This window comes from Eretmochelys imbricata, chromosome 10, assembly GCF_965152235.1.
Source record: "Eretmochelys imbricata isolate rEreImb1 chromosome 10, rEreImb1.hap1, whole genome shotgun sequence".
NCBI lineage: Eukaryota > Metazoa > Chordata > Testudines > Cheloniidae > Eretmochelys > Eretmochelys imbricata.
The window spans coordinates 43,331,051-43,473,277 of record NC_135581.1 but is presented as its reverse complement, the minus strand read 5'-3'; the positions used below and the strand labels follow the sequence as shown (position 1 = coordinate 43,473,277).

The following is a 142,227-nucleotide window of genomic DNA, read 5'->3' as shown; positions in this document are numbered from 1 at the left end:
ATTCTGATAGCTGCTCTCAAAAAATCTCAAGTACAGATAGCTTTACAGTCAAGCCGCCCCAGGGCCTGAAGTCAGGCTAAATTTTTTGAATTGTCTATTTGTTTAGGCTAAGGAAGGTGGGGGGCCCCCACTTCCTTATGAAAACTGCTCATCTAATTATATGCTAAGGGCATATCTACATGGTGGGGTAATGCACTTTATGGGGTAGGATTTCTAAAGCACATTTATGTGTGGCACATTAGTTGGTCGATGTAGACACTGCTGGTGCACACTACAAGTTCCTCGGTGCAATTTTATGTAGTTTTTTTTAAAACAGTACTATGTTAAGTGCACCAATTAATGTACAACAGTGCACTTTAGAAATCACACTCCCATAGTGTGTAGACAAGCCTTAAAGTGTCAGCTTACTGTAGGTCCTGCTTCTGCACTTTACCAGGGGCTCAACTTTTAGGTGTGCCAGAGAACACATAGTAGTAGAATGCAAGGTATATGTTGCTTCAGGGATGCATATGTGTTCACCCCACCCTTCTAATGGCCCAGAGCACTGTTAGAATAATCTTCTATAGAAGAAGAGTCCAATTGTTAACAATGCCACCACCTTCCATCTCATTCTTTGCAAGCAAAGAAGGCGGGCTCATTTTATGGTTTGGCTGTTACCTTAAAGACAAGCCAAGAAACTTAATCTTTACAGTTGCACCACCCTACCCTTTAGTTTCTATACTGTGAACAGTATTACAAGTCTTCCTTATATGGTTTTCTCAAAAAAAATGTAGCGTACAGAAATCCTCATTTAATATTTGTATTTACTCTACTTAGTCAAGCGTACAACTACAGAAGATGCTTCTAGTTTTTGTTCATAGAATGAAGGTGTCATGAGAAGCTTCCACATCCAGTTTACAGACAGTCCATGGATATTCCAAGTGAGTTTGTATAGAATCTAGGAATTTTATACAGATCAGTAGGTATGCCTAACCAAGCATTTTTAGGACAAGAATTCTTGTCTGACTAGGCAATGCTAGCCCTTCACAGCCACATAAAGAAGGCTTGCAGAGTTTACTAAAAAAGCATGCAGAAAAGTTGATACTCTTGAAGAGATTACTAGCTGAAGTTATTTATAGCAAGCAAGACAAATGGAGGCTTCAGACAGACTAAATCCATCTAAATAGAGATACCTCACTCTATGGGACTTTCCAGGTGAGGACAAGCATGTTACAAATGTTAATGAATTGTCACCGTTATGCCCACCTTATAATTTTCTTTATTTAAGTTACAAGTTCAGCAGCTTGTCTAGATATCCCAGAGGATGTGGAAATTCTGACTCCTGGTCTCCAGCCACCAGATTCTTTGTAACAATAATTCAGACTGAGACACCTAAATCAGGTGTTCTCAACCTTTTTCTTTCTGAGGCTCCCCTGTCACACCCCCAACATGTTATGAAAACGCCATGGCCCACCTGTGCAACAACTGTTTGTCTGCATATAAAAGCCAAGGCAGCGCTTTAACGTGGCTTGTTTAGTCATGGCAGAGCCACCTCCACAAGAGGCACAGCTCCCAGCGCTGGTGCACTGTTTACACTGGCGCTTTACAGCACTGAAATTTGCTGTGCTCAGGGGGGTGTTTTTCCACACCCCTGAGTGAGAAAGTTGCAGTGCTGTAAATTGCCAGTGTAGACAAGCCCTTAGTCTAAACTACATACTTACTTCGGTATAGCTGCATCACTCAGAGGTGTGAAAGAAATCCATACCCTTGAGCAGGGGTCTCAAACACATGTCCCACGGGCTATTTCCTGTGGCCCGCCAGCTCCCTGCGGTCCCCCTGCATCTCTGCCCTGAGCCCCCTGCCGCACCCCACCCCCGGTGCACTAAGTCCCCGCCACACTCCACACCCCTCCTCCACCCCCTGGGGGCAGGGAAGGGGTGGGAAGAGGCAGGGCAGGGGTGGAGGGTCAGTAATGTGGTCCTCAGGCCAATGAGCTAGTCCTCATGTGGCCCTTGTGGTCATTTGTGTTTGAGACCCCTGCCCTTGAGTGACATAGCTACACTGACCGTAACCCCCTGTGCAGGCAGCGCTATGTCAGCAGCAGAAATTCTCCCACTGACGTAACTCCACCTCTGTGAGAAGCGGTCACAATTCAGCCAACGGGAGAGAGCTCTGTTAGCTTAGAGTATCTTCACCAGATGTGCTGCAGCTTTGCTGATGCAAGTCTGTAGAGTAGACCTGCCCTTCAGTTTGGAAAATGGATTACATTAACGTGAACTAGAAATCTTAGTATGCACCTGCAGCATACACATGGTAAAGTTACTGCAAAGCACTTTGGTATGTGCTATTAACATCCTATAGTCCAAACTGCAGTGGAGTATAGACATGCCCTACTTTCTTTGAATTTCATTGAGCTCTTTAGACAAACAGGCAAGGGCAGAGTTTCAAGACTTGCTTTTCCCACCGGTCAAATTAGCTGTCAACTTTTTAAACTGACAGGACGAATGGAAATTTTAGGAGCTGCTTCCTTCCCAGGGAGAGGTATCCTGTCCAACATCTGGAAACTTGCTACTGAACTCCTAGAGGACTGTGCCTCATCTTTTGGGGACATTAGGATTATCACTAGAGTCAATTTTTGATATCCAGTGGAAATTAGAGAGTTGTCAGCAAGTGGTAATTATTACATTCTATCAACACATCTGTCAGGTCAGAGAGATTCATTGGGTGTAGAAAGGACGTATCAAGTATACTGGAGAAACTTCTGGCACCAAGTTTAAACAGGCTTTCTCCCCCATTCCTAGAGGATAAATTCTTTTAGATTAGTACATAAAGTACTTCCAGATTCTGAAACACCCTAACGTTCCTAGAAGCTATGGGGAGGGAGAGCACCTAGCTAGAGCATCTCATTGTTTTCAGCTTAGGTGTGAAGAACCAGTCTGATCTATACTCCCTAACCACTGAGCTGATGTTTGATAAACATACTGTCTTATGTATACAGGTAGCAGCTGTTGGTGATCTTTGAGCCTACATCCATTAGCTAAGTATCCAGTTTTGCTGCTGGAGTATTTTGTAACAAAGTTTTGGCAATACAGAATAGCAATACAAAAAAAAGCAAAATTTGTGTACAGGGACTAGATTCTGAGCAAAGTATTGCTTCACATTTATAAAAGATGCTAAAATGTGTAATACATTTTTCGTAACAGAAGCTGGAAAGCAGGAACATAAGGGTCCTACTCTTATCAGCTGACTTGACTTTTAGACCAAGAAAGCATCAATAAAAGTGGTCCACGCTCATTTTGCTGTCACTGCAATTGGGCAGTCTTACCACTGGCAAAGTTACCTGGGAAGAAAGCAGGAGCAACCCAGGATTATGCAGTCACCATACACTGTATGTAAAACCCTCATGCTCCTGGAAAGGGAGAAAACTGTGCTCTAGAAGTGAGAAAAAACAAACTTACCAACCCAGTATTAAGACCCTACTTCTAGGAAGAGCAGTTCTGGTAAATGGAGCTGCAGGTAATGGGACTGCATAAGTGCTTGGGGAACCTGAATTTGTTTGAACTGTTTAGACATTTCTATAGTGTCACTGTCATGTCAGATTCCTTACCCGCTGTAAGGTTTAGGATAAACCGTTTTCTTCTAGAAAGAAGAGCAGCTCCTTTCAGTTAGTTTTACAGTGGTCAATGCTTGCAGTGCTGGTAAGCTGTCACACTGCCATTTTATATGGCTTAGTCTGGAAAGGTAGAGACTGAGCCTCACAGCCTTATTTTACAGAAGCCAGATTCCATAATTGGAGGTTTTGACCCCAGATACTCTAGAGAGCTTCGTGAGATTTTTCCCCTCCCTGCACCCTAAAGGCAACAGAAAGCCTCAATGTTTTGAACTGCCCTTGGCTGAGCCTGGGGATTTAGTGCACTTTTGTGCAGAAAAGCCTTAGTCCATGTGTGCCAATATTAACTACTCATTGCATCATGGTAAAAAGGGATAAGCAGAAGTTGGTGCTCTGAGGTTGTAACCTGGCCTATTCTAATAGCATTCACTTTAGGAAAAAACCACAAGTGTCTAGCTACTCCTAGTAACGTTGCAGCGGTACTAAATGCCTCCACATGCAGGGTTTGATTAGGGGATAGCCCAAGTTTAAAGAAAGGTGGGGACAAAACCTTTGATGGTTATGATTCTGAAGCCAGTAGGCACAACCATTTTGCATTACATCAGAAGCTTCAGTTTCACCTTAGCTGCGTGCCCTGGTTTATTTTCCTCTCATGCTTGGAGGTTCAATTCTCCAATATGTTTTGCCACTATGAAACCAAGTGTTCAGAACTTAACCTGGTAATTAAGAACCTTGCATAAATGCAGTGTAGGTACGATGAGCTATAATATGGAAGTTCAAGACTATATCAATAAAAGCCACCATCCATTAAGAAAGGCAGTATTTTGCCTTACGTGAAAAATACAGCCTAGAACCACTTGTATTAATCTGTTGACCATGTTCTTTGATCTACCTACAGTAACTAAAAAAAAGGAAGGTCAAACACTTGAGATCACCAGTACCCACATACTATCTAGTAGCCAGATCTAAAGAACTTCTGCTAGTCAAACTAGATTATCTGAAACTAAACTGGATCACAAGAGTTCATTTCTGAAATTAAGTTTTACTGCAGCAAGTTTCCAGATTTAGGTATCAGGGTCAACCCTCAAGATTTCCTAGTAGGAGAAGCTTTAGGCAGGCAGTTAGTGAGTAGTTTACAGTGCAGAGCTATCACATGCTTTAAGATCATTGGCCCACAGTCTGGTTTCATCATCTGTTCCCTAAGTGAACAAGAGTTCCAGTGCACATAAATCAAATACAATTAACAGTGAGAAGAAAGTATACTTATGTAAGGAATTGTAAATGCACATTAGTAGCTATGTTTATTAATCTATATAACCTGAACTGCAACTGACAAACTAGTGCATTGTAAATGCTGTAATTCACAGCAGTTACCCGGAGATCATCAGTACTTCTAGACACTTAGCATTAAACTTAAATTAATGGGAAGATGAGCTGGGTGAACTCAAGGCAGAGCAGAGAGGTTTCTGGCAGTTTAAACATGTAAAAAAAAAAAAAGTCCTGTCAGTCATCATGCAAGAAACATCCCCATAAACAGTAGTCAAATGCAGAGCTGTTGAAGGCAACAGGACAGTAAACCTGGAACAAGCACCCCATTAAACCATCCCATTCCCTTACCACACAAGTTCATTTATTTAAATTTGAATGGTTTTTCCGTATATGGAGTTGAGCTCAAAGGCCAAAATGATCCTTGGAGCAGCTCCGCAGCTTGAGTTAGAGATTAGAGCCGTGGACTCAAGGAAATCAACACCAGGGTAACGAAGAAAGCTCAACCTTGCCATATAAATATAAGTTACGGTTTCTTACAGTCCACTGAAGTGGACATCTCTCAGCACTGCACTTCAATTCTTGGCTCTGCCTCTAAGTGATGAGTACAAAGCACATGGCAAGTGACATTTGCATGTCTGGCATGTAAAGGAAACCATTTCTCATAGATGATCTAGTGGCAGAGGGCAGCGCCACACTGATCTGCTCCTGGTCAGGCTACAGTGGGCTTACAAGTCCATGCTCCATGTAAGTGTAGGTTAGGAAGATGAATGGGAGGAAGAAATAGAAGGAAGAACAGATTTACTTTTTCAGAAAGCAGGGGTTAGTGGGAGCATGGACAAGGAGCTGCCATTATAGAACTGTTAGGTATTGCTACTTGACTCTGAATGCATTTGGACAACCAGACATCTGGATGAAGTGAAAAGCAGGAAGTGGGATATATGCTACCTTTACCTCTTTGGAAAGTTTCCAATTTTGGACTATGTAATTCTACCCTTTAAAGCAAAGGCACTACTCACAGCGTGCTGCATGCGGACAGCCTCAAGAGGGTAATCTCCTTTGGCAGTCTCCCCAGACAGCATGATGCAGTCTGCTCCATCCAAGACAGCATTAGCAACGTCACTGCCCTCAGCACGGGTTGGCCGAGGTTTCTTAATCATACTCTCCAACATCTGGAAAAGGAGAAGTTGGGGTGTTAATTTACTCAGCCTACTATGAAGGAGACCAACTACTTTTCTAATACATCTATGTAAGCACTGGAATGTGTTTTAAAGCATTTTATACTGTAGGGTACAGCACAAAGTTAAGTATCAGTAAGTCTGACTAGACTATTTGAAACAAGTATGTTTTGTCTGGCCACCAGAACAAGAGTGTTATGCATGGAAACAGAGCTGATGACATACTGAAGTATGAATACTGATATGCCAAACCTTGCGACGAACTCTAAAACAGCATTACAGCAGATTTCACCAAGAAACCTGCTACATACGAATTATTAAAAATGAATTGATGCTACAATTGGCATTTATTTAAGACAGCCGTGTACCATTAATATTCAACTACTAGTTAATCAGCAGCAAGGTAAGAGCTGAATATGAGGATGAGAGAGGTTTAGGTTCACATAATCCACAACCAGGCATGTATCAGAGAAATTAATACATCAATAGCCAACTAATGCACACCGTTGTGGCTTGTTGCTATTACAGTCTGGCTCATTAGTTGCCCACTTCCTTTTAAAAGTGAGACTTTTCAGGTTTATATGACATCTTTCCTTTATGCAATCATTTAGTAAAATAGTGGTGGAAAGGTTGTACAAACACCTTCTCTATTTTGAACCGGGTAGTTCAAACTTCTACTGTTTACTGACTATTCAAACAGTCCTTCCTCCCCACCAAAATGCTTCGCTGCCTTCTCAGCAGTTTATTTTGACTCTTTATGAAGAGGAAAATGTGAAATAGAATTGACAGACACCAGTTCAGAAAGCAAGTTGAGGCTGAAGTGCCTACAAACTACAGCCAAAGTAGCATTTTAGTACTTTGCCAGTGAGGCTGCGGGTGGAAAGATAAGGGTAGTTTTAAAAACACAAAACAAAAAAAAAAACCAACCAGCCAACAAAAACAAAAACCCACCAACTTATGTTCTCCATCCCTTCTGCACCATCTTTTCCCACCTTTCAGTCCCCATAATATAGTTTTGTCTTGGTCCTTCTCCCAGTCTCCCCCACTTACTACTCCACCTGTGACTTAAATTTAGGGACTTTTCCAGTGAGGAGGTCTCAGTTGGACAGTGCCAGGAGTTGGTGTGCATTGTGGTAAACACCAAGAGGCCCAACTGGCTAGTGTCCAGAGCCATATGGTCCTTTAAATATCCTACTAATGGAAACCAGGCTATTCTTGAAACACCAGCTGCAGAGATACTAAGAAGATGATCCTTCCAGTACCAGAAGGCTGCTTATAAAAATCCTGCAAGAAGTTACTCCTGTGGGAATTCTGCACCACTACACACAGGCATAATGAGCCATGCATATTTTTAATTTTTCACAGAAAAAAGCTTTGGCTTGAAAGTTGCTGCTGCTCTGCCTTTTGCCCACCAGAGGGTGCTGTGGTGCTAGAACAGAGCAGCAGCTCCTGGCCAACTAGGGAAGAGAAAGAGCCTACCATCTTCATAGCACCTGTTGGGCCAGGTCAGGAGACAGGGACTAAGGGGAGACACAGCATGGGGCTGCTGGGGAGTCAAACAAGGGCTAGTGGGGGAGGACAGACTGGGACAGAGGCTGAATGGAAGTGGAGGTACAGGGCCACATGGTGACGGGGCAGGGCGTGCAGGGCCACATGGAAATGGGGGAGACGTGGACAAGGGGTGCAAGTCAGATGTGTCTGACTGAATGGGATGCTAGGGGTCAGCATGGGGGAAGCTCCCTAACAATCCCCCCCGCCTCCCTCCCAAAAAAAGTCTGTTCCATATACTTTTCTGACCCATACCCAACAATCCTCCAAGTTCACACCCAGGCTCCATCCCAGCAATCACTTCTCTCCCTCAACTCCTCCATTACCCTGACTCCCCCAAGCCTTTGCACTGCTTCAGAGGGGTGTGGGAAATATGGTATTGTAGTTTAAATGTATTACTCAGAGTTCTGTATTAATATGCCTTGTAAGGAATTTGTCAAAAAACATTTCCTGAATTTTTTGTTGCTGTATTGTTACAGATGTACTTGCTGTCAGATATTTTGAAATAAGTGACCAAAAATCATGGAAACTAGTGTGATAATACTGTGTTAATTTGACAAATACGCAGAATTCGAAGTGTGTGCAGAATTTAATTTTTTTGGTGCAGAATTTCCCCAGGAGTAAAGAGTAATCTGCCTACTCACCATCAACTCATTTAAAGCTCACTCTCCAAGAGTGAAGCAAAAGGAGAAGTATTGGGGAAGAAGAGAATCTCAGTTGCCATTAGTAACAACTTAGAAATTTTATTTGTGCGCCTCCTCTAGTCCCTACAACTGAGGCTGTAGTGCTGCTGCAGAGTTCTGGAGATTTTCCATACAAGGCACTGCTCCATTCTCTGGGCTTTGAGTTACTTGCTTTAACTTAATCTGAATATACTCAGACAAGAGCCCTTCTGCAGAATAGTTTACATAAAACCCTGCACAACTGTAATTGCTTTTGAAGTCATAACAGAAAGGAAATGAAGAATAGACTCCTTTACATGGGGAGAGAGTTAATCCACTATCACTAATGCCAGCTACCCTTATAAAATGAAATTTAACTTCTGTATTGGAAACTGAACCTTCTGCCTCCATTAAATGCAGAGAGACAGGCCAGTGAACACAAGAGGAAAGGAAAATGAGGGGAGATTGGCCAATCCATAAAAGGTTTCTTCACTTGGATGAAAATGTTTCTAGGCCCTATATTTTAGGGCTTAACCTTTTTTTTATATTATATATAATTCATTCCAAACCATGCAAGATGTCCAGTCACAAGAACGTTTGGATGGCATCTCTTCCCACACCCAAATTACTCTGTTTGAACAGAGGTACGAGGTGTTTACGACTAACTTGGGATAAGCAAGTATAGAAATCTCAGTTTGCTTGCGTCTTATTCACGAAGACAGAAAAGCTGCTGAGTCACTGTACTTTGCAGCCCTGCTCTGTGTGTTAGCTTCATGCTCTGATAGGGATATCTTGAAACAATGTCTAAGTGTGTAATGGGCATACTGAATCTCAAGTACTATTAGAGAAGTTATACGATAAAGACTCCGATTACGAAAGCTAATGATATTTGAAGTACCTGAGTAGCACAGATAATGGGCTTCCCAGCCCTGTTGCAACGTCCAATCATCATCTTCTGGGCTAGAAAGACTTTTTCAGCTGGGATCTCAATACCCAAGTCACCACGGGCCACCATGATACCATCACTGGCCTCCAGAATCTCATCAAACCTCATGGCCAAAAAACAAAACATTTGTTTTATTCTTTCCTCCATCTGCAAGACACCTTTCAGTTCTAGGAACTACAGGGAAAAGGTGGAAGTCACTCTCTCCACCAGATACTTTTCTATTAGTACAAGTTTATTGCTTAGATGATGGTGTATAGTTACAAATACTGTGTTCCCATAAGCTATTCCACTTATTAATATATAATTTAAATGGATAGTATGATGCTTATTTTTAAACTTTTTAAATCAATTTACATTTTCACAATTGTGTGAAACTGGGGTCAGTTATTTAATGACAGATAATGGCATTCAAAAAGCTTTCCAAGATGTTAAAACACAGGCTGTCAACAAGTCAAAATATACAAAGCAACTATCCTTAAAATGTACAAGTCATTTTACTATTCATTCATTAGTCCATTTGTAACAAGTCTAAATCACTGGATTTTGACTAAATTATCAAGCAGCATTTCTCTCACTTCTCCTATTGGAAAATTTTAATTATTGATAAAAAAAGTGTGTAGAGGATGAAATTGACATTCACTGATAAAAATATACTCTCATTCAAAGCCTACTTGTGTTATGTGAAAGGTAATTACAATACCAGGTGTATCTAAGGAGGAGAGAAGAGATTATCATTTTGGTAGCTAATCAGATTCCAGTTTTCTAAATTGAACAAGGAGCAAGTATTGTGACACTGGGTACATCTACACTATTTTTAGCCGCAGACAAAGTCAGCTGACCTGGGGTCTGAGACTTGCTGCTTCAGGTGGGTTTTTTTGTTTTGTTTTTGGGTGCAGCGTTGACATATCTGTTGAATCACTTGAGAAATAAATGGTCAATACTTTAGTGTCACTGGCTGCTATTAGAATTGGAGATTAAGTTTTCATACAGGGAAAAAAGTAGAGGCCTTGCTAATTAGCATTAAGTACCAGGCGATCCACAGCAAGTTACTGAAGTTTGAGCTGATGAGGTGAGGTACATAAGACTGACTAAAAAAAATAAAAAAAAAAAAGTACCCATTTGTATGTTACAGTATGTTGATAGATATACAGCAATAACTGCTAACCAGTTTTGCAATGAAGGCAGTAGTATAGTAGTGACTCATTTCTGCGGAGAAGTGGGATAAGAACCAAAAGGACAAGCTGCAGTTCAGCAAAATGAAATTTGTGCTCCCAGTGTCTTTTCCCCCCCTCCCCATACCTGTGAGAGTCTTTACTGTCACTTGTACAAGCCATGCTTGGGAAAGCTCACCTGCGCACACCCTCATGGTTCTCAATCTTGCTGATGATCTTGATATTCTTCCCCTTTTCTCCCAGCACTTGCCTGACAGCATGGACATCAGCTGCCTTGCGGATGAAGGAAGCAAACACCATGTCCACATCCTGCTCCACACCAAATTTCAGATCTTGAATGTCCTTCTCAGAGACTGCAGGAAGGTCCACTGCAGCACCAGGCAGATTTACACCCTTCTTGCTACCAAGCATACCACCATTCTCAACTTCAGTGAGAACATAGTCTGCACCTGAATTAAATTGGATGAGTTTAAGTCAGCATCTTACTTTCATAGAGTCTGTTGCTTGCTCCCCCACCAGTTCACCATTATTCAGTAGGAAGTGACCAGTACAATCTCCTCTTTCTACTGGAGAAGAGCAGGTGACTGAGCACTTTCACAACCAGAGCTGTTTTGCCCAACAGACAGCACAATTAGATTGTCTTTTGCCTTTGCAATAGACAATCATGTTATGGTAATCCCTTAGGCACAGGCTGGTTGGGAGCACCCGCATTTTGCATTGGTCTGATAAATCCTGCTCCTGTGAATAAATTCTGTCAGTCTAGATTCACCTCCACCACCATTCCTGAAAAGGGAAGATATCTATTCATTATAGACTTGCGAGTATGATTGCTGAACTACAGAAATGCAATTTGGTGACTTCGAGACAGGCTGTTCACTTGTTCCAGAACACTCGCAAGTATAAGTACCACTGAAAGAGGGGGAGCCCTGGAGGATGCATTTCACCAGCCACAGTTCAGTGCATTCTACCATGAAAGCAGATAGCTTAAAAAAAAAAACACAAACAAAAACACAGAACAGAACTGTTGGTACTTCACTTCCCAGTAAGACTAGTCCCACATTAGCTATATGATCTAATTTTACAAACAGGAATTGGCATGGTGCAGCAAGAGGGCAGATAGGTTGAGTACTCAAAGTCTCCCTATCCCAGTCCCATACTACTCCCCTTTCAGAAGGGAGATAAGCACCCCAGATCAGAAAGATTAGGTATTCTATACAAGAATCAGCAACTCTGTCCACTGATGCAGATTTATTGTGCTGGTATCTGAGGATTGCAGAGAAGCTATTTAGAGAGCAGACAATAGTTTGCCAGGAGGCATAGTTCTCACTATTTGCCAGAACAGTTTATTTATACCAAAACCAGTGATTTTTAAATGGTTAGGTTTTTTACTCAAAGTTCCCTACCCATTGGTTTCTGCATCACTTTCAGAATTCAGTTAATATGCCTTGGTCTGTGCACAGACCATGGCATGCTAATACTCTAAGTTCATGGGATACTCAACTAGTTGGAGGTAGCCAGCTTTCCCTGCAAGTGGCAGAAATTGTCAAGTAGTTAATGACCAAAAATTTGACCTGTGCTTTATCAGAGCAGCTAGCAATGAAGGGTTTAGGACAGGGATGCGCAAACTTTTTGGCCTGAGGGCCACATCTGGGTGTGGAAATTGAATGGAGGGCCATGAATGCTTATGAAATTAAAATTTCAGAGATTCAAATAAAGCTTTATTTAATAAAGATACATTTTAGTGGAAATAAAAATTAATCATAATAAAGTATTACAATAATTAAACCAAACTTACCTCCTTTCCATGCCCTCTTTAATGTGAGCAATACAGTTGGCATGTCCTGGCCAACTACTCTGTTTTATCAGCAATGGAAAATTAACACTACTAAAACAGCAAAGTCAGCTAAGAGAACAAGTAGCAGGCACATGGGCTTGCACATTGCAGGCTTTGATAGCGTATGAGGTGCATTTGGTAATTGGGTTGTGCAGCCACAGAACATGTGCGTCCTCATGCAGGTCCCACCTGAACATGTGGGAGTGTCGGGCGGGCAGAGTGGGGCAAGCCCCTGACCCTGCTCCTGGGGGGTAGAAGGAGGGGTGGTTAAAAAGGTCTGAGGGGCTGGATGTGGCCTGCGGGCAGTAGTTTGCCTACCCCTGGTTTAGGATAACATGTACAGCCTAGTGAAATCTGGCTTAAGTCATCACTCAGTTACTGGAATCATGGCTTTAACGGTAAGGAATTAGATGTGGTTTTACTGCATTTACCAAAATCAGAAGTCCATCCCCATTATGTTAGGTCAAATCTGGAAGTGAAAATGGGTGGCCACTCACCAGTAAAGTACCAAGTAAGCTCAGCTAGCTATTGAAGATAGACTAAATGGAATTGTTACTGCAAAGTGAAACATTACCACAAGTTAATACTTAGATGTGAAGGGACAGATCAACATGAGTGCAGGGTTCACGGTATTGGAATCCCTTGATTATTACATACCTTTCCCCTTAACCTGCAGGGAGATGAGGCCATCATCTATATAGATTTTGCTGCCCACATCCACAACATGGGGGAGGTTCTTGTAATCCAGCCACAGTACATTTTCATCACACTTCTCCATGAAGGCGTTGTCCAAGGTCACTTTGAGAGTTCCTCCCTTCTTAAGTTCCACCTCTGCTGTGCCACTCTGTGTGCAACAATGGAAACTTTAGTAACAGAATAGCATGTGGGGTGTTGGGATTAGCATGCAAGTGTTGATAGCCTGTGATATACAGGAGGTCAGACTAGATGATCTGGTAGTCCCTTCTGGTTTTAAGCTGACTTTAATATCCACTTCCCTCAGGATAGCAGTTGTGACTTATAGCAGAAGTTGCCATCACAAAGCTAGAAGTATGTCTCTCACACCTACAGTGTATTCTGTGCACACAGCCCCACCCCAGAGCCAACAATGGAAAAGAATAGTCACAAACTGGCAAGGTTACTTTCCTGTATGTGACGTGTTCCATCACAGTAAGCATGCTCATTATGGTCACACTCCTGTTTTGCACAGCGGACACTCAATTCATCCACACTGTGCAATACTCAGCCCCCTGAACTTGAAGTGGCTGAAAATGGTCCAGCTTCATTCTTTCATTCAGAGGTTTGTTAACACTAACCCTTGGTCCAGAAGCAGAGCTAGTATTACAGCCACAAGACTATCTAGTTCCTTAGAGGAATTTTTTCCATGTAGAATGAAAGCTTGTATAATTACTGATCATACAGAACAAACTTACTCCCTTGATAAGTCCAGTTCGGATTTCAGGTCCCTTGGTATCCAGTGCTACAGCCACAGGTCTGTAGGTGATGGGATCAGAAGCAAAGCTCTCTGTAGCTTCTCGCACATTCCGGATTGTTCCTTCATGGTACTGGCAAGGGGGGGGGGGGGGAGGGAGAGAGAGAGAGAAAAAAAGGAAGTACTTTCAGCCCACTTCTTTTCATTTACTGTCCTGGACACTATGAGCCTACAGTAAAAGACTGCTGTCCCCTTCCCCCATGCCGAGTTACTCCATCAGAGTGGAATACAGTGCAGAATTTAAGCTTTCAGTTAATGAAGATTACTCATTGTTTTGAAGGCCATGTGTATGGACCAGGTTTTACAAGAGTTAACTATCAGTATAGTTCAAGTGGTACAATTCCCTTAGGGTGGGTACAGTTATGTTGGGTACTTATACCAGTATTTCCCTTCCAGTCAGGAAGCTATCTGGTAAGAGGCACCTTGCTGTGTGTGGTGTGGGTAACAGTCCATACTAGGATTGTATTAGTAGAAATATTTTGGCAAAGTCACAGCCCTAAATATAGCTATATTCATACAAAAGCTGTTTATAGACCAGCCTAAGTAAATTCAGTTCTGTCAAGTGTGCAAAGACAGCCAAAACCAATGGCAGGCAAGTGCAAGTAATTCACTTTCTCTCAATGGGTACTAACATGGAAGCCCAGTGCTGGTTTAAAGCATCAATATTATTTTGTTATTAATTTTTTTAACAGAAGTTTTTAGCCAGTATGCTTTACCTTTGGATGCAGTGGACTGCTCAGCTGCCAAGAATTGCCAGGGTGAAGAACTAGCACTCCCCTCCTCATAGCACTGGAAACACACACACACACACACACACTCACTCTCTGGTACCAAAAGCCCAAACTGCCTTCTGAGTGCCACAACCCCAGACTGTCTTCCACACCAGCCGGAGGCCAAAAGATCTGGATGCTGCCTACCCACATGTAAGAACCTCCAGCTTTCTACTGACAATTTCAGCAGTGCTCCAGAACAAAAATGGCAAGGTCTGAAGAGACAGTTTAGGAGAGCATAAAGCTGGACAGAGCACATTGTACAAAACTGCAGGTTGAGTCTGAAGCTGCTACAGAATTCAGGTCCAGCTTGGCACAGTATTACATAGGCCAGGGGTGGGCAAAATTTTTGGCCTGAGGGCCACATCAGGGTTCTGAAAATGTATGGAGGGCTAGTATAGTGTATTAAATTGCTCCCCGCAGGAATGTGCTACTCTCAGTTGCCAGTCCTGGTGCTCTGAGCAGCATGGTAAAGGGGTGGGGGGGTTGGATAAGGGGCAGGAGGCAGTTGGATAGGCGTGGGAGTCCTGGGGAACCTGTCAGGGGGCAGTCAGGTGACGAGGAGCAGGGGAGGGTTGGAAGTGGGAGGGGGCCAGGCTGTTGCACAGCCCTCCCTACCCAGCTCTCCATACACTTTTTGGCCCGAGGGCCACATTGGGTGCAAAACTGTTTGCCTACCCCTGAACTAGAGGGAAAGGAATTTGTTAATTAAAAAAGGAGGTGGATAACCTGAGCTGGCAGAAGCCAGCTCATTTGATCACTGTTACAACAGTGATGTTACTACCAAGTTTACATGAAGTTCCACACTCCATCAAAGGCTTTTATTGGAAGCTGCTGGAGGAAGTCTATCCAACATCCGATAAAGCTTTAGACCTTTTACTCATCATGCTTTTGCAATGTATGGTTTGGTATAACTGGGATCTGGTTTTTGGTCTACTCATTTTTATTTCAGCCACTAGTATGGTTACAGTTTCTTGCACTCTTGTACAAACAATGGGATAGGAAAAGAGATGCAAATTAGAAAGGGTGTGACATTTGATCCTGAAAATAGATATGGTAGACAAGCATGGAGAAAGCAAAAGGTTAAGTATTCAAGCAAATATCAGTGACCTCCAGATTAAATAAGAACTGAAACAGAAACAGGTCTGCAGACTATGCAGTGAAAAAAGTGCCAGGAAAGTAGCATCAGTTTTTAGACTGTATGTAGGCAAACTTGGAAGGCAGCAATACAATCAAGTTTTCAGGAGTATGTAAACCTTGTGAACCTCAGTTTTTGGGAGTAACTCAAATCACACATAAGGTGTCAAGTTGGTCACAGGAACGGAGGTATATAAACCTAATGAATATTCCTGACAATTGTAAAAAGAAAAGGAGTACTTGTGGCACCTTAGGGACTAAAGTTTATTTGAGCATAAGTTTTTGTGAGCTACAACTCACTTCATTGGATGCATTCAGTGGAAAATACAGTGGGGAGATTTATATACATAGAGAACAAGAAACAATGGGTGTTACCATACACACTAATGAGAGTGATCACTTAAAGTGAGCTATTACCAGCAGGAGAGTGTGGGGGACGGACCATTAAATGGGAGTCCAGGAAATAGCTGAAGGATTAGTGTGGGGAGAAGTTAAAGTTGAACAGCCTGTTGTGGCCTGAGGGGGTCAAGAAACTTTGCTATACATAAGACTGGAATCTCTGCATTACCCTATATATTCATCCATCCAAGTTAGGAGTACAGCATTCCCAAGGGACAGATAACTGTTGAAAGTGCTGAGATTATGAAAGGAGAAAAATAAGTCAAGGCATACTTCTTGCCATACACATGAGCAGCTTCTGGCTCTGGCCACGGTCAGAAGCCCAGCCACTGACACTATTCCAATGGTTAGATTTTTCAGTTTTCCGTAACTTTAAATGTCAGCATGTTTGTGGTTTCTGCAGTGTGTGCGTTCATTTTAATGACCTGTGCCCTTTAAAGTTCAGGGGAGGGCAAGAGGCCAAGTTGTAACATAGCTTGAGGTGCTTACTTTGTGTCCTATAGAAACTACAGCCCCTGACATTTTGAAGGCTAAAGGACAGGCAACATGGAGGCCCTGGGCATCACTGCAAGGGAAGCCATATTTGGGAATGGGATCACTTCCACATCTCAGGTCACAAAGAGGAATCTAGTCTATTTATATAAACTGAGGGGGCTTGTCTTTGACAACAAATGGTTTGCATTTCTTATGATCTTATTCCTCACATAAATTTAACAGTGCTTTCAAATGCCAGAGCATGATGTCCATAACAGTCAGGGAACATACCTCTGCAAACTAGCAAGCCAAGCAACAGAGACCCAGGACTTATTTGAAGTAGTTAAGAGTTTGCTTCTGAGACATGGAATTGTACTAGTCAGCAAGTTGCATGGCCTACAACAAAATGTATAACTTTAACAGCACTCTGTTTATTTCTGTAGTAGTAGATCAGTGTTTGCTGAATAAAGTTCACATGTTAACAGCAAACCAGTGGCTGAGGAAGAAATGGAATTTCATTCCACTCCAACAGACCTCTATACTGACTCGGAAGTAGTTGGTTATTAGAACTAAGCAGTCAAAAAAGCCAAGAGAATGTTAGGAACCATTAGGAAAGGGACAGACAGAAAATATGAAAACACTACATAAATCCATGGTACATCCACACCTTGAATACTGTATGCAGTTCTGGTCATCCCATCTCAAAAAAAAAAAATTAGAATTGGAAGACAAAGGCAACAAAAATTAGGGGTATGGAACAGCTTCCACATGAGGAGAGAGTAAAAAGACTAGGACTTCTCAGCTTGGAAGAGAGATGACTATGGGGGATATGACAGAGGTTTATAAAATCATGAATGGTGTGGAGAAAGTGAATAAGGAAGTGTTATTTACTCCTTTGCATATCACAAAAACCATGGGTCACCTAATGAAATTAATAGGAAGCAGGTTTAAAAACAAGAGTAAGTACTTCTTCATACAATGCAGTAAGCCTGTGGAACTCTTTGCCAGGGGATGTTGTGAAGGCCAAAACTATAACTGGGTTCAAAAAAAAGAATTAGATCAATTCCTGGAGGATAGGTCCATCACTAGTTATTAGCCAAGATGGGCAGGAATCCAACCCCATTCTCTGGGCGTCCCTAAAACCTCTGACTACCAGAAGTGGGGAGTGGATGACAAGAGATGATCACTCAATGATTTCCAGTTCTGTTCATTCCCTCTGAAGCATCTGGCTCTGGCTAATGTCGGGAGACAGGATGCTGGGCCAGATGGACTCTTGGTCTGACCCAGTATGGCTGTTCCTATGTTTGTTTTTATTCCTACCCAACCTAATTCTAAGTGGTAGTTGGAAGGACTTAAAGGATATGTAGTAACACGAGTCAAGTGATTTAGGTTTCATGTTTGTTTTTTTCAAAAAAGGACTTCCTTCAGAGGCAACGAAGAGGCAACGTCCATGCTTCAAGGATCTTGAAACTGGTCACCTGTATACCAGCTGTGTCAGTGACCTATTAGTTTAGTGAAATCCAGACTGCAGCAAACAGAATACCCTTAGAAAAAGGTTTTACAGGCTAGCATTTGCTAACACACTTAAGGGATCGTAAGGAAGTGTGCACACATACATACACATACCCGCTTTCCCAGCAGCTTTCATTTATGCCTATTACAAGAGACTGCAGCTCAAATAGGTTGATTCAATTTAGCCAGAAAATTCTTTAGAGCAGGGGACCTCATACTCCTGCATATTTAGAAGCGCCTTCAGTGGAGTGCAAGAACAGAGCCCTCTTGATATAGTGGTGCTTTATGACAAGCTGGGGAAGAATCAGAGCGATTTAGTAGTTGTTTAACTAGGAAAGTATGCCCACGTGTAGTAAACTGTCGTAAGTGGCAAATACCAAGGTTAATCAGCCTCCAGTGAACTGTAAGCTTGAGACATGCAATGGGACCTGAACACCATAGGACCTAACTACAAGTGTCAGGTTCAGGTGAGGAAAAAAAACAACTTGCATAGCTCAGATCATCTCTGCTCACCTTCTCCTGCCTGTGGGGTACGTGAAGCAGCAGCTGCATGCCCTGCTCCTGTCAGCCACTGTCACCTTGCTGTGCTGGATTGAGCGTGCTGAGGCGTTTCAGTGCAGCATACCTCTCTCTCTACAGCAGAGACCAGCTGGCAGCAGCCAGCCGAAATGAGGCTGTGCAGACCAATGGATATGCTACAGATGACAGTACTGACCCAGGCTCAGGAGGAAGTGTCAGTTTGGGTCTGAAAACAACTCAACCCCCTCAGGATGGGTGGGCTCAGGTCATACTTTAAGATTAGGCCTGAACAAACCTCTCCTGCAAGTGTCTAAGGATGACAGTTTGGGTAAAGAAGATTCTAGCATGAGATTTTTTGCAGGGCAGAGACATGTACAGGGAGAGAGAGATCACCCTAATATTGTTCCTTTGCTTAGCATGGCCAGTTGTGCATGTTTTGACTCTAAAGTTACTGATGGCAAGACACCTTACCAAGTGCATTAAGGAACCTGCACATACAGGATATGGATGTTAACTTGTCTTTTGAAAGAATGCGTAATTTGTGATTAAGTATCATCTTCCCACTGCCTACGGCTGGAAGCTTGAAGCAGCACACACACACACACCTTGGACCAAGTATCTCGCCCCATGAAAGCATTTTTGATTAAACATTGTCCTGATCCAGCAGACTCTCTCTGCCCTTACCTCATGAGTTCCATGAGAGAAGTTGAGACGGGCAACATTCATTCCAGATTTAATCATTTCTCTCAGCATTTCCACTGAGCGGGAGGCTGGGCCTAGATGGAACCACAGTTTAACAAACTTAATCAATTGGTAATCAGACTTTTAAAGGCAAAGATAGCAAAACCAGAAACTGTTCTAGGTTTGTGGGCTATTTCACAAGGTAGGAAGGGGTAAACCACATATCCCTAGACGACGTAAAGGGACTTGAATATCTGAAGTGACATGTCTCTGCTTGCTGGGCTTCTGGAAATTGCGTGCATGCCCTCAAACTAGTTCAGATGTCTCCATCTAGATCTGTAAAGACTGACTGCACTCCAATTACGGGCCCTTGTAACTCACAAATGCAATTCCCAAGTATTAAAAGAATTCTTCAACCCTGGCTGTATGTTACTCCCATAGCCAAAGTCTGCTGCATACAGCATTACACTAGATCTTTACTACTGCATTTTCAATCTGCCAGTTTAGATTTAGTGGGGAAAAAGGGATAATGATGCTGCAAAGAAAACTGTCTGCAATAGCTAGAAGAGCATTTCACTTTGAAACACAAATTCAAACTAGCAGTCAATTCCCTAGCTGCACATGAAAGCAGACAATTCTCTGCCATTAATAGAAGCAACTCCTATCCATCTCTTACTTTGGGTACAAGTTTGTATTTCAAGCTACTTTAACTTAATCATTGTGCAGCATGCAGGAAGACTGGTGCAGAGATCAACGGTTTATTTTTGCTTCAGTCTCCAAAGTAGGAATGGTGTACTTCGTAGCTAAATCACAATTTTATATTTTGTAGTAGTGGATAGGCTCTCTTACTTCTGAAGCCAGGATTCATGCAAACTTGAGAAAAGGATACGGTTGCAATACTCATGAGTTCACCCACGCTCCTCATGTTACAGAGAGGTAGTGAAGTTAAATATTTGCATTTTTCCTTAATCCACTCTACAGATCTTTGAGAACACTGAAGTCTTTGGGGCTGTTCTTAAAATTTTATATTAGGAGACAGCTGCAATTACCCACCTCCCCCAACGTGTTAAGAGTCACATACCAATAGTGCAGATAATGCCGGTGTTTCGTGCCGTGATTGGCTCAGAATCAATGTCCAGACGGCACATATGCTCCAGAAAAGTGTCTGCCATGGCAGCATGTAGCTGCTGGGTCTGGATGAAAGCATCGTGGTGCTTAGACATGGTTGCTGGGATTCTTTACCTAGGAGAGAGGTTAGAGTTATTTTAGACTGGCAGGTAAATCTAAATAAATTTGTTTAGCAGTTCTCATACACTAGTACACTGAAAATTGAGCTGGTTGAGATTAAAAACAAATCTCAGTAAGCAACTCTGGATGAGTGTTTAAGTTATATACATTCCATTTTACATCATTTCTTGGGTAATCTCAGCACAGATTGGTGTCAGTTATTGAATCAAACTATTGATGTGAAGCCCTAATACTAGAAACCAAAGATTAGGAAGAGTGCCTGGTAAATTGCTGGGAGGTAGTGGTTATGAAGTGAAATATTAATGTCTTCTACAGCTAGTTTATTTGGTCTCCTTGTAGTGATTTTAGAGGGTATTTTTTAATGGACAAGTGTATGGATTTGCAGACATATTAATGTAACCCAAGGCCCAATGTAGGCCTTAATGTAACATAGGCCCAAGGGAAGCCCCTAACTGATCAGATCAGGAACCAAATTTGCTTAATACCATTGTAAAGATTGTTTAAGGGCTTGTTTATATGGCACCACAGGTAGATATGCCAGACTCTTGTATAATAAGCAAACACTGCCTGAACCAATCATCTCAGAACGCTGGACTTCCTGAGGGCCTGTCTACATGATGCTCCAGTCCATACTACAGGGGTTTGAACTGTACTGTAGAGTGCTCTAACTGCCCCATGTAGACCCTGCTGGCGTAAACAAAAAAGGTACCAGTGTGTGTTGTCCTGTGGACTACATCAACATGCACTGGGTACCTTTTTAGTTTATGCCAGAAGGGTCTACGTCGGCAGTTGGAGCACTCTACAATTCACACCCCTCCCTGTAGGCCAGTCTTCAAGTGTGCTACTATGAAAGTGCACAGGTATTGTCACCGTACCGCAGAGTTCCAGGAATGCTTACACTTTGGGGTTAAGCGTAGGAACACTTCCTGCAGTTGTGACCAGTTGAGGACTCAGGCAACAGCAAAACTGACCACTACTGTAGTTTTCCTACAGTTAGTCCAAAATACATCCATAATTTGTGCTGCTCCCTCATCCTTACTCCCTTAACCTGTTTCCATTCTCTGCCCTCAAGTATCTACAGACTATAGTAGTTATACCATTGTGAACATTATAGTACCAAAGTCTTGTTACAGAAAATATGCACACTGATGTACAATTTAACAGGTTCATTTCTGAGCTGAAGTCTCTTCTATACCCAAGTGCCTAATCAACATTATGGATTAATCCTGTAGGAGAAGTTTAAAACCAACCCTTTAAGTCGGAACAGCTCAACAGGCTTAAACTTGAATAAAACCCCCTCAAGCTGAGGGTGTCTGAAGGAGACACTACCTGACCATTAGAATAGCACTGTGATAAACTTGGACAGAATTATACTGTGGAATCAGATAAATCTCCCAATTTTGATCTTTTCTGGAGGCCTAAATAAGAGGAAATTGCACCCCCCTCAGTTCTTGAGGCCAGCCAGTCTATGTTGAGACTAATAATCCTAGAACAGATTAACCCTTTTCGTAACACCAGCTAAGGACTAGTCTACACTGGCAATGTTAAACGTGGCTTTAACGTGGTTTGTGTAGTTGTGGCAGAGTGCTGGAAGAGCTCGATTTAAAAAAAAAAAAAAAAATCAAAACAAACCAAACAAAAAACCTCCACGAGGGGCATGGCTCCCAGCGCCAGGGCACTGTTTACACTGGCACTTCACAGCACTGAAACTTGCTGTGCTCAGGGGTGCGCGCGCATGTGTGTGTGTTCATACCCGAGCGAGAAAGCTGCAGTGCTGTAAAGTGCCAGTGTAGACAAGCCTTAAGACACAAGTTGTTTGAATTGCTTTACCACGAGGTTCTAATCAGACAGGTCTGAGAGAAAAGCCTGGGCCTGGTTAGTCTCAAGCAAGGGTTCAGTTTACTGCCTAAGGCTGCCAAAGGAGAGCTGGAAGGCAACACTTCCACCTGATGCTGGAGCTAGTCATTCAAGGAATCAGGTATGTGCAACACCAAGTTGTATGAAAGGTGCCAGTGAAGGACACTGAATTGAGAAACTTCACTTTGCTTGTCAATAGATATTCCCAGCTGAAATGCTTATTCCTCAGCTCTTTCAATATCAGCACCACTCCAGCCTCCCCATCCCCACTGAATTCATATGCAACCTAAGAAGATTCCTATTAAAGACATTTTGATTTAAAAAAATATAAAGTTAACATGGCACACATTAAATGGGTAAAAACTGGCTAACTGACTGGCTTTGAAAGGTAATTAATTGTAGAAGGGCAATAGTCATCAAGCGTGTGTTTCTACAGGGGTCTTACAGGGAACAACTTTCATTCCTATGTCATTTAACATTTTTATCAGTGACCTGGAAGCCAACAAAACCACCACTTACAAAGTCTGCAGACAATACAACAATTGGGAGGGTGATAAATAGAGACGAGGGCAGGTCACTGATTCAGAGCAAACTGGATCACTTGGTAGACTGGGTACAAGAAACAATATGCATTTTAATTCAGCTAATGTAAATGTATGCATCTAGAACCAAAGAACGTAGGCCATATCTACATGATTGGGGATTCTATCCTGGGAAGCAGTGATACAAAAGAATGCAGGGGTCATTGTGGCTAATCAGCTGAACATGAGATCCCAGTGAGAGGCAGTGGCCAAGAGCTAGTGAGATCCTGGGATGCATAAAAAAAGGGACTCAAGTAGGATTAGAGAGGTTATTTTACCTCTATTTGGCACTAGGGTGAGTGCTGCTGGAATACTGCATCCAGTTCCAGAGCTCACAATTCAAGAAGGATGTTGATAAATTGGAGAGGGTTCAGAGAAGAGCCAAGGCCTTGTCTATACTGGCAAGTTACTGTGCAGTAAAGCAGCTTTCTGCAGTGTAACTCCTGACTTGTACACACAGCCAAGCCACTTTGTGCGCAGAAACTCCTCAGCTGCAGTGTTGCAAAAAAACCCCCCCAAAAACACCACACCTCGAGTAGAGTCATAAGCCTTAAAGCATAGAGGCTCCAGCACTGTATTGACAGTGTAAACATCTTACAGCACAGAAAGCAATCAACTGGCCTCCGGAAGTGATCCATAATCCCTCAAGTGGCTGCTCTTCTCATTGTTTTGAACTCTCCTACCCTGGAGACAAGTGCCCCCCCCTTTTCAAAGCTCCATTTCTGACAGACATTGCATGCTGTGCTGATCTGCTCCAGGATACAAAGCAAACCATTAATGTGGAATGGTCCTGCTGTTGAACACAGGCGTGCATGTGGTGCATGTGTGAGAGAGACCGCTGTGCAGAGAGCTGGGAGCGGATGTCGGGGTTTCCCCCTCCCCCCCAGGACTGGTTGCTTCCTGATGCTGTCTGAACTTACAAGACCGCATGCTGACACACACTGTGCCCCGAAACACACCATCTCCACCCCATACACACACACTCCCTGTCACTCTGCCGTCCCCTGCCTATTTCAGTTGAAAAGCAGCTGGCAATGTAACATGGTGCCCATGGAACAATGGGATTGGGAAACCTGCATCATGTGATGCTGTGCCTGCCCCATGAGGCATTGCAAACTCTTCCCAAAGCAGCCTGTGGTCAGTTACACAGTTGGATATCCACCACAATTCACTGCTCTTTACAGTTGCAAGAGCTGCTAATGTGGATGCGCTCCACAGTCACAAAGAACACAGTAAAAAGAAAAAGGAGGATTTGTGGCACCTAGAGATTAACGAATTTATTTGAGCATAAACTTTCGTGAGCTACAGCTCACTTCATCGGATGCATTCAGTGGAAAAATACAGTGGGGAGATATTTTCCCCTGAATGCATCCGATGAAGTGAGCTGTAGCTCACGAAAGTTTATGCTCAAATAAATTCGTTAATCTCTAGGTGCCACAAATCCTCCTTTTCTTTATATAATTTGAGTAATCTGCCACCTTCACCTAGATAAGTAGCTTTTTTGGAATGCAGTCTGACAGCAAGTTAGGCCATCTGTTTTTTTTTTTTTTTTTTATCAGATCTGGGGGGGCGTGGCAGAAATCACACTTCATAGTGTCTGTAGGGTAAACTTCCTGCACACACCAGGGACTCCCTGCCTTCCAGGCCAGAAATTCCTGGGTGCTATTCTCCCATCTCCCTCTCTGGCAGGGACTTCCTGTAACTCCCCTCAGTCTTCCTCCCTGACAGGGGCTGTTTGCCTCCTACATATGCTGCAACACCAGGGTCCCCCAATGTAGGCCTACCACCCTCATTCCAGGTTGCCCCATTCCATTAACGGTCTGGGAGATTGATAGTCCTTCAGTGTGTGAACAAACTATTAGAAGGATGAACCGGGGGGGGGGGGGGGATTGTTATGCTAGAAGGCATTAGTAGGTGACAACCAGTTTGATCGATACACTATTGCAGAAGTGCTTGTGGCTGTGCTGAAAAGGTAACAGGTATTCCCATGTCTCCCATTTATCCCCCACCCCCCCCAAATGTAAAGCTCTGGCCATTGAGGCCTAAAACATTCCCCAAAGCGTTGGAATTGGTTGGATGCAATGTTCCAGTGTTATTGCATTACATAAGACAAAAATCATGTTGAATGTAGCATGCTCAACCAATGAAGGACCAATTATGATCATCTAGTCTGATTTTCTGCATAAGACAGGCCTGCCAGTGAATTCTGCCTATTAACTCCTGCAGAGCCAAAAATATTACTGGTGAATTTGAGACTATACTGCTCCACATGGTACTTGTGTGTATCTGGATTCATAGATTATTCTGAACCATTGCCTATTAAAATAACTAAGATAAACACATTCCCAACTTCCCCCTCTAATTAGCATTTATAGCAGCAACCTGAACTTATCCTACATCATGGACACTGGGAAAAAGCAGGCAGAACTTACTGTAAAACCAGTAACATTGCTTGTTAGATCAAAGTTACTGTAACAGTCAAATGATAGTGTTAGTTGTACCTGTTAGCTAGATCAGGATATTCCGCTTTATCAGTCATTAAGGCTAAGAGATTTAGAGTCCCAACTGTCAGTTAAGAGTTTGGATAATATGGACATAAAACAACTTTACAATTGGCATTATGACTTCACCTACAGTCCTTTGCAGAAGAGATATCCACTATGATCCAACCACAACGTATTAAGCATTGCTGTCACCGGAGACCACATGCTATTTTAAAATGGTTCACTCAGGAAGCTTAGCTCCTCCCTCACCCACCTCTGCCAGTCAAGCCTTCCAATTTCTCTGCATCTACGTGCAGTTTCTCATGCAAGGCCGCTCTGACTCACTACATCCTCATTATGATATAGAGAAGTACTGCAATGACACAGGCTACTGAAAACCTCAGTATACCCTGGCAAGTAGTCTCTTATCCAGCCCCATGGGAAAGTGCTGACTCACTGAGTTAGAAATAAGAAAAGGAGGACTTGTGGCACCTTAGAGACTAACAAATTTGAGCATAAGCTTTTGTGAGCTACAGCTCACTTCACTGGATGCATAAAAATGAAGGCACATGAAAGTCTGCCCATATTAGAAACATTGCAAGGTTACATTATGATACATAGCTATTCCAGCATACATAGCTTAATGTTTCCCAGCAGCATGAGGCGGTGGTACAGAAGGAGAGACCTTAGCTCCTTCATATCAAGCCACTTCCTCCCCATTCTTACGTAAGAGTTTTTTAGATATTAAAAACAAAGCAGTTCCCTGAAAAGGCAATTTCACACATGAACACAGTGTCAGACTTCCAGATCCTGCAACCGATTAGGCTGCTTTTGGTCCTCTGATGGATTTGTTTAGTTATTTCCTTCTGGTTGGCCTGACTTTAAAATAAGAAATGACTTCTGGAGAGGGGAGCAATTCTCAGATCTTACTAAGAAGAAAGATGGATTTTGCAGAAGGGGAACAGTTCCCACAGCCAGTCATCATAGCCTAGATTTCAGGTGCAAAGCCTCTGAAGAGTTCAAGCAAAACCTTTATATTATGTAGCACCTTGTATAGTCTAAATTGCTGAATGCATTAGGGAGTAGTATAATGTATATTCTCATAAATGAATGAGAAGGAACTGTAGCAGCAAAAGTTCTCCCCATGCCCACTGACATCAATAAGTCAAAACATGCACTATTTGAAGCATCTCATCTCATTTGGTTCTGTACAAGGGATGAGCAATTGAGATGGAAACTGACAGTCCCCTGGCTATCAGGCTATTACTGAGTCACAAGCTTTTCAAAAAAAAAAAAAAGGGGGGGGGGAGGAGGAGAAACCCCTAACAGTCATTTACAAACTACTCTAATTTAAATTTCTGTATTTCACACTCATTCTGTGATAAGATCACTGCTTTTTGGGGGGGTGGAGGGTGAGAAAACCTGGATTTGTGCTGGAAATGGCCTAACCTGAAGATTACTTTAGATAAGCTATTACCAGCAGGACAGTGGGGTGGGAGGAGGTATTGTTTCATATTCTCTGTGTATATATAAAGTCTGCTGCAGTTTCCACGGTATGCATCTGATGAAGTGAGCTGTAGCTCACGAAAGCTCATGCTCAAATAAATTGGTTAGTCTCTAAGGTGCCACAAGTACTCCTTTTCTTTTTGCGAATACAGACTAACACGGCTGTTACTCTGAAACCTGCTTTTTAAAAGAGTTTCATTTGAAGTCAAAATCCCATTAACTACCATCTTTTCCAATGCAACTCAAAAGTCAGAGAAACAGTGATCACAGGCATTGTGACCTTGGCTTTTCTGGGGCAGGGAAGTTGGAGGTGGAAAGAAAAGCACCAGCAAGAACATGGAAAGTGTGTTTCCCTGCATGTGGCTTTAGTTTTGCAATATTGTGCCCTACGTTTTTGCACTTCCTTCCTACAGTGTATTTCTATGAAACATTCACTGAACGCTGCTGCAGGTTAAGATTTGAGTGCTATGTTTGGCATTTTACAGTATTTTAGAAATTTTTGCAAGATGCAGGTGGGCACGGCTTGCTCAAGACAGTGATCTTATAATAGTAGGAATAAAGCAGACACACAACTAGTAAATCCCAAGTTTATTATAGAGCCTAGCCTCACATGTCTCTGGCAAGAGGCACTTACACATTTGAACTGGTCTGTCCAGTGTTTGTTCAGAATTAATATGTTTTTTGATATTAAAAAGACAATTGGCCTAGGATATGCAGCTCTTCTTATGCTGCTGCTTAGAAGTATCTAAGAAGGTAGAAGAGGTCAGATCTCAGTTGCTTCCCTTTACAACGTTAAAATGAAGGTGACTGGTTAGGAAAGGGTACAGAAGGACAGCCATTATCCAGCACTGGAAGAGCTTAGACAAATTTCTTGTAACAGAAGGAAGTAGTTACAAGTTTTGATCTGTCACATTGCTCCTCAGCCAGGTAAACCTCTAGAGGCAGAAATGGAAGGAACAAGGGATGGAGGGAAGTCAAACCCCAATAACTGCACATGAGGAAGTGGGAGACAGCAGTTATTGATTTTACAGAGGGGATCCATCCCTGGTATTTGGCACAATGAACATAAGAAGGGCCATACTGGGTCAGACCAAAAGTCTACCAACAGTGGCCAATGTCAGGTGCCCCAGAGGGAGTGAACCTAACAGGTAATGATCAGTGATCTCTCTCCTGCCATCCATCTCCACTCTCTGACAAACAGAGGCTATGGACACCATTCCTTATCCATCCTGGCTAATAGCCATTAATGGCCTTAGCCTCCATGAATTCATCCAGTTCTCTTTTAAACCCTGTTATAGTCATAGCCTTCACAACCTCCTCAGGCAAGGAGTTCCACAGGCTGATTGTGGAATGACGTTCTAAAAAGACAGCAGCCAACACACTCCTCTTTGAAGCCCACAATTAAGGAAGTACAATCAGAAGAAGCATCTTATTTGAAGTTAGCCAAGTGCATGCCAACCCACACTGTTCCAGAGTAACAGCCGTGTTAGTCTGTATTTGCAAAAAGAAAAGGAGTACTTGTGGCACCTTAGAGACTAACCAATTTATTTGAGCATAAGCTTTTGTGAGCTACAGCTCACTTCATCGGATGCATAAGTACTCTTTCTTTTTGCGAACCCACGCTGTGGCTTGTCAGCAAGATTTAAGTGATTGGTCTAGGATCAGAGAACACATCTCTCCACACAGGTGGGAGATTATGTGATTATTTCACACATGCAAAAGATATACCTGCCCATGTCGTATACACTTAATTGGTTAATCTCCCGGCTAAATGTTCACTGTCTCATCTCAATACAGCTGTTAAGAAAGTAGTAAAGGGAAATTGAGTTTATCTAAAAGTTTGCACTTGGTTAATCTTACCTCAATTTTTAAACTCACAGGTGTTTCCCCCACAGCATAAATACAAGCATGCAGGCCCAGAAGAATGTTACTTAGATAGCTACCTCCACACTCAATGGACAGTTGTGGGGGATTTTAAAAAGTATTCTTAGGCCTATAAGAGCCAGAAAACAGACTGCATGCAGGTAACATGACAGGTCATGCAGTGGATTCTAGTTTTGCTGCCCCTGGAGATTCAGGTTTAAGTCAGCTTGAACCATGAGTGAAGAAAGTCTGATGGGTATTCTACTAGAAGAGTACAAATTTATTCATATAAAAAAGCCAGTCAGTCATGCCGACTTGATCTTGTACAGCCTGTACAAACAACTCAGGACTGGTACAGGAAGAGTAAGGAAAGGAAGGCAGGAGTGAGATGAGTTAGTGGTGTGTTTAGGAATTCAATCCCTCATGAGCAGGGAGTTTACTACCAATATTTACAAAAGAAAAGGAGTACTTGTGGCACCTTAGAGACTAACCAATTTATCTGAGCAGAAGCTTTTGTGAGCTATAGCTCACTTCATTGGATGCATACTGTGGAAAATACAGATAAAGTGAGCTGTAGCTCACGAAAGCTTATGCTCAGATAAATTGGTTAGTCTCTAAGGTGCCACAAGTACTTTTCTTTTTGCGGATACAGACTAACACGGCTGCTAGTCTAAAAGCTTTGCCAATTGCCCCACCCACCTATGAAGGAGTTGTGTGCAGGAGCCCTAGATCAGTTTGAAATCTGGGAGAAGGGGATATAAAGATGCTCACAAAAAGAAATGTTTCTCTTTGCTGTTTGGACTCTCAAAGGGCTGGAGCTAGGAAATAAAAAACAGATTCCCAGAGTTAGCCCTAACAGACGTTCAGTGGACAAGTTTACACATCTGTCACCTTTAGGAACCTAAGACTAATTCATTTGTGCTTATCTGTTGCCTGCTTTAAACCTGTAAATAACTCTTTATGTCTACACTATAAGATAATGTGGTATAACTTACGTTGCCTAGGGGTGTGAATAATCTACATCAGGGATCCTCAAACTGGGGGTTGTGACCCCTCAGGGATCACAAGTTTATTACATAGGAGGAGTCGCGAGCTGTCAGCCTCCACCCCAAACCTTGCTTTTCCTACAGCATAATAGTGATAAGTTAAAAATGCTTTTATATTTAGAAAGGGGGAGGGGTCATACTCAGATGTTTGCTGCGTGAAAGGGATCATCAATACAAAAAAAAGTTTGAGAACCACTGATCTACACCCTGGAGTGACATAAATTATCCTGAACTGAGTGCTGGTGTAGATAGCGCTATGTCGACAGGAGAAGTCCTGTCAACATGTCCTGCCTCTGCAAGAGGTGGGAGCTTTAAGCTGACAGGCCATTGGCTTTGAGCTTCTCTACCACAAGCGCTACAGTGATGCAGTTGCGCCACTGTAAGTGCTGTAGCGTAGACAGCCTCATTTCTTTTTCCTTGCTAATAAATCCTTAGTTAATTATAGGATTGTCTTTGGTGTGAGATCTAAGGTACAAATTGATCTGAGGGTAAGTGACTGGGAGTAACCTGAATATTTTGTCATCTTAACCATAAGTGACCATTTATCCAGCTTGCCTGGGTGGCAAGACAGACAATCCGCTTGGGCACTCTAGTCTGTGACTATGGTAAGACTGGTTTCAGAGTAACAGCCGTGTTAGTCTGTATTCGCAAAAAGAAAAGGAGTACTTGTGGCACCTTAGAGACTAACCAATTTATTTGAGCATGAGCTTTCGTGAGCTACAGCTCACTTCATCAGATGCATCTGATGAAGTGAGCTGTAGCTCACGAAAGCTCATGCTCAAATAAATTGGTTAGTCTCTAAGGTGCCACAAGTACTCCTTTTCTTTTTATGGTAAGACTGTTATAGTGATCCAGGCATTCACATTTGTTATTGGGCTGGTGAAATCTAATTATAGAACACAGCACCAGTTTGGGGTGTCTGTCCTACTTTTTGACATTCTACCCTGAGGTTGGCACTCAGTCATGAACCACTCCAGACAGCATGACAGATACTGCAGATTATTCAGGACCACATGGCAATTTCTGCTTCACCCAATTGATTTAGAACACCTCTCTCAGCTACCATCAAATTGCAGATTCTAAACCTGTATCTTCAGAGACAGGCATTCAGACAGCAGCTTTTGGGATGCTAATGTTTCTTGGATTTTCAGAGCACAAATTAACTAGATTAGAAAGGATAGGTGGGAGGGCCACACTGATGCTGTGTTTGTGACATCAGTACTTTTCCTAGATGAGAATGAATTAGCGGTCAGATTAACATGATCTAGTTCAGTCTGCACCTCCCTGAAGAAATCAAGCTCACCACATGTTTGATTAAGGAGTCAGATTGATGCCGATAACGAGATCATATAACCCCTCCAAAAAGAATTCGAGGTCGGGGTGCAGGCATAACATGCCAGCCACACTTATCTGTATTGCATGTGTTACCAAAGCAACTACAGTTAAGCAGAATTGCAGAAAAATCCAAGAGTTCTCTCCCCTGTGCTATCAGCAAACAAGGCTAGTGATCTCTTTCGGAGGAAAGGAAGCAGATTCATTGGTAGAGTGAAGATTTGAGCCCTACCTTGATTTATAGATGAGTCAGAACAGCACACAACTGAAATACCTCCTAGATAAAGCATTTCTGCACATATCATTCAGTAGCGGCGGTTAGCTGCTACTGCTGTCGGTCCTATTTTTTTCCCTACGTGCTATCCATCACACAACACTGCAGCTAAGCTCTGCTGCCAGAGGAGGTGGGGCTATATAGCCTCTCCTAGGAATAGGAACAGGCTGCTGTCCGAAGCCAGAGGACAGGAAAGAGGACACACCCACGTGATTTGTCCTGGCCATTTACAGCTTCAGCAAAATGGATTCAGCTTTGGATTTTATGTAATCAAGATTGGCCTTTCCTACCTTGCTGGTAGCAGATGGTCTTATTTATATACTAAATAGGTGATAAAAATTCTAAGTGTTTTACCCAGGAGTGGAGGCACATAGATGTAGACTAACTGCATTCTTAGATGTTAGATTGCCTCAATGTGCAGTCAATGCAATATCAAACTGACTGCCTTATTTACCACCAGCTTTTCACTAGAACTTGTAATTTCATCTCTAGAAAATTCAGAAGGATCTTTTTTAGACATAAAACATTCAGCCCCAAGTATCTTATGATTTCACAGTATGTTTACTTTTCTGCTGGAAGAACTTGAGTTTGTTTCAGTTATCTAGCCACAACAGAAGAGTGGGAGTGAGAACTAGTTATAACTAAAAAGAAAAGGAGGACTTGTGGCACCTTAGAGACTAACAAATTTATTTGAGAATAAGCTTTCGTGAGCTACAGCTCACTTCATCGGATGAGCCGTAGCTCACGAAAGCTTATACTCAAATTTGTGAGTCTGAGGTGCCACAAGTCCTCCTTTTCTTTTTGCAAATACAGACTAACACGGCTGCTACTCTGAAACGAGTTATAACTGTTAGCCACAAAATGCATTATGCCTCACCCCCAAATCTGTTCTCAAACCATGTCAGAACCTTTCTAAAACTTTCCAATTCTCTAGTGAAGGATTATCTTGATAACCCTAGCATGGCCCAGACACTTTTTTTTTTTGGGGGTGGGGGGGGAAGAGTTAGAGGAACAGGAAGAAAGATGGGGAGTGGCCAGCTCTGTTTATAAAAGCTCTTGATTTCAAAAGGCTAACTGTACTTCAATTTCCCTTTGATGTATAGCTGTAGATAACCAGATAAAAGTCTAAGATTCTTGAAGCTGGATGAAGTTATAATTGTTCTTCTAGATTTCAGTGATATAAATAAAAATAAGGCTGCAGTTTATAGGAGCAATTTCAGGGAATAAGGAGTCACAAAATACTTGAGGGATTGTGCAAACATTAGTGGGTTGTATTACTTAACAGATTCAAAACTCTGTACAAACATAAGCAGCATTTTCTGTTATGCTGTGCTCCATCCCAAAATAGCTAGAATGACAGAGCCATGACCATTTTAAAAAAAATCTACTCTACTTTTATTAACCTGAGATGACAGCAATTAAGTTTCCACTGCATAGTAACAAAAGCACCATTCATGCAAATCTGACTCTAAAAAGAGCAGTTCAAAGATGGTTCAAAGATTTTTTTTTTTTTTTTTTTTTTTTTAGAAAACCAGTCTTTAGTGAAGTACAGATGATCATCAAAATTGGACATGTTTGCACAGACATAATACAGGAAAAAATACAGGAGACATTCAACAGGGGCCTTTGCTTGCCTGTGCAATGAAGAGATGACTAAGTCACTAACAAATTTATTGAGCCATATACTGATCTAAGTTAGCATCCTTTAGGATACTGCCAGCTTTCTTGGCGTGGGAGGAGGGGGAAGTGGCAAATACTCCCTTTTCCATTTGACTCAACTCTTACTCCCAGTCTGATTGGCCCACTGAACCCCAGGAAACACTAAACTGAAATACCTTGCAACTCTGAATCCAAGCTTCTTTCTGCAAATTCTATGGCATGTAGCTGCAACCAGAAATAAATGTAATTTGCTTAATCACTTCCCCCTTTTAGTAGCTCAGTTACTTCAGTGCCATATCAACCCAGTTTGATTACTCAATTACTCTTGCATTTGAGGGGAGAAGATCAGAGAAATAGCTAGTAATAACCACACCTCTTAAGACATGGCTCTAACTGTAGTATATTAAAACCCATATATCTGAACCAAAACCAAGAATTGTTTTCCAGAGGTGTTTGGTATTAATCTGAATAAAAGTAGGAAGTATAGAATAAGGCAGTACATAGTACGGTGTTCTAGCTAATTCTACCTTAGAGGCATAGTACACTACAAAGTTCAGCATCCATCAATAGGGTAATAGTTTCAAATTTACCAACACTGGAATTCTGTTTAAAGAATACCATTAGCTGGGGTGTACTTAATTCCCTCTTTTGAGGGATACTTGCATGTTCAGTTTACTTTTACGCATCACCCACCTAAAAAACAGATATTAAGATGAAAAGCGGAGGTTCAATCCAGGGCAACAATTTAGGAACAACTCTCTTCCACATTTCTTTTCCTGCACTGTACATCAGCGGTTATATTGCAGTCCTGTGCTGTGGCACATTAGACGACCACCTCTGAGGCTGCAGCATCAGAGCCAATCATAAGGGGTTGCGACAGCAGTGGTACCCGCACTCCATTGAACAATCCCAGCAGGCATGTGTCCCCCTGCATGGTGCTGCAGCAATCTGACCCATCAGGTTTGCCCATAAAGTAGTTTCTTGTCAGTTACGTTTGGCCAACAGACCCACCAGGGGTAGGGAAGTTTGATCCTTGCCATTTTGACAATAGTATGCATAAGCGATCTGCTTGGGGGAGGACCAGTTTTGTTTCACACATACAGTCTCAGGATACCATCAGGGGGCATTTGTGATTCAGACCTCCCTATGCAAGGGAAAGTTGGGATAGAATCTAGCACAGGGATTCTCAAACTGGGGGTCAGGACCCCTCAGGAGGTCATGAGGTTATTACATGCGGGGGGGGGAGGGGGGGAAGGGTCACGAGCTGTCAGCCTCCACCAGAAACCCCGCTTTGCCTCCAGAATTTATAATGGTGTTAAATATATTAAAACATGTTTTTAATCTACAAAGGGGGGGAAATCACACTCAGAGCCTTGCTATGTGAAAAGGGTCACCAGTACAAAAGTTTGAGAACTACTGATCTAGCATCACCCTCTTACACTGACCTCACAGTTAACTTAATAGCAATGTTTTATAAAGATCCTCCCTTGCAACTACACAAAATGGCATCAGCTCTGAAATGCAGATCATTACAGGACTGCAGCAGATGGAAGAACCCTTCCTATTGGCAATCAGATCACATTTGACTAGACTTGGTATGCAATGCAACATAATCCCTGTCTCACAAGGCTAACCAATGCTACAAGATCCATTCAAAAGCTAACCTAAGGATAGCTAACCTAGTTTAACAGCTCACTGTAGGAGGAAGACATCTCGAACACAGGATGAAGGGACAGAGGTTTAAACTTTGATTTAAAACCTTCTGAAAGGTACTTAATTGCCTCACTTTCTATTGTGCATCATATGTTAAGTCTGCCCTTTCCTCTTCTACTGAAAGTCACCCCTGGTGTGGATTCCCCTGCATCACTGAAGCAATGAAGGTTAAAAGGATTGAGTTTCACCGGAGCCTTTAAGAGTAACATCGCATTTTCTATAGGTCAAATTGTACAGAATTAGTACAAGCAAGAATCTGACAACAGAAGCTGGGCTTGTCCCGCCTCAGGACGCGGCTCTTTGCTATGTTAGTGTGGTGCATCAGATGGTCTCATCTGGCTCTTGGAGCCCCCCTCCCAACAACAGGCTAGGGCAATGGGTTGCACCCCCACCCCCCGCCGCCGCATCTGTAACAGCCTGGCGCAGTGGAGCTTCGGCAGCATCCCACGTGCGAGGACGGCTCCCCACGTGCTCCCGACGGGACAGCTTGAGCTCGGACCACGCACGTGCCCCCGCACGCCACCAACGGCCAGACTCGCTCTGCGCGAGGCAGCGGTGGCTGCGCGCTCCGCTGGGAAGGGACGAGCTTCGGCGCCCCCGCCCGAGCATCCCCGACTCGCAGCAGCGCGGGCCCTTCGGCCTCAGTAGAGTGGCCACGCCGGCCAGGATCGGCTGGCATCCTGGGCCCCTCAGCGCGGGGGGATGGAGGAGGCTCCCTGGGAAGGACCCGCTCCGCCCCAGGGAGTGGTGGCACCTGGCTGGCTGGCTAGCCAACCAATCTCCCTCCCCCCACCCGGGTACCTGCTGCTCCTCGCCGCGTCCGTTCTCCCCGAGAGCCTCAGCTTCTCTGCAGCCCTGGCCGCCGCTCCTCAAGGTGAATGCCGCCGCCCTACGGATCCCTCCGCCGCCCGCGCCTGGCTCGCTAGGGGAGGCGGGGCGGACGGATTTTTTTCACTAGCGGAGGCACAAGCTGCGGTGGGAAAAGGTAGTTCGACTTCACGCGGATAGCTGGCCAATGGAGAGGCGCCCAAGGCGCTCGGCACACGGGCTGCTAGTGACAGAGGCAGCGGTGGCTGCAATTAAAGGGGCAGCATTCCTTACCTCCCTCCATGCAGCAGTATCATCTCTTAAAGGGGCCGCATCCCTTACAACCCCCATGCAGCAGGAGCTCTGAAGGGGACTGCAGGCCTCATCCCCCCATGCTGTAACATCTGTTAAAGGGGTCCACGCCCCTTAGTTCCCCGTGCAGCAGCAGTATTTCTTAAATGGGCCACAGCCTCATTTCATTTCCCTTTCCCTTCCCCTGCAGCAGCAGCAGCAGAATCTCTTATCACGGGGTGTGCCAGCCAAGAGAGAGCTCCATGTGGGACCCTGCATTCTGCCACGGCCTGGGCTCCCGGTAGCGTCGGTGCTATGCCTCATTGCCACGGGACAGCACCCCATTGCCCATCCCCCATGTGCCTGCTCAGAGGCTAGGCTGCCCTACATCCCAGCTGGAAGCCTGTCCTGAATACCTCCTGCCCCTCCCCCTGTCTTTCAGGGCCCTAGAAACCGTTTACAAAGATCTTTCTGTTCCCCATTGTTGCTTTTCCTCACTCTAGTGACAAAGGGAGGAGGAAGCAAGCTGAAAACCAAGCATGACAAATGAACGCTTGAGGTCCCCATGCATGGCCAGTTTCCCTCCCCATAGGTGGTTACAGCCGGGCTCCAAGGAGACGGGAAGCTGAGCCAAAAGCTACCTTTGAGGGTTCCCCAAAGACTAAAGAGTGGGGAATTGGGCTCTGGGTTGCTGAGACTACCAGGGGCATCCCCCAATTTCCCCTTGTCCTAGGAGCTTCGGGCCCTGCCAGGTGGGAGGCTAGCCCTGATAATGGCTGGTATCAGCAAGAATGAGTGTGTCTCTGCCCAGCAGACTCAGAGGATGAGTTTGCAGTGATGGAGCACCCAGCAGCAGCAGCAGCTTGTGACTCATCTCCTCTGGTTTTAAGGTCACATTGTCTTTTCCCTGAACTGGAAATAATTCACGTACCATGCTGAGTAATGGAGCACACCCACTTCCTACAGCAGACTGCTCCTTCCTGTTCATCATATCACCACATATTCATTGGGCTGGGATCTCTGAATACCACAGTAAGACACATTATGAGAGCAAGAAGAGATGGGTTATTTTTTCTCAGAGTATAAACCCATGTGCCCAGTTAAGGGCTGACATGAGTCACCCCACAACTCAGGGGTTCTAGACCACAAAGCACCTGGGGCAGCATAGGTTCCTCACTAGAGAAATGAAAGTGACACATACTGGGTTACGTTGGGTAAATCCCTTCCTCTGTTTCCCCATCTGAAAAATGTGGATAATGGTATCAATAGATAAAAAGTGCTCTAGGTATTATTTTAAAGCAACATGCTTAAACAATAATTTTACCTAGCTATCATATAGCACTTTACATCAGTAGATCTCAAAGTGCTTCACAAAGAGGGGGAAATATCATTATCTCCTTTTTACGATGGGGAAATTGAGGCATGGAGCCGTTAGGTGACATGCCCAAGATCACCGAGCGGGTCATTGGCAGAGTCAGGAATAGATACCAGATCTCCTCAGTCCTAGACTAGTGATTTAACTGCCTCCTAATTCCCGCTTTCTTGGGGTTATCCAGTTGTGGTCATAAACTGAGGACTTGTGTTGATATTTTCAAAAATAGGAGTCTTATGTTAGACACCTAAATAAATGCTCTGATTGTCAACAATGCTGAGCAACTATTGACTTCAGTGGTAGCTGCTAGGTACTCAGCACTTCTTAAAATCAGGCCACTTATTTAGGAACCTAAACACGGATTTAGAAACATTAGGCTCCTATTTTTAAAAACCTTGGCCTAAATCTTTTACTCTGAGCCCCTGTGGACCCTGTGTCCTAAGCCATAAATATTTGTTGGTCAGAAATAATCAAGCCCTACATGACTAGGAGCCCTGAATATCACTCCATGTTGAACAGAAGGCTTACGTCTCAGTCTGTTGGTGCATAAAGGAACACGGCAAAAGTGTAGAAACTGATGAATGGTTCAGAGAAGTTTGAATCGGGTGCTTCTAATTCCTCTTCCTCATAACACAAGAAGAAAGGGCTCTCTAATGAAATGGAAGGATAACATATTTAAACCTGATAGAAAGGAATAGTTTTTCATATAATAGATAATTAGCCAGTGGAACTCACTGCTACAGGATTTCATGGAAGCCAAGAACTTGGTAGCAATCAAAACACTTGATTTATATGATTCATATGATTTTGTTATGTAGAAATGTATATGATTATGTTAATATTCTTTCCTTCCCCCAGCAGCTGGGTTGGTTACAGCTGGGCGTGGTTTGCGAGAGGCTGGGAGACTGAAAAGTGAGACAAAATGTTTCTTTATCGGAATGGTGGGGAATCAGGGTCCGGCTAGATTCTTAAGACTCTGTGGCCTTGCCCCTTTCATTCCAGTATCCCTCAGACTACAATGTTGACAACATCTGCAGTTACATTAGATAGCATAAAAATGGATAAGAGATATGAACCCTTGTGCTATAGAGCAGGGGTGGAAAAACTACGGCCTGGGGGCTGCATCCAGCCCTTCAGATGCTTTAATCTGGCCCTTGAGCTTCCAACAGGGAGCGGGGTCCAGGACTTGCCCTGCTCCACATGTGCCATGACTCTGCGTGGCTCCCGGAAGTAGGGGCATGTTCCTCCTCTGGCTCCTACACGTAGGGGCAGCCAGGGGGCTCTGCACGCTGCCCCACCCCAAGCGCCGCCCCCGCAGCTCCCATTGGCTGGGAACTGTGAGCATTTATGGCCCGCCATACAATTTCCACACTCAGATGTGGCCCTCGGGCCAAAAAGTTTGCCCACCCCTGCTATAGAGCATGAGCCAACCACCAGGAAGGGAGATCAGGAAGGTGCTTCCCCTATGAGGAGTTTACTCCATCATTATTTGATGTGCAGGGATTAAAGTACATGGGTGCCTGGTCCCTCTTCCCCTGCTAAAAGCCAATGAAGGGCCCCTCTTATAATTATCTCTCTTTCCTTGGCTTGGGGGAGCCTTTCCCCGAGGGCTCACCCTCCTGCCATCTCTTCCCTCTCTGGCGAAGTGAGGACTCTCCAGGCAGAAGACTGTGAAGTGGGATCTGCAGGAGGAGCCTGGCCTGGGTGGGGATTTTGTGGGTCTCCCAGCTTTCCTGCAGCAAGTGGAAGAGCAGCAGCAGTACTTGGCAGGAAATGAAGAGACATTCTGACTGGAAGTCCCCACCTGCCTCCTCTCCTCAAGAGGAGAATTCTATGTCCCCATAGCTGGAGAGGGGAAAGCACTGGGAGGCAGAGTAGGAGAGGAAGAGTGGAGGAGTAAGAGGGAGACAGGAGGGGAAGATTTAGAAAGTAGCCCATGCTAGCATCTTATCATTGATTAGACCCATCCTCAGATCCACCCTTCCTTCTGGTCCCAGGTCTTTACCAACAGACAGGGCCCACAGGGTGTTTCACACAGATGGCAGGCTTTATCTCTGCTGCCAGATATTGACACAACCTAGGCCTGTACCTGCTTTAATCTTGGTTACAAAGATAACATCACCATCCCCTGGCTGTGTGGGCACTATCCTGTCACCCAGAGCTCACAGCCGAATAAAGGGCGCAGCTGCCTCAATCAGACTACTTCCCCCGCTCCTGCAATATTTTAAGCATTTTTACAGGAACAGTCTTTTTCAACTAAGCTAAAGGGAGGATTAAGGGCTCATCAAACTCACTTTCGATACCAAAACTTTAACATCAACCTAAGTAAAGTGAGGGCAGAATAACTTCCTGAATTCATGGAATTTGTGACAGTCAGATCAGGATGTACTGATCTGTTGATGCAAGAATATGGTAGATTGCAGTTAAATTTTTGTGCTGTAGTGTGTGTTTGGTGAAGGTGGGGAACTCATTGCTTTTCAGTATGTTGGAGAAGGAAGGGAAAGCCTTCTGGAATGGAGGAGCGCATTATCAGTAGCATTGCCAGGGAAGGGAGGGTGGTAAGGAGTGCAGGAGACTGTTGTGTTTTGCGTGGGTAGGGTGCGTCATGATGAAGTTAATCACATTTCATTTTTACAACCCCAGTAGTGTGGTCGGCACTTTCCAGACAGGTAGTAACAGAAGTCAAGTCCCTGCCCATAAGATTGCACATGTCCATGGCCTTTCACAGCCCTTATATGATATTGTGATAGGCCCTATATGAAAAGCTGAGACAGAGTGGAGTAGTGTCCAATGACCTTCCTGGTTACAAGAAAACAAATGGTTTCTTACATGCAGTTTCAGATGGCTCACAGGATGAACAGTGAGCAAGTGGCAGACCAACTCCATCAGTGGCCTGGAAGGACAGATGAGTCATCTTCTGTCATCAACTGTCGACCCATCTGCCCCTGCTTCTTTCTCACAGGTTGCTGTGCTATACTGACGGCCTGTGACAGTTGAACCGTCAGAGAAGATGGCTAGAGTCCAAGCCTGACTGATTGCAGCACAGAGAATGTGACATTTGATGGGGCTGCTGTTTGGGCGGTGCAGCACTCCAGCCAGTGCAGTGCTTCCAGGTGGGATGCAGCCTAGTGACACCCATTGGCAGCACAGTGCAGCCTTTCATGACCTGAGGATTTTTTAATTGCTTTGGCAAGAAGGTTTCTCCGATCAGGACCAGGTTGTCTGTTCCCTCAGTGGCAGAACTGTGACTGGTGGAGGAAAGGGCTGTGTCATCTCTGCTTGGTCAGGGTCACTCACTCTGGAAGCTTTGCGGGAGCTTTGGGTTAGGATTTGTAGTTTGGGGCCATGCCCTTGTCGGATGGTAAAATCAAGTGGGGGAAGTGTTAGTCCCATTAGTGAATGAGACTTCCAGCCTTGCCTTTGAGAGGGCAGGTGCTGAAGCAAGAGTTAGGCTGTGACTTAAAACAATTGCTGGGTCTAGGAGGAACCACAGACTTATGGGGTGGCCTTGAAGTCACATAATCTCTCAGTGCCTGGGGGATAATAGTATTAACCTACCTGACAGGGGGGTTGTGAATTTAAATGCATTAAAGATTGTGAGGCACTTGGTAACAGAGACCAGATAAGACAAAACATACCCCAAATAAAAGACATAGGACAACAGTTCAGTCTTTCAGTCCATCATCAATAGTCTACATGTCTGCAGTACTTGCCTTCGACTGCAGACCTGTTTGGCAGGGAGCTTGTCTCCTTTCTATAAAGCAGAAGGTATATTTCCAGCCTCGGTGTGTTGGATAATAGACATTGCAAAGGAACTGGGCCTGTTTACCTCCCTGTTTCTGATGTCAAAATAGCTGTGAAGCCACCTGCTGTCTGCTCCTGCGAGAACGTAGGGGTGTTCCCACCCTGGTTAACAGGGGAAAAGGCAGTCCTCTCTCTCTGGCTAGAGGAAGGACCACCATCAGTTGCTCTGGGTGAGGGGTTTTGCAGAATAGCAAGCGGGTAGATTTAAGGATTAGGGCCTAGCAGGTAAATGAAGTGGGGGGCCCGATGCCAGGGGAGCTGCCTGGAAGGATTGCTTGGATGGGGTAGAACTGGAAATCTGGAGCGGTGGGTTGGAGGCTGGAGGGAAGTAGGATGTGGGTGTTGAGGATGCTGGATGGGGGATGCAAACAACCCATGGAATCTGACCCCTCTGTTCCCATTACTGATGGGCTTTTTGGCTGGGGATTCTTTACCCAGGATGGTAATAATAATGTTGCTCTTCACAGACATTCTGCGGGCCCCATTTTTTACCAGTCTTTCCCCAGCCATTGAGTCACTGCATGCTATCACCACTGCCTGCTTCCTAGCCAATACCACCCTTTTCTGGGTCAGCCCTGGCCACTTGTAGGCATCCAGAGGATGTTGCAGCTGCTCGCTGGTGCAGTTACCTCTCCTTTGTGGACTTTCTATCAACGAGGTCCTCTGCTGATTTTCTGCATGGGTGGAAGCCAGCACAAACCCCGTGATGACCCTGGAAAGTATGTTCATGAGCAGGTGAAATCCAGCCATAGAATGTATATGCATGTGCAGTTTCTATGAGCTGAAGTGCCTAGTCTGGGCAGGAATGCAGCGGCTTCATTAGCCAACATGCTCCAACAAGGACAGGAATAAATGTAGCTCAGCATAAAAAAAATGCAACGGGAGGAAAAGGAGGCAAAAAACCCAATCTCATATCTCTCCAGTCAAATGCGCAAGGAAATCCTCATCCAAAGGTGGCTATGACCTTTGGCAGGAACACTCACAAAATGTTCCCTAGCACTAAGAAAGACAGTGAGATGAGCCACGTAGAGAGTTTCCAAAGCACAAGGTTTCTGGATACTTAGGGTCTGATTCTCTAGTGTGGCCTGTTGGATTGAGTGCCAGCTTAGTACTCAGTAGAGCTGGGCTGTAATCCCGGCTCTGCCATGGGCCTGCTGGGTGACCTTGCACAAGGCACATCCCCACTCAGTGCCTCAGTTTCCCTATCTATGAAATTGGGATAATGATGCTGGCCTTCTTTGTAAGTGTGCTTTGAGATCGACTGATGACATATGCTAGACAATAATGATTATGAGAAGAGTCCCTCCTTCACACAGTTTTATGTGCCCGGGAGCTGTGTTCTATGCTGGCCATGCTCATTGTTTTATATGATCTTCATTAAAGGGTAAAGTCCCCTGCTCAGCAGGGAGATCACACAAGACCTATGCTCCTCAAGCCTGTGTAAGCCTGGTTTGGAGGTGTAAGTGGTGCAGAGGCTTCATGCTGATGAATTTTTCCGTAACAAGCACAAAATACCTAAGCCAAGATTTTCAAAAGTGACCAGGGATTTTGGGTGACTGACTTGACACTTTAAAGGGGCCTGATTTTCAGCGGGTGGCAGCTCAGCACTTTCTGAAGATCAGATCCCCTTTAATGTGTCTCCAGTTGGGCCCTCAAATTGAGACACTGGTCACTTCTGAAAATCTTGGCCAGACCTGGAAACTGTGCCCTAGAATCCACTACAGATTCCTTTAAAAGTACCAAGGAAGAACTCCCTTCCCACTGGGTGAGTTTGATTATTGGAAGCAAGATGTACTGATCCTGCAGCCATTTAGGCTAGATCCTGCTCTCTCTTCTGCCCACATAGCTCCTGCCTTCTGTCAGCATATTGCAGGTTACTGCACACAATACCAGGCGTCAACCAGCAAGTGTATTGCAGCAAAGGTTGTCTTGGCGACGCCATGCAGAGATAATGAAAAAGCAAGACTTGCCTTGAGCTGAAAAGCAATTCACAGCATCCAAGCATGGACCCACAGGTGTAGAACTAAGCCATCAAACTGAAGATTACACAACCATCACTGCCCACTGAGTGTCATTCAGCTCCATTGTCCCTTCTGCACCACCCACTTCTTTGTCTCTCCCCCCCCACCCCACCCCCCACCCCACGAGGCCACAAGGACCTGTCAAAAATGGTCTGTCTAGGTTGCCACTAGTCCTGCTGCTGATAGCTGCACTGATTCCAGACCCTTGGCTGTTAGTGTCTATGGATCTGCTGTTTCTTTTCTCCCTTCTGGTTGTATTTAATTCACACTTTGCCTCCTAGTCCCTTTCTTGAATTACATTTCATTGGTGGCTGCTGCTGCTTGGAAATCCAATACCCTCACTTGTATTACCCTGCTAGGAAGGGGTTAGGCTCTGAATCCAAAACCAGCGCCAGGGGTGGTTTTGCCCTTGGATTGTGCAACAAAGGAGAAGCAAGAAGCCTGGAGCTAGGGCAGAGCGAAAGTTGCTGGGAGGAGAGCCAGCTGCTGGCAAAAGGGAACTCTTGTAAACTCTCAGCCTGGAGCTGACAGGACGGCTGAGACCACGTAACTGACACACCATTCTGAGCTAATATCACATGCCAGCAGTGGAGCAGAGCACATGGATAAATAGGACGTCCCACGTGGAGGGAGGAGTGCATGGGCATAGGGCAGAGAGCCTGTGCATATCTAGCCAGGTGTGGCGTGGGGGGGGGAAAGCTGTTTTGCTACAGGCTGTGCCGGGGGCACGGGAGTCTGTGCAATCCTTGCTAGAGATCCTAGTCTGGGTCTGCTCCTGGCTTTGCCTGGGTTAGATAAATGAATTGTTCTCTTGTTAAGTGTGGGGCATGTTCCAGGGCTTAACTGCAACCCCCTCGGAGTAAGGGTTGGTGTTTGTGCTGAGGCACATGGCTGGGACCCTTAGTCTAACCCTGGGAGGCCCCACCTGATAACTGTGCCACCCACACCCACTTGGAGTGGCACTCTGATCACCACTGATGGTGGCTAGACCTTCTATAGTGGCTGATGAGCCAGCTACAGCCTTGGCTAACAGAGGTGGAGCTTTTAGCTCAGGCCACAGGGGCTCATGCTGCTTGATTCAGGGACTGAACCTGGCGCCAGTGTCCTACCCAGCAGTGTGTGTTACAATTATAAATCGAAACCATGACAGCGGAGGTATTGCCAAAGCACCTACTGCCCTGCTTGGGCCCACCTGGCATTTCCTAGTTATTACTGTTAGAGTCTAGGTGAGACAGTGCAGATGGGGTGCAGGCCCTTTACCCCTAGGTCACTGGCCTGGATCTAGTGCAGGCCAGTAGTAACTGGAAGTCATTCCCTTCCGATGGCTGATTGGGTGAAGTGAGTTGGAGGCTTCAGTTCATTGCCCAGTGGACAGGTGACCCCATCAGCAGAGTCGGGCCTCTTCTCAGCATGGACAGAATGGGCTGTGGGGACTCAGCTGAGTTCCTCCACCGAGAGGCAGTCTCTGCAGATTGGCGGGCAATGTGGGACAGCTGGCACTGCTGCTGTCTAGGCTGCACCTGTTTGGCTTTGTAAACAGAGGGCTCTACTCTGGTCTCCAGGGCTCAGTTGGCTACCAGTGACCATTCACTTGAAAAGGACAATCAGCAAACCCACCTCAAACTTTTCCACTTTTACAAACAACAGAAGAACTTGACTGGGTATTTTGTGTCCACCAGAAGCAGCTGCCTACACTGAGCTATCTGTGCACTGCAATACGGCAGGCGTATTCCAGGGGAACGTGTTGTAGGGCAGCCTTGAAGCCTGGCACAAATGGCACAAACTTAATGAGCCCTCTGCACCTGAGAATCTTAGGGGCTGCTTGGACAGGTGCCCGCTGCAGGCCATGGGGTATGTGTCCTGAGAGAGGATCGTGATGGTGAGTGACTCTCCAGGCTCTCCTCCACTCAGCTCTACAGGATCACATGCCAGCCTCATATGAGGCTCATCGGCTGAGGTCAGCTGCGTGGAAGCGCTCTGGCTGATGGACTCTGCATTTTCATCAGCTGTTGTCTCTGCAGTGGAACATTCGGTAGGTTCCCGAGACCGAGTGCTTTGTATAATCCCCTCCCACTCCATCCCACAGACAGCATTGTCCTCCCCCATCTTGCTGCATGGGGCTTCCTGCAAAATCCTGGCTTTGTTTGTGCACATTTGGAATAATTGTCTGTTTATTAATGCCCACAGTCTGCAGCTCGCTAGAGAGTTCAGCAGTGCATGCTCGCAGAGAGACTAGATAGCTCGGGGGGCTGGCAAGGGGTTTTGATGTGCTGCGGCTTTAGATCACGTGTCTGGATCCGGTGCAAGTCGGCAGCGACCTGACATCTGATGGCTGTGCAGTAGCCTTTGTGAAATGAGTAAGAGATTCTCAATCAACAGAATGAGAGTAGCAGGGAGTGATACAGGACAGGACAGGACTGAGATATATTGAGAAAGCTGTGGGGGGACCCAGGACTGGAATAAGAGGGAGTATTGCTGTCCCAGGTTCGATCACATTGTAGGGGAGGTGAGGTCTGGAATAGCAGGGTTGCTGGAGGTCAGGGTTTAGGTATATTAACCTAGGATGGAGCCAGCAGAGTCCAGATTTGAACCCATGCACATCCTAGGCCTGGTCCTCTCCTCTAGAGAAAGATATTGTTATTGATTTGAATGCGGGGGTGGGGGGGATATTGGAGGGCGAGCAGGAAGCTGAGACATCCCAGGAGGAGGAAGCTGAGAGGAAAGGAGAGTGGACACAGAAACAGCAATAATGGGAAAGGAGACGTCCAAAGGGCAGGGGAGTAGCTAAATGGGGTTTGAGATGAGTCTCTTTGTGCCAAGGATGCTTATAATTCTAAAGCCAGATTGTCTCAGCTGGTGTAAATCAGTCAATAGGACTCTGCTGATTTACACCAGCTGAGGATTTGGTTCCTAGCTCCAGTCTTTGGCATGGAATGATTGTGAGCTGCAGAGGAATCAGCATCAATCTTGTTCCAAACAATTTTCTTTTTATAATGTAACCCTTTGTTGGTGTGAGAGAGGGGCATGAACAGGAGTCAGGTGAGCCAGGGTCTAGTCCTGGCTCTGCCATAAACCCTGAGAAAGTAACTTCCCTGCTTGCTGCCTCAGTGTCCCCTCCCACCCCGTGTCTGCCTTGAGTGTTCAGACTGGCAGCTCCTCAGGGCAGGGCTGTGTCTCACTTTTTGTGTAGTGTTAGCACAATGGGCCCCGATTATGGGTCAGCCTGCAGGGGCTACTGATATACAAATCAATTACTTAATTGAGTATTGTCCTCGTTGTTTTGTAGCTGAGGAAAATCAAACCCGGCTGCACCTCAGGCAGAGTGTGGCTCTGACTGTGCATTGCATCTTGAGGTGGGGCAGTGAGGTACAAAGGAGAGGAGACGGTGGGACCCCTGCACACAGCACCCCCACAGGGCACCTGGGGACATTGGTGGCTCAGCACGGCAGGATGTGCAGCCTTTCACCTGTCTATCCAGGGTGCAAACCCAGCCGCAGGCTGCGAGTGACCAGTAGTCCTTGGTGGCAGGGCCAGGACTGAACAGTCATTGTTGGCCTCCCTGACTCCATCTCTTTTCAGATCCTATTGGAAAGTGTGTTCTCCCTCCCTGGCTTATCCCTCTACATTGCCCCCTCCCTCCGCTGCTATTTATTGACTTCATCTCTCCATTAAGGCCAGGGCTGCGGCCTGAGGACACGGGCTGAGGAAGAGTTTATTTATTTAGTTATTTTTCAGCAGACTCTGGATGTGCTGAGCTGAGTCATTGTGAGGTCCTGTGTCTGCTTCTCCTAGGAAAGCAGCCCCTCTAGTCAGGGGGGACACTGGCCCTGCTGCTGCTCTTGATGTCCCTGCTGGGTGGAGGAATGCCAGATTCCTGCCTCCAGGGCCATACCGCACCTTGCAGTGGCACTAAATTCATAATGAGACGACAACAAAAGCCTCATTCTATTCCCCCTCAGCCTATGCCAAAGGCACTTGGGCACACCACGAAACACAATCCCTCCAGTTCCTGCCTAGTCGGGGGGGAGGCATCTTTAGGAAAAAGCTTTCTCCACAGCCCAGCCCTCCAGCCCAGTGGTTCTCAGCCTTCTAGTTCATGACTCACAAAAGGGCTAACAAGGATGATATTTTTGGCCATTTTGTGGGTCAAGGCTCAGAGGGAGGTAGGAGGAGCCAGTAAGGGGTGGGGGCTATAGGATGGGCAGGGTTTGTGAGCTGTGCGTGGGGTCAGGGGGGTTGTACTGCCGGGGTGGGATGTGCCTCTGCCATTTGCTGTGGGGCAAGGTGTGCAGGTGAGTGCTGACACCCACAGACCTGCATTGGCCATAGGGAGGAAGGCACCACTGATCTTCATGATGCTGAGGAAAAGATCTAAAAGCCACCCAGCCCCTTGCCCCAGGGCCAGATCCTTCAGAGCAGGTGGTGGGAAGAAACCCCGGAGAAGACAATTGTGTAAACTGCCCAAAAGGCAGCTTCTCCCTAACTCTCAGCAGTTAGTGGCTGGCTCATGTGCTGAATTAAGAGCATTCGTCTCCTTTGATCCCATAGGGGGTGTATTAACTGATCTGTCTCTGGATCCTGCTCATCAGACGTACTTCACTGCCCAGCAGCAGCAGAAGACACTCCTGGTGACAGAAAGGGGGCTGGAAGGGAGAGTGTCCAGCTTCATCCCCCACCAGTTATTCTGCTCTTCATATTAACTCTGCTGAAAAGGTTAAAATCCCTTCCTGGCTGGATGTGAAACCCATCATGATCAAGAGGGTTCAACGCTTCCATCTGTGATCGAATTGTGGGAACCCGACGGACGGACTCAGGTATCCGTCTGTCCTGAACAGCGTGTTCTGGGTTTAGTATCATCCTTCACTCACACCAGAAATGCTGAATGAGAGTGTGGGGTTAGAACAGAGACCTGCCTCCAGAAAATGAAGGATTGCTGCCTCATCTGCAGCTCTTGCTTTGCTTCAGGGCCTCCTCCATATGGAGTCCCTTTGGGCAGTGGGTTTTAGGTACTTCATTGTGTGGGAAAGGTACAAGACTAGCATGGCCAAAGACCTCTATCCTCAGAACAACATGGAAGGAGGGACACACACACAAAATCAGCTCTTCCCACACTGCTCTGCCTAGGAGCACTTAGATTGTAAGCTCTCTGGAGCTGAAACTGGCTGTTCGGTGTCTGTACAGCGCCTAGTGCAAAGGAGCACTGGTCTTCATAGAATCATAGAATATCAGGGTTGGAAGGGACCTCAGGAGGTCATCTAGTCCAACCCCCTGCTCAAAGCAGGACCAATCCCCGACTAAATCATCCCAGTCTTGCCTTGAGTGCAGGGGACTAGATTAGATGCCCTCTTGAGGTCCCTTCCAGTCCTGTGATTCTATGACTGGAGCTCCCAGTGCTAAATAATAAAAATAAATAATAATATTATGAGCTGGGTGAAACATTATTATGGCTTGAAGAAAAGGAGTACTTGTGGCACCTTAGAGACTAACCAATTAATTGAGCATAAGCTTTCGTGAGCTTAATTGGTTAGTCTCTAAGGTGCCACAAGTACTCCTTTTCTTTTTGCGAATACAGACTAACACGGCTGTTACTCTGAAACCTGTCATTATTATGGCTTGAGTTAAAACCCCATGTAGACTGGCAGGTGTGAACTCACTCTTTAATTTAACACAACTGTAAGCATAAGCCCCACCTAAGACCAAAGGTGTGTGTGAACCCACCCAAGAGCTTTTGGATGAATATTGTTTTGTGTGTGTGAGCGTGAAGAGAGGTCTCACAGAAACTGAGGGAGAGAGAGAGAGAGCCTGAAGGAGGAGCAGCTGAAAGCATGGTGGCTGACCCTGCAAGAAAGCTGGGAAGACGTTTTTGGGTCAGGGCACTTTTGGTGCTGTGAGCAAAAGAAACCATTTCCTAATTCCTGTGGTTTGAGTCCTCCGCATTCAGAGACTTGGTACATTCTTTGTAAATAAACAAAACCACGTCAAAGCAATACCTGGCTATCTCCAGTTTCCACTCCCAACAGGAGCATGCACAGGGTCCCAAACTTTGACTAGCCATTTGGGTCAAAAAGGGGCAGCAATAATAACTAATAAGAAATTCTCCACTCAGTCTTTGGCTCCTCTGCTCAGTTTGCTGCCAGCAAGGGCCCAATTTTCCCAGGCACTCAGCATGCAGCTTCCACTGAGAAGAATGGACAATTTCCTTCTTCACTGAGTGCAATGGGAGTTGCTAGGTGCTGAGTTCATAGGAGAAGCAGGCCATAGTACTGCGGTGGGGTATTTTTGTTATATGGACTAGCAAGTGGGGTTGCAATTCAGGATTAAGGTGTACCTGCTGATCTCTGTGGGGTTCTGCCCTGTGCACCCCTACACAGCCTGGCGATTGCACCTGCAGCCTGACCCGCTGGTTGCTGCCTCCTGGGGCTCTCGAAGGCAGAGATGCCAGTTGTGGCAAAACCCTGCTGGTTTTGTGAGGAAGCTGAAAGGAGATGAGGGACCTGATTCATTTAACATGGGACTCAGGACTTTTCCCTGAGGGTTGCCAGGATTGCTTGTTACAGGGCACCACCAAGGCTGATCTATGAAGTAACCAAGCCACTGTCCCTTAAATGTCACAGTGACCGGTTCCTGGGGGAACTTTCAGCTTGTCACTTGTTTCAAATGAGGGCTTCAGAGCCACTCTGTAGTGCATACAAACAACTGGAACGACTCAGCTCTACACCTGGATCGTCTTGTGACCAGGTCGGAGGTGGGACCGGTTTGGTTCCTGCCATACGGTCTGTCGGATTTAACTACCACCTCCTGTTTGAGTTTCGTTGGTTTTTAATTTCTCTACCAGGCGAGGAAAGAGGAGGCGCTGTGCTATGCTTTCGCAGTTGCGCTGCTGTGCTATAATGTACAGATGTGGGAGGCAGGTGCTGCCTGCAGGCCCCGAGTTCTTGTCAGGCTGTGGTAGCTGGATCCTGCTGGTACACTGAGGCCTTAAAACAAAAAAGGGTAGCGGGGGGGGGGGGAGATGAAGGGCTCCTACGGTGCGCTGTCCAGCCAAGGTGGCTGGGGCGGGGCAGAGGTTTAAAGGGGGAAAGCAGGGCATTTCTAGAGCAGCCTTAGCTCTGGATTCTCAGAAAGGCTCCAAGAAGGAGGTGGGAGAAGAGAAGCCACAGCAAGCGCTCGTGTTGCACTGCAGCCTTGTCCACCCCAGTGGTTCACCAAGCAGGAGTCAGACCCCAGCAAACCACAAGAGCTTTGAACAAAAACTAGACTGTGGTTTGGCCTGGCTTTTGTTTTGTGAACTCCCCCCATCTCCCCACCCCGCCGGGCGGGTGACAGTCAGTGCTGCCAGTGGTCCCAAATGCAGCAAGGGGATGTGGGACCCCTGCAGAAGTGCTCCCCCAGGAGCAGCCCTAGCTGTTTTGCCAGCCAGGGCAAACACCAAAATAAAAAAAAGCAGCACAGCTGTTCAGCAGCCCCTGGAAGCTGGTGCCTAGAGCAACTGCCTTGCTCACCCGCCCCTAGAACTGGCCCTGCTCTCAGCCTACATCCACCCTCCCTCTGCCCAGCAATTAATTCTGCCCCTTTTGTCCCATCCCTGCTCCTCCTGGGACTCTTCACCCCCATCTTCCAGGTACCGGGGGGTGGGGGCGGTGGGCGCTGCAGCAGGGTCCCCTTTCCCCTTCCACGCTGTGGGGGTAGCTCCAGGGGCCCTTCGCCCCCCCTCTGCCCCTTCCCAGGCCAAGTGCTGCAGGGGGTGGGGGATAGCGTGACCAGATAGCAAGTATAAAAAATCAGGACACTTTTTTGGGGGTGGTGGTGGGGTAGTTACCTATATCAGACAAATCCCCTAATATCAGGATGGTCTAGGATTGCCAACTTTCTAATTCCAGAAAACCAGAACACCAGAAAACCTTGAATTGCTGGGCTCCCCACTGGAAAAGCAGGGTCAGGAGGTGATAGGAGGAGAGATCTGCTTGCTTCCACAATGGTGCTGATTGGCTGCTGTTCTCCAGGAGATGGGGCAGTGGAGAAGGCAGCCAATTGGATGGGGTTTTTCCCTTAGGAAAGAGATGAAATTCCCAATTGGGCTAGACCCTCCCACTCCTGGCAGGGAGATGGGCTCCTCCAACCCTGCCTAACGGTGTGGCTGGGGAAGGAATCAGGGGAGCTGGCAGCTCTGGGGATGGTGGCTCTCACCCTGGGTCAGGGCGTGGCCCCGGCCCCTCCCACAGAACCCACCGCAAAGACGCACATAGAGGGTCTGGCCCTGCTTCCATTTCCTGGTGAACTCAGGGGGAGCCAGAAGAACACAAAGGCCTGTAGGTCACCCAGACCAGTGAGGGGTCGCGTCACCACCTGCCCTGTAACCCTGGGCACATCAGTGAGTGCAGGTGTGGCTCAGCGCCCTGACACCAGCAGCCTGCTCACAGCACGATGGCCTCCCCCTGGCTTCCAGCAGCCAGGTTACTCCTTGCAGGGTGACCCCCCCAAGCCCTTCCAGCCTTAGTCTCCCCAGACTGTCTCCCCAGCCATGCCCAGTCCCTCACAGAAGTTAAGTGGCTCCCTCCAAAGAGACAGAGCCCACACCAGACTGATGGGTTAGCTGAGGACTTCACCCTTCAGTTTAATACAGTAGCAGTAGCACTGAGGGGTTGTGTAGGAAAAGAAGACTAAGTTCATTAACGAAGAACAGCTAGTTCAGTGATGAAAAGTGAGACTAGATGACACTGATACGGTTACAATTAAGACAAAACAAACCAGCTTTCTAGTGACCAGAATTTAACTTCAGCAAGTTACAATTATTATCTCAGCAGGTTTCTCACCTGTAGTCAGTTCCAGCTACTCTAGGCTATGCTACTCCCCCTTTGTCTCCTAGGTGATGGAGGCCAAAATAGCTTTCTCCCTTTGCTTGTATCTCCCAAAGTCTGTCTTTGTTTCAAGCAGTAGGAACGCTTCCTGGGGGTGCAGGCTCCACCCCTCCCCATGATCATTAAGGATCTTCCCTGCTCATTTAGCTTGATGGGTTTATTTACCTTATATGTAGATTTATTTTCATTGTCTTCTGAAGTATTACCTGGCTCAATTTACATTGGAGACACAGGAAACAGGTGAAACAACATTCCTTTGTCTGGGACAGGCTGGACTTATGCCCTGGTTGCAAAAAACCTTGTAAGAATGTATTTCCATCACCCATATCTAATGCTTTCTACACTGCTCATCCGTACATCACATGGTGATATTAATGACCAGCATGTTACCAGCTGGTGTATGAGACCTCACACAATACCCTCTAGATACAGATTGTAACAACAGTGTGTTGGGGCAATGAGTGTGTCAGGCCTGATGTGCATTACGGTATATTGTGCCCTCTGCCCGTTGGCACTCAGGGGCTCCCAGGGTCACAATGGGAGGCTGGGGGGAGCTGTCACATTGGATCAGTGTGCAGTCCTGGCCCCCTCCCACAGAAAACCCCATTGTGATTAAGGTCCTTGTGGGGAGCCAGCTGTGGTCACTCAATTAGTGTGAACTGCAAAGAATGGGGCAGACAACCCCCAGAAAGCTGGTGGATATTCCAGTACTTAGATTCACCAAACCAGCGCAAACCAGCTTCTTTATTACCTTACTGGTTACTCAGAAGTCCAAACAACACAGTTCCCTTAAAGTCATCCAGACTCAGGCGCACATCCAGGTATCCACATCAAATATGATGAAAATTTCTGTAAATCTTATTTCATCATATAAAAGAAAAGGTTCTACCAGTCCCATATGACTGGACACATTACCTCCCAGGTTAATGAATGATTCAGATCTTACCCAAATACATGCTACAGCCAATTCTTATTAACTAAACTAAAATTTATTAAAAAACAAAAGAGAGGGAGTATGGTTAAAACATCAATATACATACAGACATAGAGTTCAATTCATTGAGGTACAGATTCATAGCAGAGATGGTGAGCTCTGTAATTGCAAAGAGTTCTTTCAGAAATAGTTCATAGGTTATAGTTCAATGTCCAAATCTCGTATTTAGGGCATACCATCATAACTGGGATCTCAGTCTTGCGACTCAGACTTCCCTGATGAAGCCTAAGCAGATCTGAGATGATAGAATCAGGACTCAAGGATCTTTTATACAGTTTCATGTTCTCTTTGAGAAGTTGGGAGTTCCTCATGGAACAAAAGATAATTAGGATGACTTTGAAGGAGGTCCATCACTGGTACTTAGCTATACAAATTAACATAAGGCCATTTGCTTGTTCCTCCACCATTCACAGTACATGTCAAAGAGAGATGAATATGGAGATATCCCATCTTTACAATTCATCTAAATGCTAGGATGTCCTTTTGATCTCTGAACTATCAGAATACAGCATAGACAGGGACTCATACATATGTAAATACACAAAAACACAGATATTATCTCCCCACATGTCATAGAATCATAGAATCATAGAATATCAGGGTTGGAAGGGACCTCAGGAGGTCATCTAGTCCAACCCCCTGCTCAAAGCAGGACCAATCCCCAACTAAATCATCCCAGCCAGGGCTTTGTCAAGCCTGACCTTAAAAATATCTAAGGAAGGAGATTCCACCACCTCCCTAGGTAACGCATTCCAGGGTTTCACCACCCTCCTAGTGAAAAAGTTTTTCCTAATATCCAACCTAAACCTCCCCCACTGCAACTTGAGACCATTACTCCTTGTTCTGTCATCTGCTACCACTGAGAACAGTCTAGATCCATCCTCTTTGGAACCCCCTTTCAGGTAGTTGAAAGCAGCTATCAAATCCCCCCTCATTCTTCTCTTCCGCAGACTAAACAATCCCAGTTCCCTCAGCCTCTCCTCATAAGTCATATGTTCCAGTCCCCTAATCATTTTTGTTGCCCTCCACTGGACTCCCTCCAATTTTTCCACATCTTTCTTGTAGTGTGGGGCCCAAAACTGGACACAGTACTCCAGATGAGGCCTCACCAATGTCGAATAGAGGGGAACGATCACATCTCTCGATCTGCCGGCAATGCCCCTACGTATACATCCCAAAATGCCATTGGCCTTCTTGGCAACAAGGGCACACTGTTGACTCATATCTAGCTTCTCATCCACTGTAACCCCTAGGTCCTTTTCTGCTGAACTGCTGCCTAGCCATTCGGTCCCTAGTCTGTAGCGGTGCATGGGATTCTTCCATCCTAAGTGCAGGACTCTGCACTTGTCCTTGTTGAACCTCATCAGATTTCTTTTGGCTCAATCCTCTAATTTGTCTAGGTCCCTCTGTATCCTATCCCTACCCTCCAGCATATCTACCTCTCCTCCCAGTTTAGTGTCATCTGCAAACTTGCTGAGGGTGCAATCCACACCATCCTCCAGATCATTTATGAAGATATTGAACAAAACCGGCCCGAGGACCGACCCTTGGGGCACTCCACTTGATACCGGCTGCCAACTAGACATGGAGCCATTGATCACTACCTGTTGAGCCCGACAATCTAGCCAACTTTCTATCCACCTTATCGTCCATTCATCCAGCCCATACTTCTTTAACTTGCTAGCAAGAATACTGTGGGAGACTGTGTCAAAAGCTTTGCTAAAGTCAAGGAACAACACATCCACCGCTTTCCCCTCATCCACAGAGCCAGTTATCTTGTCATAGAAGGCAATTAGATTAGTCAGGCATGACTTGCCCTTGGTGAATCCATGCTGACTGTTCCTGATTACTTTCTTCTCCTCTAAGTGCTTCAGAATTGATTCCTTGAGGACCTGCTCCATTATTTTTCCAGGGAAAAATTTTCTTTTGAGGGTTATTTATTTTGCAGGATGTTTAACCCTTTCTAGCCATGGGTCACACCCATAAAGAAGCGCATAGATCCTTCCTCCATTTCCCAAGAACTCAATGGGAGCCAGAACACTTCAAAGGCCTGTCAGGCCTTGGGGGGTCCCTCTCCCCAGGGTCTTGACACAGGAGATTGGCCGTTGGTTCCTCCAGCCCCATTTTCAATCCCTTGCCATGGCTCCTGGTGCCTCCCTCTAGAGACTTTGCCACAGGCCCACAGATCTCACCAGCAGGAAGAGCCGTCACTTTGCCTTTGCTTCCTTCATTCCCATCCCCTGAGTTCTCCCCCTTGGAATCCCCACTGAGCCATTGCTCAGCCTCAGAGACCCAGGGGCTCATTTGCTCTCTCCTTGTTAGTCTGGCACTCCATCCCCTTCTTTGCTCCCCAGCCCTTTGCCGCCATCATCCATGGGTGGGGGGGCCCAGAGCCAAGTGCCGTGTCCCAGGAGTGCTCTCCCCAGGGCCCTATGGAGACATGATGGGAGGCCCCTGTGTTGGCCCCCCAGCCGCACTGGCCTTGTGTGGCTACCATCTGGGGTGCGGTTACGTCTGCTCCTGGTCCCCCACCTCCCCAGCCTCAGCTGGATCCTCCCCAGCTGTAGCGGCTCTGGCCCCAGCAGGACCCTTGTTATTTCGTCCCTGGCTCCCAGCTGGGGGTTTCTCTGTTCACTGTGCCTGCTCTGGCCGATCGCTTGAGCTGGGTGGCTCTTTCCTAAAATACCCAATGCCAGGTGGTTAGCAAGGGGCCTCGGGGGGGAGGGAAAGCGGGGAAAAGAGTCCGGGCGAGGCAGCAGGGGGGCTGGGTCTGCTGCTGCAGAATAGGGTGGGGGCAGGAACTCACCCCCAAAGGTGCTGTGGATGTGCTGGAGGGGCAGGCCTGTTTCACCGAAGCACCCTGGAGAAGCAGGACAGCGGGAAAGAGACCAGGATGGGGAGTGGAAGCATATGCCTTCCCCTTAAATGCTAATGGAGGAGAAATAAAGGCTCCCAGCTCCCCCCATGGCCCAAGCCATGGCGAGCAGAGGGGGAGCTGGAGCAACTGGGGATGGAGGCCCAGCCTGAGTCTGCCTCTCCCAGCTCCTCTGTGCTGAGTGGGGCTGGAACTCGTGTGCCCCTCAGGGCTGGGCTCTGGGGGCCCTGGGGAGAGCGATGTGTTTGGAAGGAAATCACGGGGAGGGGGGAGGAGTGGGGTGTTGCCAGCCCGCTGCAGGGACACAGCATTGACCATCACAGGCTGGATCAAGGGTCCCTCAGGCTGGGATCCTGCCCCTAGCTGAGCCCCCTGCGCCAGGTGAGGGGAGCTCATGATGCAGCTGTGAGGAGGGGGGGACCTTTCCTGACCCCTGTGGGGATCGACTTATGCCCTGATGCCTGAGGGCCCATTACCCCTAGGGGCCAGTGCAGCTGCAGAGGGGCCTGTTTCTGGGGTCCCTTTAAACCAGCATGTTGGGGCATGAGTTCCTCAGGCTGTAGTGAGGGGGAGATGAGAGCCCAAGGTTGCCCGGAGCATCTGAGTCAGGGTCTGGCTTTGCTTCCTACCTAGGTCTGTGGGAGATCGCACTGGAGGGTAGGAGCCCCTGCAGCAAGCCCCTGCCCCATGGAGCACAAAGCCAGTGCCCTCCAGAGAGAGACAGGACAGAGAGGGACTGGAGCTGGGGTTGATATTCGATAGGGCTCAGAGACTGGATTCTTAATAGCGACTAGAAATAGCTAGTTCTTATTGTTATCTATTATTATTAACTATTTAGGATTACAGCATTTTTATGATTAATAATGATTTATTACCGATAACTACATTAAATAGTAATTATTATTTGACTCTATGAGTTGTATTTACTATTAACTATTTATCAGTCTCAGCTACTTATTATTAGAATTCTCCTTATTAGCAAGAGCTGTCTCTAGTATTAGCCCAGTTAAGTATAGTTAATGTGCTTTTGCCCTTTTCTGTCTGGCTCTGTGTCCATCTGTCTGTGTGAGAGGTGAGTGCATGTGCTGGGCTGGGCTGGCTGGAGAGTCAGTGTCCTGCCATGACACGATGACCCTGGGCATGGGATTGCTGCTCCCAGATGGACTCTTGTCTGTGCCAATGGCTGGTAGTTAGGTGTGGGAGCTGTCCCTTTCTGCAGCGTCAGACCCGCAATGGCTCCTGCAGAGGCTCTGCGGACTTTGCTTCAGGAACAAATACGCACAGCACAGTGGAGAGACAGAAAGAAATGACAAATAAATTAACCCCCTGAAGGATCCTGGGGTGCACCTGGCCATGGGCAGATAGTTCACTGAAATCCCCAAATCATGGTTTTTAGGAAATATCTATTACACTTGCCATTTTTCCAGAACAGCGAGCATCTCTCTCGTGGAAGCTGCTGTTTACCGGTGGAATAGTGACACTAGACCTGTTTCCCCTCCCTGCCTCCCCGCCCCAATTGCACCCCAGTGCTGCGCCATTCATCTCAACGGCGTTCCTCCCGATTCCCTGGTGTGAAGCATCTGTCCATAAAATATGTGAAATCTGGGCTGGGCAAAGGGACTTACTACAGAGAATCTGCTTTAGCTCTCGGAGGGCCTGGTCACACTGTGTGTGAGCAGGGGACTTGCTGACTTTTTGATGGGGTCCATGAGGGGTGCTGCCAGGGAAACAAAATCTGACACAGACCACAGGTAACAGCTTTCTAGACCCCACAACTGTTTTCTATTTGCCTCTGCCTTATTGATGAGGGATTGTACCCATTAGAGATCCCAAATCCTTTGTTTCTCGCTTGTCTACCTGGCCCTCCTGAGGCTCCCTAGGGTTTGCTGTGAGATGGGTCTCTCGTGTGGACTGTAGGTCTGCAGCCAGATTCTGATGGTGAGTAAACCTGTCTCGGCAGCAGATGACAGCATCCTTGAGCCATGGCACCATGTAGCAATACTGAGGTCGTAACACCCAGTCCATCAACCTATGGAAGGCGGCCAGGGCCCCACGTCACCCCAAAGCCATTGTGATGGTGTGGAACAAGCCTACTAGGCTAGCAAATGCTGTTTTTTTCTGGGAGTCGGGAGAAAGAGGAACCTGCCAATAGGCCCTTGTCAGAGCAACATGGTGCTATATTGGGCTTGGCTGAGGCAATGTGGTAAATCATCCACCTGGGGCATGGACTGGCATCGACCTGTCTGAAGTCTACAGTGACCCAGACAGCCCCTTTGGGTTTGGGACCCAAGACTACACCGCAGGGCTATGGGATTCCTCGATTACCCCCCATATCAACATTTCTTCAACTTCCTGAACCAGGACCGTCTTCATCTCTTTCAGGAGCTGCTGGTTTCTGCACGAGCTTGGCCCCGTGCTGGAGCTGGTGTGTCATGAGGAAAATCTGTCCCAGGAGTGGGGAAAACATTTGCCCTCCCTGTGTCCTAGTTAGCTGTGTCCCCAGAGGTACTTTCCTAGTGCCCACAGGTTCTGGAACCTGGGGTCCTGGACCAGCCCCACTGTCCCTGTGGTGAATGAAAAGACCCTGCTGGACCCTCTGGGGTTTCTGCAAATTGTCATGAAAAACTGGTCTATGTTTCAGTCTGTCTGAAACAGAATCTTGTAGTCCATAGGTCCAACGAGGAGTTGGAGCACTTGACCCTAGGGATCCCCACACCAGGAGCTTGCTGGCTGGGCCCCTTGGAAGGCAACTTGTTGGGGCGTAAGCAGGTTTCTTGCGGGCAGAATGTCACTGGCTGCAGTGCGTTGTCAGTGCTGACCCCACGCTTTCCAAAAGCATGACAGTCCTCCAACTCATTTCCTTGGGGCCACCCAGTGGGAACAACTGGCTGCTGGCCCTTTAAATACCTACCTAATGTTCCCCTTTCCCAAAATCATGAGATTGTCTTAAAAATCACAATATATTAATGACGGTACACTCAGAGTGCTTTTTATTTGCTGTCTGGCCTTTGATTCTTTAGGGGGTCACTTTTTCAAGCTTTTCTCTGGAATCATAGGTGTTAGGAACTCAATTTTGTACTGATTTGGAAGTTCAGATTCTGGTGTATTCATGTGACTCCAGGAGCTGGGGCTTTCAGCAAAACCCCAAGGGTCATGAGACTCGCAACAGAATCAGGAGAGTTGGCAACACTTATTCCTGATTTACACCAGTGTAACTGAGAGGAGCACCAAGCCCATGCTGTTCCTTGGTACGGCATAATCCAGGAAGATGTCTCTTAAGGCAAGTACCTTTGCTCATCATGGCACAGGATAATTTGCTTCCCACTCTGTATTTTGAATCCCTGAACCAGCCCCAGCAGCACTTCTGCAGGCAAACAAGATTTCCTTTCCACTTGATTTACCTCATATGCCCATCTACAAGTGAAGTGGAGGATAATCGTGACAACAACTGTCAGCTGCACAACATGCCAAAGATTCATAAGCCCTTGACGACATGACTTGTACTGACTCTACATACAGTGCTTCACATACCTCCGAAACGCAGCTGCAGCTGAGGAGTAGCCTTGCAGCTGTTTACCAGCACACAGCAATGCTACCGAACAGATCAGGGTAGGAAGTGAAGGAGAATCCTGTGTCCAACATTGCTGCATTGAAATGGAGCTAAGTGGTTATTATTAATTATGATTATGGCAAATCTGTCTAAATGCTAGTGGCACAAATATATAGCACCTTTTATCCAGAAGGATCCCAAGGCTAATATTAATCTCCTTTATATGTATAATTTCACCGACCACTGAAGTGCAGCCCCTCTGGGGCAGAACCTGACAGCTGTTTAACAGCACCCAGCAACATGGTTTAGGATAGGAAGTGAAGGAGAAAAATGAATCTCTGGAGGGTTTCCTTGGCTGAGTGTAGTTACCTGAGTTAGAAATTGTCCAGATGTGAAAGAGTGGACTGGAGACTCAGGGTCCTGCCACACCCATCCCAGGAAAGGAGCAGTGGAGAGGTCCTCCAAGCAGGCTAGAGTGGCTGCAGGGGAAGCCGCCAATCTGAGAGGTTGCAGGGAGCAGCCAATGAGGGCCCAGCAGGCTCATATGAAAGGAGCTGCAGGGGCAGAGTTCAGTCTGTTTGCAGGGCCTGGGGATGTAAAAGGTGTTCCTGGCTGGCTGCTAGAGCTGAAAGGACTGGCTAGATCAGTCTGTTTGCAGGCACTGGTGAGCAAGTGGTGCTCCTGGCTGGCTGCAGGGATTGCAAGGGCTGAGGCTGGTAGTTGTTGGCAGGGCCCGGTAAAGTGAGGGAATAGCTTCTGGCTGGCTGCCAGGACTCAATTAAGACAGGCTATGGCAGTGGTGGGCAACCTGCAGGCTGCACATGGCCCGTCAGGGTAAGCAAGCAGCTGGTGGGCCACCAGAGCATTTATTTATATTTGCACGGCTGCCTGCAGCTCATCAGGCCCACACTGATTTCCACAGCTCCCATTGGCCAGGAATGGCAAACTGTGGCCACTGGGAACAGCGGGCAGCTGTACAAATGTAAACAAAGGTTCTGGTGGCCACCAGCTGCTTGGTTACCCTGATAGGCTGCGTGCAGCCCGTGGGTTGCTCACCACTGGGCTACGGGGAAGTGGCCCAGGGAAAAGCAGTTTGTTAAAGGCATGGGGTGTGTGGCTGCTACTTAGAGGGTCCCTGGGCTGGGACCTGGAGTAGTGGGTGGGTGTGGGTCTCCCTCTGCCACCAGCAGCCATTTGGGGTAGTAGTGTGCCCTGAGAGAAAGGAGTTTAGACAGGCCCAGGAAAGGGACTGTACTTGGACCGGCTATCCCCTGGAAGGGGTCTGAACTGAGACTGACCCAGCTAGAGAGTTGGTGTCAGAGGACTAAAGGGCAGGCTAAGAGCTTCCAGGGAGAAAGCCCTGGGGGGTGCTGCTCCATGCCAGAGCAGGCACCTTCTCACGCAAGCTGGCCAGCTAGGGTACTGAGATAGGCCCTCTTGGTCAGACTGAAGACTAGAGCCTGGGGAGGGTGACAGAGACGTTGCCAGCAGGTGGGCTGCTGTGATGGGCCCTCTTGAGCTGTGAAGGAACTGAGCCTGGGGAGGGCTACAGGATATTACCGAAGTCTTTGAGATTGGCCTGGTTGGACAGCCTACCCCAGAAGGGGTTTGTTTTGTTTGTTTGCACACGGACTGTGCTGTGTCACCGAAGACCCACCTGACAAGCACAGTGGCTGCCTGGGGGCACCATGAGCTGAGAAATTGAGAACTGCAGGCATGCACACACTTGACCAGGGGGCACTCCACTACACCAGGGCATCTGGCTAACACTACTGAACTTATGGAAAGGGACTTGGAATCTTTAATGCCCACAGGTGGCCAGCCCCTGGGTTTCCTATTTCATTCCTTTCACAGTTGCTCCTCCTCAGGGGCTGTGGGTAGTTTGATACAGTTTGTGCCCCAGGAGGAGGCAGGGGGTATAGGAGGCAGAGCTGGCCCTGTGGATTGGCAGCCAGCATGGTGGCCGTGTTATTCTCTGGTACATGTTGTGTGTGTTCAGGGCAGGACTTTTGGATGCTTGACAAAGCAGAAACAGAGGTAGGACCCACAGCATGGTGACCTTCCAGTACTGCCATAGAGCCAGCCTCACAGCCAGCCCTTCCTCTGTGGTCATGCCCATCTCATAACACTGGGCGGTCATCTAAGACAGTGAGCAGGGGAAGGCCACCTTCTGTTACCCAGTGAACATACATGTGCACACACCCATCCCTGGAGCCAGAGTGTGATTCTTTGGTGATTAAGTCAATTGAAACTCATGATTGTTGTGCCTGTATTCCAGCTGACCCAAGTCTGGCTGGTGTGCTCTGGGGACAGACTGTGGTAGGAGGAGTCCACTACCTCTGCTGTCAGTAACACCATCACAGGGTGGTTGTGGGTCACAGGAAATGGGTCTCAACCCTGCCTGTGCCATGGTGAACTCCTCTTCCCAGGTAGGGAAAAATGAAGAGGGGACATATGTCCCACCAGGCCTCTGGGATAGATAAGGATGAGGCCTGGGGGGTGGAGACTCTGGAGCCAGAGGACAGTCCAGGGAGGTCCCTGTGCCCCTGTTGGGTGTGAGGAGCAGGGAACCCAGAGAGAACGGCAGCTGAAGGAAGCCAAGGGGATGTGTCCTGCCAGTCTCTGAGATTGCTGGGGTGAAGGAAGTCCAGGGAGTGCCCTGCGGCCATGGCCCTGTGCAAGGGGCAGGGAGCTGGGGATGATGGGGAGAAGCCCAGAAACCCCACCCCTTCTTGGGCACTGAAGAAGAATCGAGGTGACAAAAGGCAGCAGAGATGGGATGGAAGCTGACACATTTGAGATGTGCACAATAATAAACTACCCTGTGACAAGGGGGTTCTCAGCCCAAAAGAGTCTTTGGGGAGGGGGCAACTGAGGCTGCAGGGGCACTTTCCTGCCATGAGGGGGTGCTCTGGAGGCAGTGCCGCTGCTACAGCCACACACCCTCCATTGTTTACATCACCCACCCACGGCCTCTGCAACTCGGGTTCCTAATCAACACCCTCCTAACAAGCCCCAGCGTCAGGCGATGCCCCTTCACCTCTTGGCTGTCTGTGAGGGCCCAATGCCATGGTGAGAGCTCCTCTGGGAGGGGTGGCGAGGGGAAGTGGCCAAGGCTGTTTCCAGCCACCGCAGGGCAAGTCTGGAATAACTGAAGAGCTGTGAGCCAGACTCAGCTCCCAGTGCCAGCCCACATCTCGCTGTGCCACCCTTCCTGCGGAACTGAGCGTTAATTGTGCCCATGGGGAGGCTGGAACGCTCCAGGCTGTCAGGGTCACACACGCTGAGTCCTGAACCTGCTGACAAAGGAGATTACTGGACGAGAGGGGCAACTCACAGGGTGCTGTGGCCAGAAGGCTGCCAGGCCCCCAGAAGAAGACTCCCCAACCTCCTGAAGAAGTCCCCAGCACAGGAGAAATTCTGTGGGACATTCCTACTGCCCACTGCAGCTACCCCCCGCTCCCACAACACCTCTTGGATCCCCATGGTCAGGATGCAGGCTAAGGCTCAGAGTCTGAAGAAGCATCCTGGTAATGCCCAGACAGAGGAGTTGCCCGCCTGCATGCTCATCCTCAACACTGTAGGCTGCCCTGTTGGGTGCAACAACTCAAAGAGTCAGAGAGTTTAAGGCTAGAAAGGCTCAGATCACCCAGTCTGACCTCCTGTATATCACAGGTCACCAGCACCCGCATGCTAAACCCACCAACAGAACCGAGAGTAAAGGGTCAGCCCACAGGAGCCTAGACTGTTCTTTGCCACAGGGAGTGCTAGGAGGGACCGAGCGGCATGGAAGTGGTTAATGAGATATACCCAGGTAATCCTGGCAAGTGACCTGCACTCACACGCTGCAGAGGAAGGTGAAAGCCCCCCAGGTCTGTGCCTATTGGCCCTGGGGAAAAATTCCTTCCTGACCCCCCATATGGTGATCAGTGAGACTCTGAGCATGTGGGAAGAACCAGCCAGCCAAGCACCCAAGAGAGACAGTGCTCAGTGCCACCTCATAGCCTGGCCCACCCCGCCCAGAGTCCCCTCTGCAGCTGTGGCCATCCCTCATGTTTCAGAGGAAGGAGACCAAAAAATGCCAGAATACACTGAGGGGAATCCAGTCCTGACGTCTGTAGGTGAGCTGCTAAAGCTCTGAAGCATGGAACATCAGACATCCACCAGAAGGGAATCCAAGGGCTGCCAAGCCCTGCCCCTACCATCACAAGCACCCCCTCACAAACTTGTCTAGCTGTTCCCATCTGGGGGTGATTCAGTGGCCTGCGTGAAATTAGTTTGCTGGGTCTCAGTCCAGCTCCCGGGGACACTTGACAAAACCTTCACTGTGATTGGCACTGGCTGGCATCCTCAGCAGCAAGGTCAGGCACTGGAGAGGCCATGGAGGCTGCACTGCCCTCTCTTCCATGGGGGTGGTTCCCCCCCTCCCGCTCAGGACAGAGGCACGTGGCTGGAGAAGCTTGCTCTGAGCTGTTCCTACTCTGCGTATAAAGAGGTCTCCAGGGCTGTCAAAATGTACTCACTTGTTATCTATATTGTGTGGCCCCACCCACACCTGATGGGGGTGGGCCTTTCATTTTCTTTCGCTCCACCCACCAAATAGGCTGACATCTGTCACCAGCTGGAAACGTCATTGCCCCCCACATTCCTCCTCTCAATTATTTCCTGTCATGCCTCCCTCATCAGTCTGAGATGGGGAGCAGTGGGTGTGGGAAGGAGTCGTCTCCTTGAGGAAATATGGCTCAGTCCCCTTCTCCCTCCCCAGGCATCCTGAAATGTTGTTGTCATGACTCAGCAGCCTACCCACTGGGTTAGTGGGGGCTGATGCAGGGCTATGGGGGTCTGAATGCCAGTCACCGCTTCCTGGAAAGGAAGGCAGGAGCATTTCTAACTGAATCATCCAGTGCATTCGCTAGGCTCTGGGGGGTTCCAGAACTGCACTGCAGTCTGAGCCTCCCCTGTCCGCCAGTAACGGATCTCAGCCCACCAAACTTCCAAATTAGAAGACAGCAAAAGTCAGCCCCAAAAGCGCATCCCCCACCTGCCTTCCCAGTCCAGAGGAGGCACCTGGCCTCCCTCAGGCAAAAGCCAGACGCCACCATTTACAAAAGCAGTCACTGCTTCATTTTTGGGATTGCAGCATGTGACTCCTTGGCTCTGATTTTCAGATGTGCTCGGCCCCTTGGACAATCAGGCTCCTGGTGTCTCAAGCTGGCACCCAAAATCAGTGGCTGCTTTTGAAAATGAGCTGGCGTGAAGAGGAAAAACCTTGCCATGTGGCCTGAAAGTCACAGATTGGGTGGACCCGTGGTTAGGCCACTAGCCTTGGACTTGGAGACCTGGGCTCAAGTCTCTGGTGAGTCACAGACTCCCTGTGTGATCTGGGGCAAGTCATCTAGCCTCTCCATGTCTTAGTTCCCAGTCTGTAAAATGAGGATCGTAGCTTCTACATTAAAGATTGTGAAGTGCTCAGAACTACAGGTCTGGGGGCCAGACCATACCAGAAATAAACAGGTCTTGGCAGGCTAATGGGGGAAGGGAACTCCAGCTAGCTTGAAGCTGACACTGCCAGAAACAAACAGGGAGTTAGCGCAATCTGTATCAACAGCGCAGAGCACCACTGATGCTGGGCATCACCACTGGGCTAAGAGTGGGGGAAGTGTCTGAAGGGTCTTTGTGAGGGGGTGTCCCCCCCTGCACAAGGTAAAGTGGAGTGGAAATCTATCAACTGCATGAAAAAACTTGCACAGATACAGACAGACATCATCTTCCTTTCCAAATGCAAACAGATGGACATCGTACCAAAAGGACTGAAGGTAAAAAATCCATTACAATCTACATACCACACAGACTATGCTGACAGCTTGTGCCACACGCTCTCAAAGAAACTGCGGAATCACCTGATCAACATCCTCTACAGCAAACAGGGAAAGATTAAGAATGAGCTCTCAAAAATGGATACTCTCATAAAAAACCAACCTTCCACACAAACTTCCTCGTGGCTGGATTTTACTAAAACTAGACAAGCCATTTACAACACACACTTTGCTTCTCTACAAAAGAAAAAGGACACTAAACTTTCTAAACTACTACATGCTACAAGGGGCCACAGCAATGGTTCCCTCAACCCACCTAGCAATATTCTTAACCTATCCAACTATACTCTCAGCCCAGCAGAAGCAGCTGTTCTATCTCGGGGCCTCTCCTTCTGCCCCTCCACCCCCACGAACATGATACAGTTCTGTGGTGACCTAGAATCCTATTTTCGACGTCTCTGACTCAAGGAATATTTCCAAAATACCTCTGAACAACATACTAATCCACAGAGGTCTCCCTACCAACACTACAGAAAGAAGGATTCTAGGTGGACTCCTCCTGAAGGTCGAAACAGCAGACTGGACTTCTACATAGAGTGCTTCCGCCGACGTGCACAGGCTGAAATTGTGGAAAAGCAGCATCACTTGCCCCATAACCTCAGCCATGCGGAACGCAATGCCATCCACAGCCTCAGAAACAAATCGGCAGCTCTCCAACACGAGTTTCTACAAGCCATTACCCTATGATCCCACTGAGAGTTACCAAAAGCAACTACAGCATTTGCTCAAGAAACTTCCTGAAAAAGCACAAGATCAAATCCGCACAGACACACCCCTGGAACCCCGACCTGGGATATTCTATTTACTACCCAAGATCCATAAACCTGGAAATCCTGGGCGCCCCATCATTTCAGGCATTGGCACCCTGACAGCAGGATTGTCTGGCTATGTAGACTCCCTCCTCAGGCCCTACGCTACCAGCACTCCCAGCTACCTTCGAGACACCACTGACTTCCTGAGGAAACTTCAATCCATCGGTGATCTTCCTGATAACACCATCCTGGCCACTATGGATGTAGAAGCCCTCTACACCAACATTCCACACAAAGATGGACTACAAGCCGTCAGGAACACTATCCCCGATAATGTCACGGCTAACCTGGTGGCTGAACTACAAGCCGTCAGGAACACTATCCCCGATAATGTCACGGCTAACCTGGTGGCTGAACTTTGTGACTTTGTCCTTACCCATAACTATTTCACATTTGGGGACAATGTATACCTTCAGATCAGCGGCACTGCTATGGGTACCCGCATGGCCCCACAGTATGCCAACATTTTTATGGCTGATTTAGAACAACGCTTCCTCAGCTCTCGTCCCCTAAAGCCCCTACTCTACTTGCGCTATATTGATGACATCTTCATCATCTGGACCCATGGAAAAGAAGCCCTTGAGGAATTCCACCATGATTTCAACAATTTCCATCCCACCACCAACCTCAGCCTGGTCCAGTCCACACAAGAGATCCACTTCCTGGACACTACAGTGCTAATAAACAATGGTCACATAAACACCACCCTATACCGGAAACCTACTGACCGCTATTCCTACCTGCATGCCTCCAGCTTTCACCCTGACCACACCACACGATCCATCGTCTACAGCCAAGCTCTGCGATACAACCGCATTTGCTCCAACCCCTCAGACAGAGACAAATACCTACAAGATCTCTGTCAAGCTTTCTTACAAGTACAATACCCACCTGCAGAAGTAAAGAAACAGATTGATAGAGCCAGAAGAGTTCCCAGAAGTTACCTACTACAGGACAGGCCTAACAAAGAAAATAACAGAACGCCACTAGCCGTCACCTTCAGCCCCCAACTAAAACCCCTCCAACGCATTATTAAGGATCTACAACCTATCCTAAAGGATGACCCAACACTCTCACAAATCTTGGGAGACAGGCCAGTCCTTGCCTACAGACAGCCCCGCAACCTGAAGCAAATACTCACCAACAACCACATACCACACAACAGAACCACTAACCCAGGAACTTATCCTTGCAACAAAGCCCGTTGCCAATTGTGCCCACATATCTATTCAGGGGACACCATCACAGGGCCTAATAACATCAGCCACACTATCAGAGGCTCGTTCACCTGCACATCCACCAATGTGATATATGCCATCATGTGCCAGCAATGCCCCTCTGCCATGTACATCGGTCAAACTGGACAGTCTCTACGTAAAAGAATAAATGGACACAAATCAGATGTCAAGAATTATAACATTCATAAACCAGTCGGAGAACACTTCAATCTCTCTGGTCACGCAATCACAGACATGAAGGTTGCTATCTTAAAACAAAAAAACTTCAAATCCAGACTCCAGCGAGAAACTGCTGAATTGGAATTCATTTGCAAATTGGATACTATTAATTTAGGCTTAAATAGAGACTGGGAGTGGCTAAGTCATTATGCAAGGTAGCCTATTTCCTCTTGTTTTTTTCCTACCCCCCCCCCCCCGATGTTCTGGTTTAACTTGGATTTAAACTTGGAGAGTGGTCAGTTTGGATGAGCTATTACCAGCAGGAGAGTGAGTTTGTGTGTGTATGGGGGTGGGTTTTTGGAGGGGGGTGAGGGAGTGAGAGAACCTGGATTTGTTCAGGAAATGGCCCAACTTGATTATTATGCACATTGTGTAAAGAGTTGTCACTTTGGATGGGCTATCACCAGCAGGAGATTGAATTTGTGTGGGGGGGTGGAGGGTGAGAAAACCTGGATTTGTGCTGGAAATGACCTAACCTGATGATCACTTTAGATAAGCTATTACCAGCAGGACAGTGGGGTGGGAGGAGGTATTGTTTCATATTCTCTGTGTATATATAAAGTCTGCTGCAGTTTCCACGGTATGCATCCGATGAAGTGAGCTGTAGCTCACGAAAGCTCATGCTCAAATAAATTGGTTAGTCTCTAAGGTGCCACAAGTACTCCTTTTCTTTTTAAGGTAAAGCAGGTTAAAGTAGGTTGATTAACCTGATAGGCCACCGAATTCCCCTCAGGTGTGGTCTAAATAGCTGGGAAGCGACAGGTCACATCCTCACATTCCAAACTAGTCACATTGAAATAAGGCAATCTGGGACTGTTAGAAAGGTGATCTGATCTATCACCTCCAGAGAAAGGGAAGAGCCTACAGGATGTAAAAGGAAATTTAGTTTGATAGTGTTCTGTTCGGTAAGAACTCACTTATCAATAGACACAGCTGGGAAACCCTTATGTCTTTATAGATGTAGTTGTGAAATCCTCACTTCTGTATTGTTTTGTCATGATAGTTCCCACTTTGCTATTGTTTATTTGCATGGTCTCTGTCTGGTTCTGTGATTGTTTCTGTCTGCTGTATAATTAAGTTTGCTGGGTGTAAACTAATTAAGATGGTGGGATATAACTGGTTAAATAATCATGTTACAATATGTCAGGATTGGTTAGTTAAATTTCAGTAAAATGATTGGTTAAGGTTTAGCTAAGCAGAAATCAAGTTTTACTATATAGTCTGCAGTCAATCAGGAAGTGCGGGGGCGGGGGGGAATAGGAACAGAAACAGGTAATGGGGGTGGGGCAATTGCAATCATGTTTTGCTAAGGGGGGAAATGGGAATAGGGACACAAGTAAGGCTCTGTGGTGTCAGAGCTGGGAAGGGGGACACTAAGGAAGGAAACTGGAATCATGCTTGCTGGAAGTTCACCCCAATAAACATCGAATTGTTTGTACCTTTGGACTTTGGGTATTGTTGCTCTCTGTTCATGCGAGAAGGACCAGGGAAGTAAGCGGGTGAAGGAATAAGCCCCCTAACACCTGGCCCTCCTGGGCAGAGGTGATAAGTGTTTGCCAGCAAAGATCTGCTCTGCCCTTGCCTCACCACTTAACCTAGCTAGTGGGAGCACTGATCCATCCCACAGGCTGGAGGCTGCAGACCTCCAATTACCTCCTGGATCTGCCCCAATAAAACTGGCCCAGGGTGGGGGAAATAGCATTTGCTTTCTGCTAGAAATTGGACAATCTGGTCTGAACCTGAGCAACCTTCTCGACAAAGCAATCAGGAAATTCCTCCAAGTGAGGACATGCTGCCTTGGTTCCCAAGGGGAGGCAGGCTGGGCTGGGTCACCTCACCCCCTGGAACAAGCCTTCTGACTGGGAACCTTGTGGTCAGTTGGGTGGAAGAAACAAAGACTTTCTTTGCCTTCTTCATCATCATCACCACAGCACAGGGCCTTCAAAAGTCACCAGGCCACAGCTGGGCAGGCGGGTGAACTGTGAGGGTGGCAGAGAGGGAAAGGACATTTAGGAATCCTCCTCAAGGGTGAGAAACGGGTATAATTGCCGCCAGCAGTGCAGTGCTCTTCCCTCAAGAGATCTGACACCCAGCCCCAGCCCCAGGGCAAGGCAGCACAGTGGGTCTGCAGGACAGACCTCGGGGTAGCGATCTGGGTCATCTCCTGTGTCTTATGCTGCACAAGGGTCAGAAAGCTTGTGGGCTTTCTGTGCTGCATCGAGATGGTATGTGGGGGGCTCGGCCTATGGATGCATGGATGGCTGGTGCACTAGACGCGCGTGTGTGTACGTGTGTGAGCTTTGTGCTTCCCTGCCTCCAGCCCAGCAGCACTCTCCTGCTCACTGAGCCGAGAGCATCACATGACTCCAGCCTGGAGTGGCACTGAGCATGGGCGAAGCCATCTGGCTCACTGTGCTGTGCGCTAAATGAAACAACAAAGCCAGGAGGGGCAGCCAGCCGACAACCCTTTTGTTTTTATCCACTGAGCATCCTCAGTCCCCCTTTTTGTCTGCTCCCCTGTGGAGAGAGGCCAGCCATCCCTAGCCCTGATCCCTGGCACCCAGCAGCACTTCCTCCCCAGCCTGGACCAGCCTGGCAGCCTCCCAGGGCCTTTGTGGTTGCGGGGACTTGGCCAAAGGAATCACCGTGAGTATCGAGGCCTGGCAGTGGCCGGAGCTGGGGCTGGGTAGGTGGGAGAGTGAGCCACACTGCCTGTCACTGAGCGGGGCAGGGAGGAGGGGGAAGTAGCCACAGGTGTGGAAGGCCCTGCCCAGCCCTCCTGGCTCTGGCAGGTGCTGCTAAATGGACAAGCCCTTCCACTCAGGACACTGCCTGTTGTGCTGGGGCTGGGAGGGGGCAGGAGCCAGCTGGGAGGAAGGGGGGGTTTCCTGCTCATTCCCCCCCCCACCTCAACGCCTTCTGCCCACATAGGCCTTTGTGAGGCGCTTGAGTCCTAGTCACGCTGTGGGGGACCCTGGTGTATAGCCCAGGGCAGCAAAGGGGCAGGGCTGTGATCAGGGGAAGGGTCCTGCCAGCAGGGTGTCTCTTTGGGGCAGCAGGCCTGGGGTGGGCCGGTGTTGTGCCATCTTCCCCTAGAGGCTGTTGCTGGTGGGCATGGGGGTTCAGCTCAGGTTCTTCTGCTCCCAGGGGCTACAGCGGGGTGCGTCCAGGCGGGCCCAGCAGTCCTGTTCAGGCTCTGTTCCCCCCAGCCGCCTGCTCACAGGTCTGTTCCAGGTGGGCCCAGGGATCCTGGAAAGTTCAGTTCCACCCTAGGGCTGTTCCACCCAGGCACAGGAACCCCGTTCAGGGTCTTCTGTTCCTGTGGCCAGGATCTACCCGAGGTGGGCGTTTCACAGCGGAGCAGGCCGTGCACAGGCAGAAGGATCCCGTGCGGGTATTCTGCCTATTCCCAGGAGCAAAGGGGACAGCCTGCAGCCCCTGGCATTGCTGGCAGTGGGGAGCAGGCCCAGGTCCCTCACTGAGCTCTGTCAGTGTCTGAGACAGAGTCGCTGTGGCACTGCCTGGGTGCTGTTTAAGGGACGCTGCCACACTTGGCGATATAATCCCAGGAGGGGATCTGTTCCCATGGAGTCCTATTGTACCAGTGAGGCAGGGTTTGGAGCAGGGCCAAAGCCTTCTGGGTTATGTCCCTAGGCAGGCCGGAGGCACTGCTGAGGCCAGAGCGTGACTCCTGTCTGACGGAAGTGCAGAAACATCCTCTTTGGTTTTGTCTTGATCCCCACTGCCTGCCTCACCGCAGTGGGGCGATGTTGCGCTGCTCCGGGCTGGGGAAGGAGGGGGAGAGGGAGAGACCCTACAGAGCAAAGGAGAGCCAAAACTTCACTAAATCCATGATTCTCCTGGGCAAGCATCCCAGCTGCTGGAGGAAAGTTATCCAACCCTGCCTCTCCCAGCAGGAGGCGCTGCAGGGCACAGTGCAGGAGCACTGGCTGTGAAGGGTTGTGAGAAGAGTCCCCCTCGCCTACAGGTGGAGTTGCCCTGGCTGTGGCTTGCGTGACAGAGATTCAGCGAGGGGAGCCCTACTTTCTGTTATGTGCCAGCCCTGCCTGCCTCATGCCAGCAGGCAGCAGCTCAGGAGTGCCCACTGGGCAAGAGTTTGCCCCACTTTAGTGGTGAGCTGCCCCTACAGAGCCAACCTGTCCGGCACTAATCAGGGGTTAGTGATTGCGCTGGCTGCTGAGGGAAAATGAAGTGAACTTGCATTGGGCTGGGCCCCTCTGCCAGGGCCCCTCATACCACGCACTGTATTGTTCCATGCTGGGGGGATTAAAGCACTGGCAGAGCTGGGGCTTGGGCCCCTTCACCACCTTAGCAATTTCCTGCTCCTTCAACCCTTGTGTGTGGGAGAGTTTTATACTCCCTCCGCCCAGCCCAGAGCCTGGAAGTGGTGGTTGGGTCGTTGCACCGGGCTGCCCTCACCTTCCTGGGATCCTGCCAGAGCAGTAGATCCAGCTCCTGCTTTTCCAGGTGTCCCTTTCTGCCGGAGCTTTTCATAATGGCTTCTTGGAAAAACACTCAGAGGCTGACAAAGGGGAGAGAGAGGCAGGAGAGGCCTGCTTTCCTACTGCAGAGATTCCTAGCCAGGGGCTGTGGGGTACAGGGCTCGGTACATCTCTGGGCAACATCTGTGTCTCTGGGCAGGAAGGGGTCATTCTAGGGAACTTCCCCCCACCCCCAGAAATAGAAGAAAAGCCTGGTAGCTGCAGCTTTAAACAACTTCCTGGGATGGTGGTAGACTTGGAGTGGTTCAGACATGATTAGCTGTGTTTTCAAAAGACATGCTTTGATCCGTCTTCTTGGCAAAATTCTGCGGCTTGTATGTGTGAGTGTGGGGCTGGAGGGTCTGGGGTCCCTTCTGGTTGGAATCTGTGATTTCCTGTTCATCCCCTTCCTTCATGGGCCATGGGGAGAATAGGATTGCCCATACTGGCCTTAACGTGCTCCCAACACTTGCTGCATTAGGATGATGAGCATAACCAAATTTGGGAATTGGTCCTGCTTTGAGCAGGGGGTTGGACTAGATGATCTCCTGAGGTCCCTTCCAACCCTGATATTATATGATTCTATGAAATCTCATGCTCCACGCCTGGCTGCCTGCAGAGGTCAGGAAGGATTCCTCCCCTCCCCCCGCCCTGATGCGCAATTTAACAATTGTGTTCTGTTTGGGTTCTTTTGCCTTCTGAAGCATCAGAGATTGGCCACATCTCAAGATGGGGTGCTGGTTGGGGTGGACCACTGCTGTGTGATGCCTCTGTCTTACATGCTGGGCTAGTACATCCTGCTGACGTGCTCAGGGTCCAACTGATTGCCAGATTTGGGGTCAGAAAGGGTTTTTTCCCCAGGGCTGATTAGCAGGAACCTGGGGAGGGAGTCTTCTCTTCCTTTATAGCACGGGGTGCTGGTTGGCTGCTGCGATCTGCTGGGCATGTCTCACCTAATCAGTTCCCTGCCATTGCAGGGGCCTGGGGCAGAGGTGGCCCCTCCATTCCTCCTGTTCTCTGCCTGTGGCACAAAACAGGTCAGCTGGACTAAAGCATTTCAGCTCTCAGGAGACTAAAGTCTCTGGGCTTCATCTCGGGGTTTCCGGGGAAAATATAATGGCCGCATTTCCCTAGTTTGCTTATGAGAATGTGGTGTGGGACTGAGTCAAAGCCTTGCTAAAATCCCAAGATGTCAAGAAGTCTCAGTATAATTATCTGCCCACTGGTGGGCCATCAAAGGCCAGTTATCTCACTCTTCCAGCCTCTCCCTTCTCCCAGACAGGGCAGAGGGGGAGAGCCCCAGGGAGACACCAGCCTTCTGGAGAACAAAAGCGGGTGCTTCCCTCCGGCTGGCCCTGCTGTACCATCCTGTATGGTGTTTGGGGTCGGCGAAGGCTGGGCCAGGTAACTGTCATCCTGGCCGCCCTGCCACACAGGAGCTCAGAGGGCAGTTCTCTCAGCTAGGAAAAGCCTGGGCCTCACACAGAAATAGCTGCTAAAATCTGGCAGCTTATTCTAATGTCCCTTGGATTCACTCCAGGCCTCAACTGATAGCTTGGTGAGGGCAGGATGTCCTGGGGTTACACCTGGGTGTCAGACAGGAAGGGGTTTCCCTTAGGATTCAGATATGTCTGTGAGACTTGTACGCAGCTTGACATACATATGTTTTCTCTGCTGTACCCCACATTGGTGCTGGAGTTAAAGCCCTGGGCCTAGATCCGTAAAGGTATTTTGGCACCAAACTCGCATTGACTTTATGGGGAATTAAGTGGCAAAAGACCTTTGAGGATCTAACCTTTGCTTGTCCAAGGGCAGCACTGCAGTCTGGCGAGCTCTAAGCATTCAAAAATCACAAGTCAGACCTTTAAAACAATACAGCAGGGGTTCTTTTTAGTTTGCCTTCTCCATTCTGAGCCTTTAGGCTGCACTTGCTTCATGTTTTCAAGCTTTTCTCTGCAACCATAAGGGCTAGAAACTTCCTGTATTTGAACAGAAAGTTGGGATTCTCCTGGATCTGTGCTATGAGCTGCACAGACACAGAGCAACAGACAGTCTCTGCCCAATCGGAATAGGCAAGACAAAGGGTGGGACGGGAAACAGAGAGGAAGTGGGTTTCCTACGGTGCCACAGCATTGCATGCTGGGTCATGAAGTCTCTGCAGGTTGTGCTTCTCTATTAACTATGAGGGCACCTGCAATCAGACATGTTGTGGTCTGGTGGTTAGAGCACTGCACTGGGAGATGGGAGTCACTTGTCTCCTAGCCCAGGTCCTTGACCACCAGCCCACACTGCCTTCTGGATGGCAGGGGCCCTCTTGTTTACACCAGAGGGGCACCCTGCAGAGATTCCAGGTCCCAACACGCTCTGAGCAAAACAAGTTGGAGCATTGCCCCGGGACTTGTTGTTTCCGCACACCCTGGTCTGTTAAGAGGAGGGTGCTCCATGGGCCAGGCCCCACTTTGCCCACCCTGGTTGAAAGACAGCCTTATGGGGGTGGGACAGGGAGCGGAAGGAACCAGCCCACCTGCATCAGGGTAGCTAGGGTGGCGCTAGCCCCCAGCCACAGGCAGAGGGTCTGGAGCCCAGTTCTGAGAGCAGCTAGAATCCCTGTGCAATCTCGTCTTCCCACCTGCACAGCGAAGTAAGGACTCAGCTGAGACAGGGACTAAATGAGGTCACCAGGGTTTGTCTATTGCTGCTCAGCGGTGCCGGACCATTGTGCCCATCAGATGGTGGTTGGGTTCCTGGGAAATGACTGGTGGGGCCAATTAAGTTCCTGGTGGCTGGGTGCCCACTCTGTCTGCTTCTGCCCTGCCTGGTGGGGATCCTCTGCCCTGGGCTCTCCCCTGTCACAGGGAAACTGCTCCTGGCCCAGGTTGTTAGGAAACACTTAAATGAAGATGAAGTGATATGCCCGGGGGCTCACAGGGAATCTGTGGCAGAGCTGGGAGTTGTGCCCAGGTCTCTTGGAGCATCACCAAGACAGGAGATTGTCTTAGAATGATCCATGCTGGGGTCTCTCTTTGCCTCCTGGTTCCTGCACTCGGGACACGTTTTCCAGCTTCTCTCAGCAACCCCCAGGGCTAGAAACTCTTGGATGTACCTGAAAGCCCAGATTCTCAAACTGTGAGGCCAGGAGTTGGGGCTCTATGAAAACCACCAAAGATCCTGAGCCTCACCCTAAAATCATGGGGGTTGGCAGCACTGCTCTGGAGGCCCTGGTCAACGCCCTTCCCAATAAGGCCTCTTCTTCTGTCCAGCCACAGCGGGGAGAAATGGGTTTTGAGAAGGGCTGGACAGCAGCAGCAGGCTCCCCTCCCTAGGGCTGGGCTGAAAGGAGACCCAATGCTGGGGTGGGTGGGGAAGTATCTAGTCAGCAAGCCCTTCTTCATGACATGCTCCCAGCCAGCACTTAGATACCAGGCCCTGTGCAGTACCATGGCAGCATGCTGGCTAGGAGCTGCAGTGGTCTGTGCCGAGCAGCCCCAATAAAGAACCCCTTTAATACACTCACCATCTTTCCTCTGTTGAGAGGGACAATATAGCACCATCCTGCTGCAGCTCTGGGCGGGCCAGTCCCTGGCCAGCTACTGGAGAGCTGTCATACCCACAAGGGGCTGCATGCGAAGTCTTGCCCTCTCCCCCTCGGCCATGCCCCTGTTCGCATGACGTGTGGTGTGTGGCATGAAGGCTCCATGCCCCTGGAGGATCCCTCTCATGCTGGTGTGCTCCTCCCAGGGCGGGCCAAGCTGGCTTTACCCAGTGACACTGTGTCCTTATGGGACTTGGGTGGTATCCCTTTAAATAGCCTGTGAACCCTCTAGTGGTGCTCACTGTGGTCTCTGCTTTCAGCCATGTGTACGTGGAGCTGGGCTCTCAGGGTGGTGTTAGCGCTCATGAGCTTTCTGCATCATCACTGCCCCAAAGCTGTGTTGGTGCAGAGCTGAGGCTGACGGACAGTGGCTCCTGCCTTGCCAGGACACCGAGTGCCCATGAACCTAACCCTCTGCAAAGTGGAGACACAGAGTTCGGGGGCACACCAGCCCCCGCCCATCACCTTAACTCTCCCCCGTGGAGGTGGCAAGAGCCCCTGGGGATATGCTGCTACCTGCTGGCTGCGTGAGTTCTGAAAGGGTGAAAGGCCCCGCCTGCTGGCAGGGGGGGTGGTCCCCATGGGCTTGGCTCAGCCTTGCCAAGGATTTAGAAGAAATCCTGGTTGGTCCCTTGCTCTCACCCCCCGGCCCAGCCCCACTGCTCTGGTAGGGCCCTGCAGATTCCCCCAGCCATACTGTTCCATTGAGGGGCCATGCCTCTCCAGCTGAGTGCAGTGCGACAGCTCCTGCCACGAGCCATCAGAGCTGCTCCTGCCCCCACTGGCCAGGGGTCTCCCACCCCGGCCTTCGCAGCCTCTGTTGGGCCTAGCAGGAAGATCAGAGAGCTCTCTGCCCCGCGGCCTGAGTCTCAGTGTTGTCAGAACTTGCCCTCCTGTAGGCTGGCGCCCAGAGAGAGCAGCCGGCAACATTCCTAGCACGCAAAGAGCCACAAGCAGAACCCACAGCAGATTGCAGGCTGCCAGCCCAGCTCTGATTGTGGCTGTAAACCTGGCTTCACGGCGCAGGGCTGCTGCGGGGAGGCAGGAGGGCCCCCAGGAAACCGAGGGGCTGGTAGCTTAGCCTGGGAGAAAGAGGAGGAGCCCAGTAATGCCACCAGTGCCTGGGTGTGTACCAGCTCTGGAGCTATCACTGTTCTACCCACAGGCCTCGGCGTCTCACAGCTCATGGCTGGTGTTTGCTCCACCGCAGGTGGTCAGTGGTGTTCCCCTGCCCTAGCCAAGCGTTGTGTTCTCGTCCCAGAGGAGAAATTACTTAGGGAAACCGAGTAGCGGCCCTGGGCCACCGTTAGTGCTGGTGGAGGGAGGTCAGGTGCCATTCATAAAGCTCAGCTCCCCGCACGGCAGAGAGGGCACATAGGCAGGGGCTTTATTAGCTGCTGTCATCTTGGGGGCGTTGATGCCCAGATCCTCCCAGGTGGGGAGCCGTGGGGAGTGAGCGCAACCCCCAAGTCAAAGCCATAATTACTTGGGTCTTTTTAGCTGGAAAACTGATATTTTGGCAACTTCGGAAGCTACTAATTGGCTGTGTGAAGTTAACACTGCTCCAGGCTCGCTAGCTCAGGGGCGTTGTGGGTGGGGAGTGGAAAGAGCTACTCCAGTCCCAGCCTTGTCCAGGAAGGAGGGCTGGAGGGAATGGCACCGTCTATGCCAATCTGAGCTTCTGCCAGTAGGAGGTGCTGTGGGAAAGCCAGCTGATGGGGGCTCGCAGCTGCTCCAGCCTCTGTCTATAGGGAACGGCCAAGCAATTGTTGCCGGCACCCAGTGTCGAGAGGCTGAACAACAGCTTGAGTTGGTTCGTTACCCGGTGTGCTACACCCAATAATCACAACGTGGTGGAGAAGCAGAAAAGTTTATTTGCAGCTGCAAAAAGGTACAGGGAGAATAAAATCTCAAATCCTGCACCCAGAGCAGGAAGTTACACAGGCTTTTATACATCCTTTTTCCCAGCATACTTATCCAATAGCAAGCTGCCCCAAGTATCCATATAGCCAGCCAATCCAGTTCCCAGCTAGTTCCCTGATTCTCTGTATCATTTGTTAAACTATACATAAAGCTGTTTTATTCAGCATTGTTCTTCCATATCTGCCCTGTTTGGCCTTGCTTAGTTTCAGGCAGTCTGACTCCGCAGCATATTGTTGCAGATCCTCAGCATAACTGCTGTGTGTGCCTCCAGGCCGGGGGGGCCAAGGACACTTGGGCCTAGTACGCAGAGCTGCTGCGAGTGCCTCCAGGCGGGAGAGGGGGGCCAAGGACACCTGGGCCTAGTGCGAGGGGGCTTCATCGACACTCGTGGTCTTCCATCCCCTCGAGTTACCTAGTGGCCATGCCCCAGTGTCCCCAACACAATGCTGGACTTAAGTCCCAGGCTTCCCCCCGCAGAGGTTGATCTATGGCCCAGCTCTGTGGTATTCACAGCTGTCACTTCCAATAGCAGGAGCATGGGTTGTGGGCAGCACCCACAGCTACCCTGCTGCCAGCCTCTCCCAGAAGCTCACGGCGTAGCAACACAGCCCTGGCTTTGCTCTTGGGCCAATATGATCAGGTGACAGTCTCACCTGGGGCATGAGCCAGAGATGAGACAACACTTTCAGTCCAGCTCCACGGGCCTTGCCGGGACCACATTCTGGTCACCTGTTGGCATGCTATAACACAGGGTGCCAGGCGCGCGAAGAGAAAAGGTACCTGACGCTGTAAGGCCACGGATTTCTCCCCTACCCATCTGGCCTGGAGGCTGCTGACGGGGTTCTGAGAGCCAACGAGGCAGGTTAGGGGCAGGGGCCAGAGGAGTGAAGTGGCAGCAGTCTTGGACCCAGGAGCGGTGTGGAACCCAGTGTTTGGGTCTGGGTGAGCTGCAGGGGTCTGGCCACTAGGGGGGGACATGGAGCTGCACGCCACTAGTGCAGGATGTGCCATGGGAGCTGTCCCCAGGGGTGATGCCGTGGGCCTTCGGGGTGCAGTGGCTATGAAGGGAGCCCTTTGGTGGGTGCAGTTATGTTGGGTGTTTGGGTGACTGGCGGTTGCGGGTGAGTTGGGTGGTTGGGTGACTGGCAGGTGTGGGTGTGTCAGGTGGACGGGTGACCGGTGGGTTTGGGCAAGTCAGGTGATTGGGTAACTGGCAGGTGTGGGCGAGTCGGGTGGTTGGGTGACTGGGCATGTTGGGTAGTAGGGTGATAGGTGGGTGTGGGCCTGTTGGGGTAGGTGGCTTGTGGGCCTGTTGTTTGGGCATTCTTTGCCATGGAAGGAATATTGGTCCTTGTCTAGATTCCCGGTTGGGCCTGTAGTTTCAGCTGGCTGCGGGATTTCAAACTGCTGTGTGCTGTTACTGTGTGCCATTAAAAGGCTGGCATACTCTGCCCCAGAGGTGGCTGCATTTCAGCAGAGGGGACTGGGATTGTTTACCAATATTACCATATTGTCAGGACTCTTACTGCAGCACTGGGGCTGGAATACCCCAGCCCTGTAGCATTGCTGCGGCTGGGTGCTCCTGCACTCTGCTAAACTGGGCAATCTCCATAGTCCAGGTGCAGTGGCCACTGTCCCTGGGGAGGAGTGGCTGCGTGTGCCCCCTGCTGGTTGGGCTGGGTGTTACAGGGGAAAGCAGGAGGAGGCTATTGCGGCCTGCACAGTCGCGGTCTAACGAATGATGGGTTCCAACACCCTTTTCCAGCCTCTCACTCAATAGGCTGGCCAACCCTTCCCTCCAGGTCTGTGGAACCAGCCTGGCCCGTCTACATACAGCCAGCCTCTCGCCCAGGTGTTCTTACCCTGGCCTCACCACTCAACATCGGCTCTCCAGAGAGTGTCCCAGGGCTGTGGGGCTGGCTGGGTTCGGCTCCCCACTCTGGGCCTTGCAGCCTGGTGCGCGGGGTCACAAGGCTGCTCAGGTTTGGCCTGGCCGCCACTCCATCCTGGTGGTGGGGAGGGCCATCTGGGCCAAGTGTGAGGGAGTGCCACTGCCACCCCTTCGCCAGCTTGCAACGCCGCCCACGGCTGAGCCAAAATTTAGCGGTGCTGCGGCCTTGGAGCTTGCACGCCCAGAGCGGGGAGCCGAGCTATGCCAGCTCCATGGGCTGGGCCAGGAGGGAGCGGTTGGTGTCATGTTCCCCAGTATGTATCGGCCCTTTGGTGTTCCCCCTGCCCTGCAGCTTGGTGACACCCCATCTTCCATATGCGCTGTCCTGTCCCCCCAGCCTGGGCACCCCCATGTTCCCCCCGCTGCACAGCCAGGCTCCTCCCCCACTGCACCCCAGCCTCTTCAGCCCCCCAACTCCTCCCAGCCCCTCACTTTTCCCCCAGGACTTAAACTGCCCCCAACCCAGGAGCCATGTGTGGGAGGTTCTGCTTTTTGGGGAACAATCAGCTTGCCACCCCTCTGCCCCCAGATCCTTCCCCCAGTCCCTCACCGTACCCCTATATCCCTCCGCCCCCCAGTTCCTTCCCCAGCCTTCCCAGAACCCTTAATTCCTTCCTCACTGCACCCCTCAATCTCTCCACTCCACTTCCAGGCCCTCAAATCCCCCCTAGCCCTTATCCTCTGCCCTCCATGAGCTGGGGGGCTGTTTGTTTTGGGGTGTCTTGACTTGCCTCTCTCTTCAGTTGCAGATGTGTGGGGTGGTCCCCCTGTTCATATCTGGCCAGAGCATCTAGAATCTTTCCTCCGAGCCCCCTTGGATGGACCTCTGGTGTGCATCGGGTCTGGGGGCATCTCGGGGTGGGGGGTGTCTCTGGGGCATGACAAGCCATCCAGGTTTGCAGATAGGCTGAGAACCGCTGCCCTAGCTGCTGTCACACCCTCGTGTGGACTGGCCAGTGCAGGGCCCCTGACCCCTGCCGCCTGGGCCATGCCATGTGTCACACTCACTCCGTGGGGACGAGGAAGGTTAAATACTCCAGAGGAAAGGTTCCCCTGCCTCCCAGTTGCCCAAGGTACAAGCCCAGCGCCCTGCAAGGGGCTGGGCACTTGTCCTGCTGCACCCGCTTTGCCCTGTGTGTGTTCACCGGGCACAGTGGGGCGGCATGGGCCTATGTTCCTGCCATGTGAAAGCGAGCCCTCTCTCCCCCGGGCATGGGAGTGAAGCAGGATTCGTTCCTGGCTTGCGACGCAGGAGGGTGAAGGCAGGATCCCAGGTGCGAGGGGTGCCAGTGGTTCTGCCTGGGGGCCGAGGCACCTATGCCATGTCCCCGGTCTCTCCTCTCTGTCTGCAATACCTGCGTTTGCCGTGCAGGGCCGGCAGCGTTTGGAGCAGCACCCGAGCCCCTGCTGCACAGCGCTGACGTAACCACGGTGCTGGCTGCCTTTTAGAGGCCAGGGACTCGGTTGCCTGGAAACAGCAGAAGATACTCTCCAGCCCGGATCTCAGCCCTGACGTCAAGGCCTGACGCTGCCTGGATGCCTGGCTCGCTCTTTCCAGGCCGCCTGGTGTCATGGAGGGGAGAGGCCTAGCCTGACAGAGGAGTGCCCGGGAACCACAAAGCAAATGGTGAGCGGGGTGTGGCAGAGGGACGGGCAGGCAAGCAGGAGCCCCAGCCCAGCGCAGCCACGGCCACCGGGCTGCTGCTACGGGGGAAAGCCCAGGGGTGCGGGCGTGGGGCGTGGGAAAGCAGCATGGAGGGAAACAAGGGGCGAATGTGGGGAGGGGGTCAACCCAAGGCTCATGATGCTCTGGCTCCCCCAGCCTCCCAGCGCGGAGAGATGGCGCTGAGGTGGGGGAGTGGGGGGGGCACAGTCAGGGGTGGTGTGGACAAGTGAGGCTGTTGGGGTCCAGAGCACGAGATCAGGGGTTCCCAGAGAGTGGCTAGCTTGGCAAAGGATAGCAGGCCGGCTGCACACCAGTCACACAGATGGGCATGGCTTGCCATTTGGGGTGTGGCTTCTTTGTACTCGCTCCCTCTCGTTCCTCCCTCCCTCCTCCCTCATGGCCTCTTCCATCCTGTCTTTTCTTGCCTATCTCTTTATCTTTCTGACTGTTTTCCATCTTTCTTGTTTTCGTTGCTCAGTGGCCAAAGCAGGTCCATCTCACTCCTCCCTTGCCACCTGTTCTCTGTCCCCCACTCTGTTTTCCTTTCCCCTTTTTGTCCTTCCTTCTTTTCTCCTAAACTGACTGTTATCTCTGTTTCAGAGTAACAGCCGTGTTAGTCTGTATTCGCAAAAAGAAAAGGAGTACTTGTGGCATCTTAGAGACTAACCAATTTATTTGAGCATGAGCTTTCGTGAGCTTTGGGAATCTGGCTCTTGGAATTTCTCCCTAGAGAAACTGGGCTTAGACCTGGCTCCTAACCACAGGGCCTCTAGCAGTCGCCATGGGAAGAAGAGTACCCCAATGTAGGGAGGGACTGGTGGGTTTGCAAATGTCCCAGAGCACTTGGACGGGGGCTCCTAGCTCTGAAGATATGAAGGGCCCGATTCTGCTCTGCACTACTCCCAAGCCTGTTTTCCCCCTCTCTAAATACAATTGGTCTGTTCTGTGTTTGTACGGGACCTAGCATGATGCTTCATGCCTAGAGCTCTAGGGGCTTCGGGAAATAATAATAAAATAATTGGCATGGCTTTTTTCTGCTTCCCTGGTCCATCACTGTATTGTTAATTAATAACACATTTCTAATAAGTAGCATCTAAAGATGGCAGCTGAGAGCAGGGCCCCATTGTGCTTGGCACTGAAGTACAGAGAGTAAGAGGTGGTCCCAGCCATGGAGAGTGTACAATCTCTGTCAACAGGGTAGACACAAGGTGGGGGAGGGTGTCATTGTTGTATGTACTTGAGAGGGAAAACAAAGCAGCCATTTTTTTAAAGGAGACTCGCACAAGCAGTGTGGCTTGTGTCATTTTTGGCTCCTATGTGGTGCATCCACATGGCCCCAAAGTTCATTTTATTCTTTTACACTTTTTCGCTGCTTGGTTTTGCTATTTTCAAAGCTTTGTCTATGGATAACAAAGAATAAGTGGGTACAGTGAAAGATATTACCTCACCCATCTTGTCTCTCATATAGCTTAACAAAGAGAAAGTTAAAAGGTGGCTTGATTACAGCCTATATGGGGAACAAATATTTAATAATGGGCTCTTTGGTCTAGCAGAGGAAGGTCTAACACGATCCAATGGCTGGAAGTTGAGGCAAGACAAATTCAGACTGGCAATAAAGGGTAAATTTGTAACAGTGAGGGGAATTAACCACTGGGGGTCGTGATGGATTCTAGGAATTAAGGGTCGTAGTGGATTCTAGGCATTATTTTGGGGGCAGTTCTCTGGCCTGTGCTATACGGGAGGTCAGACTGGCTGATCACAGTGGTCCCTTCTGGGCTTGGAATCTTTGACTGGCAGGTGACATTACAGACACCTGGCAACATTTTCAAATGCACCTAGGCGACTTAGGAGCCTCAGTTCCATTGATTTGAATGGGGTGTAGGTTCTCAGGTGACACAGATGCTTTAAAAATGTTGCTCCTGCCCCCAATTAATGGAGAGGGGAAGTTAATTTAATGCCAATAGTTTGCTGAGCACTCGCTGGTGGTGTGTGGAGAGCTGGCTGGTCCCACGATGCTGGTTCCTCCTTGCTACTTCCAGCAGATAAATTGCATCAAAAGAAGCTAAAAATATATTGAATGCTTCCCTAATGTCATTCTTCCATGTTTGTGAATGTTGTAGCTGCCAGGGGCCTGGGAGCTGGGCTGGGCTGTGGGGAGTGTCTGTGTGATAGTCTCATGGGGGATAATGAGGGATGAGCACAGTGGAAGAACTAGAATGGAACAGTATTAGCATTTGGCCCACAGTGGGAAAACTGGAGAGAACCTCTGGTTTCAAATGCTGGGTCTTTTGTTAACTCTCAATTCACTCAAACACCTGACAAACTGGTGGGAGAAAAGCTCTTTTGTTAAAGGTCCAGCAGTCCCATCTAGCTAAGGGCTGAGTGAGTTCCCAGTCCCCATCTCTGGCTCCACACAGAGGGACCTCCTGCCCTATAGGGAAAATACGGCAGGCCATTCCTGAGACCCTCTCTCTCTCCTTATGGAAAACAAGCCACAATTCCGGCCGCCTGTATCCACTGAGAAGGGTCAGGAAAGGGCACAGGCCCCTTGGTAACTGATCTGGTCTGGACAAGTGTGTGGAGGGGAAGTGCTATCACCGGTTGGCCAGTGGGACCAGGTCAGAGCTGTGCCCAGTGGGCAGGGCACCGGAGGGGAACTCAGCAGACCTGCATTCAGTTTCCTGTTCAGCCACAAGTGACACTGGGCAAGCCTCTTCCTCTCCCCAATCCTGGGGTTTGCTAGAAGCTGGGGATATATCAGTTGGAAGTGATAGAGGAGGAAAAATACTTGGGTTATTGTTTCAGAGTAGCAGCCATGTTAGTCTGTATCCGCAAAAAGAACAGGAGTACTTGTGGCACCTTAGGGACTAACAAATTTATTTGAGCATAAGCTTTCGTGGGCTAAAACCCACTTCATCGGATGCACTGGTTGATCACAGGATGACTGTGAGCTGTCAATGTGATGCAGCCGTGAAAAAGGCTAATGCAGTCCTAGGACGCATCAGGCAAGGTATTTCCAGTAGAGACAGGGAAGTGTTAGTACTGTATTGTTATACAAGGCACTGGTGAGACCTCATCTGGAATACTGTGTGCAATTCTGGTCTCTCAGGCTTAGGGAAGATGAATTCAAACTGGAACAGGTGCAGAGAAGGGCTACTAGGATGTTGTGAGGAATGGAAAACTTACCTTAGGAGAGGAGACTCAAAGAGCTTGGCTTGTTTAGCCTGACCAAATGAAGGCTGAGGGGAGATAGGATTGCTCCCTATAAATACATCAGAGGATAAATACCAGGGAGGGAGGAGTTATTTAAGTTAAATGCCAGTGCTGACACAAGAACAAATGGCTATAAACTGGCCAGCAACAAGTTTAGGCTTGAAATTAGATGAAGGTTTCTAACTCTCAGAGGAGTGAAGTTCTGGAACAGCCTGCCAAGGGGAGCAATGGGGGCAAAAAACCTAACTGGCTTCAAGACTGAGCTTGATAAGTTTATGGAGGGGCTGGTATGATGGGACTGCCTACAATGGCATGTGGCCCATTGGTGGCTGCTAGCAGCAAATATCCCCAATGGCTGGTGATGGGACACTAGATGGGCAGGGCTCTGAGTTACTAAAGTCTGGCTGGTGGGTCTTGACCACATGCTCAGGCTTCAGCTGATCACCATGTTTGGGGTCAGGAAGGAATTTCCCCCCAGTCAGATTGGCTGAGACCCGGGAGTTTTTTTTGCCTTCCTCTGCAGCATGGGTCACTTGCAGGTTTATACTAGTGTAAATGGTGGATTCTCTTTAACTTGGAGTCTTTATATCATGATTTGAGGACTTCAGTAACTCAGCCAGAGGTTAGAGGTCTGTCACAGGAGTGAGTGGGTGAGATGCTGGGGCCTGTGTTGTGCAGGAGGTCAGACTAGATGATCATTCATGATGGTTCTTTTTGACCTTAGAGTCTGTTAGTTTATGAACTGTAACTTGGCGGTAATAGCCCCTCCTCCAAGGGGCTGATGTGAGACCCCATGAATGGCTCTGAGGTGCTCAGATGCTCTGGAGATGAAGGCCATACCAGACACTTTGGTCCCCTCTGCCCTGGCCTGGCAAACTGACCCTTCTGCTCTGAGCTGGGTGTGAGTGAGGTGGCCGTGGCCCAAGGCTCTGGCTGTGGCTTATAAACACTAACAGCCTCTTCTCACAGGACATCAAAGGCCAGTACTGGACTGACGATGATTCGGATGGAGACAATGAGTCAGAAGAATTCCTCTATGGAGTCCAGGTAAGGAGCTGGGTGATCGGCTGGCTGCCCCTGGGGGCCACGGTGTGGTGCTGAAACTGGCGTGGCGGTGTTCGAGGCCCTCTGCTGTGTGCCAGGGCAGCGTATCCAGTGGGATTGGCATGGGGAACTTGTTCTGATTGCAGTGGAGGTCAGTGTCTGGAGCTGTGACAGTCTCACTGCATGGCTGGGAGGCAGGTGTGGCGATGCCCCTCAGTCCTCCCCCGCAGCTCCCACTGCCAGGAAATCCTGGGCCTCTGCCAGTGCATCTGAAGCCTGAGCTAAACCCTGGCCCCTGCCCCAGCCCCCAGCTTTGTCAGTGCACCTCAGTCCTGACCTGCAGCCCCCACTGCTATATGCCTAGCTGGGGCCCAGTGCACTGATGCTGGCTGTAGCCCCTGTCTGAACTCCCTCCCCTCCTCGCTCCTGCGGTGTGTTGCAGGGGACCTGCGCGGCGGATCTGTATCGACACCCGCAGCTGGATGCTGACATTGAGGCGGTGAAGGAGATCTACAGTGAGAACTCTGTGTCTGTCAGGTGCGTAGGGCAGACGGGACTCAGCCCCGGGCAGCAGCTTCCTCCTGGTTGCCCCATGGGGGCTGCACTGACTGAGCCGCTCTCCTCCCTGCACTGGTGAGCGGAGATCACAGCTTGTCCATTGAGGGCAGCACATTCCCTGCATCTCCTCATTGGGATGCCAGGATGGGGAATACCCAGAGCCCCTGCTTATGCGTCAGAGATGGGGAGAGGAAGAGGATTCACACTGGGACAAGAATCTGAGCTGCTAGGATGGGGAGGTGCAGAAAACCCACCTAAAGTGCTGATTGGCGCTGGGATCTGCACCCCAGGCTTATGTGGGAGCTTGTCGCAAAGGGCGGAGATGGTGCCAGCTTTGCTGTGAACCATGCCCTCTTGGTGAGGGTATGAATGGCCCAATCAGAAGTAGAGACAGGTCCAGGCTGCATTTGGATGCGGGGTTGGTCTGGACCTCTCTCTAGTCAGAGGGAAAAGAGTCACAGCCATGAACAGTCTTCAGATATGTTGAAGGTTATAAAGAGGAGGGTGATCAGTTGTTCTTCATGTCCGTTCAAGGTAAGACAAGAAGAAATGGGCTTAATCTGCAGCGAGATATAGGTTAGATATTAGGAAGAGCTTTCTAAGGGTAGTTAAGTGCTGGAGCTTTGTAAGACCAGGCTGGAGAAACCCGTCAGGGATGGTCGAGGTTTGCTTGAACTGAATTTCACTCCCAGGGCAGTGATTCTCAGAGCCATCTCCCTGAATCCTGTCCCTGGCTGTGCAGTGGGGCTGAATCAGCCAGCACCCTCTGGTGCCATGGGCCTGCGTGGGGAGGAGCTGGTCCTGAGAACAGAGTGTAGCCCCCTCCCTGAGAGGGGCAAGCACGTCTGGGGAGATGGGAAAGCTGCTGAGCGGGGCCCCCCCGACTCGCCTCCTGCCTAAATACAGGGAAAGATGCAGGGGCTCTTGCTCCCCTGCTCTGAGCAGCAGGAGCCGGGAAGTCTGGAAAAGGGGAGGAGGGAGGGACTAGACTTGGGAGGCATTGTGGTGGCCTGGGGGAGCCTGCTATTCTTCCCCTGGTGAAGCAGAACAGCAGTTAGCTACGGAAGGCAGGGCCATTTACCCGGGGAGAGGACCAGACGCTTCTCAAATGCATCTAACCCAGGGGCTGGGCTCTCAGAGCCGAGCAGGGGGATCCGTCAGGACTGTGATTTAGTTGGGGCTTGGTCCTGCTTTGAGGAGGGGGTTGGACTAGATGACCCCCTGAGGTCCCTTCCAACCCGGATATTCTATGATTCTATGATATGTGTGGCTGGGCCAGAGGCCCCCGATTCTGCGAGATTTTCTTCCAGACTTGCTAGAGTATACATGGCGTGTCTCCCCTGTGGGGGGAGGGGGCAGAGGCGATGAAAGCTGTGTGCCCCGGGGAACGGCCGTTACAAAGAGCCAGTCCTGTCTCTGCCTAGAACCTTCCCACACCTTTTGCTGGCCTAAGTGCTGCATGGCGCAAGTGGGGCCCGGCTCTGTGCTGGGGTGTTGGGGAGGCAGGCGTTACGCCTGACCCAGGCTGGGGAGTCTAGCCGAGTGTGACTGATGTGCTGGGGGCCTGGGCGAACGCAGAGGCCCAGGAGCGCCAACGGTCATCGATCCCCTCGGGTTCACTCCCCTGCCCCTGGGAATTGGCTGGGTGGCTTTGGGGAGCATGGGGCACCAGGCCCTGATTGCGTGAAGCCCCTTGACCGGGCCAGTAAGGAAGGGAGGTGCTTTGGTCCCCCTGCAGGCATGACCAAGGCAAGGCAAGCTCTGGTCCTGTGGCTGTCCCTAGCCCCTTGTCTGAGACCTGGAAACCTCCAAGGGGTCTGGGTCCTTCAGGAACAGGCATCTCTGCTGGACTAGGATTTCATGAGGAGGGCCGGGCCTCAGCCAGGACGTTTGGGGCCAGCACAGATCTGAGTTTGGGGTGCCTGGGTGAGGGTTGTGGTTTTTCCCAATATAGAGATTGGAGGTGGGCCTGCACTGAGACACCTGGGCTTTCTTCGGGTGTGGCTGTGGAGTTTGCACCCTGCCCCCATCTCTAATAGAGACAGGAACTTGTGCCATCTGGATCCAGATCTAGGAGCTTGGCAGGGGGAGGGGGGTTTTGGACCCACCATTCCAGTTCTCCTCCATCCTGAGTGAACGTGTTTGCCTCTGGTGGGAGAGGTTGAGGCTCTTGGCTCCCGTATCAGTCTAGCCTGGAGAGCCCCTGGCCCAGGAACATGCCCCTGCCCATGGGAGCTGTCTGGAGCAGGAGCTGCCTTTTCCTGACGTGTCTGTAGCGCAAGATGGCTCTGATCCCTGAGCGGGGCTCCTAGGTCCTACTGCCATGCAAATAACACCAGCAATCCAGGATGGGATTGTGTCCCATGGGAGCATGGCCAGGATCAGCCAACGGGGGCCTGGCCAGCTGTGCCCGAGAGGGTTGTGGGGGGTTGTGGGCCAGCAGGCAGTCTATGGAGGTGAGTAACTGGTTGCTCGCATCAGGGCTCAGTGGAAGGGCTTTGTGATCATTATTAATTATTGGGAGCACCTAGCGGCCCAGGCCTGGCAGAGAGCCCCAGGGTGCTAGGTGCTGTACAGAGAGAACCAATGGACAGACTCTTCCCCAAAGAGCTATGACTTGTGATTTCCTGCTGCATGGGCCAGGCTGGGCCTCGGTGCGGAGTGCAGATGTTTGCTGCTCATCTCAGTGAGAGATCATTGCATCATTTTCCCACATACCAAACGTGGTGTGAGTGTTCTGTGGGGGGGCTGCAGGGCCTGTTTGCCATGGTGGGGCTGTGGGAGGGTGTGTGCCGTGGGGGGCAGTAGGGCATGTGCGCCATGGGGGGGCTGTGGGGTGTGTGCTGTGGTGGGACTGTGGAGTATGTGTACTGTAGGGGGGCTGTGGTGGGTGTCTGTGCTATTGGGGGGTTGTTGGGGGGGGGGGAGTTGTGCCATGAGGGGCTGTGGTGTGTGTGTGTGCTGTAGGGGTCCTGTGGTGGGTGTCTGTGCCATGGGGGAGCTGTGGGGTGTTTTTGGTATGCCTGTGAACACCCACATTTGTACAACTGGTTTATAAATCCCCTGCCAGGAGAGGCGGGCTCTCGATGCTCCTGGGCGCTGGCTGGTGGATCTGCCCCAAGGAAACGCTGATCCCAACAGAGCTGAGTGTGTGGCTCTGGCCCAGCCCCTAATCTTGCCGTGTCTCTTTGCAGAGAATATGGGACCATTGATGACGTGGACATCGACCTCCACGTCAATATCAGCTTCCTGGATGTAAGTGGTGCTGGGGCTCTCCGCGGGCGGTTACATGTGCTCCCGCGGCTCGTTCTCAGTAGTTGGACGGTCCCATGCACGACCCTCCCGTGTGGGTAGGAGCTGGCAGTCAGACCCGCTGCCGCCGGACGGACAGCTCCCTCTCGGGTCCCAAGAGGGTCTCGCATTCCCCCGTGGCCGCAGAGATCTGATAAAGCTCTACCTGTCCCTGTACAAACCTGCCCGCTGGTCAGGATGAAAGTGCCCCGTCTCCAGAGGATTTGTGTTTGCAAAAAGCTTGGAAAATACAAACACGCTCGGTCTTAGATCATTAGAGTTCCTGGGCTGAATCCAGCTGTGCCTACTCAGCGTTTGCTCCTGCTTTACTCGGTGGGTGTAGATGTCCGTTCCCTGTGGACACTCTTGGCTCAGGGTCACAGCGCAGGCAGAGGTAGATAATGGGCAGTTAGTGGCAGGTTTTGCGAGTTACCCGGAGGTTTGGGGGCGCGTAGAAGTGGGATCCCAGAGGTGGGGGTGGGGACGCTTTGAGGTCTGACATAGCTCAGTGCAGAAGGGCTGCTGGGGAGCGCTCAGCCATAGCAGCAGGGAGACGTGGGAGCTCTCCTGCCAGAGAAGCCAAACCATCGCCCTGGAGCAATGACAGGAACAGTCGCAGGCCCCTGGCAGTGGCCACCAGTACTGTGGCCAGATACCGGGCGCACGCCGATGCTGCTGCTGAGTGATCGTGCTGATGGGCTATGAGTGCTCAGCCCTTCCCAGGATCAGGCCCTCCTTAGGCTGCCCTCCAGTAAGGAGTGGGAGCCCTCAGCTCTCGCTGCCCTTCCCCAGCTCTGCTCTCTCTGCAGGAGGAGGTGTCGACGGCCTGGAAGGTACTACGGACCGAACCCATTGTCCTGAGGCTGCGGTTCTCCCTCTCCCAGTACCTGGATGGACCCGGTGAGTGCCAGCCTACACTGGGGGGACAGAGAGAGCGACAGTAGGGCAGCACCACACCTTGGCCTCAGCAATTCATCTGCTGCCCAGGATTCTATCCCCTGCCCAGCCCACAAGCAGAGGGCAAGCTAGGGCAGAGGGTGATTGTTCGGACACCCCCTCATCCCTGCTCTGTAGGGAAAAGCATGGAGCATGCTGAGTCAGACTGGCTCAGGGAAAGGGAGCCTTGCATCATGTGCTGAATAGTCATGGCAACATGAACAGCCACAAATAGCCTGTCCAGCATCCCGGCCAAAGAAATGGGTATTCTGGAGGCAGTGTGGGCTAGTGACTAGAGCACTGGACTGGGCCTTGGGAGACCTGGGCTCTATTCCGAGCTCTGGCCTGCTGGGTGACCTTGGACAGGTCACGTCCTCGCTCTGTGCATCAGTTTCCCCATCTTGTAAAACAGGGATAATGAGGCTGCCCTCCGTTGTAATGTGCTTTGCGATTGACTGAGGAAAGATGCTCTGTAAGAGCTCAGTTTTATTATCACTACACTGCAGAATCCACTGGGAATAATTAACCACGTGATCTGTGGGCCACAATTATCCCTGGCACAATTCTGCAGGCTCCAGGGGTAGCTTGGTCCATCTGTGGTGGGGGTGGCCTTTGCAAACCTCCCTGGACTATGGCATTCCCAGTGGCTATTGGGACTCTGTGGAGAGGCACCTGGACCCATTGCATGGATATCGACCCAATCCCCTGGTTTGCAATGACCATCCAGGGCTTCAGGACTTCCCTGTTCCCAGGCTCTCCAAGGGGATGATGGGAAACAGCCCCCATGGTACCTGCCAGCCCTTCTCCCTGGCCTGGGAGTCGCAGGGGTTGGATTCCCTAGGGGTGGAGGTGTCTGTGCTTCCACTCCTCCAAGTCCCCTGGAAATTGTGCAGTGCTTCCGAGGCGTTGCGGGGGTTCTCGACCTGGAAATTGCCCTCATGTGGAGCAGCCAGTGGGTGTATCCTCCAGGATGACAGGTTGGACAGCGTCAGAGCCTTTGTGGAGGGAATCCATTCAATCTGTCTAAACTTGGGCAGCGATTTGGCTTTCCCCTCCCTATTTGCAGCACCACAGAGTGCGATCTGGCCTAGTTAACACTCAGCTACCAAGGTGTGTGGACTCCAGGAGCTCTGTAGCTCAGCGATCAGAGTGTTTGAAATCAAGGAGAGGGGTGCCTTAGCCAGTCCTTTGACTGGGAGACCACTTGGGAGGAGCCATGGGCTGCTGGTGATTCAGTGGGCAACATTCTGTTCCCTGAGTCAGCCCTGGGCTAGTTGCCTGCAGAGGTGTGGGGGGCCTCCTTGTGTTTATGGCCCGTTCTGCAAGTGCCCTACACGGCTCAGTGTGGGTGTGCATGGTCAAGCAGCTGCCATGCTCTACTCAATGGGCTGGGTGAAGGGATTCCTGTCTGTGGGTAAAGTGCCCCAGGAGGAGGGGAGCTTGGTATTGATGTCAGCTGACTCTGATCTCTCTGCAGAGCCATCGATCGAGGTTTTCCAGCCGTCTAATAAGGAGGGGTTCGGATTGGGTCTTCAGCTGAAAAAGTAAGGCCAGTGAGCTTGTCACCAGGACATACAGTCGGGGCGTCTTCCCCTAGGCCAGTGCAATGCTGGGGCCAGAAGGGCTAACACAATCTTGGGCTGTATAAACAGGGGAACCATGAGTAGGAGCAGAGAGGTTACTTTACCTCTGTATCTGGCACTGGTGTGAGTGCTGCTGGAATCCTGTGTCCAGTTCTGTGCCCACAGTTCAAGAAGGATGGTGATACATTGGAGAGGGGTCAGAGAAGAGCCACGAGAAGGATTAAATAATAGTGACAGACTCCAAGAGCTCCATCTATTTAGCTTAATAAAGAGAATGTTGAAGGGTGACTTGATGACAGGCTAAAGGACCTACACAGGAACAAATACTGGCTAAAGGCTTTTACAGTCGAGCAGAGAAAGGTGTAACAAGATCCAATGGCTGGAAGTTGAAGCCAGACAGGTACAGCCTGGAAATAAGATGTACGTTTCTAACAGTGAGGGAATGAACTATTGGAACAATTTACCCAGGGTCATGGTGGATTCTCCATCCCTGGCAATTTGTAAACCAAGACTGGCTGTTTGTCTACCAGCCCTGCTCTGGTTCACACAGGGGGTATCAGGGATGTCCCCTGGCCTGGGTTGTAAGGGAGACCCGGCAAGATGATCACAACGGTCCCTTCTGGCTTTAGGATGCTGGACTCTGTGAGTGCCTGTTAGTGCAGAAGGGGCAGCCAGGCAGGATACAGGGTTGGCAGGTTGTATTTATGTTTATTGGTCTGAATTTCTCACAGGCCTTTTTAATGCAGTGAGGAGCCCTAGCCAGGGCTGAAATGCCATGGGATCTGGACTCTTGGGCTCCCATCTCTCAATGGCTCCCTGTCAAGTTTCCTCCCCCACTCTGAACTCTAGGGTACAGATGGGGGGACCTGCATGAAAACCTCCCAAGCTTACTTTTACCAGCTTAGGTTAAAACTTTCCCAAGGTACAAATTAATTTTATCCTTTGCCCCTGGAATATCCACTGCCACCACCAAACTCTAACTGAGTTTACTGGGAAACATAGTTTGGACACGTCTTTCCCCCCACAAAATCCTCCCAACCCTTGCACCCCACTTCCTGGGAAAGGTTTGGTAAAAATCCTCACCAATTTGCATAGGTGACCACAGACCCAAACCCTTGGATCTGAGAACAATGAAAAAGCATTCAGTTTTCTTACAAGAAGACTTTTAATAGAAGTAAAGAAATCCCCTCTGTAAAATCAGGATGGTAGATACCTTACAGGGTAATTAGATTCAAAACATAGAGAATCCCTCTAGGCAAAACCTTAAGCTACAAAAAAGACACACAGACAGGAATAGTCATTCTATTCAGCACAATTCTTTTCTCAGCCATTTAAAGAAATCATAATCTAACACATACCTAGCTAGATTACTTACTAAAGTTCTAAGACTCCATTCCTGGTCTATCCCCAGCAAAAGCAGCTTACAGACAGATACAGACCCTTTGTTTCTCTCCCTCCTCCCAGCTTTTGAAAGTATCTTGTCTCCTCATTGGTCATTTTGGTCAGGTGCCAGCGAGGTTACCTTTAGCTTCTTAACCCTTTACAGGTGAGAGGATTTTTCCTCTGGCAGGAGGGATTTTAAAGGGGTTTACCCTTCCCTTTATATTTATGACACTCCCTGAGGCCAGAATGTTCCACAGGAGACAGACATGAGCACAAAGCCCAGGGCACTAGGGTTCCTTTGGATTGCTGAGGGGTTTGCTGGGCGGGAGCCATGGTGCTGTGCTGTGACCAGAGCGATTCGCCAGGGGACGGATGGCACAGGGGATTGGCAAAGGGCTGTGGTGCCATGCACCTGTCCATGCTCCAGCCCACGCTGAGTGGAGACTGTCACCATCTGGTGGAGAGCCATGCAAAGTGAGCTGGTGAGCTCCAGTCACTGCTTTAGATGAGGTCCCTGAATTAGAGGAGGTCCCTGATCCCCATCAGACCTGACCCCTAGTAATGTTCCAGGTGTGGCGTTCGTGCCCTTCCCTATAATCCGAGCGCTGGCTGGCTGGCCTCATCCGGCCTGGGAAGTCACCTCTGGCTCTTCCCCCCAGGATCCTGGGAATGTTCACATCCCAGCAATGGAAACACCTCAGCAACGATTTCCTGAAGACCCAGCAGGAGAAGCGGCACAGCTGGTTCAAGTCGAGTGGCACTATCAAGAAATTCCGAGCGGGCCTCAGCATCTTCTCTCCCATCCCCAAGTAAGGCTCCCGCTGCTGACCTGGGACTGTCTCCGGCCCAGCTCCCTCCCTGAGCACGGCTCTCTCTGAACTTTGGTCCCAGGGTCGTCCCCTACCCCCGTCAGTTCCTACTCTGCGTTTAGTCTGTCAGTGTGCGTGTGGTGGGACTCACATGCTGCCTGGCCCTCTGCCACGCCCACAGGCTGCCGGGGGAGATTTCATTTGCTGCCTCGTCAGCCCAGGAGCCTCCCTGGGCGCTGTGCCGGACAGGAGTCACTGCCATGCTCTGTGCTGCAGCCCACCTGTGCCGGGATGCTGGCTGGGCTGGTGCTGTGTCAGTGCGTTCGTTGGTGCTGTCCCTGACGGCGTCAGGCCTGCCTCTGCTCTGCTCTTTGGGATGTCCTGTGCCAGGCAGGCTGCGCCAGGGCACTAAAGGCCAGCGAACTGTGGACAATGCTCAGCCATCCCCTCCTTATTGCTGGGGGGTGGGTAGAGCTCACCAGTGGCTCCCCGGACCCCGCAGCCGGTGAGTCTTGCAAGAGGGGGAGGCACAGGCTGCCTCGGTGGCACTCCCAGCTCCTCTTGGCCCGGGAGCAAGCGACTGACACTGGGAGCATGCTCAGGCCTCCACAGGCATGCAGGGGGCACTGATCACCAGGCCCTGGGGCTGGCACCCCTTCTTGCTGCTCTCCCCCCCGAGCCAGCACTTTATGACCCCTGAGCTGTGCCGCTGGCTCTGTCTGCGCCGGACTGGCACAGGCCTCCAGACGCTGCGCTGCTCTCCCCTTGCCCATACTGCGTTACTCCCCACCCCGCCTTCTCCCCGTGCGCTGGCTGGCCCCCTGGCTGGCTCATGGCTCCCTCTGTCTCCCCAGGTCTCCCAGCTTCCCCATCATCCAGGACTCCATGCTGAAGGGCAAGCTGGGGGTGCCAGAGCTCCGCGTCAATCGCCTTATGAACCGTTCCATCTCCTGCACCATGAAGAACCCTAAGGTGGAGGTGTTTGGCTACCCCCCCAGCACCCAGGCAGGTGTCGCCCCATTCAACATCCTGGTGGGTTTCCTCTGCGTCCCCCTGCCTTGGCTCTGGGTGGGTTTTGCTCACACTGGTCTGGAGCGCGCTCCCCCTGCTAATGGTCATGCAGGTTTGCCTCCCACTCTTCCTCACTTCAGCATCTGGGGGGTTCCCCGGGGCACAGGCCGGCTCCCCCGCCATGGTCACCAGGCAGCCTGTTGAAACGAGGCCTGTTCAGAATACACTGTGCGTGGCAGCAGAGCTCCTGGCCCTGCTGGGAAGCAGCCGGGCAGCTCCAGCAGATCCTGGGGCCAACAGGGATAACAGCAACCTGGTTTGGCCTGGCACCTGCGCCGCCTGGAGCGTACCATTCCTCCATCTCTCCCGGATGGGGCTGCTCTCCTGGGGACGTGTGGCTGCACTCGGGCTGAGATAGCACGTGCTATTGCTTGCCAGCACCTCGCCGTCTGGGAGCTGGGAGCCCTCCCTTCTTGCCAGTGGAGCAGCCAGGCCCTGAGTCAGTGTCCTAATGCACCCTTTTCCTGGGGCATGTCTTCACTGGGAACTCAGCAGCAATGATATGACGGGCCCCTCAGCCTAAGCCGCCTTCTGGAGCGTGGCCCTTCTTCCCCTGGGACACAGGCGCTGGCTTTTATTTTCCCCCGGGGGATGCTCCACCCTTGCTTCGCCCCTGGCCCTGCCCCCACTCCACCCCTTTCCCCAAGGCCCTGCCCTCGCCCCACGTCTTCCTGCCCCCACTCCATCCTTTCCCCCGAGGCCCCCGCTGCTTGCTGCTCTCTGCCCTCCCCCAAGGGCCTCTGCCAGCGGCTGAACAGCTGGTTGAAGGCCCCACCAAACAGCTGATCGGTGCTGATAGTGCTGAGCACCCACTAATTTTTTTTCTGGATGCTTCAGCTCCGGAGCATCCAGAGAGTTAGTGCCTATGCGCCAGGACCTCCTCTGGCTTAGCTCCCTAGTTCCCTTGGCCCGGGAGCCACTCTCCCCTCCCTTCTGCCGAGGGTGGCGAGAAGCAGGGGCAATTAGCAGAAGAGCTCTGCCCCGGGATGGGGTCTCGGTGCACCCTGGCACAGTGCCTGCTGAACCACCCCAGGTGGATATCACCCCTTGGAAGGGTGCAGTAAGGTACTGGGGTAGATGAGGAGCAGAGCCCAACATCCTCAGCCATCTGGCATGAGATCCCATGCGGCAAAGGGGAGGGCGAGCGCAGAGCCCTCTGGGCTGCTCCCCCCTCTGCCAGCCTACACTGAGGGGCACAATGGCCCATGGGCCAGGAATGGAGGGTAACGTGGCTGGGTCGGGTTTGTGTGCCCTCTGCAGGTCGGCGGCCATTGCAAGAACATCCCCACGCTGGAATATGGATTTCTCGTCCAGGTAAACCACGGTCGCTAACTGGGGGCCCCTGAGAACTCCTCGCCTGGCCTCTCCTCCTGCTTGCCCCCCTCCAGCCTGGCCCCTTTCATAGGCGGCTGCTGCCTGCTGGGAGAGGCCCAGGTGTGCTAGGCCCTGGAGACAGGGCCTTCTTGCTCTCGACGCTTGTCTTGGCTAGGAGCAGGGTCAGGCTTAGCTACCAGGAGCCAGCTGGGCCAGCCTCACTTCATTGCCTTTCCCTTGTGTGGATGCAGGTTAATGCCTTGAGCTCCATTTCTCCACTCGACCTAAACTCAGCTGAGCTCCCAGGTGAGACCAGGCCTCAGGCTGGGTTGGAGGGCGAGGGCCCTCTCCGGTGGAGGAAAGGTCTGTTCTGGTGGAGGAATTCAACCTCCGGGGTGTCAGTCAATAGGGAAAAATCTTTGATTAACCCCCCTCCATGGGGCCAGTCCTGGCTTTGCAAGGCTACAGTCCTACTCTCATGGATGTTCCTGGCACATGGGCAGCCCACAGGCTGCTGTCTTTGGGGACAGAGCCCCATCCGCAAGGCCATAGCGTGGTCTGTTTGCACTCCTCCCCACGGTGTCTGTGATGGTGTTACCGTCACAGGACAGGATTCCCTCAGCCAATAAGGGATTCCCCTGCCAGGCCTTGTCTCACCAGGAGAAAAGAGGTGTTTGTAACACGTTAGGTAACATGACCCCAGAGCCTGGAGCGGCTCTTCCCAGTGCGCTGGGTGTGGTGGGTCAGAATCCTCAAAGGTCCCATCTCTGAACCCCTAGCGCTCCCCCCAGATCTGTGGGTTGCAGGGCAGCTCTCCACTCTGCTGTGGGCTGGCAGCATGGGGGACTTTGTTCCTCGGAGCTGAGCCAGCAGAGCTGAGCATTTCCTAGCTGACCGTTTGAGGCCTGGGGAAGGGCGCACTGGTCAGCATTCTTCTACCCAGTGCTGGCTGCTGGGAACTCTCCGCCTGAGCCATGGTTCCCACATTAACACAGGTATCTGGCCTGACACGCAGCCTCCAGGGAGCGAGCTGGCCACGTGTTCAGCCCTGCCCCGTGTGGTACACACCTCCAGGGAGCCGAGACATGACCCTGCCTAAGCAGGGCCAGCTCTGCTGTTTTGCGCCCGCCCCCACCTGTTCTGATCCTGCCCCTTGAGTTGAGAAGTGGTCTGGTCCTAGCTCAGATAGAGGCACATCCTGGGGGTAGCTCCGTGGGAGGTGGTGAATTCTGCCCAGGCAGGAGCCCAGGTCAGCAGGTGGGACAGGACAGAGACAGCTCAGTGCTAATAAACGGCCTGGACCTGCCGTTTGCCCCGGGATGGGAAGTGTTGCCTGGTTTGGAGTATGCTCATCCTGTGGCTCAGTGTGGAGAGGGTGGCTTGTGCTGGGGTGCGTGGGTGGTCCTGGCTCACTACGGCCTCGCTGCACAGATAATGAAGTATGCAGAGCAGCGGATCCCCACCCTGAACGAATACTGCGTGGTATGCGACGAGCAGCACGTCTTCCAGAATGGATCCATGCTCAAGGTACAGAGACCTCCAGGCCAGCATCCCCTGGAGCACGTTTGTGGTAGGGCTGGTCACCAAGAGGGGCCATGGGGACAGTTGGAGGCAGGTCAAGTGCTGATGTCCTTTGGATTGGCTGGCACTGGGAGCGCTCCTCGTTGCCCCTTTGTGCTGCTGGAGGCAGCAAAGGGTGGAGCCCTGGCGGCTGGGGCTTTTACTAACCTGCCCCAGTAAAGGATGGAAACTGGTAACTTGGAGGCGGGGTAATGAGGCAGGCGAAGAGAAGTGCAGTGATTGGTGGAAGGCGATGTGGGAGGAGCCAGGGCCCTTTAAATTGTGCCCAGCACGCACCCCACCCCACTGAGGGAGTGGGTGCAGAGGGAGGTTTGCCATGGTTCAGAGTGGCTGTAGCTGGTGGCAGCCCTTTGGCAGTGCTATGTGCCAGGGGCACAGCCAGCGATGCAGGTGGGTTTGATCCCAGTCTATGATCACAGGGGTGCTACCAGGAGCCAGCTGGGCCGGCCTCATTGGCCTCCCCTGCCCAGCCCAACTGTCCCCTGGGAAACCCTCCAGTCAGAGAGAGACTGTCCCCACATGCTGGGATTCTAGCGGGTAAGTTCAGCATTGCTCCCTGCCCAGCATCTCGCGCCCACAGGGCCCTCTTCGCCAATAGCCAGGCTATGGGGTGTGCGGGCTTTGCTGCCCCTCCCCCCTGGAGTGCAGCAGCTGCATTGTGGTGGTGATGTGTGTGCGGGGGAGCAGAGCCTGTTCTGCTGCTGCCCCCTGCTGGCTGACTCCTAACTAGCATGGGAGTATTAACCACATGCCACTTGGCCCCACCCAGCTGACAAGAAGGCAGAGCGTAGGACGGGGAGTCGGGGCCCTGGGTTCTAATCCTGTCTCTGCCGCAAATGGCTGTGTGACCTGGGCCAGTCTCTTCTAGCAGACTTTTCAAAAGTGGCCTCTGAGTTTAGGTGCTTCAGTTTTTGGGTGCCCAGCCTGCGTCCCTTAGGCCTGCATCTTGGGGTGCTGAGCACCCCCACCTCCAGCTGAACTGAAAGATTGGTTGCCCTGTATCTCTGCAAATCCAGCCCAAAGAACCTCAGACTGAGGACTTAGCAACCGATCACTCAAAGTTAGAGGGCATTCTTGAGAACACTGGCCTCAACTGTACCCAAGCCTCAGTTTCCCCACCTGTCATAAGGGGATGGCGCCTCCCGGGGAGTGTGAGTGCTAATGAGGGAATGTGTGCTGAGTGCCTTGGATGGCTGGTGCTGGAGCGGGGAGGTGGCCTGTTGTGACATGTAGCTGTAGCTGCTTCTGTGTCCAGGAGCCTCGGAGCGGTGCAGGAGCTGCATGGCCGGCTTTAACAGAAACAAAAAATATTCCCAGAATGCACCAGGGTCTCTATGGGAACAGGTTCCAGGGGGCAAATGCTGCAGTGCCAGCCCATCTGGGTTGCTAGGATGCCTGGGGGCTGGGGCAGGCTTGCTCCCTGCGGTACCCGCTCCTGGCCAATGGTGAATGATTCCAGTGCTGGGCTCAGTGTGGGAGGCTGGGGCATGGGGCTCTCTCTGACCCCCCGTGTCGCTCTCGTCTCCCTGCAGCCGGCTGTGTGCACGCGGGAGCTGTGCGTCTTCTCCTTCTACACCCTGGGGGTGATGTCTGGTGCAGCGGAGGAGGTGGCCACGGGAGCAGAGGTACCAGCACTGAGCAGAGGACATCAGCAAGGGCACAGGCAGAGAGTTGGGGGGCGGGGAGCCCTGCGCCCGGGGGAGAGCTGTTAGGGAAGGAGCAGAGTGATGGTGTCGCAGCAATGCCATGGCAGGTGAGAGTCCCTCGGCGTGCCTGCTCCCCTGACAACCCCAGCCCAGAGGGGTGCTGAGCTGAGCATCTTGCCCCGCCTCGGCTATAGCGGATACCTCTCCGCACCCGATCAGGGCCCTGCTTCCTGGCAGGGCTGGATCTCGCATCAGGGCCTGATCTCGCACTGGGGCAGTGGTGCTTCCTTCCCGCCCTCCTCCTCCTCTCAGTCGCGCTCTCCCCGGCCCAGGTGGTGGATCTGCTTGTGGCTATGTGTCGGGCTGCCCTGGAGTCCCCACGCAAAAGCATCATCTTCGAACCGTATCCCTCCGTGGTGGACCCCAGCGACCCCAAAACACTTGCCTTTAACCCCAAGGTAAGCGCCTCATCCCACCGCTGCGAGCGGGGCCCTGGGCTGCTCCTAAGACCACGGCGGCGAGCTCCAGCTGGGGGCGCGACTCCCACTTGGGAGGGTCACTGTGCCGGGGTGTGGCGGCCTGTCCCTTCTCACTACAGACCCGGCTGCTGCCGCCTGAGGCCAGGGAGACGCCGATCGCTCTCCTGGAGCTGGGCTGGCTCGGCAGGGCCTCGTTTCGCGGTCAGTCAAGAAGGCAGTGGTGACCCCAGGCCATTTATACCCAGACATTTCCAGGTGTGACTACGCTCTGGGGGAGGAGACAGACGTCCTCCTCCCACACTCCCATTGGGTTCAGGGAGTGGGGTGACTCTGCCCGGGTGCAGGAGTTGGACAGAGGGACGTAGGAATTGCCAGAGCAGATCTCAACAGAGTCTAAGCTCCTGCTGACAGCCACCGGTATCCATGCTACCAACCTGCTGTGGCCCAAAGCCAGACTCCGGAGCACCCCCGTGTGAATGGGCGGGGATTGCGTCTGATCCGCCTCCCACTCACCCTGTGGCTGCAGTGCAGTTACGATTTGCACTGGTGCAACTGGGCGATGAGGCCAGGGGTTCCCTTGACAGGACTCCAGGGTCCCCAGGGAGCTCTGACCCCTGGCATCAGGCTGGGGGCAAGGAGGACAGGCTGGGTACGTGCCCGTGTGTGCTGTGCCTGACAGCTGTCTCTTTCCCTTCCCACACTGCAGAAGAAGAACTATGAGCGTCTGCAGAAGGCCCTGGACAGCGTGATGTCAATCCGGGAAATGACCCAGGTATGGTAGCTGGTGCTACCAACACTGGGCCTGGCCTCAGGATAGACCCAAAATCCAGGCCCCTCTCTGATTCTCTCAGCCCATCCTGCCCCTCAACCCTCACCCAACGGGGCGGCTGCTTGTGTCACCTCCTCTGCAGCAAGGAGACATTCTTGATGTTCATTATTACTCCTAGGCCCGCAGCACTAGAGGTCCCAACTGAGATCCAGGCCTCAGCGTGCTATGCGATGCACAGCCCCAGAGAAAGAGCTAGGCTCTTTCCCAAAGAGACATGACCTCTCCAAGGTCAGGGGCAGGGCTGGGAGTACAGCCTGCTTCTCCTGAGCCCCAGGCCAGCGTCCCAGCCCCTAGGGAGCCAGTGTCCTAGCCACGGGGCACTACTGCTGAGCCAGGTTCACTTTCCTTTGTCACCCTCCTCTCCCCATGGAAGGATGTGGGCTGCAGACGCTGGTGACAGAAAACCCAGTGGCCTTGGCGCTCCGACTTAGTTATGTGACTTTCTGACTGAGATGCGCTCCTTGGTGTCCTGTGCCAGGCCCCAGCGTTAGCGCTGCCCTGTTCTTTGCAGGGCTCATATCTGGAAATCAAGAAGCAGATGGACAAACTGGACCCTCTGGCACACCCTCTCCTGCAATGGTAAGTGCTCCATGTCCTGCCGGGCTGTGGGAGAGTGTGGGCAGAGGTCGGCGAGGGGCTCATAGGATGGATGAAATGCCAGGGGGTAAAAGCACCGGCTCACAGAGGGGACCCAGTGACACTGCCCCTGGGATGAGCAATCTGGGAACAATGAGGGTTTGAGCTTCCCAGGCAGCACAGAGGCACAGTCCCCAGGGCACGGAGTGTCAGACCCCATGGTTAGTGATGTTGTAGAAGCATGACTCTCTCTCTGGGCCAATATCAGATGTACTGCCCAGCCTCTGGTTCTCCCGTGCCACCATGAGTGGCTAAAAGCTGTGCTGCTTCTCACACAAACAGCCCCTGCTTGGCCCACTAGGGCAGCATGGGTCCCACGGTGGGCAGATGGGCTGGAAATTTGTCATAGTCTCCGGCCCATTGCCAGACACAGAGGCACCAATCCTGCAGGACTGGAGCCATGCTATCTGTGGGTTGGGTGCTGGTTTGAATTGCTAGTGAGCCTTGAAAGGCAACAGTTGAGAGGAAACACTGTTCCCCCTGAGATCATGTGGCATGGCTGGTTCGTTTTTCTTTTCTCTGAAGATTTCAGGACACCCCACTGGATGGGTGGGGGTCTGACTTGCCAGGGCAGGGGGTGGGACACCATCCTGGATGGGCTGGGGGTCTGACCTGTCGGGGCAGGGGGAGGGGCGCCACGCTGGATGGGCTGGGGGTCTGACCTGTCGGGGCAGGGGGAGGGGCGCCACGCTGGATGGGCTGGGGGTCTGACCTGTCGGGGCAGGGGGAGGGGCGCCACGCTGGATGGGCTGGGGGTCTGACCTGTCGGGGCAGGGGGAGGGGCGCCACGCTGGATGGGTTGGGGGTCTGACCTGTCGGGGCAGGGGGCGGGACGCCACGCTGGATGGGCTGGGGGTCTGACTTGCCAGGGCAGGCGGCCGGACACCATGCTGGATGAGCTAGGGTCTGATTCAATATGTGAAGAGTAGCAGCCGTGTTAGTCTGTATTTGCAAAAAGAAAAGGAGTACTTGTGGCACCTTAGAGACTAACCAATTTATTTGAGCATAAGTTTTCGTGAGCTACAGCTCACTTCATTGATGAAGTGAGTGAAGTGATGTGAAGAGTGTGGACTGGTCTGATCTAACATGTCCTAACCCCGCAGTTCTAACGGCCTCTTTCTCCTCCCTAGGATAATCTCCAGTAACAGATCTCACATTGTCAAGCTGCCTCTCAGCAGGGTACGTGGCCGCTCCCCTTTCAGGGTACGATCTCTTTCCTTTTGGGTCAGGCTGGCTGCGTACCACCATTCCGTTCCCTCCTGCATGCCCAGTGAGCGCAGCCCTGCTCCGTATTGCCACAGTGGGCCGGAGCTTCCCTAACCCCCATTCCCAGCACAGCTCCCTGGCCCACGTGGCTGGAGCCACCTGCTGTGGGGCTCAGAGGACCAAGGCCAAGCATGATGCAGAATGCACAGAGCCTGCTCCCCAAGAGGGAGCCTGTGTGCAGATGGCAGGAGATCTGCCATGTGACAGGAAGCAAAGGAAGCCCCCCTCCAACTTCCCCTCAGTGGTAACTTCAACAATGGGAAGCCTTAAGTTCCCTTCCTTCTACAAGCTCAGCTGGTCCTCAGACCTGTAACCACCCAACCCCTCCCCTCTCTCCACCACTGGGAGCTCCTCGGCCTCTTTGACGCTCCGAAGCCTCACCTACCAGCAACCCCCCAGCTCTGCCCATGAGCAGCCCTTACTGTGAGTGTGACTCAGCCTTGCGTCAGGCTGGCACCCTTCCCATCCTGGGGCCTGCAGTCCTCTGATACAAGCTCCCCGTGCCCCGAATGTGTCTTGTTCCCTAAGGCTCTGCCTGCACATGGGGGCTGGGGCTCTGGGGTGGGGACTCCCATCCAGTGGGACTCTGAGTATAGCTCACTCACTTCTAGGTCACTGGTAACAGCCTGCAGGCCCTGCCGAGAGGGGCAGGACTGGGAAGGTGAAAGGCTCCATCTGTGGCCATTGCTGACACTAGCCATGCAGGGAGCAGCCTTGGTTTGCTTCCACCCCACCAGTCACTGCTTGGCACCCAGTGTCCCTGAGGTGTAGAGAGCTCTGCACCATTGGGCCCTGTGCTGGCTCCTGGAGATGGTGTTGGGGTTGGGATGGGGGTTCAGCGCGGGGATGGACTTCCCTGCATGATCTCTCTCTTTTATCTCTCTCCTGCTCGGTCGCTTGCTCCCTCCCCATTTTGCTGGTCTGTTTCCCTTGGTAGCAGCTGAAATTCATGCACACCTCACACCAGTTCCTTCTGCTGAGCAGCCCCCCGGCCAAGGAAGCCCGGTTCCGCACAGCCAAGAAACTCTACGGGAGCACCTTCGCTTTTCAGTGAGTCCATGGTGGGACGGGGCCCTTCCCCTTGGGGCAGCTCCCCACTGCTTCTTCCTGGGGGCTCCAGACCGGCTGGCACTGCTGCCCCTCGGTTTCCCTTCGCTGCTGCATGTCAGAAGAATCCCCGCAGTGGGGCCTGTCCCTGCTCTGGTAGCGATGCCCTGGCAGAGCTAGTGCCCAGAGAGAGCGAGCCAAGGCCCTTGCTTCAGCAGCTGAGCAAGGTACCCAGCCAGGCAAGAGGGTCTGAGTGTACCTGGGGGAGAGCTCTGGCTACAGGCAGGCTGGGGCAATGGGGTTGCTTCTAGATAAGGAAACTTAGGGCCTGATCCAAAGTCCATTGGAGTCAATGGAAAGACCCCCATTGGGCTTTGGATCAGACCCTGTGAGCCCACCTGGCAGTGGAATGGTGGTGCTGTGTGCTAGGGAGGGGAAGGACCCTCTGTGTCAGATCAGAACCAGCTTGATCCATTGCCAGAACAGGGACTCCAGCCCCAAAGGGGCTGGCAGCTGACAGGGACCAGCTAACTTGCATTATTTTCTTACCCTGGCGTGGCCAGGCCCAGATGGAACAGTGGGGGCTGCTCTTCTGAGAATCCCAGCCTGCTGCCTCAAAGCCCAGAGGTGCAGAAGGATCCAAACTTACCTGCACTAAGTGGGACCTTCCTGTGGCTGCTCGGCTAAGTCCGTGTTGTGTGGCATGGCACAGCTGGGCATTGTGGGGCTGATGAGGTAGCACTGGGAGGCCGCCTGCATCCCCAGGGTGTGTGAGTTAGGGAGCACCTTGGGAAGGCTGATGGCTGGGTCTGCCGAAGCTCTGTCTCCATTCAGCCTGGCCCGCCATCCTGCCCAAGGCTCAGGGCCATTCAGAAGGGGAGGCTGGGCATGGCCCAGCAGAGGAGAGAGCTCTTGAGACTTTACAAAGCCGTGTCAGCCCTAGGGGAGGGTGTGTCTGTGGGTCTGACTGCCCTGGAGCAGGAGGTGTGAGTCCCAGCTGGCATGGACATAGTCGGGCATAGCGGGAGGGGCTAGCTGCGTTGGGGATGAGGCTAGGCTATCCCCTGGGATTGTCCTCGGGGTGGCCAGCCTCTCTTGGTGCCCGCACCGCCGCAGACATGGCTGTTCCAGCTGGAAGTTCCACCTCTGGCCTTGCCATCCTGGATGTGGGTGTATGGGAGAGAGGGAGGCGCCAGGTACTGCTCTGGTAGCAAGGGAGTGGCTGGCTGTATGTGTGCTAGGTGCCAGTGAAGGAGTGGAGGGCGGGTGCGTGAGGGGACAGGTATGAGCAGGATGTGCACGCAGGATGGCAGCGCTCGGCTGGGCTGTGTGCCTGACGTGCTGGTTCCTTGCTCTTACAGTGGATCTCACATTGAGAACTGGCATTCCATCCTACGCAACGGGCTGGTCAATGCGTCCTACACCAAACTGCAGGTAACGGTCTGGTGCCTGCCCTCTGCCAGCCCTCTGACCTCATGGGCTGGGTGTGGCCACGTGCAGGTGACCTAGGCTGTCCTGGGCATTGAGGGAGCCAGTGGGTCTGAGATCCGGGCTCTGGCCTGGCTGGCATTAGAAGAGAGCCCAGCTTTGTGGGGCAAGATTAACCCCTGCAGTGCTGGGCTGCAATGAGCACCAGCAGCAGAGTCTCCCATCAGCGGGTTGTGCCTGGGAGAGACCTGGATTTTCACTCACAGCCCTCATGGGGAGGGTCCCATGCCCAAGGCCATGCCCTCTCCTCTTTCCACTGCAGCTCAGCTCCCAGCAGCCAACTCTCCCAAACCCACCCCGCTCCCAGCAGTGCCCAGGCACTGGCTCTGCAGGCTCAGCTGCTCCTGAGTTGGACAAGCAGACAGAAAAGTAGTTGGACAGACTGACTGGCGGGGGATGGGTGGGAAGATGGATAGACAACATGCAGGGGAGGGGCCTGCAGCATGGGGCAGATGGACAGACTGACAGCGGTGGGAAGGACCTGCAGTGTGGGGTGGATGGACAGACCGACAGGCGGGGGCAGGGCCTGCAGCGTGAGACAGATGGACAGACTGACAGGTGGGGGAGGAGTCTGCAACATGGGGTGGATGGACAGACTGACAAGCGGGGGAGGGGCCTGCAGTCCAGCCAGTGTGTGCCCTGTTGGTTTCTCCCTGCCCTGGCCCTGGGCTGGCGGATGCAGCGCCTCCTGGGTACAGGCTCGCACCGTCTGCCTGTGTTGCTCACGCTGGTGTTTTCCTGCAAGCTGCATGGAGCAGCCTATGGCAAAGGCATCTATCTGAGCCCCATCTCCAGTATTTCCTTTGGATACTCAGGTAAGAGGCTCTCCTCTCTCCCTGTCTGTCTGTGCACCCAATGGCCCTGGAGAGCTACACGTTCCCCTCCATGCCCTGTTGCAAACCCAGCCTGGGAGGGACACTGCTGGGCTGGGGCACTTCTGGGCTCCCTGGGTAAATGGCTCGTGCCACTTGCACACAGCTCAGGCTGGGAGAAGCACGTGCAAACAGCATTTTCCGGAAGCCATGTGTATTAGAGAAGGAGAATGCAGCTCCCAGGGACACCTGAGCGGGGTTTCCCAGATGGGTGACCCTGCACAGCCTGCCCTTCAGGACTCTGGTCTGGTCTGGTCTGGTCTCTGGTCGCATCTGCTTGATGCGAGGCCTATCTGCACATGTTGCTTCCAGCCAGAGCTGTGTGTGATTGGCATGAGTACCCCCAGGCCCTGCTCCTCCATCACCGCTGTGCTCCAGGCTGTCCCACTCAGGGCTGTTGCCAAGAGCAGCTCTGTCCAGGGTGGCTGGGCAGGGTGTGCTGGTGGCATGGAGGCAGGTTTAACCTGTGGGGGAGCTGGTCCTGTGGCCTCCTGGGATTAACCCTTGCTCATGGCCTCACTTCTCAGAGACATGCCTGCTTGGTGGTGCCAGCATGCCTGCTTTGTGGTGTGTTTGTGTGTGTGCCCGTCTCGGCCATGGCAGTCCCCACACATCGCACTGCTCCCTCATTCTCCCCTCCCCACCTCTGTAACATGCTCTGGGATGTCCCGCAGCCATTGGCTGGTAGTGCCAGATCTTGCCTCGGTCTGATGGGGTGATGGGTCTTCTCTGATGGGAAGTCCCTGGCTACATGGGTATCTGCTGTCACAGCCTGGTACAGTCGGGAAGGCAACTCTGCCAGCCTGTTGGGGGTCCTGGTTCTTCTCCAGCATTGCATGGCACTGATTTTGGGCAGCAGCCTCCCATGTCTGCCATGGGAAGGTGCCGTCCATGTCTCGGGAATGGATGGACAATGAATGGCTCTCTGCAAAGCGTCTGCTTCCTGGGGAAAGCTTTGATTTTTTTCATCCAAAACCCAAATACCTCCTGGAAGCTCTAGTTCAGGCACCTCGTGTCCCCTTTCTCCTCTCTGGACCAGGCTCCCCAGACAGATTTTATTTCTCATGATGCATCACCCACCTCTCCAAGAGGGGAGGCCGTGGTGAACAATGGGAGATGTAGTCTGACCAGGGGGTTTAGCCCATAGAACATAAGTATGACCATACTGTGTCAGACCAAATGTCCATCTCACCCAATATCCTGTCTTACTGTGTGCCAGGTGCCCCAGAGGGAATGAACAGAACAGAGCAATTATCAAGTGATCCATCCCCTGTCGTCCAGTCCCAGCTTCTGGCAGTCAGAGGTTTAAGGATGCCCAGAGCATGGGGTTGAGTCTCTGGCCATCTTGGCTGATAGCCATTGAGAGACCTATCCTCCATGAACATGTCTAATTCTTTTCCGAATCCAGTTATTGTTTTAGCCTTCACAACATCCCCTGGTAATGAGATCCACAGGCTGGCTGTGCATTGCGTGAAGAAATACTTCCTTATGTTTGTTTTAAACCTACTACCTATTAATTTCATTGGGGCACCCCTGGTTTGTGAGTTATGTGATGGGGTAAATAACACTTCCCTATTCGCTTTCTCCACAGCAGTCATGATTTTGTAGACTCTATCATATCCTCCCTTAGTAGTCTCTTTTCTAAGTTTGAGTCCCGTTTTTTTAATCTCTCCTCAAATGGAAGCTTGTCCACACCCCTAATAATTTTTGTTGCCCTTCTCTGTACCATTCCCAATTCTAATACCCCTTGTTTGAGATGGGGTGACTAGAACTGCAAGCAGTATTCACGGTGTGGGTGTACCATGGATTTATATAGTGGCATTATGATATTTTCTGTTTTTAATCTCTCCCTTTTGTAATAGCTCCTAACATTGGGTTAGCTTTTGTGACTGCCACTGCATGTTGAGCAAATGTTTTCAGACAACTGTCCACAATAACGCCAAGATCTGTCTTGAGTGGTAACAACTAATTTAGACCCCAGCATTTTGTATCCATAGTTGGGATTATTTTTTTCCAATGTACATTACTTCACACTTATCAATATTGAATTTCATCTGCCATTTTGTTACTCAATCCCCCAGTTTTGTGAGATCTCTTTGTAACTCTTTGCAATCAGCTTTGGACTTAACTCTCAAGTAATTTTGTATCATCTGCAAATTGTGCCACCTCACTGTTTACCCCTTTTTCCAGATCATTTATGAATATGTTGAACAGCACTGGTCCCAGTACAGATCCCTGGGGGACACCACTCTCTCCATTCTGAAAACTGACTATTTATTCCTACCCTTTGTTTCTTATCTTTTAACCAGTTACTGATCCATGAAAGGACCTTCCCTCTTATCCCATGACTGCTTAGTTTGCCTAACAGCCTTTGGTGTGGGACCTTGTCAAAGACTTTCTGAAAGTCCAAGAAAACTGTACCGACTGGATCATATACTTGTTGACCCCCCCTCAAAGAATTGTAATAGATTGGTGAGGCATGATTTCCTTCTACAAAAATTGTGTTGACTTCCCCCAATTTATCATGTTTATGTACCTGATAATTCTCTTCTTTACTACAGTTTCAACCAATTTGTCTGGTACTGAAGTTGAGCTTACCAGCCTGTAATTGTCAGGATCACCTCTGGGGCTTTTTAAAAAAAAATCAGCATTACATTAGCTATGCACCAGTCATCTGGTACAGGGGCTGATTTAAGCAATAGGTTACATACCACAGTTATTAGTTCTGTGATTTCACATCTGAGTTCCTTTCAGAACTCTTGGGTGAATGCCAGCTGGTCCTGGTGACTTATTACTGCTTGTTTTAGCTATTTATTCCAAAACCTCCTCTATTGACACCTCAGTCTGAGACGGTTCCTCAGAATGGCTCAGGTGTGAGGATCTCCCTCACATCCTCTGCGGTGAAGACTGATGCAAAGAATTCATGTAGCTTCTCCACAATGGCCTTCTCTTCCTTGAGTGCTCATTCATGACCTCAAACATCCAGTGCCCTCATTGATTATTTGGCAGATGGGCTTCCTGCTTCTGAGGTGCTTAAAACAATTGCTGTTAGTTTTTGTGTCTTTAGCTAGTTGCTCTTCAGTCTTTCTTGGTCTGCCTTAGTACGCTTTTACACTTGGCTTGCCAGAGTTTATGCTCTGTTTTATTTTCCTCACTAGGATTTGACTTTCAGTTTTTAAAGGATACCTTTTTACCTCTAACCACCTCTTTTACTCAGCTCTTTAGCCATCACAGCATGTGTTTTGGTTCTCTCACTGTTCTGTTGTATTATCTCTGCGGTGTACATTTAGTTTGAACCACTGTCGTGGTGTTTTAAAATAGTGTCTATGCAGTTTGCAGGAATTTTCCCCCTTGAGACTGTCCCTTTTAATGTCCATTTAATGAACCTCCTCCTTTTTGTGTGGGGTTCCCCTTTTGGACATGAAAGGCGACTGTGATGGGTTTCTGAGGCACTTTGAGGATATTACACTGGGGCCGCTAGCACTGAGCGGTTCAGCAGCGGTCACCTTTTGGACCAGACTCTGTACTCCGCTTGAGAGAACGTGGAGCACCTGGACTACAGCTGCTATGGGCACCACCACAGCATGTCCACACTGAGCTTGTTCGTTTTCAGGTTCCCATTTTTCAGAGAAATATCAACATTTCCCATGGAAAATTTGGACAAAAATGACTTGTTCAATTTGTGTAGAAATTTGCCATAGAAAAATAACCTGCTTTCCAATGAGCTTTAATTAACACACTTCCCCCGATGTGTCTGCCAGGGCGCCCGGCTTCCTGGCTGGCCCAGTTCCCTCAGCCACTGAATCGGCACAGTGAGAAACCTGTCGCAAACTGGGAGCCCACTCCTGCCTCTCTTGCATATCTGAAGCTTTTATTGGCTTCAGTGAGTTTTACTTCCACCAGGAACCCAGGACTAGGGCCCTCGTCTCTTAGTCCCTCACCTCTCAGGCCGTTCCCATGCTGGGGCTGGCTTGGTTTATTTGGTCTGCAAAAGACTCTCCATAGGAATTCTGAAAATCTGGCTTTATCTCCTCAAAATTGCTCAGGCCTAGATTTCTAGTGCTTGGCACCCTTCACTGGGGCCAGATTTCCCAGAGAGCCCTGCACCGACCATACTCAGTGGGCGGAGCCCCTAAGCAAATCAAGCCACTCATTTTGGTGCCTCCCTGGGAGTGGTGTTGGAAATTCTGGTCAGAGCACCCTTCCAGCCCCGGTAAGCGGGAAAAGGCCAGTCGATTGTCCCCCTGCATTTCCCAGGAGCCCTGGTGAGATTGGCCCCTGTGGTAAGTCCCTTGTGTCTAGTCCAGCCTAGCATTATATCAGCTGCTGCCCGTGCATTATAGAGCAGTGCCTCTTGAAAGCCCCTGGCTGCACTGTCTAGAGAGCCGTCCTGCCTGGGGAATGAATGACTGTAGTGCCTCGAGGGTGCTATCATGTCTTGGTGATAGGCATGGTATGAACACCTAGAGCGGGGGTAGCCTGGGGTCATGGCTCTGGGGAGGGTCACATGCCGGTGTCAGGGTCAGTGACCAAGCTGCATTGGTAGATGAGGTGTGTGTGTCCTGCTCTGGGGAAGGCTGTGAAGCACTGGCATGGTGGATCTGTTACCTGCCCTCCCTGCCTCGCCCTCCTTCTCTCCTCTCCACTCCGCTCACCTGGTGAACAGGGGATGTTTCCTCTTGAGTTTCCATTGGCAAATGCTTTGCCTCCCCTTCCCGCTGCAGTGGGACACAAAGGGGAGCCAAGCCAGCTAGCCTGGGAGCTGCAGCAGGGCCATGTGGAGGGGAAGCCTGGCCGCTCATCCAGGCAGCCAGCTCTGTCCCCTCTGCACAGCTTCCACATGGCTCATTGGCCATGCAAGCAGCAGGGATGTGGCCAGCAGAGGAGCTGCCTTGAGTGGTAGGTCATCGCAGCTCCAGGCATTGCTAAAGAGCTGCAGCCAAAGCTGCTGGAAGCCATAGATCTCCCTCCTGGAGCAGTCTCAGCACAGTCGCCGGCATCACGGCTACTGGCCAGACAGCGCTGCCGTGGCCAGTGGGGTTGGAGGGAGAGTCCACGCAGATCCCCCTCCAGGGCTTCTGCTAGCCCTTATCTTGGTCCCATGGATTCACAGATTCGAAGGCCAGAAGGGACTGCCATGATCCCTAATCTGGCCTCCTGTCTAACCCAGGCCAGAGAGCTGGGGGACGTGCAGACTCCTGGTCCCTATTTATTCCTCTGTCCACTGGGAGGTGAATGTGGGGAGCTTTCTGATTCCCAGGGCCCTTTTACACTACTCACTCTGGGGATCTGGGGCCAGTGGGCTGATGTCTCTTAGGGCATATCAGGAAGCAAACGAGGGCAGCAGAAGCCGTGTCTGTTTAACCCCCCTCCAGCTTGAGCATCCCTGACACACATCACACTGCTGCAGGCCTTGCCCCTTAGCTCCGGAAAGTCAGACTCATTGCTACGTCGTCTGTCAAGGGCCCTGAGCCATGGACGCTTCCCAGTCGGGTTGGATCTTCACCTGGAGCATTCGGTGACAATGCACGTCTGGGGGGCCCAGACCAGGCCAGCGGGATGGCAGAGAAAGTCAGGGTGCCCCCGCTTCAGCCACAAGCACCTAGGGAGACAACTGGCTGCTCTGGGGTTCATCTGGTTTCTGTGGATTGAAGCTGCCCCATGGCAGTTTGAGGGGGGTGGGGGGAGACAGAATTTGAGCTGCAGATCCTGTTAAACTCCAGACTAACAGGGAACCACAGCAACTCCTGTTAACAAGACTCAGACCCCACCTTCAGCAGCATCACTCACTCCCTACCCTTGTCCTTCACAATGGCCCCAGGTGGCGGCAGCTGCGGGGCTCTGTTGTTCCACAGTGCATGGCCCTTTCAGGAGCACTTTATTACTATTATTATTATTAGTCTCCTCCTCCCTGAACACCTCTGATTGTTAAGCTACAGGGTCTATCATGTAACCCAGGGGTTCTCAAACGGGGGGTTGGGAGGTTATTACATGGGGGGTCGCTAGCTGTCAGCCTCCAGCCCAAACCCCGCTTTGCATCCAGCATTTATAATGGTGTTAAATATGGTAAAAAAGTGTTTTTAATTTATAAGGGGGGGGGTCACACTCGGAGGCTTGCTATTTGAAAGGGGTCACCAGTAGCAAAATTTGAGAACTGCTGATGTAGCCAGTGAGGTATATACGCAGGGTAAGACACCTGGCCTGGTGGAGCTGTGTGCCGGGCTGTAGCTCTGGAGACATGGGGTCAATTCCCAGCTCAGCCGCAAATGCCTGTGGCTTTAGGCAAATCATGTGATCTACCCTGTTTCCCAGTTCCCGAGCTGAAAGAGTGGGGCCAGTCCTCCCACTGGGGCTAAATCCATGAGTGGCTGTGGTGCTGTGGGGCCATGTTACATACCTCGCTCAGCCTTGCCTCCTAAAAGGTAGACAGCTGACTGAAGATGGTCGTCTCAGCTCTTGCCCAAATGATCTCCAGGGACACATGGCCCTTTGTGGTTACACTCACCAAATCCAAGTTAGCCCACTGCATGGTAGTTCCCACGTGCACACATCCGTTTGTGCTCCTGTATATGAGAGGGTTTCTGCACCATCTAATGTTCTTCATGGGAATGTCTGCTTGGGTCATGGCACACCCTTGGGTGTGGCAGTGCATTGCCAGGGCAATCATAGGCGCCAACTTCTGCTCCCGCCGGTGGGTGCTCGACCCCACTCTACCCCCGGCCCTGCCCCGGCTCCACCCCTTCCATGAGGCCCCGGCCCTGCCCAGCCCCCATTCCGACCGCTTCCCCAAAGTCCCCGCCCCAACTCTGCCCCCTCCCTGCCCCTATTCCGACTCCTTCCCCAAATCCCCACCCCGGCCCCGCCTCCTTTCCTGAGCGCGCCACATTCCCGCTCCTCTCCCCGCCCCCCCAGAGCGGCCAAACAGCTGTTTGATGGCAGCTGGGCAGGAAGCACTGGGAGGTAGGCGGAGGAGCGGGGAGGCGGTGCACTCAGGGGAGGAGGCGGAGGAGGAGGAGGTGGGGCAGGGGAGTAGGGAAGTTTGACTGCCGGTGGGTGCAGAGCACCCACCAATTTTTCCCCGTGGGTGCTCCAGCCCTGGAGCACCCACAGAGTCGGCGCCTATGAGGGCAGTATTGATCTGCATGGAGAGCTGGCCTCATCCTTTCGCCTCCTTCAGCAAGCAGCTATGTCTTGTGGAGCATCCTGGACACAGGATTTAGTGAGAGGAGGGCGGCCTTTCCCCAGTAACTGCTGACCTGTGCTGTTGTTCTTCCTTTATTGTCCAACAGGGATGGGGAAAGGACAGCACAGGATGCCCTCAAAGGATGAGCTCGTCCAGAGATATAACCGAATGAACACCATCCCTCAGGTAACCGGCGGTATTGCTTGCTGGGCCTTGTCCCTGGAACCCCAGCCATGCACAGCCTCTGTTTGTCCTTCTACCCTCACATCAGCCACAGGGGTATGTGCAAGACTGGCTTGTGTCATATCTGAGATGTGTTTGTGCAATCACTGTTTTTCTGTGCCTGAGGGGAGGGAATGTTGCCAAGTGGTTAGAGCAGGCGACTGGGGCTCAGGGCTCCTAGGTTTTGTTTGCTGTTCTGTTGGTCTTTTGGTAAGGGCCATAACTGCTTAGTATTGGCCCAACTCTGGTCCCATTGATGTCAATGGGCAGTCAACTTCTGACTCTGAGGGTCAACTTCTGAAAAACCCACCTTCTGTGCCTCAGTTTACCCATCTATAAAATGTGTATAGTCAGCCTCACCTACCTCCCTGGACTTCCACATCTGGAGACCTGGCTTTCTACATCTATCACAGATGTTTGGTGGGATTTATTCTAGCTCCTAGTGACCATTTTCGCAAAGCATGAAGCTGATCATGTGTCCTGAGACAATTTGGTCCCATAAGTGCCGACTCCATGGGTGCTCTGGACCTGGAGCACCCACTGGGAAAAATTGGTGGGTACTCTGCACTCACTGGCAGCTCCCCACCCCACCACCCCGCCCCAGCTCACCTCTGCCTCCACTCCGCCGCCTCCCCTGAGTTCACCGCTGGGTCCTGCTTCTCCCCCTTTCCTCCCAGCGCTTGCGCCGCAGAATAGCTGTTTTGCGCGGCAAGCCTGGGAGCAAGGGGGGAGGAGGGGGAACGCGGCACGCTTGGGGGAGGAGGCGGGGCCAGGGCAGGGATTTGGGAGGGATCCAATAGGGGCAGGGAGTGGGGGCGGGAGCGCAAGCACTCTCCGGCCCTGACAAAAGTTGGTGCTTGTGTTTGGCCTAATTAGCGGCCTCCGGGGGAAGGACCAGGCTTGGGACAGCAGGAGCTGTGAGACAAGGCTGGGCTGCATTGGCAGAGCTGTGTGTGTGTGTGTGTGCAAAAATCACATTGGGGAAGAAAGCTACTAGAGCCTCCCTTGGGATAGTGCTTGGGGTGTGCTCCACTGGGATCCGATTTGGATATGGATAGAGGCCTCTTTAATTTTTTTAATGAAGTAAATACTAATGGGAATTGTGTGATCATGGGAGACTTTAACTTCCCGGATATAGACTGGAGGACAAGTGCTAGTAATAATAATAGGGCTCAGATTTTCCTGGATGGTGATAGTTGATGGATTCCTTCACCAAGTAGTTGCTGAACCAGCCAGGGGGGTTGCCATTTTAGATTTGGTTTTGGTGAGTAGTGAGGACCTCATAGAAGAAATGGTTGTAGGGGACAAACTTGGTTCGAGCGATCATGACAGCTGCAGCGGCACAGGAGCTAGCAAACAGAGCTGTAAACAGGGGAGTTTGAGTGGGAGTTCTGTTGGAGGAGAAGGTATTTGTGTGTGCTTGGTTTTGTATTGGTAGTATTTGTATGTGTAGAGGTTTGTAGGGGCTTTGTGCTGGGAGAGAAGCTGAGCCCTGATTAGGGGGCGGGGCTTCACTGACTAGGGGTCCTATAAAGGTAGCAGCCAGTCAGGCAGCGGCACAGGAGCTAGCAAACAGAGCTGTAAACAGGGGAGTTTGAGTGGGAGTTCTGTTGGAGGAGAAGGTATTTGTGTGTGCTTGGTTTTGTATTGGTAGTATTTGTATGTGTAGAGGTTTGTAGGGGCTTTGTGCTGGGAGAGAAGCTGAGCCCTGATTAGGGGGCGGGGCTTCACTGACTAGGGGTCCTATAAAGGTAGCAGCCAGTCAGGCAGCGGCACAGACAGCTGCAGCGGCACAGGAGCTAGCAAACAGAGCTGTAAACAGGGGAGTTTGAGTGGGAGTTCTGTTGGAGGAGAAGGTATTTGTGTGTGCTTGGTTTTGTATTGGTAGTATTTGTATGTGTAGAGGTTTGTAGGGGCTTTGTGCTGGGAGAGAAGCTGAGCCCTGATTAGGGGGCGGGGCTTCACTGACTAGGGGTCCTATAAAGGTAGCAGCCAGTCAGGCAGCGGCACAGGAGCTAGCAAACAGAGCTGTAAACAGGGGAGTTTGAGTGGGAGTTCTGTTGGAGGAGAAGGTATTTGTGTGTGCTTGGTTTTGTATTGGTAGTATTTGTATGTGTAGAGGTTTGTAGGGGCTTTGTGCTGGGAGAGAAGCTGAGCCCTGATTAGGGGGCGGGGCTTCACTGACTAGGGGTCCTATAAAGGTAGCAGCCAGTCAGGCAGCGGCACAGGAGCTAGCAAACAGAGCTGTAAACAGGGGAGTTTGAGTGGGAGTTCTGTTGGAGGAGAAGGTATTTGTGTGTGCTTGGTTTTGTATTGGTAGTATTTGTATGTGTAGAGGTTTGTAGGGGCTTTGTGCTGGGAGAGAAGCTGAGCCCTGATTAGGGGGCGGGGCTTCACTGACTAGGGGTCCTATAAAGGTAGCAGCCAGTCAGGCAGCGGCACAGGAGCTAGCAAACAGAGCTGTAAACAGGGGAGTTTGAGTGGGAGTTCTGTTGGAGGAGAAGGTATTTGTGTGTGCTTGGTTTTGTATTGGTAGTATTTGTATGTGTAGAGGTTTGTAGGGGCTTTGTGCTGGGAGAGAAGCTGAGCCCTGATTAGGGGGCGGGGCTTCACTGACTAGGGGTCCTATAAAGGTAGCAGCCAGTCAGGCAGCGGCACAGGAGCTAGCAAACAGAGCTGTAAACAGGGGAGTTTGAGTGGGAGTTCTGTTGGAGGAGAAGGTATTTGTGTGTGCTTGGTTTTGTATTGGTAGTATTTGTATGTGTAGAGGTTTGTAGGGGCTTTGTGCTGGGAGAGAAGCTGAGCCCTGATTAGGGGGCGGGGCTTCACTGACTAGGGGTCCTATAAAGGTAGCAGCCAGTCAGGCAGCGGCACAGACAGCTGCAGCGGCACAGGAGCTAGCAAACAGAGCTGTAAACAGGGGAGTTTGAGTGGGAGTTCTGTTGGAGGAGAAGGTATTTGTGTGTGCTTGGTTTTGTATTGGTAGTATTTGTATGTGTAGAGGTTTGTAGGGGCTTTGTGCTGGGAGAGAAGCTGAGCCCTGATTAGGGGGCGGGGCTTCACTGACTAGGGGTCCTATAAAGGTAGCAGCCAGTCAGGCAGCGGCACAGACAGCTGCAGCGGCACAGGAGCTAGCAAACAGAGCTGTAAACAGGGGAGTTTGAGTGGGAGTTCTGTTGGAGGAGAAGGTATTTGTGTGTGCTTGGTTTTGTATTGGTAGTATTTGTATGTGTAGAGGTTTGTAGGGGCTTTGTGCTGGGAGAGAAGCTGAGCCCTGATTAGGGGGCGGGGCTTCACTGACTAGGGGTCCTATAAAGGTAGCAGCCAGTCAGGCAGCGGCACAGGAGCTAGCAAACAGAGCTGTAAACAGGGGAGTTTGAGTGGGAGTTTGAAAGGGGAGTTTGTCTTGCGGTGCTTGTGTTGGGTTTGGTTTTGCTGTGGGTGGTGGTGTTTTGGTGTGGTTTGTGTTTCCCAGAGTAACAGGATTTAGGTGGGAAGGATATGACAGATACAGAGGTGGCAGTGGGAGTGACCCATGTAGCAGAAGACACAATGAAGATGACTGGATGTGGAAGCTGTGGTATGTACATGATCCTGGAGGGGGCACCTGGTAAGAGTTTTGTCTGCATGAAGTGCCGTCTGATAGAGCTGATGGAGGAAAAGATCCGAGGTTTGGAGATGCAGGTGGAAAGTCTGGTAGAGTTTAGGAAGGGGTTTGAGCAGATTATGGAGCAAAGACATGAGGTATCTGAAAGGAAAAGCTCAGACTTGCAGATGGAAGCAGGACTAGGGAATTCTGAGGGGAGACTGGGTGAGGAAAGTGGTCAGTGGAAGCATGTGACTAAAAGAACTAGGCAGAGGAAAAGACGGGCTAGTGAAGGAGAAATAGAGCTTAAGAATAGGTTTGCAGAGTTGGAAAATGAGGAAGGGGCTCAGCAGGTAGTCACTGAAGGTGACAGGGCAAGGAAGAAGAGAAGAGAGGTTAGTCCTATAGGAAAAGGGGAAGAGTTAATGGAGATTACACCAAATATGAGCCCCAGGAGGATACAGGATGGGTTAAAAAGGATTACAAGGGAGAATGGGAATGGAAAGAACTTGCAGCCAGAGGGAACAGGGGATAGACTGGAGAATAGTACAGTCACTAGGAAAAGGCAGGTCTATGTGATTGGGGACTCTTTACTGAGAAGAATAGATAGGCCTGTAACCAGAGCTGATCCAGAAAATAGGAGGGTGTGCTGTCTTCCGGGTGCTAAGATACGGGATGTAGACCTGAGGTTGAAAAGGATTCTAAAGGGAGCGGGAAAGAATCCCCTAATTATCCTTCATGTGGGAACAAATGATACGGCTAGATTCTCGCTGGATAGTATTAAGGGAGACTATGCTAGGCTGGGGAGGACGCTTAAGGAAATTGAGGCTCAGGTGATCTTTAGTGGGATTCTGCCTGTTCCTAGAGAAGGGCAACAAAGGTGTGACAAGATTATGACTATCAATAGATGGCTTAGGCAGTGGTGCTATAAGGAGGGCTTTGGGATGTATGGCCATTGGGAGGCATTCATGGATAGAGGACAGTTCTCTCGGGATGGACTTCATCTGAGTAGGGAAGGAAATAGACTTCTAGGATGGAGGCTGGCACAACTGATTAAGAGAGCTTTAAACTAGGAATTTGGGGGAGATGGTCGGGAGATGTCCAGGTAATCTCCACGCCAGAATTAAGCATAGAGTGGAAAGAAAATGAAGTAAGAGTGGATACAGCTGTAGGTAGGAGGAAGGGCAGTGTAGATACAAGTCTAATAGGTTATACTGGTAGTAAAATAACCGTGCCTAATAGGGTACAGAATGTGAGTGAGGCTAAACAGCAAAAATTAAGATGTTTGTACACTAATGCAAGGAGCCTAGGTAACAAAATGGAGGAACTAGAGTTACTGGTGCAGGAAGTGAAACCAGATATTATAGGTATAACAGAGACCTGGTGGAATAGTAGTCATGACTGGGCTACAGGTATTGAAGGGTATGTGCTGTTTAGGAAAGACCGAAATAAAGGTAAAGGTGGTGGAGTAGCACTGTATATCAATGATGAGATAGAATGTAAAGAAATAAGAAGTGATGAAATGGATATGACTGAGTCTGTCTGGGCAAAAATTAAATTGGGGAAGAAAACTATTAGAGCCTCCCCTGGGATAGTGCTTGGGGTGTGCTATAGACCGCCGGGATCTAATTTGGATATGGATAGAGTCCTTTTTAATGTTTTTAATAAAGTAAATACTAATGGAAACTGTGTGATCATGGGAGACTTTAACTTCCCAGATATAGACTGGAGGACGAGTGCTAGTAATAATAATAGGGCTCAGATTTTCCTAGATGCGATAGCTGATGGATTCCTTCAGCAAGTAGTTGCCGAACCGACTAGAGGGGATGCTATTTTAGATTTGGTCTTGGTGAGTAATGAGGACCTCATAGAGGAAATGGTTGTAGGGGATAATCTTGGCTCAAGTGATCATGAGCTAATTCAGTTCAAACTGAATGGAAGGATTAACAAAAATAAATCTGCAACTAAGGTTTTTGATTTCAAAAGGGCTGACTTTCAAAAATTAAGGAAATTAGTTAGGGAAGTGGATTGGACTGAAGAATTTATGGGTTTAAAGGTAGAGGAGGCCTGGGATTATTTTAAATTAAAGCTGCAGAAGCTATCGGAAGCCTGCATCCCAAGAAAGGGGAAAAAATTCATAGGCAGGAGTTGTAGACCAAGCTGGATGAGCAAGCATCTTAGAGAGGTAATTAAGAAAAAGCAGAAAGCATATAGGGAGTGGAAGAAGGGAGGGATCAGTAAGGCAAGCTACCTTATTGAGGTCAGAATATGTAGGGATAAAGTGAGACAGGCTAAAAGTCAAGTAGAGTTGGACCTTGCAAAGGGAATTAAAACCAATAGTAAAAGGTTCTATAGTCTTATAAATAGGAAGAAAACAAAGAAAGAAGAAGTGGGACCGCTAAAAACTGAGGATGGAGTGGAGGTCAAGGATAATCTAGGCATGGCCCAATATCTAAACAAATACTTTGCCTCAGTCTTTAATAAGACTAAAGAGGATCTTAGGGATAATGGTAGCATGATAAATGGGAATGAGGATATGGAGGTAGACATCACCATATCTGAGGTAGAAGCGAAACTCAAACAGCTTAATGGGACTAAATCGGGGGGCCCAGATAATCTTCATCCAAGAATATTAAAAGAATTGGCACAAGAAATTGCAAGCCCATTAGCAAGAATTTTTAATGAATCTGTAAACTCAGGGGTTGTACCGTATGATTGGAGGATTGCTAACATAGTTCCTATTTTTAAGAAAGGGAAAAAAAGTGATCCAAGTAATTATAGGCCTGTTAGTTTGACATCTGTAGTATGCAAGGTCTTGGAAAAAATTTTGAAGGAGAAGGTAGTTAAGGACATTGAAGTCAATGGTAAATGGGACAAAATACAACATGGTTTTACAAAAGGTAGATCGTGCCAAACCAACCTGATCTCCTTCTTTGAGAAAGTAACAGATTTTTTAGATAAAGGAAACGCAGTGGATCTAATTTACTTAGATTTTAGTAAGGCGTTTGATACGGTGCCACATGGGGAATTATTAGTTAAATTGGATAAGATGGGCATCAATAGGAATATTGAAAGGTGGATAGGGAATTGGTTAAAGGGGAGACTACAACGGGTCCTACTGAAAGGTGAACTGTCAAGTTGGAGGGAGGTTACCAGTGGAGTTCCTCAGGGATCGGTTTTGGGACCAATCTTATTTAATCTTTTTATTACTGACCTGGGCACAAAAAGTGGGAGTGTGCTACTAAAGTTTGCAGATGATACAAAGCTGGGAGGTATTGCTAATTTAGAGAAGGACAGGGATACCCTACAGGAGGATCTGGATGACCTTGTAAACTGGAGTAATAGGAATAGGATGAAATTTAATAGTGAGAAGTGTAAGGTCATGCATTTAGGGATTAATAACAAGAATTTTAGTTATAAGCTAGGGACGCATCAACTAGAAGTAACAGAGGAGGAAAAGGACCTTGGAGTATTGGTTGATCATAGGATGACTATGAGCTGCCAATGTGATATGGCTGTGAAAAAAGCTAATGTCGTCTTGGGATGCATCAGGAGAGGTATTTCCAGTAGGGATAAGGAGGTTTTAGTACCGTTATATAAGGCACTGGTGAGACCTCACCTGGAGTACTGTGTGCAGTTCTGGTCTCCCATGTTTAAGAAGGATGAATTCAAACTGGAACAGGTACAGAGAAGGGCTACTAGGATGATCCGAGGAATGGAAAACTTGTCTTATGAAAGGAGACTCAGGGAGCTTGGCTTGTTTAGCCTAACTAAAAGAAGGCTGAGGGGAGATATGATTGCTCTCTATAAATATATCAGAGGGATAAATACCAGAGAGGGAGAGGAATTATTTAAACTCAGTACCAATGTGGACACAAGAACAAATGGATATAAACTGGCCACTAGGAAATTTAGATTAGAAATTAGACGAAGGTTTCTAACCATCAGAGGAGTGAAGTTTTGGAATAGCCTTCCGAGGGAAGTAGTGGGGGCAAAAGATCTATCTTGCTTTAAGATTAAACTCGATAAGTTTATGGAGGAGATGGTATGATGGGATAACATGGTTTTGGTAATTAAATATTCATGGTAAATAGGCCCAATGGCCTGTGATGGGTTTTAGATGGGGTAAGATCCAAGTTACCTGGGAAAGAATTTTCTGGGAAAATTTTCTGTAGTATCTGGCTGATGAATCTTGCCCATATGCTCAGGGTTTAGCTGATCGCCATATTTGGGGTCGGGAAGGAATTTTCCTCCAGGGCAGATTGGAAGAGGCCCTGGAGGTTTTTCGCCTTCCTCTGTAGCATGGGGCACGGGTCACTTGCTGGAGGATTCTCTGCTCCTTGAGGTCTTTAAACTACAATTTGAGGACTTCAATAGCACAGATATAGGTGTGAGGTTTTTTTTTGTAGGAGTGGTGGGTGAAATTCTGTGGCCTGCGTTGTGCAGGAGGTCAGACTAGATGATCATAATGGTCCCTTCTGACCTAAATATCTATGAATCTATGAGCTAATTCAGTTCAAACTAAATGGAAGGATAAACAAAAATAGATCTGTGACTAGGGTTTTTGATTTCAAAAGGGCTAACTTTCAAAAATTAAGGAAATTAGTTAGGGAAGTGGATTGGACTGAAGAACTTGTGGATCTAAAGGCGGAGGAGGCCTGGAATTACTTCAAGTCAAAGTTGCAGAAACTATCAGAAGCCTACATCCCAAGAAAGGGGAAAAAATTCATAGGCAGGAGTTGTAGACCAAGCTGGATGAGCAAGCATCTCAGAGAGGTGATTAAGAACAAGCAGAAAGCCTACAAGGAGTGGAAGATGGGAGGGATCTGCAAGGAAAGCTACCTTATTGAGGTCAGAACATGTAGGGATAAAGTGAGAAAGGCCAAAAGCCATGTAGAGTTGGACCTAGCTTTTTCTGTAATATACAAGTACCTGATGTCACACCTGCATGCTGGGGGATATGGGTGGGCCCAGACACATGTCCAGGGTGGTGTTTTACACAGGTTGGACCTGCGTTAAGATAGGAGGGAAGCCTTGAGAGCTGTGCAAGCATGGCTCTGGGAGGGGATCCACACCCCCAACACAGATCTGTACCTTCCTTTGCCCCAAATACCTAATTCATCCCTGTGAAACACTGAGGCCTGGTCTACACTGGCGGGGGGAGGGAAATCGACCTAAGTTATGCAACTTCAGCTACGTGAATAACGTAGCTAAAGTTGATGTACTTAGATCTACTCACCGTGGCGTCTTCACTGCAGTGAGTCGACAGCTGACACTCTCCCGTCGACTCCACCAGCGCCTCTTGCTCCGGTGGAGTACCGGAGTTGACGGGAGAGTGCTCGGCAGTCGATTTATCACGACTAGATGCAATAAGTTGACCCCCGCTGGGTCGATCGCTGCCCGTCGATCCTATGGGTAATGTAGATAAGCCCTGAGTAGAAATACACTGGGTATCAATAAAACTCTCCCCCCAGGAAAAAAGTTTTAAACACAGCACATCTTGTTTCAGCAACTCCTCAGTTTCCTCCACTCCCAAGACCCCTCAACAAATCTCCATTTTCTGTTTTAAGCTGCAGATAGGTGTGTTCCTGAGCCACTGCCCCTTCCTCGTTGCTTGTCCATTTTTCTTCTTTGCAGTGTTGTTGTAGCCGTGTTGGTCTCAGGACATGAAAGACACCAGCTTCTCCCTTCCAATTGGTCCAATAAAAGATATTACCTCATCTACCTTCCACCCTCTTTTGAGTGGCCAGTCCATCTGGTGATATCTCTGATATAATTGTCTTTTTCCTCCGCCTGCGATTTTGCATGAGAGTCAGAGTGTTGGAAGTGAGTCACTTGTGGATCAGCAAGCTATGTGTCCACAAAAAGATGTTCCTTTACTTAGGATCTCAAGTCATTGTGCTCCCTTTAAGTTAATCTTTCTCATCACCTCTTTGTTCATAGGTTTCATTATCCAACTAACTAAACATTCTTCTAGAAAACCAGAATTCAAATGTTCTGAGTTTGATCTGTGTCCTTTGTAAGTGTCCAGCTCTCACATCCATACAGGAGAGCTGACCATATGTAGCCCTTCAGCAATCAAGTGAAAATATTCAGTTTTGAGGACCAGCCACTAGAAGGCATGCAACACACTTTTCTTTTATCCGGATAAAACTCCATATTTTACGCACTCTCTCCAAACAGTTTGCACAACTGTTTCCTATGATAGCAGGAGAACAGTGGTAACAGGATTCCTTGGTTCTGCTCCACAAAACACTTCCAGCCCCATGGACAGGAAGTTTCATTGGCCAAAAACCAACCAAGCAAGAATATACATTTCAATAAGAAGGCACAGGGGAACAAAAGGAGACAAAGGTCTTAGCTCTTAACTCTCTAGGGCACTGAAGGAACTGTGGGCCAGGTAGAACTGTAAACTTACAAGGCCCTTTGCTACATCTACGCTCCAAGACACTTTAAATTCCAAAGGAGTTACTGTAATATCAATGCCCCACATGCACACTACATTCACTTTTCATTGGGAGCATTATTTCTGTGGACCTTTTGAGATCTGCAATAGATCCGGCAGACTTTACAGCAACATGAAACATTCTGTTCAAAGAGGAAGTTCAAGATTGCCATCTAATATTAAAGTATGAAAATACAGTTATGCAAAGGTAGGTTACAGTCCTAAAAAGCTAAGTGTTACCCCGCTCCCTCCGCAAGTGAGAACTGTGCTGGAGCTTAAACTGTGAGTCAGCTCCCTGCCACCCAGCCTGCCCACCTCACTGCACACTCCTCAAGGCTCTGCCCATGTAAGCCTTGCCTTGCTGGGACCCATCAGTGAACCCTAGTTGTCGCGCTCCCTGGAGTCATCTCCCTGCAGTGTCAGCCCCTCTCACTGGACACTTGCATTTGCTGCCTCCAAAGAGACAGTGTGTACACCAGTTGGTTAGTTTAGCTGAAGACTCGCTCTTCACTTCCATGCACAGCACTGAGATGGTTTGGTAAGAAAACAAGAATATGTTGATTAATACAGAACAGAGATTTAAGTGATACTAAGCAAGAGGCTTGTCTGGTTACAAGCGAAACAAAAATAAAACCCGCTTTCTAGGGTTGAAAGCATAACAGATCACAAGCTTGGTCTCAGGCAATTTCTCACTTATAATCTCTTCTCAGAGACTTCAACCCCCATGGCTGAAGATCCACCTTTCACAGATTCCCAGGGCTCTGTCCTCGTTTAAGTGATAGATACTTATAATGTCTTTGTGCTCCCTCTTACAATTTCCAAAGTCTATTGTCTTTGTCTCAAGAGCCAGAAAGACTTCCTGGGTGTGCAGACTTGGAGCCCCGGTGAACTCACTGAGCGCCTTCCTCCATTGCCTGTTAGCTTGATGGCTTTGTTCACCTGATATGTAAATGTACTTTCATTGTCCTCTGCTGATCATCAAGCCGGTCAAACATTCCTTTGCCTAGGGCAGGCTGGGGTCATGCTCTGTCTCCCAAACACATTTCCAGCACACATATACAACTCTTTGTACCCTACCTGTACATGCATCATGCAATGACTCTCAGGACCAACATGTTACCAGTTTACATATGATACCTTACGTGATACCTTTTAGAGACATGTTAGGAGAACAGCATGTTGGGGTGGTGAGTGTGTCAGGCCTGATACAATTTACGGTGTAGTGGGCCCTCTGCCAGGGGGCATTGAGGGCTCTTGGGATCCCACCCTCAGATGTGGGCTGGGCCACAGAGCCCAGAACTCAACAAATTACTGAGAACAACAAATGAAGAAAGCAGGGCTGGGGTCCAGCCTGGGTTGGGTTATCAGTGTTTATACCTCTGACATGGTCAGTATTCTTCACTGTGATTGGCTGCTCCTACAGAGTTTGGACTATGAAAGGGACAGGGCTGGCCCCTTCAAAGGCAGAGTGGTGACACAACCCGAGTGGGATGCCAGGCAGATCATGATAACCCAGACTTTGTGGTTTGTTTGCAGACTCGATCCATCCAGTCCCGGTTCCTGCAGAGTCGGAATCTAAACTGTATAGCACTTTGTGAAGGTAAGAGGTAGAGGAAGGGGTGTCCTCACGCACCGCCTTGAGGGCCCTGGGACCCCAGGAATGGCACTGGAACAAGGTGGGGTTGGAGTGGTGGGTGCCAGAAACCTGGCTGCCTATTGTCTGTTCTCTGAGCTCAGATTGTTGCAGCGTGCCATCCCTTCCTGCTGAGTTTTGCAGCTTGTGGCCTGCTCGCTCCATGCCCTAGTGGGATGCGCTGCCCATTCACCACCTTGGCTGTCCATATGCTGGTGTCCCCTCTCTGCCACACACATGGCTGTGACACTGTGTGTCCCAGGCCTTGTGCTGTGGTGGGCATTGTTCCTCCCTCTATGTAGGAGTATCTGGGCCGGTCTGGGGGCTGGTCCACGGCTGGAGGGGACCCATACCACATTGTCTCTGGTGGAGCTTTAGCTGGCGTCACTCACTCAGGCGTCTTCTCCTGGAGACCCAGAAGGATGGTGTTAGCCCTGGCTCCTCCCCAGCAGCTTTCCCTGGTAGCAGTGAGGGTTGCAGGGGCTCTGCTACATCACATGCCCCCCTTTCAGCATGGCTGTGAGGCTGTAGGGGGCAGTGAGCCACCATGAGCTGCGTCTGACAGGTAGGTCTTGGTCTCTTCTGTGCTGAGCCCAGTGGGTTCAGTGTCTTTGCTTTTCTCAGTGCCTGGCTGGGGAAAGGGCTTGGGGAATGGTGCTCTGGCTGGGGCTCACTCTCGGTCAGCTGATGGTTGGGCTCTGGCATGGATGGGGCCTGCCCATGGGATCTGGGTGGATCCCTGGTGGCTTCTGGGCACAGCTCCAGTGGCTGATACTGTCTTTTTAAAGCCCTGCCTGGTGGGACTGCCTGGCTGGGATCCTGCCTCCTCCCCAGGCCCCCATGTAATAGTTGAGATCAGCAGATTTGCTCTTGTGAACTCTCCCCAGAGCCAGACACCCTGCCTGGGCATTTCCAGTGCTGGGCCCCTATGCTTTGGAATTGGCTTATGCCCTCTACTGGGTCTGAGCCCACTGACTCCTGGGGCTGGTGTGATGCCTGCCTGTCCCCTCCTGGGGTTGGTGGATGGGGGGTGGGGGTGAAGGGTTTTGATCTTCACATTGGGCAGGAAACAGTTTTCTTGCCCTGTGAAACTTTGGCCTTTAGAAATGTCTTCCAGTTCTAAACTGGGATGAAAAGTCAAAACTCGAAAAAGTTATGCATCAGAAATCCGAAAGCGTTTTGGTTTGACTCAGTCGAACGTTTCATTGCCATAAAGTCAAACCATTTTGCCCACTTTTCTTTTTTGATTTTTTACTCTAGCTGGCTTGAGTTTTGCAATGGACAGGACTTTCCAACTGGAGGAACCAGAATGTTTTGTTCTGAGAAATGTCAAAATGGGCATTCTGACCGTTCAGAAACGGTTTTTCCAAATATGCTTTGGAGTTGAAACATTTGTCCAAACTTTCCCACCAGAAGTTTCGGTTTCAATGATTCTGCATTTTATTTATTTATTTTTGACAAAGAATGTTGAACTGAATCAATCCCAGCCAGCTCTAGGCTCTTTGCTTGTAGCCTAACTCCATTTCCATCAGCTCTTTCCTCGCTTGTCTGGCTGGACTGCACTCTCTTTGGAGCAGGGCCTGTCTCTTGCTGCGTGTTTATACAGTTCCTAGCACAACGGGGTCTTGATCTCAGCGTGGGCTCCTAGATGATCCAACAGTACAAATAATAATTACGATATTCAGTTGATGTTAGTCAACTCCTTTTTGTGTGTTTTGAAACATAATTGTATAGGCAGGTCCCTTGTTTTGATCCTAATGATTCCTAGAGTTTTTAAGGCCAGACCATTAGATCATGTTGTCCAGCGGTTCTTAACCAGGGACCTGGGGCCCCCTGGGGGGCCTTGAGCAGGTTTCAGGGGGGTCTGCCAAATAAACCAGAGAGCTGGGCCGGCTTTAGATTTGCTGGGGCTCAGGGCAGAGAACCAAAGCCCGAGCTACCCGGGGCTGAAGCTGAAGCCCGAACAACTTAGCTTTGTGGGGCCCTGTGTGGCATGGGGCCTAGGGAAATTGCTCTGCTTGCTACCCCGTAATGTTGGCCCTGGCTTTTAATCTACTGGATATGCAGGAAACCAGTTGTTGTGGCACAGGTGGGCTGTGGAGTTTTTATAGCCTGTTGTGGAATGAAAAAGATGGAGAACCTCCTGCATAACCAATCTCACCCCGTTACTCCTGTTGAGTGGGCCCACTTCAATGGCTTAGTTAAATGAGGTGACTGATGGGAGCGCAGCCAGGCTGCAGTAACAGGTGTTAACAGGACAGTGGGTAGATAACGGTGCAGTTCCCTGTGCCATTCCACAGCACCATGGGTGTCCTTGGCATGGTCACCCCATTATCCCTTGGTGGCTGTGCCTCTCCCAGCACTCCTGTCTGGCCTGGGGAAGCAGCCCTTCCCCCCCCACAGCCTGGTGTGGCAGGACAGACATGCCCAGGGACAGCCCCATGGGACTGGCACCCAAGGCAGGGCCCCAGCTTTGTGTGTGAGCCGCAAGGGCCGCTGGCGCCTTCTGACGCCTCCTCCCTTTGCAGTGATCACCTCGAAGGATCTCCAGAAGCACGGGAACATCTGGGTGTGCCCGGTCTCGGACCATGTCTGCACCCGCTTCTTCTTTGTGTGAGTGCCGGGGCGTGAGTGGGGAGGGGCCCTGCTCGTGTGGTGGGGGCAGCTCCCTCTTTGGGGATGGGACGGCCCAAACAGCACCAGGACAGCCCAAACAGCAAGAGCATCGCGAACCATTAGTCAGCATCTCGACTCAGTCCCATGCGGGAGGGGAGAGGAGAGGAGAGCACAGTGCCCCTCACTGCCCCTGCCCCCCAGGGAGGTTGCCAGGGCCCAGCAGCACCTTGTGTGCCACCAAATGGATGCTCGAGTGCAGCCTCCAGCCCCACTGCCCCCTCCTTCCACGCCAGGCCCCCTGTTCATTACCGCTTCCTCTCCCGATGGGATCCCCTGCCCCAGCCAGCCAGAGCGGCACTGGCATGCAGCTGTCAGCAGTGGGAGGAAGGTGAGCCCCAGAGCCTGCTCCCTTTGGCTCTGCACAGCTCAGGGCCTGGTGCCTGCCAGCCGGGAGCACAAGGGGGCGCTGGGTAGGAAGGTGCTGGCAGGCAGAGCCCCTGGCCCAGTGCTCAGCACCAGCATCACAGTAGAGGGGTCTGCACTCTGTCACCGGGGGCCAGCCCTGCTGAGACAGACCCGTCTCAGAGCAGAGAGCTACGGCCAGACACTGACACCCAGGCCGCTGGTGCCTGCAACCTGGCTCTGCTCTGGGAGGGGTGTTAGCAATGGAATGGCTCCCAGTCTGTGGCCCCACTGGCAAACCTGGGTGGTTCAGCTGGGGCTCCCAGCGCTGTGACTAGGGGCCCATTTCCCTCCTGCCAGCCCCTCGCCCAGATACAGAGTGAAGTGCCTGTCTTTGCAATCAGAGACCTCCCCCTCTGTCCGAGGGCCTGGAGACCCCAGCTCTGCTCCCCTTGATGGGGGCGTGGCCCTGGGAGGACAGAGCTGGGGGTGGGGGTGTTATTGCTGGAGCAGGGACATGCTGGCAATGGACACTCTGGGGAGCTCTGGGTAACCTCTGAGTCCCCCCTCATAGTGCTTTCCCTGCCTCGCCCCTCCCAGGTACGAAGATGGACAAGTAGGAGACGCCAATATAAACACTCAGGACCCCAAGATCCAGAAGGAAATCATGCGCGTGATTGGAACTCAGGTCTACACAAACTGAGGGGCACCTGCGGAGCCCATACTATTCGCACGGGGAGCCGCTCCCCCTGGCACAGGCAGAGAGGAGCCGGGTGTCCGAGGCTGCCAAAAGGAGCAATGAAAACACTGGCTTCAGGAAGGAAACAGACAGGTGTGGGGGTGGAGTGAGGGCCTCAGCATCCTCCTGGGAGCAGGACTCTGCCGCTTCAGCCAGCACCACATCTGGAGGACAATGGCTCCGTTGCCACATCTGGGAAGCAGAGGTGCGACTGTGGGTCAGGTTTCCCAGCTGGTTCCCTGCTGTCTGTGCATAGATGTATAGCAGAGGACGCGGCCAGGGCGGGCTTGTTGATATTTTCCCATTCTCCCCCCGCCCTGATCTCCCTGTATCCCAGCACTGAGCAGGAGCCATGGGCACGTCCTGCCTCATGTGCCTGCCCTTGGACCTGGGCGTTGCCCCTGGGCACGTGGCCATTCTCAAGTTTACAGCAATGACATTTTTAACAACAATAAAAACAAAGCAAAAAAAAAAAAAGGTTTTAGCTTATTAAAGTTCTTTAAAAAACTGTCCCCGACTCTGCCTTTGTGAATGGGCCTCTGTTGTGAATGTTGTGGCCACCATGAGTGGTTGGGCCATACAGAGGTAACAGCCTACTACTGCAGCCAGTTAGTGGCTTTGCTGGTTTAGTTCCAGTGGTAGCAGGCTGAGCTTCAGTGTGGAAGCTCCTGTGCTTCTGAAGTGCAGCGGGGGTGGTTACACTGGCGTTTGAACCCAGGGGCTGGTTGTGTCACTGTAAGTAGCAGGGTGGTGCGGTGCCGATTGGTCTGATCAGAGGAACAGCTGCAGTAGGTTCAGTGGCTTTGCTCGGTGGCTCATCCATTCACCAGAGCCTTGCTGGGACAGTGCAGTGAGACTTCCCTGGCACAGCAGTGCCAGCCACAAGTTATGATGAGCTGTGAGCCCAGCTCTCTGCCCAAGGGGCACCAAGAATGGTCAAGCCATAGCCAGGAAGGCTGAGCTGTTTGTTATTCAGCCAGACTCTGTCAGCCTCCCAGGGGGCAGTCATGATTGAGGAAAGTGCCACTGATCGTGTGCCAGCCATATCAGCAGCACCAGCATCAGAGACTCTAAGCCCCAGGCCGTGCTGCTTGGAGAGTGGCCGAGCAATCGCCAGGGGAACATCCCTGGGGCAATGCCTGTGCCCTGGTAGTGCAGCCAGGCACTTTGATGGGAGCGCAAGGCAGCTCTGCAATGGTGCCTCAGGGGCTCTCTTTGCTCGGTGGCTTTGCTACAGAATGTGTTCCATTTACAAACCCTGCAGTGACTTTGGCGAGGGCCATAACCGCAAGCCCCGCCAGCCAGCTTCCCCACTGCCCCACTGACGTCAGTGCAGAGTGGGCATTGACTGCTCCCAAATCCGAGTGTTGACTGCTTGCCCCTGCTTTGCCCTGGTGTTGAGACGGACACAAGAAGCAGAGGCACTGGGGCAGCATCGAGCTGGACTCTTCCACTCAGGCCCACCAGCACTGAGTGAGGGCTGCCTGCTCTGGCAAGGATGCCCCCGGTGGGAAGGCCTCTCCAGAGCTAGCATGGCCCTGCAGGCTAGGAGAGGAAGAATGGCTTTCGTCTGCAAAGCTCTAACATGCACCCATCGCACGGGCCGCCAGAGGCACGTGCAGCTTTGAAACTAATCAGCTCCTGGCAGCATCAGCAAGTCCCAGAGCTTCAGCCCCTGCCCCACCTTAGGCAAACGCACAGCCCTGTTCCCAGGCCTTCCCTAGGGTCCCAGTTCAGCCGGCGTGTGAAACTTTAAGCACTTGAACTGTCCCATTAAATTCACTGGCACAAGTCACATCACACACTAGGGATCCGGCTCATAGGTGTTGACTTTTGTTTTTGCTGGTTGGTGCTTTTGAAGAGGTGTGTGTGTTTGGGGGGGCACTCTGCCAGTTTTGCGGGGAGGCTATTTTCAGCATATTTATATACCTCTTTCATATTCTAGTTATTGAATAGGTCTATCACTGGTATCTTTACTATTTTAATAATGATTAAATTGATATGAACTACATAATTACATTATCAAGAATTACAGTATATTAAGATCATTGCAATCACAAGCTGTCTTCACGAACGTCCCACTTGAAAGACATAATGTCTCACTGTAGTTTTCTGGATGAAACTCTCAGCAACCTTATTTACATCTAGGTTCCCTGGTATTATTTTGGTGCACGTTAAGGACGGCTATATTATTCAGTTGTGTGTGTCTCCCTGATGACTGGAGAGAATTTTTAAATCTTTTGAAGCAGGAGAATGAGCATGCTACAATTCAGGGTGATACAGGCACAGTGAGAAGGATTCTTATGAATTTGCAGAGCTCTGGAAACATAGCGCTTCCAGAGTACCACAAATGACTCCAAGATCTCTTCCTTGATGGGTAACAGCTTATTTAGGCACCATCATTTTATATGTGTTGTTGGGATTATATTTTGCCATGTGCATTGCTTTGCATTTAACATTGAATTTCATCTGCCATTCTGTTGCCAAGTCACCCAGTTTTGTGAGATCCCTTTGTAACTCTTTGCAGTCTGGTTTGGACTTAACTACCTTGAATAATTCTGTATCAGCTGCAGACTTTGCCACCTCAAATGTTTACCCTTTTTGCAGATGATTTATGAATCTGTTGAACAGCACTGGTCCCAGACTAGTATAAGCCCTTCAGGGCCAAGTGATGGTGGTGGAGAACACCACTATTTACTTCTCTCCATTCTGAAAATGGACCATTTATTCCTACGCTTTGTTTCCTATCTTTTAACTGGAGTGCCTGGGAATGCTTTCAGGATAATCTAAAAAAGGAGGACTTGTGGCACCTTAGAGACTAACCAATTTATTTGAGCATGAGCTTTCGTGAGCTACAGCTCACTTTACTTCACTGCCACTCAGATGGGCACAGTGGTGCGACACATGCAGGCTGCTCTTTGGCCACCTGTACCCTACAGCATCCTTTGCTGGAGGGAACATGGCTCCTTCCACACCACCTACCCTACCAGCCTTCAAGAATCACCAGCTGAAGGCTGTGGTGGAAATGGTGGTTATGTTTCCCCCTGGCCCTTCAGGCATCGCACTGTTGGACACAATCAGCCTCATGTGCTGGAACAGGCACCAAGGCTCCTTAGTGAGATGCAGACCAACTCTCAGCCACCCCAAACCCTTTGCTCACCGTCACGCACCGTAGAGCAATAGCGAGCAGCGGTGCTGTCTAAAGAAACCCCCCACGCAGTGCTCGAATGGGAGCTCCCATTGCTAGAGTGTTTATGAAGGGGTGGGAGTCCACAGCAGAGTTCTCCATCCCTGGAATCAATGCACCTTCCATCATCCAAAAAGGCTAAGCAGCTCGCAAGGTTATCGGTGGTTGGGCTCCTCCAGCCAACCCCCAGCCCAACCGTATCTCCATCCACCGATATGGAAACACTCAAGTCTCTGCCCATGCTGCTTCCTCTAAAACAAGGAAGGCATCCGATGAAGTGAGCTGTAGCTCACAAAAGCTTATGCTCAAATAAATGTGTTAGTTTCTAAGGTGCCACAAGTCCTCCTTTTCTTTTTGCGGATACAGACAAACATGGCTGCTACTCTGAAACCTGAGGATAATCTAACAATCCTTAATTTCATTTAATGACAAGCCTTTTGTTATCTTAATCACCCTGCCCCTGGTTATAGACAAACTCCCTGCCCCAAGGGCAGAAGGTGTGAGCAGCATAGAACTCATCACATTCCACACTCAAGCTCTGATTCCTGGGTGCTGACTTGAGCTCCCACTCTTTTTTCCCCCTTTGGTGCTTGAGCCCTGGAGCACCCACGGAGTCGGCGCCTATGGTCCGGCTGCCCTGCCACTGGGTTAGCCTCATCTGGCTGAGCATTCCCACAGCAACCCCTCCCTGACTTAGTGTGGCCTCAGTTTCTGCTCTGGCCCATGTGTGTCAGGGGCATGTCCCAGGGGTCTCTGTGCTGTACCGCTCCAGGGTCCTTTCCCTGCCATTTCCAGGAGAACCGGCTGCCCTGGGGGCACTGTGACAGTGTGATCACTCCACTGATTTTGCCTGCATCCTCACTGCAGAGTGGGTGGGTTGCAGCCCAAGCTGAAGCAGAGCCTGGGTTCTTACACCCATCCAAGCATGCATGGCTTCAAAGTATCAGGGCTTGTCTACACGGGCACTTTACAGCCCTGCAATTTTCTCGCTTAGGGGTGTGAAAAAACACCCCCCCCCAGTGCAGCAAGTTTCAGCGCTGTCAAGCGCCAGTGTGGACAGTGCCCGGGCGCTGGGAGCCGTGCCCGGGCGTGGGAGCCGTGCCCCTCGTGGAGGTGTTTTTAGAGTGCTGGGAGAGCTCTCTGCCAGCGCTCTGCCGTGACTACACAGCACTTTAATGTTCCCAGCGTAGACTCGCCCTAAGTAAGCACATGCCGGGGGGGGGGTGGCCATGGGCCTGTGCACACACGTGTAATAGCATGTGGGGGGGGAGGGGAGGCAGAAATGTGTAGGAGCAGGGGCTAAGGCGTCAGTGTCGCCAGCCCCTTAAACTCAGGTTTGACTGTAGGCACTTGCTGCAGCCTCAGCCCCTGCTCCTACACATTTCTGCCCCCCCCCCCCACGCTACTACGTGTGTGCACATGCCCAGCTGGGTGCTCGGGTGGTGATGGATGCTAACCTCCAACGGCCCCCCGAGGAGTGGCTGATCTGACCCAGGGGAGAGGATAACATCCACCTGGACTGGCAGACTCTGTATCGGCTGGACACTGCAGTTCCCGCTTCTTGCTCCCCGCTGGCTGGAAGGCGCCATCTTCATTGCTGGATGCATTGGATTCCCACCTGCACCTTCCTGCCGTGTGGGGGTGGTGCCCAGCCAGGGCAGACACAGGGCAGCTCTGGGGGTGATGTCTAGTTGGCAGCCGGTATCAAGTGGAGTGCCCCAAGGGTTGGTCCTGGGGCCGGTTTTGTTCAATATCTTCATTAATGGTCTGGAGGATGGCGTGGATTGCACCCTCAGCAAGTTTGCAGATGACACTAAACTGGGAGGAGAGGTAGATATGCTGGAGGGCAGGGATAGGATACAGAGGGACCTAGACAAAAAAGAGGATTGGGCCAAAAGAAATCTGATGAGGTTCAACAAGGACAAGTGCAGAGTCCTGCACTTAGGACGGAAGAATCCCATGCACCGCTACAGACTAGGGACCGAATGCCTCGGCAGCAGTTCTGCGGAAAAGGACCTAGGGGTGACAGTGGATGAGAAGCTGGCTATGAGTCAACAGTGTGCCCCTGTTGCCAAGAAGGCTAACGGTATTTTGGACTGTATAAGTAGGAGCATTGCCAGCAGATCAAGGAATGTGATCATTCCCCTCTACTCGGCATTGGTGAGGCCTCATCTGGAGTACTGTGTCCAGTTTTGGGCCCCACACTGCATGAAGGATGTGGAAAAATTGGAAAGAGTCTAGTGGAGGGCAAGAAAAATTATTAGGGGGCTGGAGCACGACTTATGAGAAGAGGATGAGGGAACTGGGATTATTTAGTCTGCAGAAGAGAAGAATGAGGGGGGATTTGATAGCTGCTTTCAGCTACCTGAAAGAGGGTTCCAAAGAGGATGGATCTAGACTGTTCTCAGTGGAAGCAGATGACAGAACAAGGAGTAATGGTCTCAAGTTGCAGTGGGGGAGGTTTAGGTTGGATATTAGAAAAAACGTTTTCACTAGGCGGGTGGTGAAGCACTGGAATGGGTTACCTAGGGAGGTGGTGGAATCGCCTTCCTTAGAGGTTTTTAAGGCCCAGCTTGACAAAGCCCTGGCTGGGATGATTTAGTTGGGGATTGGTCCTGCTTTGAGCAGGGGGTTGGACTAGATGATTCTATGATTCTCGGATGCTGCTTGCTCATGCTGGCCCTCGCCCCCCCCAGTGGAAGAAGCAGTGGGAGCCCCTGCTGTAATGCTTGGGACATTGGTGGACTGCTCACACCTTGTGCATGTTTCCATCTCTGCTGGACAGTTTTGGTACCTGTTGCTAATCTGATCCAACACCAATTAAAGGAGATAGAAAAAGTATAAACTAAAAACCAGAACTCTGTCTGTCAGGCCTACGTCGAAATGTGCAGCCCAAAGGACAGGGCAGCCCAACTAGGGGGGGAGCTTTTCTTGACCTGCTGCTCACAAACTGGGAAGAATTAGTAGGGGAAGCAAAAGTGGATGGGAATCTGGGAGGCAGTGACCATGAGTCGGTTGAGTTCAGGATCCTGACACAGGGAAGAAAGGTAAGCAGCAGGATACGGACCCTGGACTTCAGGAAAGCAGACTTCAACTCCCTCAGGGAACGGATGGGTAGGATCCCCTGGGGGACTAACGTGAAGGGGAAAGGAGTCCAGGAGAGCTGGCTGTATTTCAAGGAATCCCTGTTGAGGTTACAGGGACAAACCATCCCGATGTGTCGAAAGAATAGTAAATATGGCAGGCGACCAGCTTGGCTTAATGGTGAAATCCTAGCGGATCTTAAACATAAAAAAGAAGCTTACAAGAAGTGGAAGGTTGGACATATGTCCAGGGAAGAGTATAAAAATATTGCTTGGGCATGTAGGAATGAAATCAGGAGGGCCAAATCGCACCTGGAGCTGCAGCTAGTGAGAGATGTCAAGAGTAAAAAGAAGGGTTTCTTCAGGTATGTTGGCAACAAGAAGAAAGCCAAGGAAAGTGTGGGCCCCTTAATGAATGAGGGAGGCAACCTAGTGACAGAGGATGTGGAAAAAGCTAATGTACTCAATGCTTTTTTTGCCTCTGTCTTCACTAACAAGGTCAGCTCCCAGACTGCGGCACTGGGCATCACAACATGGGGAATAGATGGCCAGCCCTCTGTGGAGAAAGAGGTGGTTAGGGACTATATAGAAAAGCTGGACGTGCATAAGTCCATGGGGCCGGATGAGTTGCATCCGAGAGTGCTAAAGGAATTGGCGGCTGTGATTGCAGAGCCATTGGCCATTATCTTTGAAAACTCGTGGCGAACGGCGGAAGTCCCAGATGACTGGAAAAAGGCTAATGTAGTGCCAATCTTTAAAAAAGGGAAGAAGGAGGATCCTGAGAACTACAGGCCAGTCAGCCTCACCTCAGTCCCCAGAAAAATCATGGAGCAGGTCCTCAAAGAATCAATCCTGAAGCACTTACATGAGAGGAAAGTGATCAGGAACAGTCAGCATGGATTCACCAAGGGAAGGTCATGCCTGACTAATCTAATCGCCTTCTATGATGAGATTACTGGTTCTGTGGATGAAGGGAAAGCAGTGGATGTATTGTTTCTTGACTTTAGCAAAGCTTTTGACACGGTCTCCCACAGTATTTTTGTCAGCAAGTTAAAGAAGTATGGGCTGGATGAATGCACTATAAGATGGGTAGAAAGTTGGCTAGATTGTCTGGCTCAACGGGTAGTGATCAATTGCTCCATGTCTAGTTGGCAGCCGGTGTCAAGTGGAGTGCCCCAGGGGTCGGTTCTGGGGCCGGTTTTGTTCAATATCTTCATAAATGATCTGGAGGATGGTGTGGATTGCACTCTCAGCAAATTTGTGGATGATACTAAACTGGGAGGAGTGGTAGATACGCTGGAGGGCAGGGATAGGATACAGAGGGACCTAGACAAATTGGAGGATTGGGCCAAAAGAAATCTGATGAGGTTCAATAAGGATAAGTGCAGGGTCCTGCACTTAGGACGGAAGAACCCAATGCACAGCTACAGACTAGGGACCGAATGGCTAGGCAGCAGTTTGGCAGAAAAGGACCTAGGGCTCACAGTGGATGAGAAGCTGGATATGAGTCAGCAGTGTGCCCTTGTTGCCAAGAAGGCCAATGGCATTTTGGGATGTATAAGTAGGGGCATAGCGAGCAGATCGAGGGACGTGATCGTCCCCCTCTATTCGACATTGGTGAGGCCTCATCTGGAGTACTGTGTCCAGTTTTGGGCCCCACACTACAAGAAGGATGTGGAGAAATTGGAGAGAGTCCAGCGAAGGGCAACAAAAATGATTAGGGGTTTGGAACACATGACTTATGAGGAGAGGCTGAGGGAACTGGGATTGTTTAGTCTGCAGAAGAGAAGAATGAGGGGGGATTTGATAGCTGCTTTCAACTACCTGAGAGGTGGTTCCAGAGAGGATGGTTCTAGACTATTCTCAGTGGTAGAAGAGGACAGGACAAGGAGTAATGGTCTCAAGTTGCAGTGGGGGAGGTTTAGGTTGGATATTAGGAAAAACTTTTTCACTAGGAGGGTGGTGAAACACTGGAATGCGTTACCTAGGGAGGTGGTAGAATCTCCTTCCTTAGAAGTTTTTAAGGTCAGGCTTGACAAAGCCCTGGCTGGGATGATTTAATTGGGGATTGGTCCTGCTTTGAGCAGGGGGTTGGACTAGATGACCTCCTGAGGTCCCTTCCAACCCTGATATTCTATGATTCTATGATTCTATGATATTGCAGGGACAGACTGTGATCAGGGTAGGCCAAATGTGCCCTTGGAAAGCCCCTCCCCTGCAGTAAGGTTTTGTGGGCAGTGCGGAGCTGGTTTGTGAAGAACTGCAGGAACCAATCACAGCACAGTCCTTGCTCTTAGAACTGAGTCATTCACCAAAAGGCTACGCTGCTGTCCTGCATTTTCATCCTATGAACGCACTCTCAGCATTTCTCTCTGTAAGCAGGGTCTGAATGAGCTTTCTCCTGACATCTAGTGATGAGCTGGGGGAGAAGACCTCAGGAACCGCCCTTGTATGCAGAGACACGCCCACTCTGCCTAGGTGCGCAGCATGATGGAGCCGCTTGGCCCAAATGATCACTTTTGGCTGGGGTTGGATGGCAAGTCCCTTTGTTATTGGGTTCAGGGGTTGTTATCCTTGTGTGAATCAAGGGGAGCAGAACTGAGCTTGGCATGTCCTGAATCAGAGGTTCACCCCCAGCTGAGCTGCACTTGCTAAGCAGGGGACGGGGTGCCAGAGGCCAGTGGAGATGAGGCAGGGAGTATGAATGCACGCACGCATGCGTGCACTCACTTCACTTTACTTTACTTTTACTTTAAGGGTCCTATCTGCTATTTGATTTTTTCTTGTTTAATAATAGAGCTGATTAAGATTTAATTGAGAAGCTCTTGTGGATCACTGAATCTGAAATCAGTGTTAGTCAGGTCTAAGTGCTAAGCTTTAGGCCTGCTATGGGGACAGTATCTCTGGTGAAAAAAACTGCCCAGTCTGCAGTGAGGCTCCCCCACTAACTGTTGAAATCACTGAGAGCTGTGCTAAGCGGTGGGACCTCAGAACATCCCAGAGGTTGCACTAGAGGGCAGTGGTGGAGTCGGTGGTTGTGGAGCGGCTGTGGAGCGGCTGACAGCGCAGGGCCCGGCAGGGCAGTGGTGGCAGTGGGCAGCTGTACAGAGTGAACGGCACAGCAGCAGCCACTAAGGCAGAGGTGGGCAAACTACGGCCCGCGGGACTGTCTTGCCTGGCCCCTGAGCTCCCGGCCGGGGAGGCTCGCCCCGGCCCCTCCCCCGCAGCCACACCGCCGTGTGGGGACCACTCTGGCCAGCCGCTCCTGCCGGGCAGTGCGGCTGGCGCCCGCCCACCTCCCATCTTTCTAATAAGCCAGTCCTGCCACTCTGAGCGGCATGGTAAGGGGCAGAGAGCAGGGGGGTTGGATAAGGGGCAGGGGGTCCTGGGAGGCAGTCAGGGGGGCGGTTGGATGGGGTGGAGGTTCGGGGGTGGGGCGGTCAGGGGATGGGGAAAGGGGAGGTTGAATAGGGCGTGGGCACCCCGGGGGCCTATCAGGGGGTGGGGTGTGGATAGGGGTCGGGGCAGTCAGGGTCAGGGAGTGGGGGGGGCAAGTGGGGAGGGGTCCAAGCGGGGACAGCGGGGCGGGGAGGTCCTGGCAGGAGGCAATCAGGGGACAAGGAGCGGGTGGGTTGGGGACTCTGAGGGAGGCAGTCAGGGGGCGGGAAGTGGGAGGGGGTGGGGGGCCAGTCTGTTTTGGGGGGCATAGGCCTCCCTACCCGGCCCTCCATACCTTTTCGTAACCCCGATGTGGCCCTCGGGCCAAAAAGTTTGCCCACCTCTGGTCTACACCCCTGCCCTGCCAAAATGGAGGGTTCCAAACGCAGAGGCCAGTCTGGAAAACTCAGGCCACCCCAAGGCACCACCCTGCCCCAACAGCCGCTCCCTAGAAAAGACCCCATTGCCAGGCTTACTGAAGAAGAAAACATGGCCTTGCTTGGGGAGAGACCAGTGCTCCTGCCATCAGCTCGGAGCCATGAGGTGTGTGGGGAGAGAGAGCCCGCTGGCTGGAGTCACTGCAGCTGCTTGGAAGCGGGAAGAGCTGTCCTGGAAAGACCTGGGATCTTGTTTCCATCCCCTGCGTCTCCCTGTCCCAATAAATCAGAACCTGCCCTTTGCGGCTGCTGACTTGGAATGCTCCGTGACAGACCTGGAGTGGAGCAGAAAGCATCAGCGCTGCCATGTGGGACATAGAGGACAAATGAAATTAGGAGAGCAAATGGCTAGCTCTGGCTTGGGGCATCGTGACCATGAGAAACATCCCAGGGCTTTAATGCCAATGGCACCAGGGCCCAGGGCCAGCTGTGTCCTGCAGATGGATGAAGACACACAGATTAATAAGAGACCCCCACATGAAACAACCAGGCAAAACCCCACTGGACTGTGCTTTATTTCAGTCTAAGCAGCATATCATTAACTACAGAGCTACAGAGTTACCATCCATTCATCTCGCTTATGCTACAAGGACATCAAAATGAGACTCATTCAAAATAATTGGACTCAATTGGAATCTCAAAGCCTGTTGTGGTCTGTTTCCCCTCCGCCACTCCTTGGAGCCGAGTGCTCTGCTTAGAATCATGGGAAAGGAAGAGGGTGGAGAGGGAAAAGATTTTTAAAAAGGGTTAGTTGAGCGACAAGGTGGGCGTGAAAGAAACGTCTATCCCAGCAGGCCAGGGGCAACGTTTTCTGTTCTCTTTGGCTTGCCTGTGAGGGGGTCTATGTGTTTTTGTCAGCCCAGAAGCCCACTTAGACCCTGCCAAAGCCAGATGAGGGCTGGGTGTGTAGCTAGCCGGAGTGCCAGGTGACTCTGCCTTGGAGCTTTGTTCCTAAGAAGGAAGGTAGGTCATTATGGGTCAGGAGCTTTTCACCAAGCTGCCCCGGGCATGGATGGGGTGAGGAATTGGACCACTGAAAAGCATTTGCTAACAGGCCTGGTGCCTTGAAGTGTGATATGGCCAGAAGGATGGACTGTCTCTCCTGCCCATTTCCTGGTTCCCTTCACAAGGCAGGATTCAGGTGTTGCTTTTCAGCCAGGGAGTCCCCAGCCTTCCCGCCCCAAGCCTGAGGCATCAGAAAAAGTGCTCAGTTGGGAGGACTCAGCCCAGCACTCCAGTGGCTGTGCTCTAGGGTGGGGGTAGGAACAACAGACAATGGGTGCGATAGCAGAAGGAGTCCATGCAGCAAAGGGTGTCGGCACTAAACCAGCTGGGAATTGGCAACAGCTGGGAAAGGCTGGAGGGAGGGGGGAGGGGGAAAGGAGGCTGGGGGAGGGAGGGTGTGTGTGTGTTTGTGTATGTGTGGGGGGTCTCAGTATTTCACTGGGGGATGCCATTCTAGTCATGGTGGGGTTTGGGAGGGCTCCTGAGCTGGCGTTGGTCTCCTGGGATGGGAGCTGTCTGTGATCCCCTGAGCTACAACTCCTCTTCTCCCCTGTCCCCCCAATCCATGCTGCAATGGGCTGGGACCAGGAGAAAAAGAGGGAGTGAGAACAGGGTGCAGGAACGCATTGTGCGAAGAGCGTCTTCCACTATAAACAAGCTTAGCATGGCTCTGACTGGCTCATCAAACCTGGTGGAACCATTGCCTTGGCCCACATGGTCCTCCCAGTGGGCCTCCAGCCCTCTCCTGGACACAGATGTTGGGCCAGGGGACAAAGCGCCAGGAATTCCAAATCTGCTGTTAAAGGGAAGAACTGCACAAAGGTACTGGCTGGTTGGGTCCTCCGGTCTCCGAAGAGGCTTCCAGCTTGGAGGGAGGTGGGCTGGGACAGAAGTAACTTTTGAATGGAAGGCCAATGCTCCTTAATGGATTCTACTCCCGAGAGCTGGCAGGAAGCAGGGAGGGTCCATGCTGCAGCGAGGGGGGCACAGAGGGTGAGTCAATGGAAGATGGGGCTGGGAGATAGCAGCCTTTATGTCCGAGGTAGCTTTATATTGAGAATTCTCCTGTGGTTGCCCTGGTCCTTCAAGGTAGCAATAGACCTTGGCAGCAGAAAGTTAGCCCTTAGAGACGGCAGTCACTGCTGGGTTTGTGTCAATGTACATGCGGGGCTGGGTCGCCGGGAAGAAGAAGGGTGAGAACAGAAGAGCTGCTGGGACAGGGCCATGTCCCTACAACCGCATGTGAGCTCAGCCCTGCCAGGGCTGGGAGATAGCAAAGCAGACCAAGCCCTTTCCCTGCTCGCTCATGACAACACACGTCTTTAACCAAGCTCCCAGGGATTGTGCACCAACTACCCCCCACCCCCCATCCAGACCCAAAAAGGCAGCCAAGGTTCTTTGGGATTCAGACTGGTAAGCCTCCACCCCAGGCCCAGAGCTCCAGGACATCTGAGCCATCAATTCTCTGTACCTCAGTAGCTGCCTGCCTCTGTAATTCTGGTTCCCTCCGAGTCATCGGCCTCTGGTCACCAAGAGAACCAACTTGGTGAGGGGACTTGTTCTCCTCACTAGGCTCATGTGTAAGGATTTCAATGTACGGCGGCGGAGAAATTACCTTGCCCACCACTCCCTCTCAACCCTACAGATAATTCAAGCCAAAAACAAAGAGAGAAGAATTCTGTTCCCCTTGGCCCAGCAGTGGTCTTGGATCAGGAATTCCAAACTGTCCTTTGTTGCACAAACCCACTGAAATCACTTGTATTTTAAAACCATGATTTATAAAGCAGTTAACAATGTAATTAAAATGATGCGTTATGACTGACAGTCGCTGTGGCTAGTTGGCAGTCAGGGTAAGCAGAGGCAAAGAGAACAGCTAGCCTGTTGCAGCAGGAAAATCTCCTCATGGCATAGGATAGCTCCCAGCACTGGCTCTAGGACTGGGCTGTTTCTCAGGCAAAGGGGACATTCGTTACAGGAGTTCTGGGAGGCAGCAAGACTTGCTCGGTGCGATCCCTGGCTTGTACCTGCATGGGCAGAGGGCCAGCTCTTTTTGGTCTGTGGTTGCACAGCACATGGAATGATGGGGTCCTGGGCCCTGACTAGGGCTCCGAGGAAT

At 50.5% G+C, this 142,227-nt stretch overlaps 2 protein-coding genes across 2 annotated transcripts in view; one reads left to right on the top strand and one right to left on the bottom strand.

Moving 5' to 3' along the window:
• PKM (pyruvate kinase M1/2) overlaps positions 1-35,642 on the bottom strand; it is a 42,800-nt gene extending 7,158 nt beyond the window's left edge. The window contains exons 1-8 of the mRNA XM_077828188.1: positions 35,540-35,642; positions 20,258-20,418; positions 19,180-19,271; positions 13,626-13,757; positions 12,853-13,039; positions 10,540-10,810; positions 9,142-9,292; positions 5,875-6,027 (exon numbers count right to left, since the gene is read on the bottom strand). Of these exons, the coding sequence (XP_077684314.1) occupies positions 5,875-6,027; positions 9,142-9,292; positions 10,540-10,810; positions 12,853-13,039; positions 13,626-13,757; positions 19,180-19,271; positions 20,258-20,399 (1,128 nt within the window). The 5' untranslated portion in view covers positions 20,400-20,418; positions 35,540-35,642. The remainder of the gene's footprint in view (positions 1-5,874; positions 6,028-9,141; positions 9,293-10,539; positions 10,811-12,852; positions 13,040-13,625; positions 13,758-19,179; positions 19,272-20,257; positions 20,419-35,539) is intronic.
• A 27,161-nt stretch (positions 35,643-62,803) lies between these two features.
• On the top strand, positions 62,804-129,384 carry PARP6 (poly(ADP-ribose) polymerase family member 6). The gene is made up of 22 exons (XM_077828838.1): positions 62,804-62,890; positions 85,272-85,349; positions 85,789-85,883; positions 89,099-89,159; positions 90,005-90,095; positions 91,609-91,675; positions 93,757-93,906; positions 94,761-94,938; positions 96,238-96,291; positions 97,723-97,818; positions 99,405-99,497; positions 99,851-99,976; positions 100,704-100,769; positions 101,338-101,405; positions 102,593-102,641; positions 103,666-103,778; positions 105,137-105,209; positions 106,009-106,078; positions 113,425-113,504; positions 125,108-125,171; positions 127,733-127,817; positions 128,823-129,384. The coding sequence occupies exons 1-22, from the start codon at positions 62,804-62,806 to the stop codon at positions 128,923-128,925; spliced, it is 1,947 nt and encodes a 648-aa protein (XP_077684964.1). The 3' UTR covers positions 128,926-129,384.
• The last annotated feature ends 12,843 nt before the right edge of the window (positions 129,385-142,227 follow it).

Bases quoted from the DNA above. Each gene is read 5' to 3' on its own strand.
- PARP6 (XM_077828838.1), top strand. From the start codon at position 62,804: ATGCAGGCTAAGGCTCAGAGTCTGAAGAAGCATCCTGGTAATGCCCAG. The intron at 85,884-89,098 runs GTGCGTAGGGCA...GTCTCTTTGCAG, and splicing joins GAGAACTCTGTGTCTGTCAG to AGAATATGGGACCATTGATG. The intron at 96,292-97,722 runs GTAAACCACGGT...CTCGCTGCACAG, and splicing joins AATATGGATTTCTCGTCCAG to ATAATGAAGTATGCAGAGCA.